The sequence below is a fragment of the Notolabrus celidotus genome, chromosome 9 (genome assembly GCF_009762535.1).
Source record: "Notolabrus celidotus isolate fNotCel1 chromosome 9, fNotCel1.pri, whole genome shotgun sequence".
In the NCBI taxonomy this organism is placed as follows: Eukaryota; Metazoa; Chordata; class Actinopteri; order Labriformes; family Labridae; genus Notolabrus; species Notolabrus celidotus.
In genome coordinates this window covers 30175172-30294744 of record NC_048280.1, presented here as the reverse complement: position 1 = coordinate 30294744, position 119573 = coordinate 30175172, and the positions used below count along the sequence as shown (strand labels likewise).

At 41.4% G+C, this 119573-nt stretch overlaps 1 protein-coding gene across 1 annotated transcript; it reads right to left on the bottom strand.

Annotated features, from left to right (window-relative positions):
• Positions 1-2817: 2817 nt before the first annotated feature.
• Positions 2818-117628, bottom strand: sema4c (sema domain, immunoglobulin domain (Ig), transmembrane domain (TM) and short cytoplasmic domain, (semaphorin) 4C). The gene is made up of 17 exons (XM_034693048.1): positions 117014-117628; positions 78027-78154; positions 56264-56462; positions 37481-37635; positions 30902-30964; positions 26140-26238; positions 25705-25801; positions 25015-25134; positions 22941-23092; positions 18747-18922; positions 16459-16603; positions 15700-15913; positions 11716-11831; positions 9756-9913; positions 9122-9213; positions 6321-8877; positions 2818-4026 (listed from the first exon to the last, which is right to left on the bottom strand). The coding sequence occupies exons 3-16, from the start codon at positions 56364-56366 to the stop codon at positions 7982-7984; spliced, it is 2586 nt and encodes an 861-aa protein (XP_034548939.1). The 5' UTR covers positions 56367-56462; positions 78027-78154; positions 117014-117628; the 3' UTR covers positions 2818-4026; positions 6321-7981.
• Positions 117629-119573: the final 1945 nt, after the last annotated feature.

Here is a 119573-nt window from a genome sequence, read left to right as displayed (position 1 = left end):
GTGGGTTAAGTTTGGTCTAATCTTGAGAAGCTTAGTAAACTCTATACACACACACACACACACACACACACACACACACACACACACACACACACACACACACACACACACACACACACACACACACACACACACACACACACACACACACAACGCAGCACTAAAACACACAGATTTCTTCTTCTTCTTGTGGCAGTTTCAGAGGCTGAGACACAGCTGAGTACACTGAGATCAGATGCAAAAGTGAGCCTCTATTCACAGTCAAGCCCGTCGACCACATGAAGCATGTGGCTTCTTCTGTTGACACCAGGCGAGGCTGTGCAAGGCGACGGGAGCTTCACAGTTGTTGTCAGAGGCTGTGAGAATGAAACAACTCTAGGCATCTCCCTGTGAAATAACCATGAATGTGTATGAGATCTTCTCCAAAATTAGATGTTTACAACCTGGAAACCTGAAAAGTCGTATTCTGAGAAAAGAGATGACCAACTCCAGCACACATGGAGATGTGGAATCTGATGTGTTCACAGGTTTTTTGACTGTGGCTCTTTTTTTGATTATAATGAAGGTACCTCCTTTTGGTACTGAAACCTTTTTCAAATGTTCCCCAAGGATAATTAATTCTGGAGGACAATTAGCTCAAGTAAGTACCCTCTTTCATTTACACAAGTACCTTGTTCTAAATGTGTTGGGACAAATTTAAGCTGCTTTCAGCTTGATTGATTAAAATAATGCTATAAATACTAAAGAGAACAATGCTCCACTATGATATTCCTTATCACCTAAGACATGGAGAATACCTGTTTACTTTTAGGCCTAACCTTCTCTTTTTCTGTTTTGGTATTTCTGAATGTCACAGAGACAGCAAGTCTCAGCCATTCAACAGCACTTCTTATTTCCTCTTCTCTGCTTGCTTTCTGACTTTTTTTTCTGCACCATCAATCTCAACATCTGCTCAGGTTGATGGGATTTAGACATCTGCTGCTGAATCTTTGTAACAATAAATCAGCTTCATGTCTCTGTATGAACACAAATATCTGAATCTACCCCCTAAGATGCAAATTCCCCTGCTGGGACTTGTTTAAATCTCCTATAGAAGATGAGTATTCATGTGGCTACATGTGGCTTACTAATTATATGTTTAAGGACACTCCAGTGATTCAGTTTGATTTTAGAATATAGAATAGAATAGAATAGAATAGAATAGAATACAATGTACTTTATTAATCCCCGAAGGGAAATTCAGGTGAGACACAGCTTTAATACTGCTGGACCACATTTGAGGCAACCAACGCCAAGATAACCAGATTTTTTAGGTTCTACAAAAACAATCACTGGATCGTACAACTTATAGGCACAGTGTGTAGAAACAGGGATATCCAGTGGTATTTAGTGGTCTGATTCAAGTTTGGAACGCTCTCTTGCTCACCCCTCCCGTCGGTTAGTTCCTGTGATTCATGATAAGTATGATCCTCCATTTGTCAACAGCCGAGAAGAAGAAGGAGAAACATTCTGCTTCATCTTCCATCTAGTGCATTTCATGTGGCCACACAGTTGTTACTTGTTTATCTGTTCGCTACAGCATAAACATGGCTGTGCAAGATTGGGACCTCTGAGGAAGGGAAGCCTCTCCTTTGTAGATTTAAAGGCTCATTTTAAGGTTTCATAAACAAAACAACTTTGACATACATATCTATAGATAGTTTATTCTATTTCTAATAAGTCTGTCCTGCTAAATGCCACTAAATACTACTATAGACTGTATAAATAATGGACGTAAGATCCATGGCATCACCCATCTGTTCCTGAGTGCTGTTTTGAAGCCAATTGTCGGAGTGTAGTCTGGATACCTCATTTCTCTATCATAGAGAAATGAGGTATCCAGACTACACTCGTTTTTTGTACCAGGCTGTAAACATGTTTATTTCTGCTGCAAAGACCAGCTTTTTGGAACTGGTGTGTATGTGGTTTCCGGTACTTCAATAGACTGTATAAATAACGGGTGTAGTATCCGTGACATCATCTCTCTGTTCCTGAGCGCTGTTTTAAAGCCAATCGTCGGTGGCTACCATATTGATAATGTTGAACTCAACCATTCAAAGTGTGACGTAAAGAGGCAGAGTTGGAGCCTCCTAGCCAATTGTGTTCCCGCTTGTCAGTCTAGTCAGTCATATCCTTATTTGGGAAAAAAACTCGTAATCTTAATATCTTCTGAACTGTTGTGTTCCAAAAAAAATTCACCCCTTGTACAGTGTGTGCCAATAGAGAAATTAGCGACGTAGACCCAAGCCATTTTTTGAACCAGGCTGTAAACATGTTTATTTCTGCTGTTAAGATCGTCTTTTTTGAATTGGTGTGTATGTGGTTTCCGGTGTTTCAGCAGCCAGCCTCAAGCAGATTCTCGATGAATTGCAGTTTATAACACTTCCGTATGGGCTTCATATTTTGAGACCGGAGGTTGCCCCTTGGGTACTTCTGAGACTAGCCTCTGGTGGACACTCGAGAAACTGCAGTTTTTAACACTTCTGCATTGGCTTCAATTCTCACGACCGAAGGTTGCCGCTTGACTACTACATACTGCACCTTTAATAGCTTTCTATTTTATTTGACCAGCCTTGATAAACATCCATACTATTCCCCAGTTCCTGAAAGCTTTCTTTAATACTTTTGTAATACTCAAACCCAGGCTAATGACATCACAGTGACATCATACGGGATATTATCTCAAAGTGAAAAAGATCTAACACATAAAGAATACATGTGTTTACAGGTGTTGTAGTTGTTGGAGGACGTCAATGGTAATAAATAACTGGCACACCTCAATAATATCTCTATTTTTATTTGTGTATATATACACATATAAAAAATAAGGACATATGTACAATGATAATAAATATCAACATGTTTGTACAAGTGAAATAAGTTACTTATCATATTTTAAAAACCAACATAAAAGATCAATAACAAGACAAGCAAAAATGGGGCAAAGTAGCATCGGATTGATAATAATAATACAAATAAAGCCAGAAAGAAAGCAGGAGTTAAAGCCATTTGTGAAAGGAAATATTACAAGCAAACAAATGTGTAAGAACTGAAGAACAGCACATAAAGAACATTACACATGCATTTTTCTCACCTGTATTCCTTTATCTTTATCTCCAATGTCATTGAAATTGTAAAAGGGAACTTCTCTTAGACAAGTACCAGCGTAGAGAGCTTTATATTCAAGCTCCTTGCTTTAATAATTTAAGTGGACATATTCTATCACTACCCTGCTCTGAATCAACAGACACTTTTTTGGTTTTGGGGGCTGATAAATTAAAAAATAGTTTAAGTTTTGGTACATTACTTTATAGAGTGAGACGACAAGGATTGGAGCAGATCACTGCTGACATATAATCAGAAAGCACACGGGAAGTTGATCAGCCTCAGGCGAATTCTGCGTCGTTCTTGAGGGAGAATTTAGCTGCAGATAAAATATTCAGAAAAGTTGCAGACATCAGCTCAGTGAAGCAAAGTGGACGGACTGCTGAGACTTAAATATCGATCTGAAATCAAATAAAATTAATTTAAGAACTCCAACAAGAAACAAAAGCAACTGCAGTCTACTTTGGCTTGTCCAAAAGGTGAAGAGGCACAGAAAAAGTAAACATGTTGAAACGCAGCCATGAATTCCTGTACAACCCCTGAACCAGAGAATCAGACATATTTAGTGTTTTTTTTTCAGAGAGCATTAGTGTTCCACATATTAGTGTCTGTAAAAGTCCAAAAATGACAGATCAAAATGAAACACTTGTACAAGGATGATCATATCAAAGATGTACAGTCCACTTGCAGAGGATCATGCAACACTAGGATGGAGTGCTGACGGCCGAATACCTCTTCAACCTTGGGATCATTTTGATATTCTACATCTCTCTCGACGCTCTGTACACAGTGGGGGGGAAGACCGGTACTTTTGTCCTCCCTTTCCTTCGTGCTGGGCTCCTCTGGTCCCGACAGACATGGCCCAAAAACAGGAAATGGACCCTGATGAACGAAGCACAGAGAGAGGGCAAAAAACCAGAGGTCATAAAAGAGCAGACGTAAAAAGTGCTCAGTGTTTTCTCAAAGTGTTCTTGAAATCAGAGCAGAAAGTAGGTTACACTTTTGAGGACATCATTACATCATCACATTTTGAGCAGACTGGTCTGTTACTGAAGTAGATCATGGAGTCTGGTACTGTTTTCTTCCACTTAATCATAGCTTACTGAATCATTGTTGTGCAGTAGAATTGAAAACATGTTATGTAAGCGTGTATGAGAATTCACAGCCACTGCAGAACAAACATCTTGTTATAACGTCGCTTTGGAGAGGTAGATTGGTTTGAAAGTTTCCTCATACTGTCTGAATCTTGAGAGCAGAGTGTTGTTTTTAAACAGACACTTCAGTCTGACAAAGGTCTTCCTCAGTTCATTTTTTTATTCTTATCATGCATACTTCTTCTCTTTAATAAAATGATCCAGGCTGCAGGCTGTTCCTTTTCTTATCTCTTTGCAATGAAAGGAGTTTTTCTGATGCACCTGTCTCTTCAGACTTAAATGAAAGCATGAACAAGGTCAGCTTTTGATAAGGAGGAGGCTCGACAAATGGTGCAGAACCCATGATGTAACAAAAGTAAAAGTCTGCAGACATGCCAGTGGCTCTGTGAGACAGAAAAGCAGTGACCTGAGCTAACCCTATTATGGGGAGATTGCATTCAGCTTGATAATTGAGTTCTAATTTAAACAGCTCTGAATAGCAGGCTCTATTACCCGTGCTGGTATCTGTAGAATAATCCTCTGTGCGGTGAGGATGTTCATTTCTTTTAAGAGTTGCTCTCTTGAACAGGGGCAGCAACAAACTGATGATTTGTGTTGTTTGTCAGCAGAGTGACATACATTTTCATTTACTCTGTTTTGTTCTCTGATAAAAGTAATTTCCAATTTTTTTTTCTTGAGATTTCAACTTATTTTTCTCATTATCTGAGGATAACAAAACTGGTCTTAGCACCATAATAGATTTATTTAATCAGTGCAAAATAACAAAACATTTTCTTGTGATAATGGTATCCCATCGTGACAAGAAAACAAGTCAATATCTCAAGAGCATGAAAAAAAGAAACTTGAAACCAGTGTTGCTATCTGGAGATTACCTGACAAACAAGTTGAATTTTCGTTTAACAGCTTGAATAAATACTCATTATTACCAGGAAATTACTCACATCTGCCTTTAACATTTGCAACAAGAGGTACAGTTTTTGCTCAGCACAAATACTTAGCTTAGCAAAAAGACTGATGATGCCTGATAATACCTGTTTCTGTCTGTCCTGTAGTAAGACACTGACAATTTTAAAGCTCCTATGGGAAACTTTCAGATTACTGTATATCATTTTGGCGCCTCCTCAGGGCAAAGTGGTCCTTGTTGATTTTGTCATGCACATGTGTAATCAGTGTTTCTTGACAAAAATAATAATTCTGCTATTTTTAACAGTCAAATATGTCACATATTGAGGATCTTTGCTGTAGAACATAAAGATGGCTGTATCAGCAGCATGTACTTCAACACTTGGTCTGACACCTACCCCCAAAACTACTGGTTTAACAGTTATAAATAACTGCTCAGAAATCGTCATTCCTCTTGGTTATAATCTTGTTATTAATGGTCCTGTTCGACTTTTTAGCTCATAAAGAGACATCAACGTTAATTTCAGTCTGTTTCACAACTTGCTAAAAACTCCTCACATGAGCTTTAAAGCTCACTTATACAGAAATTATAAAAAGTTTGTCATGGTCATTTTGTCTGCCAGTGAATTTATTTAACAGAGCAACTGGTGTTTGCAACATTTGGTTCATTTAATTCTAATTTTATTTATTAATTTTATCTAATTTATTTCATTTATCTAATCTGTTTTAAATGTATTTGTTTATTCATATTTTGTTCTGGCCCAGAAAAAAAGTCTTAGTGTGTTACTTTGCTTCTGTAGAGAGACAGGTTTGCTGTTTTCAGCTGGATACTTGTCAAAGCTGCAGCCTCATATTTAACACACATATTAAAGGGGGAACTGATCTCCTGATCTATTTCCTTAGTTAAAAAAGCAATTATGTTTTTCTCCAAAATCTTAAATTATTCCTAATTATTGAGTGATAAGTTGAGCGCAGGGACAGCAGGATAAGCCAGCAAAATAAACAAAAAAAATGATTGGTAACACGACACTGAGCCGCCAAAAAACTAAATTGAAAATCATTGAAGGTTAGGACTTTGCTTTAATCTGTTTGCATAAATTTAATTAAGGGGAACAATACCTTTGACTGGTTCACTGCCGCTTCATGCCTGGAGCCAGCAGTTACTCAGCACGGCAGAGATCCATCCATCTGTCCGTCTGTTCTTCCGTCAACACTGTGTCGGCCTTCTTTTTTGTGTCGGTGTGTATTACAGTGCTCTTCCTCTGTAAAAGTCCACAGTAGCCCTGCGTCATTCTCTGGGCATCGGTATGAGGGAGAGGTTCAGGGTGTTTACGGGTACGTCACAAACACACAGTAGTCCATGATGGTTGCCATTCAGAGGACTGAGTGTGTGAGTGAAAGTGTGTGTGGGAGGGCAAGTTTCCTTCTTGGCAGTGCAAGTTACCACCCTCACCAAACACGTAAGATATAAAGCACTTATTGAGACATCCACAGCGGTCGTAACAGTGAGGGTTCAACTACATTCTCCATGCCTAATGTCTTCATGTCAGCTTCAATTTGGGTTTAAGTGTGCAGTTTGTGTTCCGCTGCAAAGAGCTGAATGCAAACAGCCGTTTCCTGCTAAAGCCATGAACAAACATCCAAAAGAGCTCAACCAAAACTTATATCTGTGACACACTGCAGCTGAATAAATGTCATTTGGAGTGCACTTGTAGTATATTGGACTTGAAGGTGCGTTTGAGGGTCACCGTGCAGGGCAAAGCAAGGAATGTAAGCGCCTGCCCTCACATTGTCATTCACAGAGGGGAGCCATTAGTCACTTGATAACCGTTCGGACGCTGTTGTAGTCCGTAAGACACAGAAAAAGAACAACAAGAAATGTCTTAATTCAAACCAAACAGTCACAACAAATTAATGTGGAAGGGATCAGGGACTTTCTCCGGGGTAAATACAACATGGGGGAAAAAATACAAATTGAGCAGAGAAAGTCTTGAGAGATTGTCCTTCATTCAAAACCCCCCTTGCGTCTTTCACTCCAATTCACTTCATTTTCCATTTAATTTCCTCTCTCTTTGTCTCTCGCTCTCTCTCCTCTCCTCTCGGTCCCACGCAGAGCTCCTGCTACGGGGACATGATTGTCGTCTTGCTTTGAGATTAATTAGTCTTATTTAATACCGCTCTCACACTCTTGGCTCACAAGTACAAAAAGGGAAGACGCGCTTCCAGTTTTTTAAGTGCAGTAAGCTGAAAAGGTCTCAAGGAAAAGAAGGACCAGAGAATTTGTTCAGTATTTCCAGTCAGATGCTTTTGCCGTTCATCAACCGGCCTCAGCACAAGGGCTGAAAGCCTCACTTGGTCCACTTAACGTAAAAGAAATGTGCCCTTCAGGAAAACACGTCACGCCATTCATTTGATTTCCATGCTTGAGGTGTTTCCCTCTGCGTTCAGCCTTTTTAAATACAAAATTTACACGTGTGGCGATTGCACAGTGGAGGAAGAAAAAGCCACAAACATGACTGCATGTTGCTCAAACACAATAATAATTGGAGTCCGTGTTGACGAACCCCTCGTATGAGTGTGTATATTTAACATGCTGTGTGCTATAAATGTCTACAGTGAGCCAAACAGGCATTGGCAGAGCGAGAGAGAGAGAGAGAGAGGGCATGTGAAGTTGACAGCGTGTCACTGAAGAGAGAGAGAGCAGGCGTCCTCAAAAAGAGGGAGGTAGGTTGGTTGTTTTGTTTTTCCAACTCAAGGAAAGAAGACGTGGGAGGACGGGCCTAGACGGACGACTCCTCAGGGTTGGCATCCGGCAGCACACTTCTCTGTTGCAGAGTGCGTCTCAGCTCCTCCTTAAAGGGGCTGGAGTAGTCGTTCCCGCCCATGCCCAGGCCCCCTAGCCCGCCGCCCCCAGCGCCAGCCCCGCTAGCCCTCTCCTCCCCTGCTGTGCTCAGGTTGAGGCGGATGTAGCCATTGCTACCTGAGCCTCTGATGTTGGTGAGGCTGAGACGGCTCGGGGAGTGGATGGGCTGGCCTGGAATGGCGCTGGGAGACGCCGTGCTGCTGACGCTATTGGGCCCAAGGGCGTGGCCGGGAACGATCTTCAGCGAGCCATCTGAGTAGTAGTAGTTTGCACCAGTCTCCCAGAACCGATCCTCGTCGCTGGGCATCTTGCTGGGCACAAAGGTGGGTGGCTCCTTGGGCAGAGTGATGGGATACACCAGGGTGCTCTCTAGAGGCTTCATGTCAGCTCCTTTACCTAGCGCTAGCTTTAACCTCCTGCGCAGGTACAGAGCTGCTACAAGGAGCAACAGGCATGCTGCCCCGAGGGTGATGACCAGCACCCAGAACAGCCCCATGCTGCTGTCAGGAGCCCGGGCCTCCATGAAGACTGGAGCGCTGGCGACCACAGCCACTTGGTATCGCTCTGTCTGAAACTTGACCCCCTGCTCCTCTGAGTAGCAGATGTAGCGACCAGCTTGCATCTGGCCCGCTTCAGGGACAACGAGGGCCCTCAAGGTGCGGTCAAAGCGTGGTCCCCCTGCCTCGGGGTCCCCCAGCTGGAGCTCACGATCGTTGAGGACCCAGCAGGGCTGAGCCAGGTTGGAGACGAGCTGGCAGGGAAGAACCATGTCCGAACCCACCACCACCGTAACATTCCTGAGACGGGAGTGCTCTGCAGAGAAAGCGGAGAAGAGAAGAAGAAGAAGAAAGAGGTTAGGGAGTAGAGTAGAGAGGGGAGTGGGCGAAGTTTCATCCATATTAATCCAATTCATTCTACTACTGCCAGTGCCCCGCTACTTAATTCAATTTATTCAGCTCAGTCTAAATGTATTCATGTCTCTCTGCTGCCTACTTGCCCCTGCACTGGCATTCATTTCCCACAAGGGGCCACTACTGAGGTGTGGCCTCATACTAACCAGGGCTGGGTATGGAGACGGGCTTATCAAACTTGGCTTTTCCCCGGCTGAACCTTTCCAGCATGAGGTCCTGTGACAGGGAGGAGGTAGAGCTGGAGGGGAAAGGGCAGAAAGCAGAGCGGAAGGTTATTAATGGTCTGTTACTGGAACGGAGGCATATTTCCACACAGAGAAAACAATGGAACCACTATAAGCAATCTGTTGTGTAACATAACACTCAAACGGAGCTGGATCGATAGGAAACACATCAAAACAAATGTAGGCTTTTACAAGAGTTTCATCATTACAGCTAAGATTAACATGTAAATGTGATGATTTGGTCTCCATTTGTTAACATAGATGTTGATTAATTTTGTACATTTGTTCCTAAGAGCTAATCATTATGTAAATCAGGAGGATTGTATTCAATACATTCAGGGTAAAAGTCAGCAAAGCAGCCTGCAGTGAAGGAGCTGCTTATGTTCTGCTGAAAGACTTTATTATAAAGTGGTTGACAGTATAGAGTTTAAGGGGCAACTAACATATAAATACTCTTCTATAGGAGAGTCTCTCAGAGTTTCAGTGCCTTGAAAAACATCCTTAATGATCTGGTATAAAGTAAGAATGCATAGCTGCATTTAGGTGCATGGCTCACCCGCGGTGAAGGTCGATGCGAACGCAGGCACGACCCTCGCTGTCCCAGGCGCAGTAGGGATCCCGAGCGAGCAGACAGTCTGGCTGTGACTGATAGCGGCTGCAGTTGGCCAAGGGCAGCTGGAGAACCTCGGAGCGAGATCCGATGTATAAGTATTTCTGCAGAGCAAAGAAGGAAGAAGAAGGAAGACAAAGAACAGATCCAGCCATCAGGCAGAGACAGAAACCAGAGAGAGATGAAAAAACAAGAGGAAAGATAAACAGAGGGAGAGAGGGAGAGTGTCTCAGTTAGGGGTTAGGGGAGATAATGGGATAATCACTCTCAATTACAATAACATTCACCCTATGACCCTCGTCCAATCCAATCTGGGGTGCGCTCTTTTCGGAAAAGCTGTTATAAAATGTCTGGTCGTGGCTAAGCCAGCATTAATGAGATAAGCAGCGGGCTTTGGGGCTGGGAACGCCCCGTCAAAACGGCATCGATCGGCGGCCGCTGTAGAGCCACGGGGACACGGCCAGTGTCTACACACAAGCTGTGCTGATGGGTCAGGGAGAATGAGAAAACAACAGGGGCAGAGGTTCAATTCCCTGCAGCGTTGAAGGATTGTAATTACTGTTATTGTGAAGAGGGTTTTGGATTCATGAGTTGACACTTGATCTGAAAAAGGGCAGTGCTGGTAAAAACAGCTGCAGACAGGCACTGGGCAAATTACTCTGTGATGTTTGTCAATGGATCTATGACTGTGTCTGTCAGAGAGAGTATTAACAGATCAGCAGAAGACAGAGTCCCACTGTTACCACTGAATACCACTGAAGTACTGATGCAACAGCAAAGCAAGCCACTGGAGCACCTCAACTCTGCTTCTGAGAGACACCACCAGGAGAAGTAGAGAGGATTTCAGGATGAGCATTAATCAACCTTTCATTAAGGGAGACCTTTAAAGCTTAACATCTAAAAAAAGTGACAAGCAGGAGTCCATGATCGGATCAAATGCACACAGCTGTGCTTTAGTGGGAGCAGTTGAAAATTCAAACTCAGACGATCAAAAGAAAGAAAACAAAAGAGCTGCTTCCTTTTTATTATCTGATCTGCTTACATGTTCTCCGTCCAGACTGATATGAAGCAACTGAAATGTCAATACAATACTTTATTCAATCTGAGATGTCTCGGTTTTTTGTCTTGACATTATCAGACTCCATTAGATCAAGGTCTCACAGGGTTACTGTATGGGTTTCAACATTCACAAAATGTCCATAAAACCTTTCAGAAACTGAAAATTCTGGACAATAAAGCTTGAAAATAGGCAAGATTTCAGCTTCTCTGCCAAGCTCCCCTGTTTTTAGTCTTTACATGACTAGTTCTGTCATGTTTCCTGTGCAAAAGCACACACAAGACCATAAATTTCCTCCCAATATTTAAATAATTATCACGTCTGGCACCTCTCTGTGCCAGCTTTTTAATTAATTTTTGTGGGTATTTTACGCTTTTATCAGATAGCGATATGAGGAAGTAATGACATTAAATGAGGGAGGGGGCAGGGCAACAGAGCTCTCCAACTGGGTTTAAACAAGGAATGTTGTAGTTCACTGCTGGCATCCTACGCCAGAAATACTGTGGCACCCTGACAGCCAGTTTTTCAATCTGTCCTGTGCAGCTAAATTTTCTGACATGCTGAGGTGATCAAAATTGATGAAGCAGAGACTGAGACATACAAACGTTTTGGTGAAAAGTTTCTAACTGATAAATAGTTGATGCATCTTTTATCAGAGCATCTATGTGGGGCAAACAAGCACATCTTTCAACTCCATGTGTCCTGTTTCATGTTGTTGTCTATTAATGTGTTCAGTTTGAGCTCCATTCCTGCCATCCCTGTTGGCATTATCAGCGGATACTTTCTTGACAAATCTCCTCGTCCTAGTGCTTGTGTTTAGTGCTTCGCATCCTATCCTCTTTGTCTTACCTTGGAGTGGGAGATGGTCAGGCTGTCCACTGGTTGCGAAGTCTCAAACAGCTGGATCTCCTCGATGACGTGGGCCTCGGAGCCCAGGATCACCACTCTCTGCAGCCATCCCTCGGCTGCAGCACACATGAAAAATAGAGGAAGGAAGCGGATTCAGTTCACTTCACTGCTGCTCTGTAAAGTCAAACTTTCAAGTTCACTTCAGTGCGATATACTTTCTTCATGCCCTTGGGGCAATTTTTCACGGCATGCATAAAAACATAAATCTTCAAACAGATCGCTTCAGCACTCGACCCACTCCAGACACAAAATATCCCACAAACACACACCTGACAGCAGAACAGCTGATTTGAATATCATTGATATATTTAAAATGTTTACACACGCACACGCACACGCACACACACACACACACACACCTGTGACTGCACACTGCTTCATTTGAATAGTAAAGATGTGAAATCTTAAATTAACCCACACACCTGTGACTTCATACCAGGGAGTGTAAATATTAATGAATAGTAAACAAACACCTGTGATAGCACCATATTTCACTTGGTTATTAATGATATACTAATACATTCACAAAGACACACCTGTGACTGCATACACCTTCATTTAAATGTTAATGGTGAAATTAGAATATATAAACACACTCCTTTGATGCCAAAGGAATTTACCTAAATATTAAACACAAGCTGAAAATGATCATGCATGCTTCGTGTCAGTTTGTTCAGTTGCTTTTCAAAAAGTTTACTTAAAGATAGCCAACATTACAGTCTGTTCCTCTGTTGCTGTTTTCTCATGCTGTATTCACGGACTGTACAGAACATGGACGTAGTTGCAGAGACGCCATGCATTGGTTTCTGAAGCAGAGTTTTGAAGCGTATATTGGAAACGCTGACAACCTAATTTCAGTAGACCTACCAAGAGTCAAAGACACAGATTTGATCCTTTAGCCTCCTTGCAAACAGCTGCAGTGTGCCAACCTGTATGTCAAGTTAGCCACACCCCTAATTATGCTAAACTCATACCTTAATATCTCTATTCAGTGTGTGCCAATAAAAAAAAAGAGCTATTCAGACCAAATCATATTTAGTTAACGTGTTTATTTCTACTGTGTTTTAGAATGGGTGTGTATTTGGCTTCCACTGCTTTTGGAGCCAGCCTCAAGTGGACACTCAATGAACTGCAGTTTTTAACATCTCTACATTGGCTTCATTGCTGCTTGGTTGCGCCTTGTGAAGCCATGCTGGACAACAATTAACCTCGGGCAGGAGCTTTTTAAGGTTAGATGCAAAATTTTGACTTGTATCAGCAGGAAAAGCTTGTGTAGAACTAGAGAAGTTGTTAAAGTTAATTAAGTATATTTATGGCCCTGTAGAAATGTCAGGTCAGAGAGCCAGCCTGCAAATAGCCAAGGCCCTGAAACTGGAACACCTAATTCAGCAAACTTAATTAATGTCACTAATTGCATTTGTACTTTTTCTGCTGTACTGTCCAAAGCTCCTCAGAGTTAAAGGTCTATTAAAGACAATAGGTAAGTTCTCTAACTCCAGATCGAATAAATGATAACAAAATGCACAAAGTTACAGCCTTATAAAGTTGTCTGTAACTTCCATCAACGTCAAGTTGTGGATCTTTCTCAGCAGCACTAAAATGTCATGCTACCCTGCAGCTAAGACAGACAGAAAATGAGCAGAAAAACAACTTCTCCCTTACAAACTTACAGCTGCATTACTGAGCTGAAAGAAAGAATCTAAAGGTGACTTTAAAAGAGTCTGAATGCTGTACCTGGCCTTTTTAGACCTCTGCCAGAGGAAATATTATCAGAGACATTTAAAGACGTTTTAAGCGACGTGTGGGGAGCTGCTGCTGGAGGAGGAGAAGACAAGATCCTGTGCTCCTTTCATGTAGGGCATTATGAACAAGTTTAGATCCCCTGTGATGAAGGGTGTTTCAGGCACAGCTGGTGGGGTGACCTTGAGGTGTGTGTGGGAGTGTGTGAGTGCATGGAGGTGTGTGTACCTTTGGAGGGAACAGTGTTGTGTGCAGACAAGTGATCCCTTCTGTGGTTCTCTTGATTAAGAGAGCTGTCCTGGATAATATGAAAATCTAATCTGGCTGCTAACTAGAGGCTTGAGAGAAGGACATACATGTATGTACAGAAACACACATACACACAAACACACACACACATTCAAGCCTAGCAAGCAGCCTGCATATCATCACACCCGTCTGTCGTGGCGTCAGGGGCCGGTGCAGACTAATCCCTCAATCCTGCAGCCTGGTTTTTCTAAAAAACAATCTCAACAGGCACTCCCTCTCTCTCTTTTCACATCAGCTGTTGCTATGCTGCAGCTAATAGCTAATCAAGCCCGCAGCCCAATTGGCACTATAAACGCCCGTCTGCCAAGGGCCCTGTTGAGTTTGTGCTGTGAAGCACGACAAGCGGGGATGACTGCACTTGGCTCAGGGAGTGTGAGCGTGTGCATCTCGCTGCGTGTGCATAAATCAATTTGTGAGCGTGTTTCTCGTGTGTGTGTCCCCATGTGTGCCTTTCTGTGTCCATGTGTGAGTCCGGGGTTAGCCTCGCCGCTTGCCAGCAGAGGAGCCCTGAGTCCACTGTTGTCACACTCAGTCACAGTTGCCACAGTCACTCTGCCGCTGCAGTGATCTGAATGGTAAGCAGTGCAGTCTCTTCCCATTCATGAGCTGAGCTGCATTCAAATTTCACTTTCCCTGAAATCCACTGTCAGATCTCAAGATTAGAGCTCCAGAAGGACCAGCTGACTTGAGATCAATGCCAGAACGGGACACCTGCACGTGGACCCGATGGCTACTGAGTGGAGATATTAATTAAGTTGCACATACGTAGTCCTTCCTTTGATGCATTAAGATGGATCTCAGCATGCAAATCAAGTCCTTAATTGAAACCCAGGTGAAGAGTGGCCAGATGGCAGGTTGTTTTGTGCCACCGTGCCTAATGCCAGTACCTGTCCCTGTCTGCTGCTATGTCGTGTTTTCTCTCATCTCTTCAACAAACCCTGCGTGCAAGTCCCTTCAACACCCTCAGCACACACACTCAAACACACACTCACCCACAAAAGGGGAATATGATGAAAGATGGTGTACCTAGGATATATTTCCAACGCCAAATTGAGAAAACACCAGACTGCAGCAGGAACATAATACAAACACTATATACAGTTTACAGCTAACCTGCGAGCACAAGACAAGCTAGAAGAGGAAGTTGACTAAATTTACTAACACCTGTTTACTAAAACTATAAACTGCTGACATTCTAGAAGCTGAATAGAATCCATTCATTCATCTATCCAATCATCCATCCCTCCATTTATCTGTTTATACTTCTTTCCATCCATCCATCCGTCCATCCACCCGTCCATCCACCCGTCTGTTTATACTTCTTTCCATCCATCCATCCATCCATCCATCCATCCATCCATCCATCCATCCATCCATCCATCCATCCATACATCCATCATGTCATCATGCATATTTAATAATAAAATGTAATCAAAGTGGATTCCCTCTGTTAGTATCAACAAGTTTAAATCTTCTTATTACTTTTAAATATCTTTAACTTCGTCTTACCAACACGATTAATGGGACTTTCAAACTATTGTTAAGCTTCACTGATTAAATCAGGTAATGAAATGGAAGTTAATAACTTTAAATGACACTGTTTGAAGAGTAATCGCTGAAAGCATTATGAAGTTTTAATCCCTGCAAGCAGTGAAAGCCGATTCTGTTCTTTGTACCAAGTTCCTGAGCAGATCGATTATGAAGGTAGAAAAAAAGAACTGAGTAAGGTGAAACTTTTCATGTGAAGTTATGAAGGAGGTAAAGATCAGCAGGACCACTGGACTCGTCAAATAAACTCTACCGAATGATCCTAACCACAGCACTTCAATACCATCATATATGCAGTGATTACAGGAGAAAAGAAGCTGTCTGTACCCGTGCCAATAAAGAGCATGTTGTACGCCCGCTGATCCAAGGCGCTGACTCGATCCACTGCCAGCTTTGTGAAGTTGACACCCTTAGTGAGCAGCAGGGGGCGAGCCAGAGCTTTATCGTCCATCAGTGGGTGCTTCTTGGCAAAGTTGAGTGTGGCGTCAGGCAGCTGCAGGGAGCTGTTGTAGCCGCTCTCCCTGTCGGCGTTTGTTATACACTGCAGAAGACAGGGGATGGAGTGACACGGGGGGGGGAATGAACATGGGGGAAATGGAGGAAGGACATAAATGACAGAGAGTATGAAAGGAAGAGGGAGAAAAAGAAAATTAGAGAGGAGGAAACTTCTGAGCTGCAGCTGGCACAGGTTGGCATGGCTAGTTGGCTATGAGATGACTTCCCTCACTACCTCCCTCCTTTTCTCTCCTTTTCTCCATCTTTCTTTCACTCTCGCTCTCACCTCCGCCTGCTATCACATCCTTTTCTCTGCTTCCCTTCCTTTCGTCCTGGATCATTAAGTTCTTAGCTCTTTGTGACATGCCAGCTTTTGCTCTTTTTCATCGCTACAGTAACCCACGCCTCCCATCTCTACTTCCCTCCCTCCCTCCCTCTTTCATCAAACCTCCTCTGCTCTCTCATCTCTTTTTGTTATTCACAGGAAGAGAAGCACAAAGCCCTTTCTACTTTGTTTTCCTGACATATTGCATTCAGTACACATTACACTGTACATCATATGAATCAGCACAGAGCTCCAAAACTTCTTACCGATCCAGGCCGTGGGACGGGAACAGCTCCAGTGTAGCGTCCCCACCTTTGTGATGCCTCCCTGTACTCTTTGTAGTATCCTTTAAACACCGCCTTCACATCATTGATCTGGTACTGACACACCGCTGACACGTCCACGTCACCCCTGGAACATGGCAGCAAGGTGAGAAATAAGTGATGTCTGGCAGTAACAACCGACAGATGGATTATGGATCATCCGCTTATGGAAACTGTGACATTGCGAAAGTGTCTGAATCTTCTAGATGCTGCAAAAATGAGGCAAGACTGACATACAAAAACAAGATATACTAAACACATGGAAGAGTCAGATATCACAGTATAAACACATCTTTATTTGAAAAGAGCACAGAAAATAAACCACCAAAAATATATTAAGACTTCAATTTGTGACAGCTTGAACTGTCCATTATTGAGTGAAACGAAACAAATTACTTTTTTTGTGGTGAAGCAAAATGATGAACAAATTGATGTACATGTAATTCACTTCCTTGATAGGCCGCTGGAATCAATCAGTTAGTGCTGTTACTGACGAACCGCATTTAATTGAATGGTAAGGTCGGGGTTTTTGCAATATCGTTTTTTTTCCCAGACCAAATTCAAACTCCAAGTGGATATGGAATTGGGTATTGATGCATGACCCTGGCACATTAAATCATTCTCGCTCCCCTCATCTCGCAAGTAGATTTGATATCCGGGCTTATATGAACTAGAATGAAAACGTCTATTTTGAGTCCAGCTCTCAAACTGAGCCACACAAATTAATACAAGGACATAGAGAGACAAATAAGCAGAACTTTTACCCTGAGGTATGACAAAAACGTCAACATGTTTGTTTTCTCAGCAGGAAAGCAGCAAAGTGATAATTTACAGTCTGATTTGAGCCATGTGTTTGAATTTTCATCAAGGTAGCTCCAAATGTAGTGGAACAAAGTAAGTACTAACACTGTAAAATGCTTCTTTAAACTTTAAACTGGAAGCAGAGGTAGCTTTAACACTCTGGATCAGCACTGTTAATGTGCAGCAGTTCCCCTGGTGTTAAGGTGAATATAAAAACCAAAGGACAGCACTGATGTCTTAGCAAGTTTAAAGCTTGCCTATTCAGTCAGATTATGGCTCCAACTCCCAGTCATCATTTACATAATGTCCAATTATCTTAATGTTATCTCTATCAAAGCCAGGGGGCTTTGAGGAATCCCCAGCCAGTCACACACAGAGAAAGGATTAAGCTTTTTTTTTTTCCAGAGACAGTAGGAACGCTGAATGAAGAAACAAAGCTTCAAGTTCAAAGCAGCTTCACTTTGTGATAGGATATCTTATTGAAGAGCACAAAAGACTCACTTCAAAGGGCATTTCACAGAGACGGAGACGATCTCCAACTTTCCTCCCAAAGAAAACCTCCTGCCCTCGCTCACCAGCTTTGTTGATAAGTAACTCATTAACACATTAGAGTGATGTATCAGCGTCTAATGACACAACAATCACTAATCAAAACAAAGTCAGTGCAACCATGACTTTTCTAATTACCCATCTGTAGTTAAAATATCACATCTGCAAAAAGTTTTCTACTTTAGAGAAAGTTTCTGTTTTCCACTTTCATTGTATTGAGCTCCAAACAAAGAGCTGATAACAGCGGATTTCGACAGAGTTCATTTCCCCTGATCAGCCTCACTAAAGTTCAGGAGATGTTATTCTAGCACTATGAAGACATACGCTTGTTGGCTCCCGACTCTTAAACCGGAAGACGAAACAAGTAATGGGATTCTTATAAATAATTAGATTCAGCCAATGACTCCAACACTGAGGATGAAATGTTTTTGAGACTTTTAATGGAAATGTGTCTGCTTCTTATTAATCTCTGTAGCTAAGGGCCTAATTTAATCATCCTGACTCTGTTTAGCGAAAGAGTTCTCTAATATCGGAAACAACATTAAGTCCATGTGACATTAAGCCACTAATAAAACCAATAAAACATATTCAAGTGCTCTTCACTTTTATCCACTTAAAATCACTCCTATTACAGCCACTTACAGGCCCAATTACACTGCCAATGCCTGATCATATCAAGTACATAATTAGAGATATCATACTGGAGTGACTCGCTGACCCAGGATTTGAACAAAATGTGGAGTACATGTTGGCAAAGTGATGTAGAGCCTCACCCTCATTGAACATCACACATGCATTAGTTAACTGACTTTTATCGGAGTCCAGTTTTCAAACTCAAACATTATTTCTACGTGTCTCTGTCGGCGGGTGCTCTCACTCACCACTGGGCGTGGAAGATGCCGAAGAAGGTGGTCCCCCTCCAGTCCTGGCCCGGCAACGTGAACACGGCCCTCAGGTTGTTGAAGGAGACGTGGCGCTCAGGGAGGGAGCATACCAACCGAGCTTTCTGGAAGGTGGTCCACTTCTTCTGCAGGGTCCTGGTACCACCCAGATCCCCCTGAGAGAGAACACATGACAAGTGTTGTCTTGTAAATACTCAGGTTTGATGATCGACTTTTTGTTGTCAAGAGAAATTTAGACTGACAAAACAGAGGATTGATTTCCTCCACTGACTCCGATCAATTTGGGGCGAGTAGACAGATTCTTGTTTTGTTTACTTCAGTGATTCTGGTTGTCAAACAGCACAACATGGTACTACATGTGTCTATCTAACATTTTAAAGTCTTCAAATGAAAACCTGTTCAGAGATTGTGGGTCAGCCACTTCAGCAACTCTATGAATCAGCCCACAATACAAACACATTAAGACTGGCAAACAGAATCCTCTCAGACCTAGACCACACTTAAAACTGAGAATATGAACTATTACCATCAAATCTGAGACACATGTTTTAATAAGGTCAGACTGGAGCACTCTTTTGTAAACCAGTTAATTTCAAAATTGAATATGGCGCATAATCTGGGATCAAAAGTACACTGAAGCCTCTGAACATGCTGTTTGATGTTTGAAATACTGTGTTTAATATGTGTCTTGTCTTCAATCTTAATATTGCTGCTGTGATGCAAGACTCAAACTTTGTGTGATATGAAGGCATATCAAATCCATCAATCAACATTAGGATTTATTAAGGGATAAGAGAGGTCAATTGTGTATTGATTGTTTTAAATTTAGTTCCCCTCCACACAACAGAAAACATGCTTAGCTCATAGATGATTATCACTATCTTAGAGCAAGGGTTCCCAAATGGGGGGTCGTGAGATGTCTTCCAGATTTATTTTTTTTAAGTTATCTAAAATTAGTACATTTGATCCATTATAGTAAAACATGTCGACAAAAATAGTAGCTAAACTTGAAAAAAAAACTTTGAAAATGTGTTTTCTGCCTTTCTTTTTGCCAGATGACTCCAAAGTTTAGGATTAGTGAATAGTTTCTGATCAAAAGCATCAGTAGCAGAAGGTTAATACACACAGGAAACACAGCCACAGGCTCATGTGGGTAGGCTAATTTCTCCAGACAAGCTAAATGAATGTGGGGGACAGTGGGGGTCGCAAGTCTGGGGGTCGTAGGCTGAAAAGTTTGGGAGCCCCTGTCTTAGAGTTTTACATGAGACTGTAAAGATGAACATTTACCATGCTCCTCTTAGAGCCAGGGGGATTTAGTTTGCATGAGTTGGACTTGAAGTTTAGAAGCAAATTATGACCTAATGTGCAACTTAAATTGGACCCCAGTACAAACACTGAGACTTCTTGAATGCAGCAAGAAAACGTCTGAGTAAAATATTTACATATTCACACCAACATGAGCATATACATCTCAAGTGTTTTCAAGAAGTAATCAGACTTATTTGCAGAGTACCCATTTAAGACACAAGTTATTAATCAAAGCTCAGAGTTTTTCATGTCTTGTAACATCCTTTAGTTTCCCCAGGAATTAAATAGAGTGAGCTCCTCCTTGGCGTACTCTGAAATGACTCTCTGCAACACACATCCAATAAGTGCTTGGCATTAATGCCCAGAACTTATTAACATCTTAGCAGCAGCTGAAGAATCTTGCTTTTTGACTTTTTAGCATCCCCTTCTTGCCTCTCTACAGTAACTTGAAAATGTCCTACATGAGTTCAGTCCGTTCTCCATGACAGCACAGATTGGTGTGGGTACAGATGCACCTGGACCTCTGTCCACATTTGGAGATACAGCAGCCAGCAGTGAAATTTTATTTCTCCCCCTGGTTCGAGCGTCCTCTTAAAGCTAACAATACAAAGCTCACTTCCCTCTTCTATTGTGACACTTCTGCTTCATATGCTGCATCTCATTAGCCTGCATTTCACCTCCTGGATGTCAAATAACACCTCTGTACAAACTGTATAAACACAATAGTAACTCGTTCTGTGTGAGTAGTCTGACTGCACTGTTGTCATGTTGAATAAGCCTCTTAGAGCAATGAAACCCTGATATGTTGAAGGGTTCCATTGAAAAGCAGAATAACAATAACAGTAATACTGAGTAAGGCTATAAACATTGCATTATACTTCATATATTGATGAGAAGTGCCTTCATACAGGACTCTGTGGGCTCAAAAGTAGCCTGTCTGCCAGATATGTCTCATTGCTATTATCCTCAGTAATTGTGGAAGCTGTAAAAGGGAATTAAAAAATGCGAATGCACATATTACAGCAGTGAAATATCCACATTTCACTTCTGTTGCAATAGCAATATCAGCAGGACGGGCTGAATTATTCAGCGCTCTGGCACGCATCATGTGTGAGCATCTGTCTCTAATTTCATTCAAAGAGTTTTATTGTTCATCACAGCACTAACATTAAAGGGCACTTCACATAAAACTGAGCATATATTGTGCACTTAATTATACACATGTCCTCAGACTGTGAACAATCTGTCTCTGTTTTGTTCAGTGCAAAGGTTACTGAGTACTGTGGGCTGCAGACGTAACTGTAACTTGACACTTAACCTTTTTTGACGTGAACTGAAATTCACTTCAAATCGAAATGCAAGAAACAGCTGTCATAAATCTCCCTGAATGAGACTCCTCTCAACAGTAAGAAGAACCACTGATGTGAGGCCTTAAACAATGTCATATCAAACTCAATCATTTATCTGACTGTGGCAGTTAATCAAGCAAATGATGCATTAATTACCAAGAACTCCTTTTCAATTTCACATTCTTGACACAGCACACAGTCATTAAACTGGTGTTGTGATGAAATCTAGCTGTTGTTTTGGTGCAAAATTAAATCAAGGGACAGGGTTATATTTGTGAGCTGCAGCCTTTTCCTTGAGCTGCAGTCTGGTGTTAATGAAGCATTTTTGTGACAACTGCTCAAACTTAAAAAGAAGGTATCTTGCTTTGTCATGTGTAGCAAACATTTTGTACTTTATATGTAGTTTATGGACGTACAGAATGATGCAGATTATTTCGAGTTTGTCTGTTTGTTAGAGGGATGATTTTTGGAGGGGCTGCACCGTGGTGCAGTGGGTAGTGCTGTTGCCTCACAGTGAGAAGGTTTCCTGGTTCCCTGGTCGGGCAGGTGCCTTTCTGTGTGGAGTTTACATGTTCTCCTCGTGCATGCGTGGGTTCTCTCCGGGTACTCCGGCTTCCTCCCACAGTCCAAAAACATGCACTCCAGGTTAATTGGTCATGTAGGTGTGAGTGTGTGCCAAAGGTTGTCTGTCTTTCCATATTTGCCCTGTGATAGATTGACAACCTGTCCAGGGTGTACCCAACCTTCCGCCTGAACTCAGCTGTGATTGGCTCAAGCCCCCCATGTCCCCAAACAGGATTAGCGGTCAAGATGATGGATGGATGTTTTTTGGAACTTATGAATTAAAAAATTTGAATGATAAATTACCAACACAAGATTTAAATTGAAAAATCACAGATAAAAGACACATTCATGGTCTTATGAGCCTTGAGAAAAAGTCTCTCTTAATTGAAATGAGCAGCCCTTTCTCGGCTGGCAGCCTCTCTGTGTCCGCTCAGTTTGTATTCCCTGCATGAAAACCCAAGCTTGACTGAATATAGAGCATCATCCTGTTGACATAGTTTTCAAAGTCTGGGCTATTTCTAGCGTGATTTATCAGCTTTACCAGTTTGCTTTACATACATAGCTGTGAACCAACTCTGCTGACTTCCTCCTTGTATGGGCGTCTCCTGTTGATGTCTTTAAGCCCCAAACTGTTACCAACTGCTGCTTCACATAAGCATTAAATGTTTAGAGACAGCTGCCAAAACAGCTGGAGAAGGCAGAAAACAGCTGGCTTCAAGCCAAGCATGCATGGAAGTATGATTTTGTAGTAAAAACAGTTTTTGGATGGAACATCTGAACATTTAGACTTTTAAATAGTCACTTTCAGATTGATTGCTGTTTGGAATAATTTGTGCTTTTCACTGAGAATTGCAATTAATGAACTTCAGCAGACACATAACATCAAGAGTTATAATATCCTTTAAAGTTTTGGAGACTCCTCATTGAATTTGTTTCATAATTTGAGTATTACCTTGCAGACGCGAGCCACTCGGGCCACAGTGAGCTCGGTGTCGCACTCCAGCTCCAGCGCTCGTTCGCTGAAGAAGAAGTAGATCTTGTCGTCGTCCCCTTCTTTGCTGCCGCTGCTCTCCCTCACCAGAGCTGAACCCACAAAGTCTGGCTCTGCACATACACATCACACATACAGGAGTGGTATCAGAGAGTGAACCTACTCATAATAGTAAAGACATACAACCCAAATACAAAGAGACGGTCTTAGCCTGTAGGTGCGTTGGGACTGAATCATACACACATACACACACACACACACACACACATGCACACACACATACACAAGCTTAACACCTCCATCTCATTCCCTGCCACCCATTCTCACCACTCTGTCTATTTTCTATCATCTCTCCTCCAGTCATTTCTCGCTCTGTCTCTTCAGTGCTCCCTATTAGCGACCCATTTTGGGCTCCTCACTTCCTCCCATCTAGCAAATATTTCTCAGACTCTCTCTAAGTCCAGTCCTCATTAAGTTGTGAATGATGTTTTTCTATGAGGTCAAATACAATTTTGTATCCACTAAGGCTTCTTGAGGCTTTTATTTTGACTATTTTTAAGCAACCCTTTTTCTTTTAACAATAGAAAGAATATATTTTCCCCTGATGGACTGTTATTTTCAGCATGAGGCTTCTGAAGCAGCAGTTTAAGCCGTCATAGGACGCTGTAACTCCTCTCCAGTCAGGCCAATTAACATTTGAAGGCTGGTCAGTAGCTGGTAAAATTTATGCGGGGCTACCAGATTCATTCATCTAGTCCTAGTTTTTAATAAAGCTCTATGTCAGCATGAATAATAAGCAGGCAAGTGGGTCCAAACCTCAGCCTCATCTGTATGTTTCCCATGCCTCCACCTCCATTCTCCAGTCCCCTCACCTCCTCCTCCTCCTCCTCCTCCTCTATCTTTCTATCGCTAATCCTAATGTCTGTTCTTTCATCACCCATTTTCTTGCTGTGGCTTCATCCTCCTCTCTTCCATTCTTTTCTGTCCTGTTGGTCCGCTCCATCCCTAACCTCTTCCTCTGAAAGATAATAATTTTTTGCTGTTGTCAAGTCGTGTGCTTCATTTCCCGAAACTCATTTCTCTTTCTGTCATTTTTTTGCATGTTTCTTGGTTAAAAAAGTAGCTGGCATAATTAGCCTCTAATTTAATATTTTCGGTTCAGATAGATATTTGATACGTTGGTGTTACAAGGTCGTGGGACAATAATCTGAACCTAAGCTGATGCTGATTATTTTGAATTCAGGTATGAAAAAAGGCTTCCCTTTAATGTTGATTTCTAGTTTTATTTCCGGACAGACATTTTTGGTTGAAAAAATTAATAAAGCCATCCTGTCAACAAATTTGGTGTACTGTGGATGGAATATGAGTATTAGCAGTACAGGTTGTTATTAAGCTGTAGTTTGTGGATTTATACCTTTATTTATTGACTATCCAAAGCTGGAACACAAACACACTCCAGTCAAGTGTGATCAAAAGTGTAAGGAATTCACTAACCAATGCATGTTCATCTGAGAGAGAGCCAGTAAGCTAGTAGCACAAACACTACTCCTAGAAAATACAAACTATGAAGCTAGTCGCTGGGGACATTTCATTAGCTCATTGTTATCCAAACAATTATAAATGAACTGCTTCTATTGGTCCGTGCATCTTCTCAAATCCTAACCTCATAAATACAAAAGCTATAAACAAAACAAGAGTTTAGCAGAAATGCAGCCTCTGTGTTGCTTCTCCAAATATGCTTTTTCTAAAGTTATAACACAAACAGTGTTATATTAGAACAAAGTAACTTTTCAATTATCATTACTCCTTTCTAATCCAAAACAATTGTTTTATACTGTGGCTAATTGGCTAATCTGCATTTTAAGAAAAATGCTGACGCTAACTTTCCAGAAATACAAGCAAAAGTAATAACCAGACTCTAAAAAAATAGAAACATTTTATGTTAGTTTCTTCCACTTTCCTTTTCTCCCTGTCTTTCTCTTTCGATTGGCAAGTTTGCCATTTCTTACCCCCTTTTGTCTTTTTTTTCACTTACCATTGAGCCAGGCAGGCAAGTATTCACTCTTCATGCTGTAGTGCTGTTGGCCCAGATTCCTCAGTATGACTGGCTCTGTACCCAGGAAGTTGTTGAGCGTTGCTGAGTACAACTCCTTATCTATACAAACAAAATGCAAGCCTTAGCTCAGGTCTGTTTTTCAGCCACTATTATACGGGAGCACAATGAGAGAAGGTCAGTGGTTCAGCTGGGAGACACAAAAGAGTGCAGAAATGGGTTCAGTGAGGCTGGGCACAGTGAAGTGAATGCAGCATGCAAAGTTTAATTGTTCTTCTGGACTCTCAGTGCATTTGTGTGGCTACAAAACAGATGGGAAATGCTGCAGGAGCATTTTGTGGAGATTTGATGGACATTTTTATGCTTCTGGTGGAGCTGTAAAAGCACGCTGCTGTACCCTTCAATATAAAGGCTGCTGAGATGGAACAACAAGAGCTGTGTGTTCAGTGTAGATATGAATGTCAATGGATTTCTAACTTAGGACTAATCAAGCATTTTTGGTATGGAATAATACCAAATTAGAATTACATTTGTTCAGAAGCACTTTTTAAACTTTTAATTTACAAACAAAAACGTATTTCCTGATGCAGAGTGCATAAAAATATGAATGCATTTACATAAAGCTACATACAGTTAGTGCTCATACAAGCACACACACAAACTTCTACTCACCCACGATCAGGCCAGTGTGCCCCTTGGCAGGGTCATATGGGCATTTACCCTTGCCATCTTCCAGGGGAGCAGTGTTGAGGGCAAAATAGTCAGCATTCTGCAGGCACACAAACACAAAGCACAGCAGTTCATGGTCAGTGTCTATCATGACCTACGTGACACAGCTGCAAGCTCACTCTGTCCATTGCGCGAACCATTGCAATGCCCTCGCCTTGTTGTCCTGTCACATCAGTGTCACATATATTCCAACGTGCAGCAGCACTCACATGTTAAGGTTACCCAGCAGGAGATACTTTCTGTTTTTATTCTTATTTTCTCCAACAGAGGTTTTAGCTCGAGGTCAGATAGCAGAGATCTCACGTTAACACCTGTCTGCCCTGTCTCGCAATGACTCATTGTTGAGGTAAACACACTTGTACACATGCAAACACATACCACATAGGTGCATTTAGGCTGGAAGGCATAGGTGCCACAGGTGTAGAGGTGCGTGTGGTTGTAGCTCTGGAGGAAACGGATGTAGTTGAAGCACTCGGTCTGTGAAGGAAAGAAGAGTAATTGTTAGAATGATGTCTTTTGTAAAGGGGTGCTGTTAGGATGACGCCTTTTATGTCAAATGGACTGAATAAGTGGAGTAGACTCTTGGCCTGGAAAGCTAAACAGATACTGAGAGCCTGAATTTTCTTTCATGGCCAGCAGGGGGTGATACCCCTGCTAACAGTAGTCCAATTTTAAAGCAGCAGAAGAGAAACTGACCCATTTCTTAGTAGTTTTATTACTTCAATTAAACATTTTCCAAATAAGTTTATTGCCTTTTTGCTAGTTTAAAGTCTCCTTCAAAACAACACAATGTTTATTTTGTGAATAGTTGTGAAACTGAAATAAAAATAGAGTGTAATAGAGGGGTTACTTTTGGGCTTGGTGAAACATGTTTGAAAGGTGTTACCTGAAAAAGGCTTAATTTAGCTTGTGTTCAAAAACACCCGGAGGAATCAGCTGATCATTTTTCATTTGGTATATTTTTTATTTGCTGGCGAAATAATCATCACAACCAAGAGGCAACCTCCGGTCTCAAACGTTGAAGCCCATGCGGAGGTGTTATCAGGTTCAGGTTCAGGTTACTTTATTTGTACCCGTAGGTAAACTTGTTTTGCAGCCAGTGAGATGTTAGGTCGATACAAAATTACAAGATAGACTTCAGACAGAACAATCTACTTAATGTGCAAAACATCCAAAAAATATCCTAAAAACTAATCTAACACTAAAAATGGTAAAATGAATAGACATGATAAAATGATAAAATGATAAAAGTGCTAAAGGTTCCATTTAAAAAGCATATCAGAAAACAGTCAACCAATAAAAACAATGGAATCACATGAATAAATAAGACAATCTGGGCTCAAGTCATAAGATTGGAGGCTGACTGTGTGGGAAAATAAAAGCTATTGCTTTTCAGCTCAGTAACAGCAGCAGGAACAAAGCTTTTCTTGTGACGCTGTGTCCTGCACCTTGGGACTAAAAACCGTCGTCCAGAGTGAAGAAGCTGGAAATCACTGTGCAGAGGGTGTGAGGCATTATTTAAAATAGAGGTGGCTATCCGCTGTAACTGGTTAGTGTACAGGGAAACTGTGGATGCCTGTGGCTCACCAATCAACTTGCTTGACCATTTAACTATCTGGTTTAAAGAGTTCCTTTCCTTCAGAGTGATTTGGCCAAACCACGAGACTAAACTGCAATACATCGAGAATCCGCTTGAGGCTGGCTGCAGAAACACCGGAAACCACATAGACATGAATGGGAAAAAGACGATCTTTGCAGCATTAATAAACATGTTTACAGCCTGGTTCAAAAAACGGCTTGGCCCTAAGAAGCTAATCTCTCTAATGGCACACACTGTACAAGGGGGTGAATTTTTTTCTAACGTGACGGTTCAGAAGATATTAAGTTTACGAGTTTTTGCCAAAATAAGGACATGACTGACGTGACTCCCGGTCGGGAACACATAGCTATTGGCTTGGAGGCTCACACTACGTCACACTCTGCCTGGTTGAGTTCCGCATTTCCAATATGGCTGCCGCCGTCGATTGGCTTCAAAACAGCTCTCAGGAACAGATGGGTGAAGTCAAGGATACTACGTCCATATTTTATATAGTCTATGGTCACAACTGGTACCAACATTCCATTGAAATACTGATGCACCTTCACCAAGCTGACCTATGCAAACAGCTGAAAACTGTTTGCTTACCTTGAGTCCCCTCCAGCGCCATGTCATTCAAGCAGGTCACTTCAGGCTTAAAAAGAACTACACAAATCAGCATTGACGTCACAGTGGCTTTGTCATCCCATTACATACAATTTATTTTTCATCAAGGAGGCTTTCATTGTGCACAAACATTCTCTGAAACACAGATTTATTGCTCCAATGAGACTGTTTTTTAAATCCTCATTCACCTTAACGTCACAACCTCCCGACTAGATTATGTAAGATGATAAGACCCATTTATTAAATATGTTTCACATCAAATTGGAAAAGATATTTGGCTCAGCTGTGTCCTTGTTTTTGGTGTACAAACTGGTGAAGTCGAAGAACACTGCATACTGCAAAAAACTACAATTTAATCGTATTTGTTTCACTTTGGATATGGGTACGTCACTGTTATATAAGTGTCCTACTTGTAACATCACTTAATTGATAAGTTGTTGATGCAACCACATTATCTCAGTAACCTTTACAATGAATCAGAAAGCAACATATTGTTTCCATTGGTAGGATATGTGTGTAATTAGCAGAGTAAAATATGCAGTGTTTTATGGGAAGTGGCCTTTAATGCCTGCGCAGTGATGAACAATAAAGCTCTTTGAATGGAATTGGAAACAGATGCTCACACATGATGCTAGAAGAATGAATAATTCAGTGCATCCAGTTGATGTTTCAGCTGCAAAACAATATCTGTATCTCACGTCTGAAAAAAAGAGTGATTTTATTTTTAAATGCATTTTTACAGCTCCGGCAATCAGAGAGGATAATCAGGATGAGATATGTCTGGCAGACGGGCTTCTATCAAGCCCACGACTTCAACATTAGAGAAAAAGACTAATCATTAAATCTAACTGCAGGCAGTGTAAACAACATGTGCTTATTCTTCCACATTAAGTCAACTCCTGTCATATATATATAACAGTAAATGTTTGAGCACTCATATATATTTAAGTCACTGACTAGAGGAGCCGTGAAGAATAAGTGTATCTCTCTAAATGCTCTGCTCTGCTTTCCTTAACACAGACCATAACACTCCATATGTCAGGAGAACAACAAAAACTGAGACCATTAACTTTCAGAACATAAACTCTAAACAGATGTAAGATTCTGACAACACTGGAGTAACTTTAAAGCTCCAGTACTGCTCATTTCTTGCTCTCTCTTTAGAGGCGTTGCTACCACTGCGCTCCGGTGAACTGTTTCTCCTTTAGTTTAATACCACATCAAAAGTTACTGCTGCCCAGTAAGACGAATTTTAGCCCCATTTCCAAAAGCGTGTTTCTATAAAATATTAAAGAAAACTTCTTACAAATGCACATTATGCACCCAGTGAGAAGCTCTTACTGTGAGTTACATGTTGAGCTGGGACCAATTTACTGCCTGTGTGTCCAAATGAAGCATCACAAACGGTATGAACTGGAGAATCTAGGAATTTCTAGGACTTATAAAGTAACTCCCCTGTTAAACATCAGCACAGAAAATTAAGAAAAGTGAAACATTGGTATGATAGTTATGACTTCATTTTCATAAATGATTAAAGTCTGCTTCTCTGACTGCAGCACTAAAGCACTTATAATCATATACAGTACAGGGCAAATGCAGGAAAATGCACATTCAAGTTTCTATCTCAGATCAAGGAGAGAAAATTGATACTTCTCTCAAGTCCATTTGTTTTATATGAAACTTCCTCCTGTCACTGGTTAACATAGTTTAGCATTTAGAGGAGAACTGTCACTTCCACATACTTTATTCAAATTTAATCTCATGTATCCATATTTTTTATTAAAAGCGCTGCATCACATGTAATCTCAGTCAGCATCTATCCACATGCAGTCGGTTATTTATTACTTTCCCAGTTATTCTATGCTTATTTCTGTGTTAAATCACAAACAACACATTCACAGACTTGGATGGATACAAATATAAAATCAGTTAAGCCAATTTAATTTGTGCCTAATGTTTCCATTATGTTCATGCGGCTTTGGACAGCTGCATGATCACATGACATCAGAGAACAATACATTTGGGTGGGATTTTCTGGGATGAATTAGTAAAAAATAATGAGGTTTTGTTGATAGCCCTCCTGTGGTCTGTAGTTGTGACACCAAGCAATGATGCAGAGCCACTTTGTGTTAAAACAGGATATTCTGTTAATAAATGTGTCAGTTTTTTTGTTGTACGAGGGCCTGCGTCCACTTGGGGTGCTTTCACAGTCCAGCATCTTTAGTGCAAAAACACCCTCTGTATCCACTTTTTTTTATTAATGCAAATATGATGCATACATAGCGTTCAAAGCAGACTTAACAGTCTATATTAAAGAAATTTGAAGTGCTGCAAGAAAACTTTTGTAGCGTAACGACAGTAGGCGCCCGTAAGGAGCACTCTGAAATTGAGTTAATGGGCACCGCCAGTGCAAAAAAATGCCCTTAGTGGACACAGGCCCTAAAGTTTCTGGCTAGTACAAAGTGTATTCTTGTTTCATTCGTTTATAATATTGTGCGTTTTTTCTTTTTTTATGAGTGATGAAGCCTCGGCATCAGCGTCCATGTCACAAATGTGATTCGTCCTGCAGCAAAGCTTCACCCAATAATCTTTACCCACATTCAGACCTCTTCCAGAATCGAAGCACCTTAAAAGCTGCTGATGCTAACCTTGTCTGGGAGAAGCACTTCACTGTTTGCTAATGTAATGACTGGAATTTTTCCAGTGCAGAACAGCAGACTGACTTGATAAAGTGTTATCGAGCAAAGTGAAGTGAGTTGAGTTGCTTTCATAAGCTGCAGTCTTAAAAACTACTGCTGTGTGTGTGTGTGTGTGTGTGTGTGTGTGTGTGTGTGTGTGTGTGTGTGTGTGTGTGTGTGTGTGTGTGTGTTTGTGCCCTTGAGCCAGGCAGGTATCCCCAAACATGTCAGACACTCTGTCAGCTAGAATCAGTGTTACCTGGTTGTTCTTCCCCTTGGCAACACACTCCCTCTTCTTGTCCTGCGGGGCCGGCCAGTCAATCTGGAGGGAGGAGAGGGACAGATGTAATATGTGCAACAGACCGTCAGTGATGTTTTCTACCTCTGGCTGATGACTATTACATTTAGCAAGAACATTATGTATCAATAAGTCATTTCATATGTTGACATATGAGATACAAAAGCATGCTGTAAATAGATGTGTAGATAACAGAAGTTTCTGTAGTTGGTTGAACACAATGAACACATTTACATTCTTAATTATTTTTCTGAACTTGACCCGCTCTTGATCACAAGATGCTGTAACTATAACAACAACCACAGAAACACAAATGAGTAGGCTCATTTAATTATTGCACTAAATGAACAAATCAACATCTATTTCTAAAGATGTACTACAGCACACAATGGACCCCTGTGTACAGGTGCATGCTGTTTGATCCATCAGAAAATGAAATATATGTTTTCTGAAGTAAAGAGAAAAACATTATTGTAGCTCACCCTGAACTGAGTTACTGTCTCTCTAAAAACGTGTAGTTAAAATACTTCATGAACTGAGCTGTCCAGGTGGTGCAGGGACAAAGCACTACAGACCCTGGTCCTTGGCAGCAGGGATTTCCAGTCGGCCCCATCAAACACTCTTTCAGTGGTAGGCACTAACTGTGAGGTCCTTCCTGCAACTAAATTCCCCAATGATTGTACCATTGTTTAAAGCATCAAAGACACACTGGCAAGCAAGTGTACCATAATGCACTTGTGTGACTAGCTTTTGTCCTCTGCGGGGTTCAATTCTGCTGAAACAAGCAGGTGGGGGAGCCAATAAAAAAGAAATGTGCATGCTCATCTACACTTTATGTCCGTACTGGCTCTAACCGATGCCCTCTGCTATTTTGTATTATTTCAGTAGCCGCTTTTTTAATGACTGTGTGACACATGGCTGAACTCTGCTCCGTGGACTGAGGTCCAAAATATGAACTGTGTTTACCAAGAGGTTTCCGCACCATTAGAAATAATTACACTGGTCATTACAGGCAGATAGCTGCTACAAATTCAGTGTTAAACTCTGGTATACTTCACTGGATTCAAACCAGCAGCAATCAAACAATGGCTTATTGCTGTATATTGTACTGGTATAAACTGTGGTTTCAAAGTGAGACTGATTACACCGACTACTTTTCAACCTGAAAATACACTACCAGTCAAAAGTTTGGAAACACCTTCTCATTCAAGGGTTTGTATTTATTTTAATTATTTGAAACACTGTAGATTAATACTGAAGACATCAAAACTATGAAAGAACAGATATGGAATTATTTAATTAACATAAAAGTGTAAAACAAATCAGAATATGTTTTATATTTTAAATTCTGTAAAGTAGCCCCCTTTTTCCTTCATGACAGCTTTGCACACTCTTGGTATTCTCTCAGTCTGCTTCGTGAAGTGGTCTCCTGGAATGGTTTCTAACTAACATGAGCCTTGTCAAGAGTTCATTTGTAGAATGACTTGCCTTTTTAATGTGTTTGAGACCATCAGTTGTGTTGTTTAGAGGTAGGGTTAGTACACAATGGATAGCCCGATTTGACTTCTGTTGTAATCCAGATTATAACAAAACCAGATTATTTCATAGATTTGATGTCTTCAGTATTAATCTACAATGTTGAAAATAATTAAAATAAATGAAAACCATTGAATGAGAAGGTGTGTCTAAAATTATGACTGGTAGTGTATATAGCACTAAAATGTTTTAAGATACCAAACATGTCTTTCTTGCTGAGTTAGAACATCTGAGATAATTGTGTATTTTACTGTAATACTTCATGATATTCACCTGAACTCTGTCTGCTTTAAGTTCCCTTTTCAACCTCAAAACATGGTCACTATAACTTAGAAATGTTAAGATTTAAAAACTGAATTAATCATCAGCATCAGTGGCTGTGATACATTACATAGAACCTGTGGGTTTAACTGTTACACTCCAGTTTTAAGAGAGAGATAAAATGAGGCAAAGCAGCACCTGCAGTTTATGTGTACCCAAGGAACTCTCAGTCGTCACTGTCTACTTTTATGATCTCATTGGAGACATCTCCTCCTCATTTCCCTCCACAATGATCAGGTATTTTACAAACACAAATCAGGCTGCAGTAAGGGGACAGGTATTAGCTTTTAGAGTTACAGACTAATGGCCCACAAAGGCATATCTACAAAATTAATGTCCTCTGCCTCCCATTAGAGCTATGCACTAACAATAAGAAACAGCTTTTAGACTATACTTAACTCTGTTACCATTAGTGCCTTCAGATACAGCTACCAAACTTTGTGTGAGACACATCGCAGAAAGTCATTTTGGTTAATGAGTGTGTAAATCAGAGATAAGGTTTCCATCATTCAAAATAAAGTGAGAACTTTTATTTTAGGAAGCACCTCCTTAATGCTATTACACGGCCACTTGGTTGCAACATTTTTAAAAGCCAGTGCTTATGTGTTCTCTCATGCATGCAAATAATACATCCAGAGCTTTGGGGCAGTAGCAAATGAGTTTAAAAAGGGCTTTAATTGAACACTGGATTTAAGAGAGTAACACAGAGTTGACTGAGGTCCTAAAACAGTAGATATCTGAGCCAAATGTGAACCATTTGAATGTTTGCTACTTTTAAAAAGCAGGATGAAGGTGAAGGAGTGCATTTCTGTTGCATATATAGCCAAAGTTGTATCTGCAGTTTTGTAGAAGGAACAGATGTAAATAATGTAAAAGGGAGCACTTCAGACAGGAATAGGAGCTGTGTGCTGAAAAAAAACAGTTAGAACCCAGAGAAAAATATCCCCAGAAAAAAATCTGAGCAGAAAGAGAGACATGAAAGTAATGAAGAGAGACAGCAAGTATGACAGCAGCAAAGAAATAAAGAGAGGTGCTGTGAAAGGACGGAAGGGGGAGGAGGGGTGAGGGAGTGATGGGCAGATGGTGACAGAGGGGATGCACTATTCCCTTGTCCTCATGCTGTCATTTTTCTGTGTTGCTTCTTCCCTCCACATTGCACACTGGGGGCCGACAACAGGTGGTCTTATCATTACTGTAAGACTCATAACCCTCACTCAAACAGCTTGGGCCTGTGATGTGTGTGTGTATAGTGTGTGTTCGTGTGTGTGAATCTTATAACTGCTCATTAAGGCGGTAAATCAGATAACAATCCCCCAAACCACTGCAGGCTGCTCACTACACCTCCATTGCACTGCTGTAATTGTATTGATTGCAATATGGACCAATTATTGAAGGAGAGAAGCAAAAGCAGAATGAGCCTCAGAGGCTTCAGCAACAATGTATGTGTAAGTGTGTGTTTCAGGTCAAGTCAAAGGTATTTATAGAGCACTTCTAAGAAACAGGTTCATCCCGAGCGATTGCAGGAAAACAAGTTATACAAATTAAAACGAGGACAATAAAAAAGTGGATTAAATAAGTGCATCATAAACTCAGAGAAACACAGCCAAAGTGTATGAGCAAGTGTGTGTATGTGTGTGTAATTGCCTGTGTACTCCCACACATTCACAGTGGATGTGTTTGTGCTGATAGGAGTGAAATATTGAGCCAATAGGCAGACACTTTACGATCTTAATGTTGGCAGCTTACTAACACTATTACTGTTGGAAGCATTTAGTCACAGATGACATTAAAAATGTCCAAGTGAAGTTATAACTTTGCAATTTGTGAGAAAACATTTGAACCAAGTCCAAAATGCGTAAAAGTTGCTGAACTAAAAGTCTTAATCTTAAAAGGAGTTTAAGGTTATCATGCTGACATTATATAAACAGGTTGGTGCCTCGTTTCTGTTGAGGATTTTCATGCTTCAATGAAGCCTAGAAATGATATAACTTTATTTGATAAGTCTTAAAAACAATACATAAAAATGCATCTATTGATCAAAAGTGTTATTTTAAACAACTGTTTAAGTGTTCAATTGCAACTTTAGAGTTTCCTTTAACAATCACTTAAAAAGCTCTGTCTTGTTTCTAGAGCCATAGCAACTGAAGCTTCTACTGGCTAAACACACTATTCACAGGCCTTCAGAACTAGCTACCTTGGCTAACATAAAGGCTAACTTTCATAACAAACTACAAACATGGGATGCATTAGGCTACAGTATAATCATCCACATGCTGGTCTGTATATTATTTCAGCATTATTATTTATTCCCTTGTAACAGTTGTGAAAGCATATTAAGTGGTAAGCTGGTGCTAACACTGTGAGCTAGCAACTAGAAAGTTAACATTGAAACATAATCTTTAAGTGCAAGGCTTTTGTAATCACAAAGGACTACAACTGAAACAATATTACATGTGATATTAACTGATGATATTCTTTGTTTCCTTTATATTTGTCTTGTTGGATAACTTTGCAGTACAAGTTGAATAGGTAATATTTTTCCATTACATACCCTACATAATGGTTTTACAATGTTAAAACCAAGCAGCAACTATGGGCATTTCAAGACACAATACTGTTTGATAATCATTGGCATCTATTCAACGATTATTCAAATAATCACCCCCCCAGCAGACTGACAGCGTCTGTCTTGATCTGTATGTCTGTGTTTCTGTGACGTTGCGTGGAGTGTATGTTTACATTTTACAGCCATGCTCAGTCTCTGGAAATACAGAGAGATTCAGAAATGGAGAAAATCGCTGCGACTGTCGCTAATGTTTTCTTCTTTTGTTATAGGTACATTTCGACCAAGAGTTCCGGGGTCTTTTAGACCCCATAACTACTTCCCCCGGAACTAAAAGGTTCCTTTGCCCCCATTGTTGTCTGTGCTTCGACCACGGGCTGAAGTCCCTTATAGATTGTGCAAATCAGGCCAGTGACGTATGGAGAAAAAAAATTATAATGAATAATATTTCTAAATCTTAATAACAATCTAAACTAGTATGCATTCCCAGGAACTCCCTCTGTGTTTCAACAACTGTGTAAACTCCACAATCACCGTTACGTTCAAACGAAAGTCCCAGGACCTTTGAAAAGTACTACCCCCCAAGCAGTGGCTTTTCAGGTGGGTGATTATCTACCCCTGAACTAAATTTAGACCCTGGTTCTTCAGGTCGAAATGCACGTAGTTCAGGGGTAAAGTCCCTAATTGAGGGGTAAAGTTCCTGCGGCCGAAAAATGCCTCATTTAATGCAGTTAGCATTCTTCTTCTTCTGTTACTAAATGCGGTTAGCAAACAGGGTTAAGATGCTCTACAGCCACCTTCTGGCGGGAATACCGTATTACAACCAGGCACCGGTAATAACAATGAAAAATTGTACTTTTAAAATGAGAAAATATTTGAAGTAACTCTTCAATTTTTAAGTTAAAGAATATTCGAATACGCTAAAAGCATTGCCCATCCCTAGGGGCAACCCCATCAAAACCCATATTACAGTGCCTGTTTAACAGCAGGCCTGGATATGGGGGTTCTACAGACTCATCCATCAAGCCTCATTTGGGATGTGGCTAATTTGACTGACAGGTAGCCGTGTCGAAGCTGTTTGCTGGTTTCTAGACTTGTGGGAAGTTGGTTACACTGAGCATTTCCAACATGGTAAAGGCCGTCATTGAGCTGCATAATGCCTCTTCAGAAATGTCTGTATTATACACTCTCTGGTCAAACAACTCGTTTTCTCTGTCATTACTACTTCAGTCTTTCAAAAAAAACAAAACAACAAACCGATAAAAAATGAAATGATCCATGCAGGTCAAACAAGAAGCAAAGCTGTTTTCTGCAGTTTTCTTAGCTAACTGCAACAATTAATCCTCTTTATTATATCTTCGACCTCTCAAGAAGGACACTTTAATTCATTTTGAGAAGATATTAAATTGCGGGACAGTTCTTACATTATAGCTTCAACAAGGCCTGAAGATTTAATAAAGGAATTACAGGCCAGACCAATAAAATACCAAAAAGCTAGTATGACTCAGTGGACTTCATTATGGTATTATTTGGTTCTTTGATTATGTGCCAGGGTTTTGTGTGTGTGTGTGTGTGTGGGTTCTTAAACGTCCTAGAGTCCATAAATGAGTTAAAGAAAGAAGAATAAGGTCAGCCTTCAAGTTAATAGGCAGCAAAGAAAGTGGAAGAAGCATAGATTATGCTTTATTTTTCTTTTCTTTCCTGCTAATCCAAGCAGAACCTCTGTCATATTTTATGCTTTTCTGTAATAATTATATCACATTTAATATCATAATTGAATTTGGTGTGTTTAAATGAAGTATTTGAAATGTGTGTTTATCTCCTCGGCGCTCAGTATTCAGGCAGTGTGGATGAGATTAGCTTTTTGTTCCTGAGCTGTCCGTCATGACGCTGTGTGATATTAAATCTTATGTGTTATCATTTCATTTCTTGCATTTCTACAAAAGCATCTCACAGTGTGTGGGTGTTTGCACTGACAGTTAGTCAGGCAGTGATGTGGGCATAATTATTTTTCTTGAAATCCTTCCCTGTCTGTATTTAACTTTTAAAATTTTAATCGCCTTAAGTGTCAGAAAATAAAACCTTTAAAGTGTGTGTATGTGCTTCTGTGCGTGTCTTACCTGTGGTCTGAGCTGTCTGCTGATGTCGTTGGGGTCCAAGGCAAACAGCGCTTCCCGTGCTCCAACGTACAGAACCCTCTCATGATCGGACAGAGTCAGCATGCTGTAGTTGCTAACTCCCTGAACACTGAACCTCGCCATGCTGTCCAAAACATCTGCAGAGAGAGACACAGAGATGCATTATTACATAACAGATAATACATAGCTGCTAAGCACATCATCTTAATTTAAGGGGATCTGTTTCAGTGTGCAAGGTACATCTTATCCACGTCTGTGCTTTTCATTTAATTGTGTGTTTTCTGACTCCACTTTCAGATGCTGCAGTCATCACCTGCAGCGATTTAGCCCATTTTTATCTTTTATCCACTTCTTAAAATTTGCATTCCTGCTTTCCTTCATTCAGTCATTAAATCTGCTCTCATCAGACCATTAAAAATGAAAAAGTCTAGGATCATTTGTCCCCCCATTTACAGAGGCTGTTGTCCAAGTGGAAACCTCTGGTACCAAGACATGAAACCAACGCGAAAGTGCAAAAAACTGCAGTTCCTCGAGTGTCCAATTGAGTCTGGCTGCAAAAGCCAAGGAAACCTCATTAACACCCTAACATTACAGCAAAATTCAACACATCTACTACCTGGTTTATAAACAAATGTGGTCTGAAGAGCTAATTAATTTATTTCTACACACTGTTCCTATTTCATAACTAATCTGTTTTGAAGATATAATGATTGACAGTGAACTGATTTTCTTAATTAGGGGCATGGCTACGTTGATGGACAGCCGGGCCTGTTGTAGCTGTTTGGTAGGAAGCTTAAGGTCAACCTTAACTTCACCTCTCTATCTGATTCTAGTTTGAAGGAAAGCTTGTTTCAGTCAGCACTTCCAATATGGCGAACGCCATCATTTGACTCTAAAACGCCTTCTTAGAAATCTGTGGATGATGTCACTGAGGCTACTTCCATGTATTTATACAGTCTATGCTGTAGTCCTTAAAGTGTGTGTGTGTGTGTGTGTGTGTGTGTGTGTGTGTGTGTGTGTGTGTGTGTGTGTGTGTGTGTGTGTGTGTGTGTGTGTGTCTGTGGAGGGGTGTTCAATTAAAACCCGGCCTCTTTGCTGGATGTCAATCCACTCTCTTCCCAGACTCCTACTCTATCCACTGTCCTGTCTCTCATATAAGGGAATAAAAAAGACAAAAAGTCTGTGTTTAATGGAAAAACTTAACAAGGTTACAGGCCAACATAAAGTTGACATACTTAAGCTTGCACCAGTTCTTTGTTGCATTTCAGCACGTTTCAGCTCATTGTTTTGGATCCAAAAAAACAATTGCAAACTAAAAATGACATTACATTGTTTAATACTTTTTTTGTTTATTTTTTCATTTTATGAAATCTGTTGACAGTACAGACTACTTTTTACTAACTTTCTTTTTGAATCCCTTTGCTACTGTTTGTACCGAAACACAAAGACACATTCCTTGTATGAGTCAACCACTTTGGCAATAAACCGTGCTCTCATTCTGATTTAAACACTTTTGTCAATGTTTTGCAAGTAGTAGATAGTTATCATTTCTTTGTGTCGCCCATTTATTGATCGAATCATGCTTTGGCAAAATTGCTTTTATAATACATTCCTGCTAACAAAGCTCTGAAATTGAAATTGAATCAGACAGTCCTCTTATTCTATTAAAGTGGTTACAAAATTGAATTTGATACCATTTACGCTGTTGTTGATGTCGTCGGCTGACGAGAGTAGAAGTATGGCAGTGCATTTAAAAGAGTCCACACACACTCAGAAATAAGATTCCCCCCATTCAAAGATAGAAACTTCACATTAAGACATCCAATTAAAGCAAGATCATATTCACACAACAAAACTGAAGTTGTGAAATAACAGCATTTTTCCTCAAAGCTCTCAGAAAGCTCATCAGGTCCTAATGAGTTTGTTCAAACCACCCTCAGTATCGTGCTTGAAGATCTGCTTTAAACTCTTCCTGCACTGAAAGCTTCCCAAGCTCTGTATTTACTCTAAGGACCTGGAGCTGAGGTCTCAGGCCAAGTCTGATAAGTTCCAGATCTGCACGTCAGAAGTGAGATAAGGCGGTCGTCTGTTTGGAAAAAGCTGTGTAAATAAACAAGAGGCAATGATGTTCTCGGCCTTCCAGCTCTTGATTTGATGAACAATGCATGGAAGTGTTTGAAGCCAGCAGCAGGGCTAAGGCAGCACTCAGAGCTTTTAAAGTAAGAGTATATTAATGAACACAGATGATGCAAACTTAATTCTTGACTGATAGCAACATTTGCAAATCAGCACAATCTGCACAGTCACAGATTTTTTTTCCCATGTGTGTAAAAAAGTAATCTCATACAGCTTCAATCAGCCTGCACTTTAATGTGAGTTTGTTATTGAGCCAGATGCCAGGACGTTTGTATTCAGACACTTGTTCAATAAAAACTCCATTAAGGCTGGTCATTATCAAATTGAGGAAATCGACTGGGCTTGTTTTGGAAAACAACGTAAATTGTGTTTTGCCTCCGTTCAACACAGCTTTTATTCCAAATATTGTTAAAGGACTCATCCAATCAGCACTGCAGCATTAAGAAAGAGCAGCTTAATCTGTCCAGACGGAGCATCTGCATACAACAAAACAGGGATTTAGAGTTGGACTAAGTTGCATTATAGCAAATTGAAAGTGGGATCTGAGCAACAACGTGGACAGAATGCAGACAGAGCTTAGGGTTGCTTATAAATGCATCCTAATAATGAGAGTAAATCTGCTGAGGTGAGGAGATTGTTCATTATCTTGGGTGCACATTCAGATGCAGATCGCATTTTAATACAAGCTCTAAATGAGGCCTTTACTCTGATTAGGCAATTGCTCAGACTATGAACAGATATATGAGCCTCTTTGGAAGCTCTCTTATTGATTCTTTAGCATCACATAGGTGGATCTCTGTGATTTATCTCAGGACTTATGAATTTATTCTGGGATTGCTCATATTTTGGGGTTGTTTCTCATCTTCCTGCTCATGCACCGACACAAACAATCTCCAAAAGATTATGACAAAATCACAAAATGTTCTCTCTGCGGGCCCATCTGCAGGGTGTGTTGAAAAAAAAAAAAACACAGCTGACTTTTTTTCATCAAAATTTCAAAAAGATGCACCCCCTGTTCTATTGTTCACTCTCAAACACTCCCACATTCACACACACGCCCGAATACACACACTCTGTTCAAATCCCCTGACTAGCATACAGACAAACTAGTGGGGCAGAGCAGATGAGAAAGCAAGACAGCGACGGGAGGAACGAGAGAAAGGATGGTGTTTAGTTTTCATTATCCACACTCGTGTTGCTTGTAGTGTCACCTTGTTCTCCCTCTCCTCCGCCCCTCTCTCCCTTCATCTGCGCTGATAGAATGTGTGCAAAACGCAAAGCGACGACAGCCGTCTGCACGTAATGCGAGCTCATAAATTGAATGTTTCTCTCTCTGTTTTCTACAGCATGAATATTTTCACTTCTCTCCCCATTTTCCAGACTGAAAATAGCAGCTGAAATCCAGGGAGGCAACAGCAGGAAGTGGTGTGATTTATGGTGAGACTAACTGCTCATGTGACGCTGTGGCCTAGTTGGGTCTGAATAGACTTACATACATGGAGGAGGCAGCTCTGATAAAGGAGCCGTGTGTGAGTGAGAGAGAGAGAGATGAAAGAAATTGAAGTGAGTTTTATTCCAAAACCTTGGCGGTGTATGTATTTAAATATTAAGAAGCCCTTGATGTCACTAGAATGAAGGTCAGCTTTAGATCTTCCCAGAGTTTGTTTTGAAGTGAAAGGTGATCCCTCTTTAGAAGTGTTAGCAGAATTAAATGAACAATTAGACAACATTGCTTTCACTTGAGTTACTCATGCCAACCACAAGACCACTTTAACAACAAAGTGGTGCATAAAATGGAGAAAACACACTTAACTTTGAAGATGTATGATAAGTCCTGAAAGAAACCGAGGGAGCCTGTAGAGTGGCTTCACAACAGCACAAAATCCATCATGATGGAGAACATGTGATGTGCTTAAAAAATAGAGAGGCAGCTGATAAGAGGACTGGGAGTCAGAATGATTTTGTGGACTGTTGTTTCCAAGATAAATAAGGAAATGGCAATGAACCCATGAGACATTTTCAAAAGACCAATTCAACACACCAAAAACACTCTTACTGTCACGAGTGATAAAGATGTTCCTTTCTGAACTTTTAATAAAGTCTGCTGAGTTTTTATTTATTTATAATAAAAAGATCTGCCTCTATGCCCCTCTTTGTGCTCTGTGGTCAGCTTAGATGTCCCATGAAGCTGATTTGTGCGGTTCCCTCCTGTCTAGATCATCTCTGCTGCTTTACTCATTCTTAACTGTACGTTGCTTCAGATGAAAGAGTCAGCCGAATGAAACACTGAAACATTCAACCTTTTCATACAGCATGACAAGTTACAGGCGCAATATTTACACCCCTGAAGAGTCAAGCTTCAATATAAATGTCACTGAGGAGCGATGGTGGGGGGTAGTCTTCCCTCCACTGTGCCAGTAGGTAGAACCAGAGGCCTTACAGAGGCGTGACAGGATCGCTGTGAGTTAGCAGAACAGGCAGGGCATGTGTGTGTGTGCTTGTATGTGTGTGAAACTCCTGTTGTGTGTTTAGCTCGTCTGAAATTTCACACTGGGACACAAATTTTACACCATTGCATGATCAATATGTAAGTATAAAGGCTTGATGACAGCAGAGCTTCGTTAAAACACTGGTGTGATATGATCAGGCCTACTGGCATCGTTATTTTGAAGCCTGTGGCCAGATGCACCCCATGATGATTTGAAAAAGCCTCCTATCAAAATTAAAATTTCAAATGTTTTTCCAATTTCACGCAACACATGACATAAAATAATGCCCCCCTGTGGCTCGAGTCTTTATGCAGAACTTTTGCAAGAAGAGTAAAAGCTGACAACATGCTCTGAAATGATTTACTTTGAATCGGAATAGTTGATGTGTACACGTACCAAATATTAAAGTTTGAAGACCTGAATACAGAACAGTTCTGTGAAGTCCAAACAGCTCCATAACAACATCTGAACCATCCTCACACGTTACACCCTCCACTTAAACCCCACAGATCACCGGCTTAAACACGCATCAAACATGACTGACAACAAAGTCTGTCTCATCATGTTATGATGTGGTTGGAAAATTAAAAGAGACATGCTGTGAGAAGTACAGAAGGATGGATGAAGAGCGATAAAGGAAAGGAGGGAATAAGTAAGCAAAGGAAGGAAGGAGGATAAGTACCCAAATCAGCTTATTATCTGAAGAGCAGCCGTGTATAAACATTAGAGGGTATGTACGGATGAGGGAGTCTGATGAGAGTGAGTGAGGAAAGACAGAGAGAGGGCGAGAGAGGGAGAGAGGGACGGAGGGAGGGAGAAAAAGAGAGAGAGACAGACAGACAGAGAGATAGAGGGAGAAAGGGAGAGAGGGATCCTCAGGGGAGAGCTGAGCACATCTGCTCTGTTCCACACAGCCGGGCAAAAAAAACCTCCAGAGCTGACACACTTTTATCCAGTCACACACACACACACACACACACACACACACACACACACACACACACACACACACACACACACACACACACATACACACATACTTGTATCTCGGCACGTGGTGGCTGTACACACAAATCAGTGCACATCTGAACACATGAACATAGACAGAATAAAAGACACGTTGCATTTGTCTTAACAAAGACAGACACACACACACACACACACACACACACACACACACACACACACACACACACACACAGACACACACACACACACACACACTTACATACACACACTTTGTACACATGCTTTCACTCAGAGCAGTTCTCCAAGGTACCTGCTCAGTGATTTGAAAGTCTCTACCAGCAGAGGGGCCGTGTTTTGCACTGGGAGGCGTGTTGGAAGTGATCGGTGGCTCTGTTGTTGAGAGGTGATTGGGGCAGGTACACTTACCATCTGCCACCACACTGAGGCAGCCCTGAGGCCACCTGCTGTGTGAGGGCTCCTCTGTAACACAAACAAGACTGTCCACACCTGAGGTCCATCACTGGGTAATCTCAAACGTGTGTGTTTCAATTCTGTGTGTATAATTTGTGAAGGATATTCATATAAAGAATGAAACACACAAGAGTCATTCCTCTGTTCATAGAAATTCAACTGTTAAGAGCCAACAAATGAGACTACCTTTGAACTGAACATATACCACATGACTCTTTAACTGCAGTTCCAAGCAAATGAATCAGCACAATATTAACTTTACACACTTCATGCCAGACATTTGCGAGCTATTTCAAGGTTTAAATGAGGATTGTTTTGGGACTTTTCCATCATATTAAAAAGCAGGCAATGTGTGTAAGTGTGTGTAAAGACAGTTTGGGTTAAATTACAAGGCCTTTGATGCTAAGAGACAACAGAAGAAAAGAAGAACATAAATAAAAGATTGTGAATTTAAAACGTTGTGACGAGATGAGGGAGGGTTTAATAATTCCAACAGATGACAGGAGAAATGAAAACAAAGGGACAGAAAAAAGAAAGCTGGAGTATAAAAGACAGACGGCTCAGAGGGGCTGACCGGGTCAGCAACATCTGAAACAAAGATGATCAGAGATCACAACTGTACAGGACCTCTTCACCGTGTGTGGGTGTGTTTGTCTTCAGATGGGTGCGAGGCAGTGATAAAGGAGGGTAATAAAAAACAACAAAGAGTGAGAGACAGACGTTTGCGTCTGTAAAGGTGTGGGTGGATTATTTGCATAAAAATGGGTTGAGCACTTGCAAGAAGAAAACTTTTGTTTATCCTATTTTGCAGAAATGAGATGAATCATATAAAGTCTGACTGATGCATATAAATAATACATGTATGGCTGTGCTTTAAAGGAGCCATAGCAGAGCTGAACATGTGCGCTTCTGAGCTCATTAACCACAGCTTTTGAAGGTTATGCTTGACATTTCCTCTGGTCATTTTACAAAGCACAGTTAGGCAGCTGTTCCCAGTGAGCACTCACCAGGATTTGAACCTCAAAATATAGTTGAAAAAGGATGAAATCAGGTCTGGATGACCAACTATTCAACTATTTCCAACCGTCCATACCAAGACTACATTTCATCTTATTCTTCAGTCATGAACACTGCACTGCATGAGCCACGTGATGTATATAAGAGGGTCCAGAGGCAGCGTATAGGGAGCTATTTCATCTCTACAGAAGAAGAAAAAAAAGATGACTGCATATGTTCAGGAACTTGGGCAGTGCAACTCCAACCACGAAGGCAGGAAGACCCCTGGATGCAAGCGTGTATGTAACATTAGTTATATTACATACCATGATAGGTCTGAGGGTTGGGCTTGCGAGTAAGTGCTGCACAAGTTGTGCCAACTATTTTTTGATCTTGACTGTCACACCCTGCTCACTTGTACAATCATTTTACCACTGTATTTAAGAAATGCAGCTTGACAACACTCTAAAATTAGTGGGACTGTGTCATGAATCTTGCAACAAAAAGAATATTTCCTGTTGAGAAATATAGTTTAAACATACATGTTGAATCAACATCTACAATTAGATGTTGAAAAAAATGTTCACTTTTCATCATTTTTGAAGGTCTTTTCAAAGTTGGTGATGGAGACGTTTTTTTAAATGTTATTTCAACTGAAAATGATCACTGGGTTATGTCCCATTCATTTCATTATTTATCTTTATTACTGTGAATTCAAGGTTTTGTGGCAAAAAAGTGCTAAATAATCTCAAAGTTTCTTAACTAGCAATTAAGAAACACACTAAAAAAAGTCAGATTCTTTGCTAACAGACAGTTGGCTTAGCAAAAAGCCTGTAGGCAGGTGGAAACTATTAGCCTGGCTCTGCCTGTAAGTACCAAAAGCTGTCTGTCATTTTCTATAGCTCTCTGTTTAACCTGCTTTTGAACTTCTTTTTATAGACTTCAAAACTGAGGTGTAAACGGTTGTGACATAGCTTAGCTAAGCTAACTATCTCATTGTAGCTTCACGTTTAGCTCACAGACATAAGAGTGGTGTCCATCTTTCTCATTTAAGTGTGTTTTTAAAAAAGACCTCCATTAAAGAGTTTTCTTTTTTAAAAATAAGAGAAGTAAACAGTCAAATCAATTCTTAGAAAAACACAAGGGTCGAGGTGTTAGTTTGTCCTGCTAAATTGCAAACCTCACACACAGGTTATAGTCCTTGAAGCCAGCAGCCCAGGTTTGATTCCAGCTTGCAGTCCTTTACCATATGTCATCCTCCACTCTCTCTCTCTCTCTCTCTCTCCACTGTCCTGTCCTCTCATTGAAGGCATTGTTTGTATTGTAGTAATATCTGATCAGGAGGATCTATATTTTGACTCATGTTAAGAGGTTTTGCACTCTATCCACAGGTGTCCAGTACACAGATCCATTAGCCTACCTTCAAATTGAAGCACAGTAAAGTACTTGGGTGTACGTACTTAGTTACTTTCCCCGACTTAAATACATGGAGATTGTTTTCATTGTGAGATCATTCAGTCAAGGGAAAGACTATCTTAGACGCTTTTCTATTTAATTCAGGACAGGAAGTTTTAACATCTGAGACTTGAGACGGGAAGCTACTGCCTGAAACTACAAATTTCCCATTAGACTCCTCTCATTGATTTGTTAGTTTTCTTCTTGTGTGTCTTGTGAGTTTGCTGTTTACCAGACTAAGTGTTTGAGTGTTGGACGCCGGCGTGTCCTTGAGTGCTCCACGAGGGAGAGCTTTCACTCAGTCCCTAAACGATAATGCAACTTCAGACAAAAACATCAAGAGGATGATACACCATAACAAGCTACAACACACGCAGTGTTTGTGAAAAGGAGAATATGAATGTGCTGGTTTCTTGCAATAAGGGAAACCAGACAAAACTTAGATATTTAAAGTGTTTCACCTCAATGAGGCACCAAGGATGGGAAAAGAAGAGAAACTTAATGCTGTGCGAAAGCTCGAAATCAACACCTGACAGTTTATAGTTCTTTGGAAAGTAATATCAACATCATAAAACGAGCTTTTTGTGCAGAAACAGTCTTTGTTGGTATACAAAGTGCAAAATGTGCTTGTGCCTGTGCAGTCTGAGTTTTGACATTTGTATGCCTTTCACTGTAGGCTATCTCAGGGTCAGCCTCGCCATCCAGCCCTGCCTAAATCAAGCCAGACCAAACACAACTCCCATGTGGTCTGGAGGAGAAGGAGGAGGGAGAGGGAATGAGGGGGGAGTGCCTGTTGCTTCAAGGCCATCTGAGAAGGTCTTGATCGGGGCTTGGCCTCTGTAATCGGCCTCTTCCAGGCTTCCAGCGCAGCTCCAGCCTCTCCCTCTCTCTGCCTGCTAAAAATACGCCCAGCCTCTTCTTATAGCTCCTAACCGCCGCGCCACTCACACACCAAACTATGATTAAAAGCCTATTTTAGGGAGAGCTTTGAAGCTGTAACAAACGCAGAGGCAGAGACAGACAGTCAGACAGACAGACAGACAGACAGACAGACAGAGAGAGGAGGGAGCGACGTTGCCCTGCGACCACACAAGCATGTACATCGGAGCGTGCACAGCGAGCGTCATCAGACCCTCATTTGAGCAGGTACCCTCTTTGAAGGAAACAAAAAAAACACACAACACGGCGCTCACAAAGATGCACACTCCCACGTGGATGCTCCAGCTTTGTCTCCTGAACAGACGACAAGTTCAGAGGAGAGGCAGGTGTACGACAGAATGAGAGCAGGCAGAGCGAGAGAGAGAGAGAGAGAGAGAGAGAGAGAGAGAGAGAGAGAGAGAGAGAGAGAGAGAGAGAGAGAGAGAGAGAGAGAGAGAGAGAAGAAAGGGAAAGATATACATACCACTACTTGATAGATGTGCAAAAATACCTTTTAGGTAATTATAGATTATATGCAATTAAAAATCAATAACAGAGATTTAGAGGATTATCCACACTGCATCACAAGGAATTTGTGTGCCTGAAATGCTTGTGACTGAATTATTGTGAAATGAAAGATGAAAACACAATGTAAGTACATGTTTGTAGGCTGTATAATTACTCATTTCTGCATGGTTTCAATGTGTAAGCCCTTGTTTGTTGCCTCTGGAGCATTTGTATTTCCTATACAGCTTCGTGTTTTTTGATAAACAGTCATGGCAATAGAGTGCAACAGAATAGAGAGAGGGATGAAGGGACGGGGGTAGTGGGAGGAGAGGAAGTGGTTAAAGTGGATTAACAGGAGATGAAAGAGGGAGGGTGGGTGGCTGAGGGTGGTGGTGGTGGTGGGTGGTGGGTAGAGGGGGGTTAAACTGCCAGGCTTGGTGGGGGGCCACCATCGCAATCCACAACAAGCAGAACAAATCAAGAGCTGGTTGATGCCACAAGTGAGCTTTTTTATTTTTCCATCCCAGAGTCATGGTTCAGCTCGTTGGACTGGTGCAGCAGGCAGGCAGCAGCTGGGGAGAGTTAGGTCTCTCTGTATGATGATGTGGTGATGACACACACACATTCTCTCTCACACACACACACACACACACACACACACACACACACACACACACACACACACACACACACACACACACACACAAACACACACACAGGAAGAAAGAGGGGAGTCTATGGAGCTCGGAGGGTGCAGCATGGTCCTACTATAGTTGTGTTATCTGACTCACTGAATGATTTACAAGCTAAAAATGTCAAGTATTTGGTGATTCACAGGAAGGGGGAAATCTTGTTTAAGTGAAAGGCCATCGAGCACATGGCACAGACTGATAGAGATCATGATGAATTCTTCTCATGCTAGACATGAAAATTTGGTCAAAATGCCAGAAAGTGTCATGAACCAGGCTTCAGACGTTGCCCAACACCTTGATATGCGATGTTGACTCCATCATAGTGATTACATTGATTATGAGGGTTTGGAAAAAAGCTATATTTTTTCTCTGCACACATCTGCAATTTTCAGGGCAGCTTCTTTTTTCCTCAAGGGCACCTTAAAGTGAACATTATGAGCCTTGGAAGTTTTCAGATTCTTTTTCAAATATTTGGTCGATCAATGTGGAAAAGTGGAAAAAAAAAAAGGGTCATAACTTAGTGGTCAAAGTGTTAGATGTTTCTCAGACCATTAGTCAGAATCCTGCCATGCCTGTAAGAGAAAAAAGAACCTCAAGAAGCTGAAACATTTCTTTGATTTACTTTAGTTTTCTTTCCCCCCCTCTGGTATGAACTCAGTCGGGCTTTAAGGCAAACTGCTACTGAGTTTCGGCAGAGAAACATTGCCTACACATCCTACAACCCTGGAAGATGAGCAACAAGAGTTTTGATGCTATTGAGTTGCTGTTAAAGCGAGGTGAAAAGTTCAATCTCCTCTTTTCAACTGTGTGAATGTTCATTAGCCTGTTTCCACAAGTAATACGACCATTTACTGCAATAGTTATATTAAAATGCAAAAACTAGCTCCAATTAAAGGTCCAAAACAAAAAATGTTGATGAGGGAGAAAAGCATTATAAAGTGGCACTGCTAGACCAGGTCCACCTAGCTTTGTATCCCAGAATGCTTTGCGCTTGCTAACCTGTCGCTTGCTTCTTTGAGCACCAATAAGTAAAATACTGTAACACAATATAATACCACTCTCTGCATCTTATACATGTATATTGGTTCCACAGGTGGACTGGATGATACACCAAATTCTACTGTAATCGATCCTGTAACCCCTTCTCCCACTCACTCAGTGAGTCACACACACTGAGTCACCCGACTTCCTGCAGAAATTTTACAAGAGGGCTGACAGGAAAAAGTCCAGCTAAAGTCAGAGTGAAAGTTTCCTCAGATTACATTCACAATTCAGCTCACATTCAAAACTCTGGGTCCTATTCTGGATTTCCAGTTATTGACCCTGACAGCCTCCTGATTTGGATTTTTGCACTCTACTCTGCTTCACTAAGCTTGAATGTCAAATCAGAACATACGCTACCATCTCAAATTACTTTAGATGTTCCAAGAGCTCCATGAGCCATTAAACCTCAAACATAATGAGAGTTGGTGGCCAATCAATCAATCAATCTTCATTCATATAGTTCAAAATCATTCTTTTACAAACAGAGCAGGTCTAGACCGTACTCTATGTTCTATTATTAAGAAAGACCCAACATCAAGACAGGACAAGATCTAGTCCCATCTTATAGACAGGACTCAGCCTGATCTCATCTTAATCCACCATGAGCAGAGCACTTTGCAGCATTTAGCAAGTTAGTAGAAACCTCCAGCAGGACCAGATTCATGTTAGACACAAATCTGCTGAGACCATGTTGGTGTTGGTAGTGAGAGAGGAATGGAGATATCTTAGAAAATGTGTTCCATGAAGTGTGATAAAATCACATGTGCTCATACCTTTTCTTTTGATTTCATAATGAGGGGAATGCACAGCCATGGGTTTCAGTACGATGCATGTAGGGTTAACCAGTGCATCAGTTCAAACACAGCTCTGACACTACAAAAAGGTGCTCTGGTTGAGAGCAGCACTTTCATTTGAATGCACATGCCCACTTGCCCACACATGAGCAGGCACAGAGCCTGTATGACAACAGAGAGCGCTCCAGGTCCCGACATCTGGTCCTGGCTGTTAATCTTCGTTGACCAATCAGCGCAGGGTCGGGGGATGAGTGACACTCATAGCAGATAAAAAGCAGTGATGAATCTCTTTCTTCAATCCTTCCCACCACCTCCCCATCTATCCTCCCAGTCACGCACAGCCTCTCTCTGCCTTGCTCTCAACCACTCATTACTGTAATTGGAGGGTTTGGAGAGATACGGCTGGAGAGAGAAAGAAGGGGGGGAAAAAAAGAGAGAAAGGTTGAGAGAAAGGGAGAAAGTGGGAGGATTCTGGAGGTCAGAGGGCCAGCCTTTTTCCTCTCTCATTCTGTTCGTTATTTTCCCTCCAAACATCTCAATCTATCCTTTTTTAAAATCAGGGACATGCATTTGCTTTGGCTTTTCTTTAAAGGGGCACGGCTTGTTTGGAGCATCAAAGCGGGCCACATTTTCAAACCAAATATCAAGTTTCTAAGGGCTCTGTTTGACCTCTTCACCTCCCTCTGTCTTTCCCTTCTCAGTCTTTCTTTCTTTCTTCCTTTCTTTGTTCAACCACAGCTGCTACGTTTTATCATAGCTTTGGTTTAGTGGCCTCTGTCATTGGCCTGAGCTGAGGACTGTACGTGTCCTTGTGTGTTTGAGTGTATGAATCCATGAGAAAAGGGAGCTGAAATGATAGTGTTTGAGAGTAAAAGACAGAAAGTAGCGAGAGGAGACGATGGAGATATTGGCTGGAGTATTTTCTGCTGCCAACAATGCAGAGGTCAAATAAGGTGGTGAAAATAGCTTAAAACAACGTAATGGATGCTCCAATCATCTGTGGCCAATTCAGTTAGAAATAGAGGGATAGAGAGCAGAGCAGGGTGTTTCACAGAGAGAGTGAAAGAGGCAGAGGTGAAAGACTGAAAACAAGCTAGCCTTTCAGAGGAGAACTTGATACAATATTTTTTAAAAGTCTTGCAATTGAATGAGACCTTGACTTCTGAAATGAGGAATAACATTTTACTTCTCATACAGAAGTTGAATTTATGCGTTGTGAAAAGAAGGTGTGCTCTATTTATATACATTTATATAACTGCCTTACATTGTATACGCTGTTAGCTTGTAGGAGATTATGTTAGCAAAGACAGATAATGCTGTGTATCTGGCATTACTGTATGACTGTACCCTTTGGTCAGATGGTATTACACTACACTTTATTACTTTGCGTTACACCTTATCGTCTTCTGTCTTCACACTGGTCCTAGCCAGGCTAAAGTCATATGATATCCTTATTAAGTTAAATACAAACAGGAAACAGCAGAGGGTTAAATTAGACGTTTTAAAATATCTATTTTCCCGACAAATGAAATACACTTTGTTTCAACCAACTGCTGCAAAAATGCATTCAAAGGCATGAAGGAAACCTGGGTTTGCAGGATGTAACAGTTATAAGACCGGATCATAATACTCAGGTATGAAGACAATGCTGTGGTCAACACAAAACAGACAGTGATAGCAAAACATGTTTTCAAAATGAGCTACACTACCAGTCACAAGTTTGGACACACCTTCTAATTCAATGGGCTTCATTTATTCAAATCATTTTCATTTTACTGAAGACATCAAAACTATGAAATAATCTGGTTTTGCCATAATATGGATTACAACAGTAGTCAAATCGGGCTATCCATTGTATACTAACCCTACCTCTGAACAACACAACTGATGGTCTCAAATACATTAAGAAAGCAAGTCATTCTACAAATTAACTCTTGGCAAGGCTCATGTTAATTAGAAACCATTCCAGGAGACCACTTCATGAAGCAGACTGAGAGAATACCAAGAGTGTGCAAAGCTGTCATGAAGGAAAAAGGGGGCTGCTTTACAGAATCTAAAATATAAAACATATTCTGGTTTGTTTTTTAAACACTTTTTTGTTAATTAAATAATTCCATATATGTTCTTTCATAGTTTTGATGTCTTTGGTATTCATCTACAGTGTTTAAAAAAAAAAAAAAATACAAACCCTTGAATGAGAAGGTGTTTCCAAACTTTTGACTGGTTGTGTACTTGTCAATAGTAAGTTAAAAACCATCACCGATGCTAGGCTATCAACTGTGCAGATGAGGTCAATTTTATTGCATATTTGAGCTAATTCTAAGAAATCCTGACCCAAACATCAATGTCCCTTTAAGTGTAAGCTGCATTCAGAAACTTCCCAGAGCTTAACTTTGTGTTGAATGAATTATCTGTGCTAACTGGAGAGCAGGATAGATCACAAACTACACTACCTGGTGCTGATGTATGAACTGTGAGCCCAGTAACTCAGAGAGCTACTGCTGTCATGCCGTACTGAACCCTGCTGTTTGAACAACTTTCTTCAATTTTCAGAAGATGAATTAGAAAAACATAAAAACCAAATGATAGTTTATCTTCAAAGTAAGTTTTCAGCTAACCCAGTGATTTAATTGCATGATAACACAACCCAAGGTTGGCACGATGTGTTTACCTCATACAGATATTCTGTGTTAGCTGTTGAAGAGGAACACCGAGCTGAATTACAAAAATCTACACACAGAATTTGATTTCTCTTTGAAAGATGAAGCTCTAAATAATCCTTAACAAATGCACCCATCGCTCCTGATTTTGAAAAGCACCCAGCTAAGTTATAAAAGGAGGGAAATGAATAAAAACTGTTATGTGTGGTTGAAAGGACCTTTAGCAAAAGATAATGAATGAGGAATTTGTTCAGTCTAAACATAAATTTGATGTGAAATATAACCTAAATAAAAGTTACATTATATCAGGAAACATGCACTGTGTCAGTGACACAGTAAAATTACAGCCATCATTAGCAGATTCACAAAGGCCATACATAATGTGGGTGTGTAAAATGTCCCATTAAAAAGCCAGTGGAGATTTTTTACCTCTGCATAAACGTGACAAGAGGCTGGTGAGGAATATCAACGGCCTACGACGCACACCGATGACATGTGAACAAAAGGACAACAAGAAGAAGACAGAAAGAAGGACAGAAAGAGATAGAAGGAAAGGAAGGAGGATGTTTGTGTTTCTTCTTCTGCAACCTCATGTAAGCCACATGTAATTGCTGGGTGGGGGTGGTGGTGCTGCTGGTTGGAAGGAGGAGGGGGTAAATATTATCTCTTCAGCCATCTCTGCCCTACCGACCAACTCCCTCACACACACACACACACATACACATACACACACCCCTCCCACACTCCCCGAACTTTCAAATCCCTCAGACTGCCAGCCTAAGCAGTACACACACTCACACACACATATATAAACAAAGGGGGATTAGATAGACACACTCACCGCTGCACACACACTCTCTCTGCACAATAAGGTATAAACACACACGCCCTCTGTGCCCCCAAATTTTCTCTCACTGAGTTTTTATCACTCATTTCATTTTGTCTTTGTCTTGCAAACTCTCTCTCTCTCTCTCTCTCTCTCTCTCTCTCTCTCTCTCTCTCTCTCTCTCTAACACACACACACATATTAATAAAGATGTTTGTGTGTGTGTGCAGGCAGAAAACTCCATGCAAAATGCAACTAAGGGTGAGTGGCCTGCAGAGACAGTGTGTGTGTGTGTGTGGCTCCTCTGTCGTTCCTCTGTAGCTATACTTTCAGCCCTTTTAAGGCAGTTAGCAACTGACCTCTCTCTCCCACTCTTTCTCTATGTCGCTCTACCTGTCTTTCTCTCTCTAGCTTTCTTTCCATTATACATCCCCCCTCTTTCTCTGTCTCTCTCTTCTCTCATTTCTTTCCTCTCAAATCCCCCCCTCCTTCCCCCCTTTCTGCAGCTTTGTTTTTCCATTTCGTCTCTCCCCTATCTCCTCCCCAGCACTGCAGCGAGAGCCATCCATATAAGTCATTGAACCCAGTATTGAGCCTGAAATCTCATTTTTCTTAAACCAAGTGGAGGAATCTGTCAATGCGTGCCATAACTCCACTTGTTTCCAATGCAAATCAATTTGTGTTGAGAATCTCTTTGCGCTCGAGTGCCACACTCAAATCAAGTGTGATAGAAGCGTCAAGATCTGCTTTATTCTGCTCACGACAAGGCTTTTATTTTGAAGACATTCATGACAAAGGAGTGAAGCTGCAGTAGAAGTGTGGAGTTATCTTGTCTCTACAGGCAGGTTTACTTGCCAGTATATCTGAAAAATACAGAAAGTTAAAGCAGTTGTGCAATTTTCCGGGCTTTTTCCATATAAGACCATGTGTTTGCAGCTGTCCCAGTTTGCCCTGTCTGGTTTGACTTTACCAAAAGTGTTTTCCAGACAAAGTGCTGCAGAGAGCTGACCCACTCTATGCCAGCATTAGCTTTCTATGTCATACTGGGCTATTGATGCCCTATCGATGTTTCTACCCCCATCCTGTGTCCTCACATCCCATCAACACTGTAGCATGGAGGAATATAAGAAAGGAGGAGGGCTTTCTGGGTAAAAAAAAAAAAAAAAGGAGGGGTGTGGATCCATGATAGCGGCATGAGAAAGCAGCTTTTGAAATATCCCCACACCCCTCCACGGCCACCGAGCACCATTCTCCTGGAGAGAGGCTGAAATCGGAGCTCTTTGTGAAAACGCTATAAGAGCATTTCGGGCTCATACGATGAGCTGCAGCACACAAAGCAAAAAAGAGGGGAGGGGAGGAATAAAAGACAGGGAGAAAGAGGAGGAAGAGAAGGGAGAGAAGAGAGAGTGATAAGGCATGAAAGGTGGGGTAGGTCGTATAGAGAGGTGAGATAGCTTTTTTTTACTATATTTTCTACCTCTCTTTATAGTGTTTCCCTAATCCCCAAGAGAGAGAAAGCAGCACTTCTCCTTTGAGGGATTAGAATAAAACAGACTATTTCTCAGCTCGCAACAATTGGGATTGTTCAGCGAAGAAAGCTGCTGCTGGCTGCAGAGAAGGGCTGAGATAAAGAGTGCAAATACAGTTGAGCGCGAGGATTAGACTCATGTATTGTCTTGCTGACAGCCAAACACAGGCTCTTAACAAAATCAGAAATCATCCATCTATGATATAATGGAAAATCCTCTCCTGATTGTTGTCCTGGAATACATTTGCGCTGTTATTACTACCCAGATAAATCATTCCAGGGCCGACCTGCAGGTTTCTATCAACAGTTGTTGGTCAATAAATTCTGTCTGAACGCCTTGCCTTTGTGAATTGAGCTGCAGACAGAAGAGAAAATAACAGATAGAAAAAGTTTGAAAACTTTGGAGAAGTTAGCTGAACTCTGACATAAATAATTTCCTGTTGTTTCATTGTGATCCTGGTATCTTTGGCACAACAGACAGCAGGCGGCTCAACTTTAACAAGCTATCCACAGCAGTCATGTTTAATCATGCATTTCTATTTACATCCACCTTTAGAGTGAGATGATTGTCTTCTTAGAGACTGAGTAACAAGCCCACGACTGACAGTCAGGAAGCTCAGCTGCAGCAGCAGCAGCAGCAGCACAGGACGGAGGGAACAGAAGCTCAGGTAGCTTCCCGGCATGTCAGCAGCTGACACATAGCTAATGCAGTTCACCAACTACTACAACTACAAGCCGACACAACATTAACAAGCTTCAGGACTCATATTAATGCCACCTTTCACAAGCTCCAGTGTGATAGTGTGCTAATTGGCTATCTCACGTAATGGATGCCAATTATACAACCCTCGTCTTTCTCTTCTTGTGAAATATGAAAGTATGATTACTTTACAGCTAAACAACAATCATAAGTAGACTGGTGTGAGCTTACTCTATTTATCAAATCAACTTGACTCTAAGCTCTAGTACAAAGTACAAGTCTGAGTCATAAGTGCTCGAGTCCAAGTCCAAGACCTGAAAATCAGTGCTTGAGTTGGGCTTGAGTCCAGTTCTTGGACTCTGATAGGCTATTACTATCAACGGTAGAATTTGGTAATGGTTATCCGACTCTTGTAGTGGTATTTTCAAGATTTGATGTGTTTTTAATAATTTTCAAAGCTTTACTTTTTGGGTTTTTAGACGTTAATAAGATATGAAAAATAGCCTGTCCAAATCTGTAAAGTTTAACATCCCTCTGAGATTAAACTCTTCCATCAGCTGGTATTAAATTGCTCACTCACCGTGGTATCGAACAGTCTTGCGTGGTACCGGGTTCCAGTTGAGGCCCAGAGACTTCTCCCATCCAACCAGAAACACCAGGAGCAAGAACTTGGTCCCGCCCATGTCGGCTCCCTTTGACGGAACTCGCCTTGAGTAATTGATCGAGGGATCAATCAGTTGATCGGAGGGACTTCAGAGAGCAGCTCGGCTCCTGGCAGCCTGCCGAGAGGAAAAGAAAAACCAACACATCAGCAGGAAGCAGCTATTCTCCTCTTTTATTAGCTTGGTTGTTTATCAGAAACTGTATTGTCAGAACAGAAGTTCCGACTTGAACATATTTTAAAAACAGACACACAAAACAGTTCACATTCTCAAGCTGCACGGGGAGATAAATTTCTCTCTTTGAAAACATGTACTATAAAATTAAACACCGTCATCAAAATCCTCAACAATGTAAAACAAAAATGAGTTATGCAAATCGTTAAAGCCACCCCGGACCAGCTGTAATCACAATATGTGCCTGTGTGTGTGTGTGTGTGTGTGTGTGTGTGTGTGTGTGTGTGTGTGTGTGTGTGTGTGTGTGTGTGTGTGTGTGTGTGTGTGTGTGTGTGTGTGTGCGTGTGTGTGTATGTGTGTGTGAGTGAGTAAGTGTATTAGCCTGCCAACAAAAACAAACCAAACATTTTAATGACTTTTGGCCGAGGGGGTGAGGGGAGGTGATGGAGGGAAGTTTCCTCTGCCCCTCCCTCACTTGGAGCGATAATCCAGCTATCGCCACTCAAAAAGCTCAGAAAAAGCTTATCGCCGCACTCTTGTCAAGCCCATTCAGCAGCAGTATATTAAACCGGGGCTGAGTTATCAAAGTTAATTGGCGCTGGCGTCGCATCAAACAGCAATGTGTTGGGAAATGAATGTCAAGCAAGGACAATCCCACAGCTCTGTGTTGTAAATGAATTGGTTTATACCTAATGAACATGTCAAGTGTGGGGCTACAGAGTGACATTACAGTCTAATAACAGCACAGGATGATTGACTTGTTGCGCTGATGCAGGTGGGAGTGATGCAGAGGAGGGCTTCACACCCACACAATCACACACGTCTGCATTTGTATTCCTGCGAGGACCTGCTTTTAGTCTTTAATTCATTTTGAATATACTCAGACACATCAGTTTGTGGAATACATTTTTCTTGAGTGCTCTCAAAACCAAGCTGAAAAGTGTCACTTATGAACAAATTACAGCAAAGTCAACCAAGAACAGTGGTGTGGGAATATATTCCTTCTTCAATACAAGCTTACTTTCAACTAATGGAGACTTGCAGTGTGCAAAACCATCAATTAATTTTCAAACAAAGAAAACAAAACAGTCCTTTATCATTTTGGGCTTTTTTCAGTGGATTTCTTGCAGCCACCTGTGCTGACAAATCAATGTGAAGTATGATGCTAAGAGGAAGATAACACTTCAAATAAAGAAGACATGCTTTTACTTTATGGTTCAAAAAGGGATCCACTCAGATCGCATGAAACATATTTTGCTGTGTCAAACGTGATGTAAATAAGGTCCAGAATTAACACGTAACGGTTTTTGAAGATATTTTGCTACTCTGTCTGTTGTCAAGCTGCCGCAGTGTCTTCCTGCTTCCTTTTGCTGCCGTGTTGAAACATGTAGCTCTAGCAAAGTTCAGACAAGAAGACTATAAAAGCAATCACAGCAGTTTTTTTTAACTCTCCTCTCCCTCGTTCAATAGCTCACCCGCTTCCAGCTGCATGCTGCAGGCTGTCATCCAATAGCTCAGTGGCACGCCCTTATCACCAGCCTATAAACTTTCTGCTGTCTTTTTAAATGTGTCTCTCTCTCCTGCTAGTTCCTTCTTACATTGATGGTGCGCACCCCTCCACCTCCCCATCTCCACCTGGTCTTTGCAAAGTCAATTCCTAGGGTTCATCAACCACCACCACCAGTGTCTGGACTCTAGGGGGATTTCTTCTGCTGCCAAATTCACGCATCCTATGCTCACAAAATGATCCCCATAGAGTCCTTACACCAAAGATTTCTGTCATGTTTCATTATTCATTAATTTGTGAAAAATAACATTTCATCTTCAAACTGTGTCTCTCCTGATTGAAGTAAAAACACTACTGCACACTTGAAAAAAGCTTCAGATTTCCAAGTTAACAAGTCAAGAGTAAGCACTAAATTAGGTTGAAATATCACAGAGCACTTCAAGTCTGAGCTAACACCTTTGAGCTAAGCATACAGGTGCAGCTAATGAGGCTGATTAGTCCTCATTTAACATGTATTGCTATACAGTGTTAATATTGACTTAAAATCAGCTTTGAAATGCAAAATATTGGAATATTAAAATGTGATTAATCATGCTTAACTATTGGAATTCAGTGATTAATTGAAAACAAAAAAATAATGGTTTGACAGCCCTCATATCAAGTCTTGCTGATGTCCCTGAGCTTAACGCTGCACTGCTTTGGAAATACATTTTGATTGCATGCCTCTCAGTGGTAGAAACAAACAGCCACCTTCAGAACCTCTCCCAGTTACCAAAGAGTGTGTCTTAGCTTGGTTGTACAAAGTCTTATTTGTGTTTTAAATCCAAAGTGTGGTGAAGAGAAGAGCCCGCAGTCACCTCCTCCTGGTTGCATCACTGATCTTTCTGTGTGCTTTGAATTTCTTTGTAGTCTCAAAGTAATTTAGCACAAATGCAGAGCACGCTCTCTCCTCCAAGGTATTCATGGTATACTACTTGGTTGTACAAGAGAACTTTGCCAATAAATGCATACACTATAACACAGATCTTTATCAGTGAGTCCTTTCTTTAAAGGTCAGGAAATATCCTTGCCTGATTTTGCCTCAGGGTTTTCGACACACTGACTTAATCGGATAAGCGCTTTTTTTGTGCATGCTGAGGTCTGAGGGCTAATCGACAAAAAATATTTTCACAGGTTTAATGTGGACTCTTTCTCTTTGAAAAAAGCAGTTCTAATAAAAGCCTTTTCACAGTATCTGCTTGGATTATCTGGAACAACAGGCTCCTGTCTAGTCGTGACAGTGCTGTTACATTTAAATGCCACTTTTAAATGCTGTGAGTAGAAAAAAGCAATATGTTGTTGTATATTGTATTGAAATGGCAGCCAAAATCTCTGAGATGGATGTGTGAACAGCCCAGCACTTAAAAGCAACCCTTATCTGCATCACTAGACACAACTGGGAGAACTGAAACGTAAAAAGAGATGTGCTTTTTCTGAAGAAACTGACATTTAAACTAAAGGTTAGCAGTGGAATTAACTTCATCTGAAACTCACTCAGTAAAACGTTAATCAAGTCTAATTACTCAAAATCAAACCAATTACTGAACTTTAATGTTTCAACCAAATTTCATACAAGACACATGCGCACAAGCATGCACACACACCATCTGTAGGCTTCCCCGTCTGCACCTGCTGCTCGGTATCAGCAAGTGAAACGGCACTTTTGATAATGCACATTGGAGAAGGGAATCCATTGACTTTTAAACAGGCACCAAATGTCAAACTGCATTTACTTAAACACAGAGTAAAGACAAAGAATACCTCTGTGAATGCAACACTTTTTATGACTCCTATGCCTTCGTCTCATGATCTGTTCGCACACCTCAATATCTAATTCCAGCGCTGGCAAACAAACATTTGGTCTATTTGGTGTATTGGCAGGGGAGGTAATTGAGATTTGGAGATGTGAGTTTGTGCATGTGTGTTTTTGTGTGCCCACGTCCAACCAATGTGATTGTTATTGATGACACTTTTGAGAGAAAAATAAGAAGTGGCTGAAAGAAGAAAAAAAAAAATCAAGGCCCCTCCACAGTCCCCTGCCCCCCCCCCCCCCCCCCCCCTCCAGTCCCTGATCAGATCATGGCGACGTGCTGTTAAATGAGCGTGCTTAAACGCTGGGTTTTTGCTGAGAGCTCTTCAGGCTTCGCAGTGCTGACTATACCAGCTTTATTGGATCGATGCTGGAGGCCATGCCGGCCAACGCTTGAGTGAGCCCAGATTGAGATTGAGATGGAGGGAGGGAGTGAGGGATGAGGGGCTGAGAGAAATAGTAGAAGAGTTATGGAGAAAGAAAAAAAACATGTTTGGAGATGTTGCGGGAGGCTTGCAATTTTTCTTTTTTGTTTCTCCCTCAACATCCACTCTTCTATCGCTGTGCTGTGGGGTAACGAGTGAAGTGGGCATCCTGAAGGCCGGATTAAGTGAGGAGGCAGTGAGCAAACACTACGGGGGGAGATGAGCAGGAAGAGGATGTTGAAGGAGAGATTCAAGGCATCTGCAGAGGGAGAAGCCTGAACACTTTAAGTGTGCACCTCTTTCTCGTTTTCTGTTTGCTGTCTCTTTCTCCATTTTTCATTCCGTCTCTCTCCCCCCCTTTTCTCTTCCTTCAGTTGGTCACGAAGAATTTTTCCAAAGAGACAAAAATATGTTGATTTTTAAATTTAGGCAAGAAGTAAAGGATAGTGAGAGAGGGTAGTTAGAGCTCTGACAGGGTGAGAAGGACCTCGACATTAAGTGGGAGGCCTCATCTCTCTATTCAAATGTCATTTGTAACGTTATTTGAAAGTCTAAAGATTATCTGTAGCCTACATAGATGTAGTAGCAAAAAATAGAAGTAAATCAAAAATGCACGCTTTAAAAATGTTTACCTTTCTTTTACTTTATTGCAATTATTTTTTTATAAGACTAGTAGTTTGTAAAAATGCTAACTAAAATCACCTACACTAGAGTCCACTATAGTAAGTTTGATGTTTGTTGTGGTGTTTAAAAGTTGAGTGAAAGTATTGTCGACTCAAAGCATCCCACAGTTCTGAAATGAAGTATAAAACTGATAAACTAAATACTGTGACAATATTGAAACTTAGCATGGTGTCACATTGATTAAGTGGTGTGTTCTGATTTCATAGTACACAGTGTTGTGTATGTGAGAAATGCCTGAAATGTACACGAGTCATAAACAGGGTTCCCACTCTTTTCCAGAGATCATTTTCCAGGACATTTCCAGGACACTTTCAGTGATGATCAAGCTGGTATGACAGTCTAAATTAAGTTCCTAATTTAGTTCCTAAATAATCTAATATGTTCCTCTCAGTGGAAGTCTACATTGAAAGTCTATGGCTATCCATGAAATCATCTCTTACATGCTTAAAAACGATAGCAAATTGATTATAGAATAATGCAACCACAGATGTACAGCACTTCACTGTATTAGTGCAACCAAGTAACAATGATGGCCAACTCTCATCTCAGCTTTATATTTTCTCAAAAAATATAAAATTAGCTAAGAAAAAAACAAAAGAGCCTGCAAAGGAATCTGGAAGCTGCCTTACTGAAATAAATAAATAATAATCCGAGGATCAGTGCATAAATTTACCTAAATAGACTAAATGACAATAAATGGCCACAAATGTTGAATGGAGATGTGTTTTTTTTTAACTTTGTCAGGTCGCATGCAGTCATGTTGGAATAATTTTCCAGGACAATCTGTGATTTTCCAGGACATTTTACTTTTTCTCCCATTTTCCAGGTGTTTTCCAGTACTGGAAAACTAGTCAACTATTTTCCAGGTTTTCCAGGTTTTCCAGGACGCGTGGGAACCCTGCATAAAGTGTTTCATTCATTTGCAGGAGTGTCGCGCAAATGTGCTAGCAAGGGCATTATGACGCTAACGGTGGTGCTAGCTCAGATAACATATAGCTGTACAAGGACTTTTAAACCCACCATGGGCAGAGTCTTCATTTCAGTTTAGTCTGATGCACTAAGCTGCTTTGATGACATTTGGCAGAGACAATTACAACAGCGCCTTTATGAAAATTGAGTCATTCACCACAGAGCAATAACAATCAGCTTTGAACAGATTTGCTAGCTACACCATTGTTTTATGTGCAGTGTTGCTCGCTTCTTCTCTTCACTCACACCACTGTGCTGCTGAAATTGCACACTGAATTTTGAGCCACATCAGCTGAGAACTTTATGAAAGCCGGGGGAGACAGCTGGAGTCGGTCTATGATGTATTTTTCTCTTCTTTCTATCAAACCCCTCTCTTATGATCCCCTCGCTGTGCCATAAGAAGTGAGATTGAGCCTTGCTCTCCCCTGGTGACCAAATTAACTCTCTGGCTCCGTCTCTCACCACGGCCTCTTTAAGGTCCTGCCGTCTCACATAACTCTGCAGGCGGTATCAAATCATCTTTTTAGCTGCTGCTGTTGTTGTTGAGCCTGGTTTAGCTAATGAGCTGAGACACGGCAGCCTAATAATATCAGTCACCACTCCACAATGGAGGGCTCATTAAAACACTGAGAGAAATAGGCCACATGTTCTGATTAGCTCCTGTGTGTGTTTTGGCTGTGCTTGTCGATTTGTGTGTGCACGTGCGTGTGTGTTTCTCGTCTGAGTGATCTCATGCGTTTATTCCTTGTTAGTGTATTTCTTGATACTGTAAGATGAGTCCCTGTAGGGAGAAGCAAGCGGGGTCGTTTCTTCGAAGTGAGCGGATGTCGGGGAAAAAAGAGAAAAGGAGACGAACGTTTTCAACCCCCCCTTTCCTCTTTTTTTCACCAATGTGACTGTGTTTTCCGTTGTCCTCTTCCTGCCCTACATTTTCCTCACCTCCTTTCCTTGCATCCTCTTCCAACCCTTCCTCTGTTACTACAGCTACACACACACACACTCACACTGACCTCTTGTGCAGCCCCCGGTGATTGCTAGTCCTTCCAGGCATTGCTTGACTTTAAACCTTGACCTCTGACCCTCCCGTGGGTTACACAGAGCTGAGCCCATCACCCACCGCCCTCCACTCTGACTATCACACTAGGACAGACTTAATGTCCATTAACCCGTAACTTCCCCATACATGCACGCACAATCAAGTGCCGACGGATGGGCTAAGGGACAGCTCCCATCCTCCCCTCTCGCCTCCCTGCAAAACAAACACAGCAACTCTCTTCCTTCCTTCCTTCCTTCCCTCCTTCCTGCAACCCCTCCCCTATGCCTCCACCTTTACTGCTCCGGGAGCATTTACAAACACACACAAAAACAGTGCAAACTCTCTCTCACACACACATAAAGAAGCTGTTTCACCTAAACAGAACAAACTGGATCAAACGATTTCACACTTCGTGGATGGAGGGACGTGAGCTGCTCCAGGAGCTTTACGTCATGTTCCGCCCAGTTTGAAATCATTAGGGAAGCTGGAGCAGCATGGGAGCAAAAATGGTTGAACATGTGTGTTCTCAACATGCAATCGTTTCAAAGTAAAAAGGAGGGTGCAGTGAAAGACAGCTACACAGCCCAGCGAACACTGACCGGGATTTAACTTTGAAATTTGACTGAAACATGATTAAATCAAGTCGGAACATCCAAGCAAACTTTATATCAGCCAATTTTCTACTGGCTAAGTTCAGTGTTTTTGATCAATTGTTTATCTTCAAGGAAAAGTATGACAAAAATGTATTGTCAGGGCATTTTGTGCAGCTCTGACTACGAATGTAAAGGAACCTCTGGGTGCTGACGTAGTTGAGCCACACCAGACGACACAATGTTGGAGAAGAATCAAATGGCTAACGATGAAGAGGAACAAGTTATGTGTGAGAGGTAGTGGGACTGAAACCAACTTGTATCTCGTTATCTTTTTTAATTTTAGGTCATGATCCACAGTGTAATTTCATTTCCTTTTAAATTATGCCACTTAAAATCTCTGTTAAGATTTGTGAATGTGTTTTATTCCCTGCTTTGTAATATATTAGTAATACTACACAGACAGAAAACACACAAAGATACTTACAATATATAAATACATAGCTACACACATGTACATACGTTTTAATATATAATTAAAGTAAATTAAATACATCAACAAAAAACGTTTTACTTACTAAAAAACATCTTCAGTAAGTAAACTGCAGGAGAAATACAATATTAATAATACTTTAAAGATAACATCAGGTAATCAGACCTCTGTTTTGATTATTTCAGAATTTCCCACTTATCTCTATTTTAAATGAATTTTCATTTTCTACCTAATAATCCTTAAGAGTGAAAATAAAGTTTCTTAATGATGAGGGTTAAGGTGTGATGAATCTTATGGTAGGAGGTATCGACGAATACCTTAACCTTAACACCTTTTGTTAAACTCTGCATTTACACTTATGTCATCATATGGTGAGTTAATGTTTAGAAACAGGATGATTTATGGTATTTGATATTCTGCGTTTAATCACATCACATATGTTTTATTTGTCAGATACGTCTTTGTATGCTAATCCCTTTAAACCTAAAGACACTATCATTAGCATGAACTGCAATTTGTCTTCATTGTTAATTAGCAAATGTTAACATGATCATTATGCAGATGGTAAACATTAGACCTGTTAATCTCTGCGTACTAGCTTTGTCATTTTTTACATTAGCATTGTCATGCTAATGTCAACATGCTGACATGAGCAATTAGCTCAAAGAACAGCTTCACACAGCTGTTGGCATGGTTTGAGCCAGGTTTTTCATACAAATGGACTCACAAACAATAGAACTTTCTGGAAATGTGTCCTAAACTTAAAAAGACCAGGAAGTGTGTGCTAATACCACGGAGAAAATGACAATTGATTTACGAAAGATCAAGGAAAAACATCCCGTCAACAGGTTCAGGGCGAAATCATACCCTGGATATTCATGAATGTGTGATGGTGTTTTACTACCTGTGACCAGGGGCTTAACTCCAAACAAGCAGTGTGTGTCACAGAGAAAGAGAAATGTGGGCTGTAAAAGAGGAGTGGTATGATTGGTGGTGTGGTTCAGCTCTTGAACTTTCTCTCACACTCAACTCTTAAAGTTTAAAACATGATCTTTTCACACACGTCTTGTCCCAAATGATAATTTGCGACCCGGGTTCACCTACTTTCATTTTTGTGATTCAAATGATTTCAGGGAGTTCAAAATGTTATCTGGGAGTCTTTGAACCCACCAGAGAGCCTTGGGAGGAGATGTATCATATGATAATTTCCTCCAATTTAGATGAATATTTACAGCAGAAACGTTTTGATCAGAGATCAGCCCCTTAAAAAACGGAGGTCTTTTAAAACAGTTTTGGAGATTTAAATCTGAGCTCACACGCTGTAAGTCGCTTTGTAGGACGGCTGAAGCTTAATGCCTGGAATATAAATGCAAAAATATACAATGGATCCAGTAGTCAGGGTACATCAAAGAGGAGATTTTAAGGCTCTGGGTTCAAGTCCAGAGCAAAGTGGCAATGGAATCAGAGTGAAAAATATCATGTTACAGCGCTCGCTGCAAAATTGATAACTTGTGGGATGTGAGGGAAGTCAACATGGACTTGAGCATTTTCTTGCTTTTTCGTCTCACTTATTCATACAGAGCTGCAGAACTGTGTGTGCAACCAGGCTGAAAAGACACAGCTCTACACCCAACCCAGACGTTTTACAGCTATACAGCAACAAGAAAGGTGCAGGCTACAGAGCTGATGCTCTCTTTCTATTCAGTGTGGAGCTAATGGAGCAGACATGGACACCTCATTGATATTGAAACATGCACACACCCTCCCTCATCATTGCAGCCTCTATACAAAGACACAGGTGGACACGTACAGCGGTGTGTATTTGTTTCTGAGTATCTGGCTGGTTTGAAAGGACGCTTTAGAGCAATACCATGCATGAGTGAGTCTGCATTTAAGTGATAGCGTTAACTAGCTTATTTGTAAATATAGGTGTAAAAGCATCACGCTGACCAGCTCACATTAAAGAGCTGTGTGTTTGGTTGTGTGCGCATGGAGGTGCTGGAGCTGGCACAGATGAAAGACCGGTAATCAAAGAACAGTTTGATGGGCAGCATGAAGTGTTTGAATGTGTGTATGAAAGTAGAAGATGAATGCAAAAGATGAATGTGCGATCATGCTCGCTGTAGTGTCCGTCCAAAACATCCAAAAGCGTGTGAACATTTTCCAAACTGCTCCCATCAGTACGAGAGCCACCCATCAATTTTCACACTCTTGAGTACATGATTTCCCATATTTGCACACGATTAATAATTTCCTAACCAGCGGCAAGACATCAAGTTAATGTCATTGACTTTCCTTCACATTGTGATTGGAATTCACTTTCCTTCTTAATTATCTAAAATTAAAGCAGAACCAAGCACCACATTTAACTTTAAACAACCTATTTCCACTCGATGGAAAGGCAGAAAGAAAAAAAAACCTCCCACGAGAGCTCGCAGGGTAACATCTTAGCCTCCCTGCTGCCTCCCCCCAGCACCCTGCTCTTTCATGTCCCTCCCATGGGAGACTTGCCAGGCCCTCAAATCTCCATCTTCTCTCCTTTCATCCCTTGTAACTCTTTCTCGTCCACCCACATTCACCCATCCAGCCCCCCCCTCGCCACCTTGTCTGTGTCATGGTCTGCTGGTCAGGCGTGGTCGGCTTATAATTCTTTGATCGGCGCTCTGATCCCCTCCATCAGTGCCAGAGGCTCCAGCTGATTACAGATGAAATGGATCTGATTTGGACTCTGACTGCGGGCCAAACACCTGCTCAGACCAGGAGTAGTGATAGAAGAGGAGATGCAGGCGAGATGAAACCAGAGAGACTGATGTCCAGCTAATCACAGAATGAGACCATCTGTGCTTCTGGTTTTGAGCATACGCCTGATGGAAGCTGATCTCACTTTGGTATGTTTCTGAGAACAACTGAACGCTCGGTACAAAGCTACAACAGTGGCTGATCTCCAATTTAACTGATCTGAGTATTTTTGGAGGCAGAAATCAGGGGCAGTGTTTTTGACATGAAAGTTGTTTTGGGGATATTCCCCTGATGAATCTGGTAAAGCTTCTGTCCTGATATAAAAACTGCTGACATATTTCAGATTGAAAGGGAACACTCACGGTGCTGAATTTACAGAGAATATCATTTGAATTATCTCCGCAGTTGCCTTCAACATTTTTGTGTCTTTCAGCTCATTGATTTAGTTTTCTCATTAAACTCAGTGCCGACCACAGCAGACAACAGTTTCCACATAAAAACCAACTGAACACCAGGAGCAAATATCAGACAAACCAGAGGCGGTTATCCAGCTTCACTACCTCAGTCGTGTCAAACTGAACCGTATGGAGTTAATGATATATACAAATATAATTCAAAGCCATATAAACATGTAATTTTAATTCTTAAGAGTACAACAACAACAAGGCTCTGCTGCTTTTTCAGTCGATGCCCGAGGATGTTTTCTGTGAAGCACAATTTAAACTTTCATATTAACATAATTTTCATGTGTAAAATCATTCCGGTCTTTCTCCCTCCTTCCCTCTTGGTCGGCTCAGACGGCTACACGATCAAGTGAATCGAGTCAATCAGTGGTTGGTGTTTTTCAGATGATCATTTATCCTGAACATAACCTGTTCTAATGAAGATTATGTGTTAAGAATAGTTTCTGGTCACTTCTGTCTGAGAAGAGAACCATCTTCTTTGTACTGCAAATGCAGGGTTAACCCTGAAGTTACCCCAATAACCAAAAATCCAGCATCATAGCACAGTCTCCTGGTAAGCATGTAGTTGGTAAACATGGAGGGTTTAGTGGCTAAAAAGCCAGATCTCAGGGAAGTGGGAGCCAAAGCAGAGCTTAAAGGAGAAGGAATATTAATATCATTCAGGTGGAGACCCTTGAAGCCTCAAGGGGCTGAAAACCAACCCTGAAGAAATTTGCCAGATTGAGTGAAGATTTTTGACTGTTAATATATTGTTCTAATCATTGGTCTTCATTGACTAATTACATGCCAAAAATATCAATTATTTTAATTTAAGCTTTTCACCTCATTCCTATGTAGCAGCTTCGGGCAAAATGTGCTAATTAGCAAAATCGGCTCATTTGACAATTTGCTACCTTTGCAACTTTTTTTTTTATAGCTCTATCTCTTTTTTCAGCCTCTACATAAACTAATCTCGATTCAATAAGGGGAAGTACTGGTCTTTGTAGTTTTGGCGATTGCAGTCTAATCTGTAATGACGAACCACGTATATCAGCAGGTGTTTGCAGGAGAATCAGTCCATGTGGAGAGCAAAAACAGGCAGAATACACACACTGGCAATGACACTACAACTCCCATTGGCAGTAATCTGATGATGATTTTTTTTATCTCTACAAGTAAAAAACTTCATCCAAGTGCAGCTAAGAAGCCAATCCAGATAAAAAAATTACAACTTCAGCAACAAATGTGCTCGGCGCTGTGCTACAAAAGCTAATCAGTGGCAACATTTCCAGACTTCCTGGAATGTATCACAAGTTGTTTTCTTCTTCTCCTCTCCGGGACACAAAGATAGCTTTTGAACTTTTATACACATCTATTTCATGACGTTAAGACCCATAAATTGTAAGTACATCACAAGATAACCATTTTTCATGATGCTGAAGTAAGACTGAAGAGTCAAGCCTCTGTGAAAATGTCTACAGTTGAACTGAGACCTACTTGGAACAGATGAACGGCACTACTCCAGGGGATGTAATGGACCAAAAAATGATGGCATTTACAGAGCAGATGTAAATGCCACACGGAAAAAAGAAGTCTTGGCTAGAAGTCGGTTAGCACTAACCGCTGGCTAATTGCCAAAAAGATGACTTCTGTTCCCAGGGGCATATAAACGTCATCAGATGAAAACAAAATAACTTCTATACATTTAGTTTGATATGACTGAAAACCTTTTAATTATGTAGTTTAGCATCTTTATAAATGTAATGGGGATTTAATTTTCTGAGACCAAAAAAGGAGGCAGCATGCCAGTTGCCTCAAAAATAGGACGAAGCTTCACAGTCAATTTTATAGAAGACAATTTAAATTGACTCAAATCAAATAACCTAAAATTTCCTTTCAAATTAGCAGAACAAGAGATTAGTTTTGTTTTTCTTGTTTCTTTATCAACGGAATAAGAATTTGACAAGTTGAAAATGCAAGTCATTAGTTTTGTTAGAACAAAATACCCCAAAACATAAAGTTAAATAAGCTCAAAATAACTGATAACATGATATATGAGCAGGATTAATCCTTAATATGGACTTCTACATCATATTCTGCTTCTGTTTTTCAGAACATCCACAGAGATGCAGGTAGTTTTAGCTGAATCTGAAATATCGAAACTGCAACAAATCTATATTTAAGTGAGTATAAGATTCCAAGCAGGAGCAGAGTTTTTGTTTACATTGACTTATGATTTGAAATAACAGCAACATATAACAGAGCACTTGTGTGTGAGCAAATACAAACTGTGTTCTCCCCTCTCTTAGGTTCTCCATGTAGGGCCCCCTCTCCTTTCTTCCCTGGTCGACCTTGTGCTGTCAGCTCAGTGCATGTTATTTCTGAGGATCACACATGAGTGCAGTGAGAAATGGTAAAAAGCCCACGTGCACTCTGCCCTCCCTCGACCTCCCTGCCCCGTGTGCAGGCCGGAGGGGGATGCTGGGATAGCGCTCTGACCTGTCATCAATGAACATGCATGAGTGTGGGTGTGCTAGCCCTAATCACCATGCAGTCACAGGTCGATCAGCCTCGCTTGAAGCGATGGCCTGGCTTATACACTGTTTGTGGTGCATACTGAAATAAATATGCACAGTTCCAACACTTCTATAAATGTATGCATGTACATTCATATGCATACCTGGAGCATAAAAGTTGTATCACGTCATTTGCACACCTGCAGATACACACACACACACACACACACACACACACAACTCAGAACCTGCTCCCCACACACCCGCACTCTAATCAAATCACTCCAGAAAATATGCTCTTTCCCCCCGCCAGCCGCTTCCAGACAAACAAAAAGCAGACAAACTTTCTGTGTTTTATTTCAAAGCTCATTAAAAAGTATTCACTGTTGTACGATTTAGCGCTGTAATCAGCTCTGAATAATAGAAATGGTCGAATTGACGCCTGCGGGCAGCCAACGTACTGTCTCATTTCAGAACAACAACCGCTGGGCGTGTGAATGCAAAACACTATGACACACACACACCCACACACACTCTCTCTCCCTCTTGCTTTAGCTTCTCTCGCTGGCTGCCAGTCTTTTGAGCACTCACAGTGTACTCTGGCTTGGGGAGGCCGCCTACTATGCACCTAGGGGGGCTAATTGTCCAGCACGGCTTGCACCCTCCCACTTGCTATGTCCTCTCTCCTCTCCAAAGCGCTGTTCTTTGTGCCTTTCTTTCGCAGGAGTTCACGAGTTCATGCTGAGCCCATAGCCCTCCATCCCAGTGCGGTGCCACAGGGCAGAAAGGTTACACCTAGCTGGACTCCTATAGAAACAGCCTACACACCTTGATGGGGAGGGAGGGAGAGTTATGCTGATAGAGAGATGAATAGAATGACACTAGATGAAAAGGTAGGACTGAGAAAGAAAAACAACACTGACCGTAGAGAAAATGTTGAAGGATAGAGTTCAGGGTAGTTCCTTATTCATGGACAGTTTTACTTTAACACCTTTCAAAGGAGCCCTGCAGAGCTTTAAAGCTGTTTTATAGTAGGATTTTCCATTTATCATCAGAACATTTATGACCACAATTAACCATAGATGGTCCATACTCATTCTGCATGCATCAACACTATGCACAGCTGTTACACCAATACCTGCCCAAGGCCCATTTTCTCTTTTCTCCAGTATGATCACGGAGTCTGAGTTTAGACTGTTTTCATGTTGGTCAGATGTGGTGTGTCTGTGAGCTCAGGGACAGTCTGTGTCAAGTTTAGTCTCATAGAGACGTGCCACATCCACAAACGGAGACGTGTATTATTGTGGAGGAAAACACTAAGAAGTCACAACAAATAAGTCTGATGAGGCAAGAAACACCAATTAGTCATTCAGACTGGTTTTTAAACAAACCTAAGGATAGCCTGTGAACGAAAACATGTTTTCCTTGTGCGCTGGAATCTATTTTTACCAGGTTTGGATCAGGATATCTGTACGCCTGTGACAGCCAACATGCACAAACCTACTGCAACTGAAGACGAAGTGTGTTGATATAAGACTTTTACATACTTCCACTTCAAGGCGGGACGTTGTGCCCCAGTTATGCCTCATGTGTAACGCACAGAGACATAATGGTGGGGTGTAGTCGTTCTGCAACTGATCTGATGTCAAAGGTAACAGAGGCATAACAGAGGGAAGACTCTGCAATGTGTAACAGCTAAGCCAGCAGGGCGGAACAGCGCTGTGTGTGTGTGGAGCTGCTCCTGCTGTATGTTTACAAGTCGTGCCTCATACGTGTCTGCAAAGCCCTAGTAGAAAGGGGAAATTACACACTCGTAAACCAATATTAGGCCAAAGCAGAGTTCTGTGTGTCAGTACAAAGACGTGATGACAGCAGCCATTTGAAATAAGTTCACTTTTGGTGCGCTCACTAATTAAAAATGAGCTAAGATAAACCTAAAAATGTGAAATTGTACCAAAGTTCAAAATTATATTTTTTAAGTAGTAGATATCCTTCTTTTGTTTTTTCTTTTTTGTTAATAATCTTAATGCAAACCCTTTGTCAGCATAAACAACAGGTTTAGATCTCTGCTCTAAATAATGGCTTACTACAACCTGTTTTATATCCCTTTACATAATGCAGTCCTGTAAGGCAACAGGGCTGTGATGCTGCTCCGCCGTCATCACGCCTTAATGATTTTATATTGATCCTGCAATGGCATTAATGTCCCAGTGGATTATACTCTGCATGCTCCGCTGGCTCACAATGATCCTGGTTTGCCTCTGTAATGCCTCTGTTATACCTGCACAGTGGTTGGACAACTTGGTCCCATTATCACGTGTCTGATGGAAAGTGTTACAGGGGTTTAAATAGCATCCCTTGAACTACCCGGCTTACTGTAACAGTGGCAGCATAAAGAGATCAGTCAACAGACATCACAATGTGAGATATTCATCAACATCTACCTTACACTTAGCCAACATTAGCCCCCTTGGACTACTGGTCATCAAATACTGGCGCAGCAGAACAAGTTTCCATTTTGTAAACATCAGGGGGACGTGGACTCCTGCACCTTGTGGCGATTACATACTTTTACTTCTTCTTTGCTTTCCTTTGCTTTTTCTTACTTTTTATTCATAAGCTATTCAAATCCCCGGAGGGAAAGCAAAAGCTGTGAGGGGAAATGTGAAAAACACTTTGCTCTGATTAAACCCCCACTAACAGTAAAAAGTACCCTTGAGCAAGGCACTTGACCTAGCTACAGTCAATGTGCTCAGTGACTGAGAGAAGTCTGGAGACAATGAAAGACCGGAGCTTCTGGTCCCAGGCAGTTCCTGCTGGCCAAAATTAGCAGAGTGTGGTTGCACTGGGCAGCTCTCAGGAATGAACATGCATTACTGTAAAAAAAAATGCAAAGCAGGACGTTTCTGAAGTATGTACAAGTGTGTGCACACTCAGCAGGAGCAAATCCTCCCCAGGATGAAGAAATAAGAAAAAATCTGCAGACGACAGCTATAGGATCAGTTAGAAAAATCAACGGTCATCAGCTAAAAATGCACCTGGCAGACATACAGTGCAGACAGGTATGAGCTGAGGAGAAGACAGGAGAAGTGAAAAGTGAGAGGAGTGAGAAGAGAGTGGTGGGCCTCGGAGCTCTAACACAGGGTCTATTAGAGTCTGATTGGGCCCATTAGGATGGAAAGACGATATGCTAACTGTGAGCAGCGCTCCTCCAGCTCGGCTATGCATTAAACACTGCCCGCTCTCTATTTTGTTGAACGCACAGGCTGATCGATAGCAATGAGGAGTGAGGAGAGGTGGGGAGGTGAGCAGGAGAGAAAAGAGGTCCAGGTTTACGGGAAGATAAGCCTGGATCGATAGATAGACAAGGACTGCTGCTGCGTGCAGGGAGAGGACGGAGGAATGTGAGATGCAGCAGATTCACACTCGTTCACCTCATCAAAAGTGATGGAGGGGAACCTCTGTGGGTGTGGGGGAGAGTGTGTGAGAGTGTGCCAGGAAACTTGGGCCAGTATTATCCCTCGCCTGTGTGTGTAGATATATATTTATGTGCCTGTTATTGTATTTACGACTGGCAATAGAGACCTCTTGCCTGCTTACTTCAACAAAAGTAATGCAGCTCTTGAAGAAAGGCCATTACTCAAATGATGCTGATGTGATTATCAACCCTAAAATCCTTTCAAAATAATACACATCATCCCAGATATAAGTCCAAGATAAACCCATCCTTATCAGTATACTCTGGTTTTCTAATGCAGAAAGAACAATCGTTTCTATTTGCTAAAATATTTCAGATCCTTTTAGCGTTCCTGTTTTAGGAAGTTGAGGTTAGGGCAACTCATAAATTGCTATTCCATTGTTATCACGATGTACATTCACAAATACACATCACAGTGGTCCGGATTTATTTTATTTATTGCTGTAGAAACAGAAATATTATTTTGTGAGCAAGCAATGCTTTGTCATTCAGCATGCGCACATTTTCTACATATGCACCGGAGGATGCAGGCATGAAAGGGTCACGCTTTCAGACCATTTTGATACAGCCAGATAAAGCTCACACTCAGAATAATTAGTGCTGGTTAAACCGTTATTTATCTTGACTCTAAAGAAAGTTTCCAACACATAAAAAAGCTGATAGACTTAAAAACAACACATCACATTTATCTCATATCATGCAGGTCTACTTAAGACACTGTTTGTGAAACTCAGCTCTACCTGATGGATTAACAGCACCGGATGGTTCTCTGTATGCCACTGAAATCATTTTAATTTGAAAACAGTTTTAAGTGTTGAAAATGACTGGAAGTAACTCAAGAATGAAAAACAAAATTCGTACAAAAATGATATCTTGAGAAACAGATGGAGGATGCCTTTTGAAGCTTTTTATGTCTGACCTCGAGGCTTTGGTTTTGGATTTGTTCTGAATAGTGAATCATGGCTGCAGGATGTGTCTCATTTAGGCATGGGGATTCTTCATTTTCCATTGGTACTGATACTACAGTATTATCAAGACTTCATAGTTCTTATCCACTTTTGTCCACTGTTAATACTTTTCTAGTATCTGGTAGAAAGATGAGATGAAAGGCTAATGTGTCTCTAACATTACCTGTTAGCTTTTGTTGCTTGAATTAAAATGGTCTATGCTTTAATAAGCATGGCTGATACCAGATATGACAGAATAGTAGAAATAATGACGTTTCGCTAAAGAGTTGCATTATGGTCACTTTACGCATTATAATATCAGCCAATGCTACCTTGTTTGGTTAGCTAGCTAGCTTTTATCCTGCCAATTTCAACACATATTTCAATATTTGATTCCAATTTTTAACCAACATGACTTGTTACAAAGTTTTGGTGTGCTAACTATGTCTGCTTTGAAAGGAGGAGGAGCAGCAGCAGCTAATGATAATGCTAATTTGATGCTCAGAGCTGATGTGCGTGATCATGGTTGTTGTGTCCCACCCTTGCAGTTATTTTTTTTGCAATGTAGACTGTTAATTAAAAACGTAACCAGGCAATCGATGTATGTTTGCGCACCAGTGGTTAGATTTCAATGACGTGACTCGACTTATGATTAAGTTGCGTTGAAGGACTCACAAGGCGCCACTGCAGAATTGATAAATTCAAATGTTCGGATTTATTCGTTTTGAAAAATGTGTGTGTGTGTGGGGGGGGTGTTACCAACCTTTTTCTCTCTGCAGTACCAACATTTATACAAACAGGAATATGGCAGAGGAGAAGTGTTTGAGGTGCAGATAGATGATAGAATCAGTTTATTAAAACAGATAAGTAAAGAAACTGTCTTTATGATAAGCCAGTGTCAACACAGACTAGCCACACAGTGCAGCTAATGTATGCAAATGTTTCCCTGCTGTTTGAGAATTTACAGCAGCAGCTTGTGTTGTATTACACCAACCTCTTCATGCCGGGTTGTGTTAGTGCTCAATAAATACAGCAGCTCCTACATTGTGGTTGGCTGTGTATCAGGGTGTGAGCATAAGTGCAGTACATTTATTTGTGCATGCCAGACACCTGTCACAGTGCCTTGATGTACATAACCTCTGCCGCCATCTCTCTTGCACTCTCCTCCACTACCCCCTCCTCCTCCTATCGCTCTCTCCATCTCTCTCCTCACACAGTCATCTCCCCCTTAAATACCCCTTTTCTGCCCTCCTTCCCCCCATTTTTTCCTCCCCAGGATCTGGATGTCTGTGATGGCACCCTGTCACAGAAAAGCTATTTATGATCGGCAACCAATATCCTCCCTGAGATAAACACACACTGTGAGAGACACAGATAGAGAAAAGAGAGAGAGAGATCCAGAATTATTAGAGAGAAGGAAGGATAACTGCATTGTGACAGTGCGTGAAAGAGAACACGCACAAACACACACACCTGCAAAAAATATGGATTGAGGAATAAAGCAATGCTGCCTGAGGCAGTTTTTTCACACCTCTGTGGTTTTGTGTGTGAATGTGCATGTGGCAGGTTGTCGCTGTCCTTCCGGTTCATGTGAGACCTTCTCTTCTACCTTTGGTGCTCTGTAATTTGTAGGTGGAAGTTTTCAATTACTTTAATCATAAAGGAATTGTACTTCATTTTCCCGAAACTACTAGTCGAACGAGTAATTGACTTCAAATGACAGACTTTCAGCAGCAAATTATATCCTGTAACTCTGCAACAATGAGAGTTGGGGCTCTAACTCGAGTTTATGAAAGTTTTTCTTACTGTGACACAGAATAAAAAAAAATAACTTTCAATGAAAGCCAATAGAAGCTAATTCAATTGTTTAGTTAGTTTCTTTGACACAGATACCAAACGTAAAGTAATGTTGTACTTACAGCGTAAGATCAATGTCCTTCAGTGCCTTTTTAATTTTAATCATGTTTAGCTATTGCATGTTTTCATTGATTAAAATAATAAATAATCCACGATTACGAGCCGTCGAAAATGCTCATCAGAGCTAACTTTAGCCTCCTCTTCTTTGTGTCAAACTTAAAGGGATAGTTCTTCATTTTAAAAGAGAGGTTGTACAAGAGTATTACCCTCAGGGGAACCCGGTCAGCTCAGACCCTTCATTGTGAAACCCAAGAACTCATGCTATGCTATCAACCACTACAGACAGGGACAGCTCTACCACATAGTTTAGCTCATTTTAAGAAACTCCAACACCAGGGCTTATGTCGGTGTAAGTGTATGCTCTGTTTACACATTCTTCAGCACTTTAAGGTCAGAAATACCATTCTTTTTTTTTTGCATCATTATGGTCTTGACACGTAAGTAATCCCCTACCTGCAGCACACTGATCAGCTAATCAGGTGTATGATGTATGAGTCAACGTGACTTTTTCCCAGTACACTAACTTATTGTGAATTTTGATATTTTTGTATCTGAGTTTGACAAAGTTTTAAGCAGTAAATGCTGTAAATCAGTCTTCCTGGCTTCCTCTTCAACAGCTAACACAGTTTATTTTGATAAGGTCATCGTATTGTGTGGATCACGGGTTGTGTCATTATGCAGTAAAAGTTGTTCCACGTAATCTAAATTAGTCTAAGACAGTCTGACCCACACACTAATATCAGTCTAAAGGTGTGCTCTGTTTAACAAATATTTTAAAATATTTTAAATGAGCGTTTTGATTGGAGTTTCTCAAAATAAGTTAAATTACGTGGTAGAGTTGAACCCATCTGCAGCAGTTGATGGCCTAGCTTCTGTTCCAGATCTCTAAACGGTTTGTCAACAAAGTGGCTGACAGATCTCTGTGGGTAACACACTTACTACTAACATGCACCTCATACAATCACAGTTAAACCAAAAAGAACTGTCCCTTTAAAGACACCATAGTGGTTTCCAAATATGTCACCATTAAGCTTAATTACAGTTCAGGTCTAAATGTCTTTCCAAAGTGCTCAAACTCATTTGGTGTTTTTCAAAAATGTAATCAATTAAAAAAAAAAATCTATCAAGTCTTTTTGTTAGTATCTTGTTGTCTGGGTGGTTGCACCCTGTTAAGAGAGAGCTTATAAGTCATTTAAATTAAAAGTGCTGACAATTTCAATGTCTAGTATTTTAATGAATGTAGATGAAAACTTAAAAACATTGCAGTGCATCTAACAGACATCACATCCATTGTCAGGTATTAAAAACCTGAATATTAAGGTCTGTATCATCAGCGAGGTCACTTTTCTTCTAACAAAGCCTTCTTCCCCTTTTCACTCGAAGGCTTCAGGAGACACATGGCCGTCCATGACTTTGACTCACACACAAGATAAGGATGAGGTGTGAGCACCCTCATTCACATAATCTCACACCCATAACCTTCAGCAGCTCTCCTAACAAGATGCTCTGAAATCCAATATCCTACCCAAACTCAGCTTTTTTTCCTGTCTCTTTCTCCTTTTGTTTGCTTCTTTCTTATCTTCTGGCTCTTACATCTCCCTGCTCGTTCTCTTTGTCTCACTGCAGCATCATTTCATTCTGAGACTACCTGAAAATACCTGTAATTTACACATCCTGTTTGTGACAACTGCCACCCCTCCCAGCCTGCTCTTTCTTTCTCTTCCTTATATCAACTTTCATTTATTTGAGTCTTCACTCATTTTACATAACCCCCCCCTTCATTCCTCCTCCTATCTTTCCTGTTTCCATCTCATTTACAACAAGTCGTGCAGTTAGCTGAGGAAGGTTTCAGAGCAGGCAGAAATACTGTGTTGTGTTTTTCTTCTCCACCCTTTGTTCTCTTTTTACTCTTACTTGCTTTTCTTCTCCTCCCCTCGCGCGTCTGTGTGATTTCTCCTTAATCTCCTGTTCACTTGTTTTGCCTCGGTCTTCCTCGTGAATGTTGAATAGAGACTCTCGGCTCAGATGAAGGTCACATTGGGCTAAAGGAGAGAAAGAGAAGAAGAGAGGGGTAATGAAGGATGGGGGAGGAACCTTATGTGTGTTTGTGTGTTTGCACATGTGTGTCTGTGAGAGATTAGCAAGGCTGCTTTAATCATTGTAATGTCTTTTTCAGTGAAAAAAACGCACAACAATAACTATGCCACAGATAGAGACACAGGTCCACACACACACACACACACACACACGCACACACACGTAAACTATAACTGAATAGAACTGCATGCTTACAAAAAACACACCAACTCTGAGAAACAATTGAAGCATGATTACATCAGACTGTAGCACAGTGAACAAATCAGCCATCTATACGTCGACTGTATAACAATAAAGGGTGATGAAGCCTTTGTTCTATAAGTGAAGCAAAATAAGGAATGTGTTTGAAACCTGTTTTACTTTAAATGTTCAGGGATGTGGAAAACCCTCTGATGTGAAGAAGTCTAAGAGAAAAAAAATACTACTTTATTCTTAATGTTTCAACTTAACATTTTAGGCCGGGGAAAGCTGGTGACTAAAACTTGTGTCATGGCCTCTCCAAACTGGATGGTGGCGTGATGATGTGTGTCTTTAAGAGGCGCCTGTGGTGCAGTGGTAGAGTCAGGGTTCGATCCCAGGTCCCACTGTCGAAGTGTCCTTGGGCAACACACTAAACCCCAAACTGCCCCACTGGCACACCCACCAGTGTGTGAATGGGATTAATTAATACTGATGGGCGCTTACATAGCAGCCTCTGCCATCATTGTATTAATGTGGTGTACATGGGTGAATTTGACATGATATGTAAAAGCACTTTGAGTGGTCAGAGGACTAGAAAAAGAGATAAATATTTAAAGTCAACTTCATAGCTTCACTCACATGCCCACTTATAGTCAATTCCTGCTCCAAAAACCCTGAACTGTGATGTCCAAAATGTCAAAATCTTGCGATGAAGCCCAAAGATGGAAGCCGCCATATTGAAAACAGATGCGTATTACAAAAATCAATCCCCGTACGGTAATCACAAATAATGAAATGATGTTCAGAAACCATAACACTTACTGCTTTGTGCGAGGCTTTATACATATATTAATCTGCTGTTAAAATATGCATTTCAATACAGGCACTACGGTTTCCTTGGCTTTTACAGCCAGCCTCAAGTGGACATTGGAGGCAGTTTTTGGCACTTCTGCATTGCTTCATTTTTTAACACCAGAGGTTGCTGCTTGGTGTAAAGACTTAAGGGCTGTAGGTGACTGAGATGGAAAACAAACCACGTACGCTAGGTAGCAAGGAAATGGGTTGCACTGGTCACAAGAGCAAAGGAGAATTTGAAAGGAGTTATTTTAATGCAAACAAATGTGTTACTGTGTAGCAGCCTTTGAAGCTTTAGTAGCAAAGCATTATTATTATTTATAGTATTATTTTAATAAGAGGCCAAGTTGTCTCAAAATATCAAAGTAGACTCCACAAACATGCCTCGAAATAGAAAAGCTGAATAAGAATAACCATTAGTCTCCAAAGCCAGTAGAACAAAAGCTAGCCTCTGCCTTGTGATTGATTCTCTGCGGCTTTCAGAGCTTTTTATTTCACCCCAGCAACTTATTTCCCATGACACTGTGTTCACATGATTGAACCTCGTTTCATTTAAGAAGTACATACTGACACAGGGACAAAGCAATAAGTAATCTTGTTAGCTGGTAGAGCAATAACTTTACTGAGTGAATTCAAAACACACATTTGATCCAGTGGCTCATGACGGGTGCAAAATCATTTCTCCTAAGCGAATTAAACAAAAGAAGGTTACGTAAAAGTATCAAAGTAGATTATACAATGTCCCAATGTGAGGACAGCTAGCCTGTCAATGAAATTATTTTGTGCATCATAGTTCATAAAAGCTGAGCCTGATGAGAGCATGTGCATGATTTTTTTATTCTTAATATGAATGACGTTCAAACTTTCTTCAAATGAACACACATCTACACAAATACACACACACACCTGAACCCTTGAGGCAGAGTTCTATCAGATCCCAGGGTTCACACTGCAGATCACATAACTTACTGCCAAGTCCCCGCCAGTGTGTGTCTGTGTGTGTGTATGTGTGTTGAACCTAAGATTCATGTCAACATCAATGGCCCACTAATCACAATGAGAGCGCCAAGGGCCAAGCGGACACAGTCAGTAACGTATGGGCCAGCTAGTGTTACACACAGGGAGCACACAATGGCAACAGCAGAACCTCTGACACCATCATAGTTCATCTGGCGCTGTCAATAAAGCAGACACTGGAAACTCAGACACACTCGGCACACACTGCTTTGCACTTTATCGACTGGGGAAGCTCTGATGTTCATCATGTTCACTTTATTGATCCAACACACATTGTGGACATCCACAAAACTCTCACTAACAGGAAATTGGAAATCGCTTGTTTAGAATTTAAGGCATATGCAAGTGAACGGCCCTTAAATGTTACAAAAGAAACAGTGTCCTGTTAAAGCGTGGATTGCCATGCCTTTTAAAGTACCTCATAGCATTTAAACAGCTCAATTATCCAAATAAGTAGACATGTTTACTCAACCTATAAAAGAGTATTTAATCCTTTATGGTTCTTACTAGCCAGTGACAGCGTGAATCCTGCTATTGACTTGCTTTTCTAAAGAAAGGGAACATCCAAAGAAAGCATAAATCCTCTTCTGATACTTGCGACGAAATAAAAAGCTGCTTATGTAAAAAATGTGAAAACCCTATTTAACAGCAGGTCGTCCAAAATCAGGTTAGTTTAATTAAATGTGCTGGAGAGTGAATTTAGACTTAATGAGGAAGCTTACGGCTATGAGTAACACACCCTATAAGCACGGAGTGTGTGTGTGTGTTTGTGTGTGTGTTAACTTCTTCTGGAGTGTTTAACCCTTCAGTGAGTGTCTCCACCTGGGACTTAAGTGGCAGCTCGTCTACTGAAGCTTTAAAAGCAGAAGAAGAACTGTAAAGGAGCATCTTCCAAAATGAAAAACACTGCTGCTACAGAGACCAGTGGCTGGGTTTACCTATAGAACTGGATTAACTCACACACGCATACACATAAAACACACTTTTACGTGGGACTGTGTGACAGCACAGCAGCACCCGGGCCATCTTTGGTGGATTTTTCCTAAATAAGTAAGTCATCCAGACCTCAGCTTTCCATTTGCTTCATCCAAGAGAACACAGCAGCCAAAACCCTGCAAGGCTCCACACACACACACACACACACACACACACACACACACACACACACACACACACACACACACACACACACACATACACACATTGACACGCACACACATAAAAATGCACAAACCCATGCACACATATACTAAACACAAGCCAAAAAGGAAGAAGAGGGGTGGAGTGGAGGGGGGTTGGTTAAAAAGCAAGGTTTCAAGAACACCTGCACACACACACACACACACACACACACACACACACACACACACACACACACACACACACACACACACACACACACACACACACACACACACACACACACACTAACTCACACATCTACACTCACATACACTTCCAGCTGCTGGCTGCCTGTGTGTTTGACAGGCAGCACAGTCAGGAGCTGAGTGGAATCTAGCCAGCAGCATGTGAATCAGCAATGACTAACAGTTTAAACCTGCACTTCTTGTGCTAATCGCCTGCATGCTTATTGTAAATGTGTGAGTTAGTGTGTGTGTGTGTGTGTGTGTGTGTGTGTGTGTGTGTGTGTGTGTGTGTGTGTGTGTGCATGCATGCATGAGTGTGGGTGGATATCTTGTGCACAGATGTGTGTAAGTGTGTCCTCTCTGTGTATGTGTGTTGACGTGTTAGCCTGCTTGGTGCCATGATATGAGTCTTCTCCATCAGGCCCAATTGTGACAGGCCCGGCCTGTAATTGCTCTGCAGCAGATTTGACATTGTCTCAGCTGACAGCACCCTGATGAGCAGCATAAAAGTGGAGTGACGATGTACCCGTCACTTCCTCCAATCTGCTTCGACAAGAGCAAAACTTTGAGCTCCGTTTGATCGCACAAGACAACGCGATGGGATGCTAATCACATGCAAGAGGCCCGAGCTTTGAGCACGTGCCAAAGTGTGTGGGTCTGTCTTGTAAGGGTGCGCAGATGTGTGTGTGTGCCAGTAATGGCAGCTCTAATCAGTAGCAGGATTGGAAGAGGCATGTGGCAATAAAGCCCAACAAAATGCCTGCCAGTCCCTATTAGAGCCAAGCACTCTCCCAAAAACTGGCTGAGGATGCACACACCACACACACACACACGCAAACACATATCTACACGCACACTCCATCTTAGTGGACATCTGGCCAAAGTCAAAGCCAGATTTGAGGGATGAACGCCAGCTTCCAACCTCCTCGCCGCCCCACCCACATCTTCAACACCACCGCTACTCGCACCACTTTATAAAAACAAAAAAAGATTGAGCTGCAGAGCTCTACTTCGGAGTCTTTGTCGTCCACAGTGATTTAGTTGTAAACTCTGACCCCTTTAAGTGCGTCCCATTACTTGCTGGTTGTGATTTATGGGCTAAATTTAGAGGGGGACACTATTTGCTGTGGCCATTGTCAGCGCAGAGGGACAGCAGAGTCGATTCCCCCTGAGATCCCTCATGAGAGTCGTCAATCCATATTCAACTGCTGGATCGATTATTCAGTGTACCATAGAAATGACTGATATACAGCTGAGGTTGGAGCATTCGTCTTCTCCATGCTTTGCCCTGTTTGTGAAAGACTGTGTTTGCTCTGTGGTAGTATTCCTGTTGAGAAATATATGGCTTTAAAGATTAATATGAATATTTTAACAGAGATATAATTCTTAAGTCAATACTTAAAGTTTATGATTTGGTATCACTTTTATTACACATAAGTAATGGCTGGTAAGTTATTGATAAGGATAAATCGGGGTTGGGAAATCATGAAAAATGCTTTGACAAATTGAGTTGAGAGAAAACTTACATTTTGCATTAGAGCCGCCAAAGATTAGTTTTTACTCGGTTAAGAAACAGAGTGAAATCAATAGAGCTGCCCCTTCATGACCTACCGCAGCACAAAAGACCATCAGTGACATAATTACTATATCAATACTGTCATTTTGATCCTTTAAAGTGCTTCCAGATGAGACAATTAACAGCATGCTAAGGAAACAACCTTTTTTTTAATGGGGGTGTGAAATTCACCATGAATAAAAAGTCCCATACAGGGATGCATGTCCTGTTACCAACATTTACAAAAGGTTTAAAAACATCATGCTGCTTGAAGGATTTTCATCTTCCTCTTTAAAAACTGAGTTCTTAAAGGGTTCAGGTCCAAACTTTCAACTGATTTTTCGGAAAAGTTCCATGTGACCTTTCAAGGTTTGAATCAGGGCTGTGCAATTCCAATTAATGGCTTTAAGTAATGTTATAAAAGTCTTTAGCCTTTTTTATATGGCCTGTTCTCAAGGCACGATATCACCCGCCCCTGTGACGTCTCGCCTTCAGTATGAATGTCACATAGGAGGACCAGGGTGTCCACTGCTGTGTCTGTATCAGAAGTAGTAGTGAGACTGGATCACTGTGAGTTGGCAGGCCAGGGAGGGTAAAACAGCAGTATGGAAAGGGTTCTGTTGGTTTGGACAACTGACACATGTTCAGAAAAAAAGATCTTTAAAAAGTCTGAGAGTGTGGAGTTGGGGAGAAGTAAGCTACTCTGTCATCTGTACCTGCTCCTCATCTCTGCTTGATGCTCACAGTTAGAGGCTACCTAAGCTGCTAGTAGCCTTGAACACACAAATCCCAGACAGATCAGTTGAACATCTCAGAAGTATGGTGCTGAATTGGTGAAATGCTCCATTATTTAAGGCTTATACAGGATTTTTACAACTTCGGTAAAAATAGAAGTAATCCTGAAGAGGTGCCTTAATAACTCTTTTTGAAAATGATGCCTATCAAGAAAGTGGGAGCTATATTGTGAGTAAAAATGTGTATTTCTCCCAGATCCTCATCTCGTAAGTGTGAAAAGTAATCCAAACGAAGGATTCAACGATTCTAAAACACTGAGATCATTATAAAAATAAATAACCAAAATAAAAAGCAGAGTGGTTGCACCCATTGTTAAAAAGGATTGTAAACTTTCTGCTATTTTTGTTTCATTACTGCTACACCAGTACTACTACCAGAGGAAAATACCCGCTCTGCCAGCTGTGAACTTTGTGTGTGCGGCCCACAGCACAGATGCTATCAAAGCCTGTGGCTCTGTAGTCGGTCAGAATGCATCGACCGAGTTTCTTGCAGTGTGAAGGAGCCGGTTTGAAGTCCCATTGTCTCTGCAGCGCCACAAGAAAACCCCCCTCTGTATGTGTTGGTGTGGCCTGATAAAACAATTGTGATTTTGAGTGGGACCCTTCCACTATCATCCACTCATTTCCTGTGTGATGCACAGAGCCTGCGTCGGGTGCTTTTGGCAGCAGATATTGGTTCGAGCTGAGGAGCTGTGATTATTATTCTCGCTGTGCCAGAACACACAGAAACCACGGAGGACACAAAATACCGAGCAGCACCTGGTGTGTGTGAGCTAAACTGAGGGAGAAACACAGTGGCTCACATTTGTCAATAAATCCACAAAACACACAAAAGTGCTTTATATAACAGGCACATAGTCCTCAAGGTTTTATCTGCTTTGAAAGTTAAAAGGAATAAAATCTCCCCATGGGGGTAGAGAGTTCATTCAGCTGAATTAGTGTAAGTCTGTTTTGGGGGGTTTAAGGTGTACGTGTATTAGAAGAAAAAGCTCTGTGAGTGCAAGAGCTGCAAAATCTTCATGTGCACGCATGCATGTGTGCGTGTTGTCAAGAAATCTGTTTACATAACAGGGTGAATGTGATAGTAAAGCTCTGGCAGGGGCCCTGGCCTTACTCAAAGTCCAAGTCCCAATATTTGTCTCATAAAGAAATAAGCCAAACAAATCCCACCTGCGTTTGGACGCTCTGATAAAATCTGCAGCGTTTCATGCAGGGCTTTTCACTCCACCTCTCTGACTCCTGAGGTCTGACTTTCTCACCACTCACTCTTTGTGGGCGTCAACACAAGAGTTAACTTTTCATTTAAGATAACAATGTTAAAGCTGAAGAAGTGCTGCAGGATAAATACCAGCCATTAAGTTTTAGTTTGGTGCCAATAATGTTCCAGACCAGCCTGTGTCAAATATATGTCGCTTCACTTGATTTTACATCTGCAACTTATGTGGAAAGTTTTAAAACTACTACTACAAAAAAACTAAGAAAGTTGCTAAAACAATCATTTAAAGTGTGAAAGGTGTTGCTTAAAGCAAAAAACCTACAAGGTCTTCTTCATCTGACTCTGCAGCTCCCCCAAGCTAAACTGAATGATCTAACTTATTGTTTTGTATCGACTGCCCACAACTTCAATGCTTTAGTAGACTCTTACAGATCTCATTACCTCTTCTTTTATTTGGTAGAGTAGGTTTCAACAAACAAAGTCAAAACTTCTGCTGCTTAAATTCACTTTTCTCACAGAACCAAGAGGGATACAGACAAAGTTTGATACAAGCTGGCAAAACAGTGGAGCAATGAGTTCCTCAAGAGCCAAATACTTCTTCACAGTTTGTTCTAGATGATAGCAAAACAAAGCACACAGAGAGTGAATGTTCAAGGTAACCAGAGGCAAAGCTCCCCTGAATGTTGAAGACATTTTTGCTGCAAATTTGCGGTACTTTTTTGAAAGATGATACTACATCAACACTGCGATTACAGCTTGTTATTTTGCCACTGGTGGATAGCAGATAAATAAACTAACCAATAATAATGATTTGATTACGACTTGTACCTGGAATAAGCCACAATTAGGATCTAACTGTTTGATTCAGCAGCAGAGTTTCCACGAAGTTCTGTCTTTCTCCATGTTCTGCTCAGTGCTGATCTGTTCCCACTCCACTTAATGCTTCTGTTTCCAGAGTAAGCACGGCGGTGATTCTCATACAGGTGCCAGGAGCAGATCTCCACACAAAAATAAACACTGGGTCTATTTTTGATGGAAACCACGTCCAGCACAGGTTGAGTTAAACAGACTAGATGGACCTGAACGGGAAGGGTATGGCGAAGAGCATCCAGTCATTTTCACAATAAAAAAAACATGTCGGTGTCAACCTGTGTCAATCATAACAGGACTGTTATGATTGTCTTTTAACTGTTCACAGCACAACAACATAAGACTGAAAGAAAAGAAACCTGTTGATTGTGCAGTGCACTGGAAGAAACACAGAAATCACAGAAAAAATACCCACATGAGCACCTCAGAAAGGTTGATTCCATGCTGTTGATGTGCTGTTCATTGTATACGTGGTTGTTATCACGTGAACCCAACACTCCTGCGTGATCATGAAGAGTTCTCTCATGATTTTTTGATCTAGCCGGTCCAGCTGCTTCAAGCTGTGCTACACTTCAGAAACAGTCCCAGTGGGGTACGACGTGCGCCATCAGACAGAGCAAAACCACAGCGCAGACAGAACGTGGCACTCCAGCTTGCTGTGTAATAAAGGAGTAAGACACTGTTTCCATTAGCGGAGCCATATTTTTTAGCTTGGTCTAACTATAGGTTGTAGTATTTTTGACTGTAAGATTCTCTCTCTCTCTATCCCTCTCTCTTTCTCGATTGATTGGTAAGACTGAATGTTGTGTTTTGCAAAAACTTCAGATACACCATCAAGAAAGCCAGGCCGCAGAACACGTTTCAGGATGTGGTAGAACAGATACACAGGTGTGGGAATTTGGTGAAATGTTGATCCACTTCTAAAGGTGAAAGAAGACATTGACATCTCCACATTTTACTCTTATTTTCATGTTTCACTGTTGCCACATCTCTGCCATCATTAAATACATACAGTATATAGATAGATAGATAGATAGATAGATAGATAGATAGATAGATAGATAGATAGATAGATAGATAGATAGATAGATAGATAGATAGATAGATAGATAGATAGACAGATAGACAGACAGACAGACAGACAGACAGACAGACAGACAGACAGACAGACAGACAGACAGACAGACAGACAGACAGACAGACAGACAGACAGACAGACAGACAGACAGACAGACAGACAGACAGACAGACAGACAGACAGATAGATAGATAGATAGATAGATAGATAGAATAACTGATGTGACTCCAGCCCTTCTTTTATGTTATAGACTCATTCAAGGTCAGAGCCAGTGTGATTTTTTCCTCTTTCTCTGCTGTGGAATAACCAGAGACGGGATATCCTATTTCATTAGCTTTCCTCTCACTGCTGCTGCCGTCTGTCCGACAAAATGTAACTGGCTGAGGGTCGGAGCTGCAGACGAAATAGCAAATAGCCAGGGAGCCCTACATAGTTGGAGGATTATTGACAGAGAGGAAGGTTAAAGAGTAATATACGTGAGCGTAGATCGATGTATAATTCTATTCCTGGGAGTGTGACTGAGCGCGCGCGTGTTTCAGACTTGCTCCACATACGTATTCCCTCTGGCTGTAATGTGTGTTTGTGAAGTGTAATTCAGGCACGTGTGCATATTTGCGTCAGCCCCTGCATGTGCATGTGTGTGTGCATGTGTGTTTACATGTGTGTCATGGTGTGTGTGTGTGTGTGTGTGTGTGTGTGTGTGTGTGTGTGTGTGTGTGTGTGTGTGTGTGTGTGTGTGTGTGTGTGTGTGTGTGTGTGTGTGTGTGTGTGTGTGTGTGATAGAAACAGGATGCGCTTCATGCATTAACTCATTATGTGGTTCACCAGCCTGCAGGAGAACCCTGTTCCTAATGGCCTCGGTGCTCCTGGTGGAGCGACAGTCAGAGGGCAAATTCAGGATCGCCCTCCCCCTCCATGGTAACTGCTGGACCCCTGGGCCCCACTGTTTGGCTGGCTGTCCCGCTCAGGCTCCGTTTCCAGCCTCAGGGGAGGGATACAGAGGGGAGCTCGACAGCTAAACAAATGAGATCACCTCCCACAGACCAAGTCTTCTTCAAACGCACCTGACTCAACAAACAATTAATCAACCCCACCTTACTCTGCCAATCTGGATGAAATAAAGGGCTAGTTCATAGAAAAATACAAACTTATATTCTTACCTACTCTTTCTGAACATGATGAACACTTTTGTGTGTGTGCTGGAGTTGAATAACTGCACTTGAGCTCAAATATTTGGTTTGAGTCTGTTTCAAACTAATACAAATTATACAGTGAGATGAAAACAATACTGGGAACACAAATAGTTTGGTACACAAAATACTTTGTGAAACAATCAGGCTTTCACTATCTGATATAGTAAATCAAAAGAAAACAAATGGAGCATCATAAACAGAAAAAAACAAAGAAAATCAAATCCAGGCTACCTCATTTGTATGATAAAACTCTGAAACTGAAATAATCTTAGTTCAAGGGATTGTTTCAAATTGGTTTTAACATGCATCCTGGGTGACCCGGTCCCAAAGTGGACAGCTCTGACTGTAAAGCTGCTCACACTTTGCTTATCATGCATCTTCAAATGCATCCAATGACCCCTTGTGATCAGATCTCACCTTCCTGCTTAGTATACAAATAAGCATGGCGCTGTAGCTAAGCTTCCCCTAATCAGTAACAGTGAGAATTCAAAGTCAAATTCAGAATCACTATTAAAATGACATCAATAAATCCTTGTCAAATTACATCCTGTGGATGTTGAGGTCCTTGCGAGATGAATAAACCCTTTTTGGATCAAGAAGCCTGATGCTCCTCTAAGGTTCTGTGGATTATCAATGATATATAATAAAACACTGTATAGCTGGCATCTCTGTTTACATTGAAAACAAACAAACAAAAAGATCTGCATGATTAACACTCAGATCAAATATATGAAATGCCTGCCTCCTCACCATGCTGCATTATTAAACTGATAAGCTGCTTGAAAGTCTCATATCCAGATCGTATCAATCAAAGCATGTAGATGTATATCGTGTGTTAAAACCTATATGGCATGCCTTATTGAGCGGGTGACAGTGCATTACAAACACAGATATAAGTTATCTAATCTCCTATATAAACCATCTAAATCATCTTTCTTCATTCCATATCTATAGTTAATTGCACCATCTCTTACTTCAAATAGACAAGACGTGTCGTATATGTAGCACTAGCCTTTGTTTTAAGTTTTCATGCACTTGTTGCAGGATTTCAAAATGATGCTCTTTTATATCCCTTTGTACGACCACTGTTAACTGTAAACTAAATCATCTGCACAGTAGAGGGGAAATGTGATTTATTGTAGTTTGAGTTAAGGGGTCTTTGTATGTTTAAACAGGTCATACTTGTAGTAAAAGTTAAAGAGACCAAGGCAGATTCTGCCAGAACTTTGAAGAATATTACTCATCTTTCTAATCTTGTTAGGACATCTGTTCTTCCTCACACACACAGCAGGTGACTGACATCTGTACACACATACACAGCGGACTCACCCGGTTTAACCCCACATAATGAAACACATAATCACATCCACGGACGCTGAGACACAAAGGAGTTATATCAAGAAGGATAATCCTTTCCCACCCGCACACATAAACAGATGAGTCTGCAGGCACGCAAAGACACTTTATGAGTGTATGAAAACATAATGCAACCACTTCAGACTGCTGCCACCAAATGACAGCACAGAGAGAAGAAAGGAGAGCACATTGAAATTTATGTTGGAATACATAAAACTGGAATTCCTCTTCTCTAAATAATCATAATTTGACTTGATCAAGGAGGCACAAAAAGAGAAGAAAGAAGCAGAATCACACCCCCACACACACGAACACACACCCACACATGGCCTCTGTGCCACTCAGGCTGAGGTCATCTTTATTAATAAACCTCCCTGACAACGAACACACTCACATCAAGGCCCTCGCCCTCTCTCCATCCTTACCCCACCCTCCCTGCCTTCTTTACCTCCTTGAGAAATGGCATTTGCCAGACAGACACAGTAGGGGGTTGTCTGTGGCCACACAAACACACACACACACGAAATCACACACACACACACACACACACACACACACACACACACACACACACACACACACACACACACACACACACACACACACACACACACACACACACACACACACACACACACACACACACACACATAAACAGTGCAGGATGGCCTAGAGACAGCATGTCAGTGATCTGTCAGAGGGTAACAGTGCAGAACAGGTGTGTGCAAGTGAGTGAGTCTCTCTCTCTCTCTCTCTGTGTGTGTGTGCTTGTGTGTTTTGGGTGGAAGTAAAGGAGGGGAAGGCCAGGCAGACAGGAAGTTAGTCCTGCACACACACACACCCACACACACACATACACAAACGCACACAGACACACAGTAAGAAACATGCCCCGGCTCATTTGTTCCCTCTGACAGGAGAGGAGAGGGATGGATCTCCAAAAGTCGTGCCTAAGGGAGGAGGACAGGTGTGAGTGTGTGGTTGCGTGTGTGAGGGAGTCGGGTGAAGACTAGCAGAGGAAAAGAACTGTTGGCTTCAAAGACAAAAATGCATCTCTGCTAAAATGTCAGTTTGCATATGCATGTGTTTGTCCTGATATATCCACTCATGTATATTTACACTCACAGCATGTTTGCAACCATTTGGCAGGCCTGAGTGCCTCTAAGCACGTGCAGAGCACTCCTGAAAATGCCCTGGCTTTCCCCGGATGCTCTGCATGCAATAGGCTTCTCTCTTCACTCTGACTTTTCACTCTGACTTTATCCAGGCTTTTTCCTGGAGGCTCCCACGAGAATGACTGCAAGCGGCTAAGGTGAACTGATGTGTAAGTGATGACGTCATTCATGTTGGGCAGTTCTGCTTAACACTCTACTGCTCTACTCAGTGGTCTGTGTCTTCATAAATGATGTAGAGATATCCACCAAATGGGGCCCAGCCAGTTCTCCCATCACATGCCAAAGAAGCCAGTTTATACTGAACACATCCCTGTTACCTTAACCGACCATGTAATGTCACTTTTGTCACCTTGTCATGTCTGTGAGGATGCACACAGCCCCAAAATGTGTGACTTGATTTGTGCATACATGCTGACAGCGGTGGAAACAGAAGGACAGGTATTATTCCAGCTTTATATCTGTCGCTCAAGGTGATCCCAAACACAGAAAAGCTGGCAAGCTAATTAAGCTAATAGCAGGAGCTTATAATCAACCATCTTGTGTTTCTGTCTTTGCATAAAGAGAAAGTCTGGAGGAGCGCTCTGCATCAACACCACCTTTGTGCCAATGAGAATTCTCATTTAAGTGAATTAAGTGGCTGTGTTTTTCCATGCAGTGTTAATGCCAGTGTGAACACAGCTTTAGTTGGACTCTGTTTCGGAAAATCCTCCACTAATAAGGTCCTTCTTTGCTTGGATGTCTTGTTGATGAATTTGGGGCTTCTGTAGGTGGCACTATTTTCCTTTTTCAGATCCACTGTGTCTGTCTCCATCTTGCTAAACAATATTCTTCTTGTTATTCTAAACAAACTGCTGCGGCTGCTGCTGCTGCTGCCAAATTCAAGACACGTTACTTCCCATGATGCCACTTGTTCCAGGGCATCCTCGAGGGGATGAATTACATAACACTGAGTGTTTACTACAGCAATGCTCAAGCAAAACAAACAAATAAAAGCTTTATGAACTGAACATATGTTTAATCACTGGGTGTTCCATCATTTTGAAACAGCAAGGGAAGCAAAAGGTGTGGGTGATCTGATTTAAGGGTCCCTCCAGGATACATGCTTTTTCTTGTCTGTTTTTTGCTTTTCACAGAAAGTTACATGATGCACATCCTGTCACAAGTTAAATTGAAAGTCATGCCTGATCTTTGAGGGAGCTTAGGAACAGAGCATGTGACACTTTTTAACCTCAGCGGGACGTCGTGCTCAGTAAATGCAGAACAGCTGGTGAATTTCATCGTTCCCTCTACAGAGAGGCTGCATTCAACTTTCAGTTAAGACGCAATTTCTTTTTCAACAAGACTGTTTTATGGTTTCTGTACTGCCTTTTGATGCAGTGGGCTGGAGGGATGGTTAGAGCACATTCCCTCAAATGATCCCAGTTGTGTTTGAGCAAACTGAGTTGTTGTATTGAACTTTGAACTCTGAAGCCTCAGGATATCTCCAATAAGTTTTCTGTGCAATGCTGGCTCATTTTCTGGTGTTATTTCTGAAGCAAAATAAAAATGACTGCAGTGTCCTCGCGCCTTTAGAGGAGATTATATTTACCCATATACATCATGTTGGCTTACATTGGCTTCTAGCATGTGTTTATAGATGCAAATTCAACATTCCTCTGAAATAGAAGTGAACCGAAGCCAGATATTTACATTCATCTCACACTGTGTGACTCACTAAATGGTAAACAACTGGCAGCCCAGACACCGTGACCAACAAGGATTATATCACCTCGTCATGAGATCACAGCAGGCCCGGAGCCAAAAACACGATGTGCTCTAAACTGTCAGGACTGCTGGAGATGAAACTCTCCACTCAAAGCCTCGGCTCACTTACATTTTATCCATTTTCAATGTGAGCCTAACTGGAATCAATGGCGCGATAATGGATGGTGAGAAACCGTGTTAAAGTGTAATGCTACCTGTTTAATGCAGTTGCTGGCCGCTCGATGTGGGGCAGAATGCTCGCCTTGTAATGCTGTACGGATAAAGTCTCTCTTTCAAGTGGGGAGTGGGAAAATGAGAGGTTAGTGAAATGGGGTTCGATTTGGATTGTGAAAGATTGATGTCTGCAGATGGTCAGATTACCTGCTTGATTTTTAGGATTTAGAAATTGAACAGAAAAAATGGAAAAGCAATCTTGATACAGCTCTCATTATTCTGGAAAACGCTTTGTAACGTCTCTTAACACCATCATGTGAAATCCGGTAAAAACTGTACAAATATGATCTTTAACAAGGCTCAAAATTGTATTTAAATGTATGCTCCTAAAATGTAATCTGTGCACCCTCAAAATTAATTTGGGAGCATTTGCAACACATAATTGTTGTGGTGCAACCCTTTCTATTTTCTATTTCTCCATAAATATTATACAGTGGTGGTTGACCAATACTATTGACTAATGGTGGTTGATTAGTCTGCTAAGAGGTGCAGTGTTATGATTTCAGTCAAGAGCTACATGAGCCTCTTAACAGGCATTACTAATCAACCACCGATCCACTCAATCCAATGCTTACATAACCAATCAAACATCAGCTTTACATTCTGAACTTGCAAAGCTGAGTTTAGATTAGTTAATATAAGCCCCCAATCACTCCCTTCCACTGCACTTCATTGTCACCTGATAGAGAGCTAACTAGCGTGAAATCAGAAGAGCTGAAGTGAGAAGATGAAGAGAATGCTGAAAGATGTCTTTTGTAAGCCGCCTAACGTTATGGAAAATGTGACTCCTGAAGTTAATGCTGTGGTGCTTGGTGATGTGGTGATGTGGTGTACAGATGTCAGAGAAAGTGGCTTAAAGACTTTATATGACACAAAAATGCTAAGATGCACTGCGCTCAACGTAAAGCCTGAGAGATGGAGGTTGCAGGTAGCAGTTGTCGCAAAATCCAAGCATTGCAAACACGAGAGCATCACCAAGAGAGCCAAATAAAAGAAGTATTGGTGCTGCTTAATTTTCTGTGGGTGCTCCAACATTTTATCAGGTGCTGCTAACTCTTTGAGGTTTGGAGCACCAGAGCTACCAAGTAAATAAGTTAATTTGGAGCTCTGTTTATAAGAGCTCCTTAAGACGAGTTTCACTGCCAGGTTTTACAGGCTGATGAAATAACATACAAATAAAGAAGTCCTTAACCTTACATCACAGATGGAGGCTCAGTAAAATCTGCTTCAGATTACTCCAACCAAAACAGAAAGATCGGCTTCTCAAACCTGTGATTTATTCATACAAACTGTCATCACATGCAGCTTTTCGACTGGGACCCTTTTTCAACTTTCCATCATCCATCACTAATTGCAGACCATTTTGAATAATATCAACATAAACAAACCTGCCTCCGAATGGATGCAAAGCCCACTGGTGGCTGACACATGCTGTCAGGTCTCGAATCAAAAGCTCAGCAGTCTCCTTCAGATGGAAAATTTTCTTCAGTCTGCTAAATTGAAGCCACATCTGCGCATAAGCAAAGCCAGTGGTGGGCCGACTATTTCAACAGACTGGCAGCATGCAAATAAAAAATGTTACGCTTGAAATAAATGTGTTCAAATCCGGACACATCTATTATCATTTCCATAGCATTACATAGAAATTAGGACACATACTGAGGTCGCCAAAAGAAAACACACTCAGAGTCCTTAAATTTGGTGAGCATAAGTTGCAAGTGAAATCTTTGAACAAACCGCGGTGCTTTGATTTGCAGCTTTAGAAAGAAACTACGATTTACTAAATGTTGAAATCTTCTCCACCAAAGCAGTAGAAAGCGTGAAAGAGCCCTCCAGTCTGTCCCTCTAAGTCAAGGTTAGAGGAGAGAAACTAGGCCATTTTGTTGCTGCAGTGGAAAAACAGAAGTAGCAGGGTGTCTGGGTGGCAAACAGGGAGGGGGAAAACAATGGCGGTGCAAGGAAATCAAATAAAAAGTGACAATAAATGAAGTGCAGAGGAGGTCTGTGGTCAGAGAGCTGCTGACGACACAGATCACACACTCTGCCTCTGTCTTTCTTATCAGGCCCGCTTGATGCTTTCCTGTTCTTGTCTGCACCACTATCTGACTTTTTTTTTGTTTTCTCATCATCTCAAACACTTCTCCATGCAGCTCCCATTCACTATTTCAGATTTCTTCATTCTTTCATTTATTTCCGACTCCATTTTCTCCTTCTCTCAGCTCAGTTTTTGGCTCTCTCACCTTTATAACACTCTCTCAGAGTCTTTCATCGCCTCCTTGTTTCCCCAGTTTCCAGTTTATTTAGTTTTCCTGATGGATCACTCTCTCTGTCAGGACACTTTTCTTTCAAGGAATAATGGCAGTTTTTGGGAAACTGACTTTTTAGCAGACCTCCTGAATGGAAAGATTGACACTGCTTTATTGTTTGTACTCTGAATATTAAGTTATAGCTGATGACACTTAGAATGGATTAGAATGGATTAGCAAAAAGATTGAATGGTGGGCAAAAACAGTTAGCTGTTTACAGTAATTGTTTAAATTATTATTTGCATTTATTTTTACAAGGTCATGGAACAATTTCTTGGCTATGAGTAGTGAATAATAAATGGACTGGGTTTTCAGCACTTTCTCTAGTCTTCTAACCGGTAGTGCATTCACATTACATGTCACATTCACCACATTCATACACTGATGACAGAGGCTGCTGTGTAAAGCACCCAGCAGTGACTAATTCCATTCAAACACTGACTTTTTTCGGGGTTAAGTGTCTTGCCCAAGGACACTTCAGTGTGTGGACACCGGGACCTGAGACCAAACCCTGTGCTTCTGATTGAGAGATGACCGACTCTACCTCTGAGCCACAGACGCCACCCTTATTGAAATGTCAGACTTTTATTTGCATCCTATTTCTAGGTTAAAAGCTTAAAAATCTTCTCCTTCAAACATTTAAATATACACCTACAATGGTTAAGAAATGAATAAGTCGTGTCTTGTTTGTTGAATACATAGATTTAAAGAAATTAAATAAAACATGCTATTAAAATGTATTTTACTGTCTTTATAACTAAAAGTTCAAACATCAAACAGGAACTTTTTTGCAGCATCTCCAGATAGTGCAGATTGCCAGATTTGGTCTTGAACTTCAGAGTTTGATGTCTGTACAGACATGATGACATCATGGCAACCAACATGTGAAGACAAGACCTCTTGATGCCGTGTAGACTCATTGCATGAGACAGCTGTCCTTTAAGAAACAGTTTTCAGTACGTCTGGATGAACCCAAACTGTCTAATCCTTCACAGCCTTTATGTTAACCTAGGCTAACCATGTCTTCTCTGTGTAAAACATGGACATAGCCACTCATTGGTTTCCCATGAGGTTTTTTAAAGCCTATCGATGACGGGCGATATATTGGAAATGCTAATTCAACTAAACTTTGGTCAACCTAGATCCAAAGTGGAGCTGAGGCGGGCCTTAAGTCTCTGAGGAAGCAGCTACAACATGCTAACCTGTAAGTCAGCTGTGAGCCACACTTCATGTTGTGTATTATTGTAGACTTGATCTTAATGCAACCAAACCAAATATATTATAACAACATTAATCTCTACAGACATGAGCCATTGATGTTTTTTTAAACCAGGCAGCAGACATGTTTATTACTGCTTTTGGCATTTTAACATGGGTGTAGGTTTCTTGGCTTTTGACACTAGCCTCCATCGGACACTGGGGGAACTGCAGTTTTTTGCACTTTCATGTCGGCTTCAGTTTTCAATACTGGAGGCTGCTGCTTGTCCAGACACCAGCTCCCTACTATCAACTTTGTAACATCATTGTAAGAAAGGATAATTATTTTTTCTTACCAAAATGTTTAACAGTTCCTTCAACTTCTCTGAGGTCTGTTCTCTCTCAGCTCTTAATAGTGTCTACCTGTGCCGTCCCTCTATCTAAATAAATGATGAGGAATTGACCGACCCCACGTTGCCCCTGCTGGAAGCAATACGTCAATAGAGCCACTTCAAATGTTGCTGCTGCAGCAGAGTGAACAAAAACATGCACTGTTACAGAAATACACACTGATGTCTTTACTGTCGCTGCTATCAACAACTAAAACTGATCCTGCTGCACTTTCCCAGGTGCTCCAGGTTTAATGTGTACATGCAAGTGTGTAAGGTTTCTCTTACTGAGAGCGACAGCCAAATGGAAAAAAGACACTCAATTAAATCTTAACTACAAACATTTGATGCCTCCGTATTAATTCCAAGCTCTCCTTATCTCTCTATCTCTCTCTCTCTCTGTGTGTGTGTGTGTGTGTGTGTGTGTGTGTGTGTGTAAGTTTGCTGAAGAGTGTGTGTGGGAGGTGTGATGCAGCATGTATGGCAGAACAAGAATATGTGAATGTGTTGAATGCCACAGCGCATGTGTTTGTTGATTTAGCAAAACTCACCCCCCTCACATACACTCAGACACACACACACACACACACTCAGACACACACAGAAACACACACTGTCCCTCTCTTTCCCAAACCTCTTTGTGAGTCAGTCTTGTGATCAGAGTGTCTGTGTTTGTGGTTGTGAGTGTGTACGTGAGTATGTACGTGAGTGTGTGTGTGTGTGTGTGTGTGTGTGTGTGTGTGTGTGTGTGTGTGTGTGTGTGTGTGTGCGTGCACATATCTTCATCTCCCAGCCTTAAACACCCAGCAGACTTTCTAGTAAATGTTGTTAATAAAGTCTAGAGGGAGCTCTGTGTGTCCTACAACTGTGATCATGTACATGAACGCGCACACACGCACACGTGCACACACACACACACACACACACACACACACACACACACACACACACACACACGCAAACGCACATGAGCACATGCAGGGATGCACTGTATGGAGGGATACAAGCACACCCCCTCAAAACGCAGATATATATAATTAATAAGGCTGAAAGAGGTGCAGACACAAAGCACTCAGACAAAGGCACACCCTCACACACACAGAGAAAGAGTCAAGGACAGAAAAACACACACACACTGAAGTAGGTATAAGACTCATTCACTCACATTCAGACACAAAGAGAAAATCTGCTTGAGGTTAACACACATTCAGATGGATACAGACAAAGAAACCGCCACACAGGCTCAGAAAAACAAAGGCAAAGGCACACAGACACAAAGAATCACCGAAAAAGACACACACCCAAACACACTGCGACAGACGGCGTGGGCCTGACAGCATGCAGCAGATCCACCACCAGCAGCGTGACGCACTCAGCAGTAGCCGGCTGATGAGCAACACGATCCTCATACAGTACGAGCGCTGAGGCAGCATGCTGGGATGGCCAACGCAGCTCCAGAGAGGACGGTTTTGTGTTTTACATAATACGAAAGACGTTCAGCAAAACAACAGCTCTGTGAAACAAAGCGTGTGTCCATGCAGGTGCAAAAGAGAGAAATCAAACACAGGAACACAAAGGGCAGCACGGGGCGCTCACACTGGCACACAGACACAGGTTGATAATTATGACAGAGTGTGAACACATGCAAGTCTACACACACAGAGTTACCCGACGTAACCTTCGTATTACAGAGCATATAATTGGCCCTGTAAGAATTCTTACCAGAACAGGCTGAGATCTATCCAGCTGCTCACTGTCTCATGCAACAGTCCCCCCTGCGTGGTCTTAAAGCCTTCTCTGGTCCATGATAATACAAAGGAAACAATGAAAAGTCTCTGAAAAGAAGACTTCACCTTTTTGAAGTTGGATTGTATGAGGTACTTATCAAAGAGAGTATTACTCACAGGAGATGATGATCAGCTCGGCCTCTTTGTTAAAAGCGCCGCTGGCGGTTGAAGCTAAGCTATCCACTGCTGCAGACAGGGACCCCTGCACCACGTTATTTAGTTTATTTCAGGAGACTCTGACTGAGACTCCAACGCTGGCGTAAGTGTACACTGTACAGACAAAATACTCATGCTTTGCTCGCTAACAACTGTATTTTGGACCTTTCTAAATCAGAGTAACCAGAAGCTCACATATGTTTGCAGTCTGCATCACTCATCATCCAGAGCTCCCTGCCTTACTGACTGCTTTTTGGGACTTTCTTCAATTTTTAGAAGTTAAATTGGAAACCCAGAAGAGCAAAGTGGCTAATGCAGAATATGCTTACTGTATCAAAATATACTGTGTTAGCTGTTAATGGCGAAGACTGAGCTGAAAAAAGAAACTCTACAGACATTACTGTGTCAGCCTGGTGGTGTTCAGCATTTGTTACTTAGAATTATGTCAAACTGAGACACAAAATTCACAATACATCACTGTTCTGCGCAAAGATCAAGATGAATTGCACATCACAGACCCAAACACAACTGTGTCACATCCATGACTAGATCTAAAACAAATATAGGGCAAAGTAAAGCTAAAATTACAGATAGAGCACACACTTCAACGAACATTAGTGTTTGGGTTGGAGCTAAACTACGTGGTGGAGTTGACCCCGACTGCAGCGGTTGATAGCCTGGCTTTGGTCTTGGTTCTTCAGACAGTTTCTCAACTAAGAGACCAAGCTGACTCGGATGCAGAACATAACCTCATACAACCTGACTTCTACAGGACAAACTATACCTGAGTTAACATCACTTTTTTCTAAATCTAACAGTTGTTGTAGTTGCTAGACGGTATCAACCAATCATTCGCATCCACTTGAAATACAACTTCCTGTTCCACTCCACTTTTACACCAGTAGATCTCACATATCAAGTTTCAACATGAGCAAACTTAGTCATACATAAACACATCTTAATGTGAAAGCAATGATGAGCCTTGCAGGTCCAATGAGAGTTAGAAATGCATAGGCCGCCGCGGTAGGCCTTTAGCAGTTTAGTTTTTTTCAATAGATGCTTTCTGGGCTTTTTGTTCATCAAAGTCTAGAATAACTTTATCGCGTGTGCAAGTTTCATCAAGTGGGACTTTTTGATGAAGTCTTTAATCTTACATGCTATTAACACCAATCATTTAGCAGCAGCAGTTAAAAACACTTCAGGAGTAGCTCAGCTGTTTGGGTTTGATCTTGGGAGAAAAAAAAGATGGAGGCACACAGGTGAAGTGGTTTGGTGGAGAGATGAAGAAGGATGTAATTACGCTGGGAGAAGGCTTTTCATGTAAGCTCTGATTACCATTTATCATAGCGGCTCAGCACCGTTTGACAAGTCTGTATCTGTTGTCAAGACCACTGATCCTACAGCGCTCACCGCTACCATAGGGAAAAGGAAACGGAAATGGTGGTTGTGTGTGTAATGATGTGTTTGTTACATATAGAGGTAAACATTTCCTAACATGTCTTAGAAATATGTAAGCATGTTGGTGTGTGAAAATGCTGCCACTTATATTCCACTATTATCTCCTCTAGCAGTTATTTTTGCTACATGTGACCTTAATATATAATCCTATTTCATCAGTTACACAGAGACGGGGTCTGATATTTTTCATTTGTGAGCACTGGAATGCATCAATAATGAAAAATATGAACCAATAATAGATCATGTTCTATGTGCTCAGTCTGATCTGAGTGAAGCAGGCAGAAAATGCACAACTAAAGGTCCTCTAGCTTCATAACACTTCATTTTTAAACCTTTTGTAGTCTTAACACGGACTCCAGATAAACCTGCAAATGTCTAAACATAGCTGAGACAAACAGCTGGAGATGAGCTTGTCATGTGACCTCTGTGTTTACCGTCTGACCTTAAGTATCAGGTCATGACCTCATTATTAGGCAAACCTTTGATACTGAGCACTGACCCAACAGGTACTTTCTCTTTGAGCTTGACTGATATGTCTGCTCACCTCGTGGATCCATGTTTAGCAAACACTCGTTAAGTGCATCCACATCTTCTGTTGCCTCTACACAAATCTAATATAACAGCGTGACATTTTGGGAAATATATCAAACATATATAACAACATTAATTCTTCTCTTCTCTGATATTCATTAAATACGAGTAAGAATTTAGACTCGGCAGTAGATTAGATTAGATAATCTTGGTGCAGCAAAAATAGAGGAAATAAGCAAACACATCAATCACACTGATGGCCTACATAGTTAAATATAATCATCAGGCACAAGATAATTTTTTCTTTAGTTGATATTCAGCACTCACCCGGAAGTGGCTGGGTTCAGAACTTTGTCAGTAAAGTTTGACAGTGAAAAGTAAAATAACAAGCAGGAGGAGTCATTTTTCTTTAGATCATTTTCTTTTGACATGATGTTTTGTACTCATGGCTGACACTGAAGCAGGATTAGAAAAAGACCTATGTTTTCAGATGAAGAAGCTCTACATCCAAGGCTTTGCTTGGTAAAAGAGAAAAGTAGCAAAGAACAGATATTAATGTTAACGCCGGCGTCGTGAACGTTCTGACGGCTCTTTGAGGTCTAAAGAGTTGAACCATGTGCATATTTATGCTGATCAGACATTAATTTGGACACAGAAGCAAACATCTCGACACTAGGACTGTGACAGGTAACATCTGGACTCTGGTTTTAAAGTTAACAAAACCTCAAAGACCTAGACAGCCGGCGGCGGCTACTTGTTCTAAATGTTTGATAACTTTTGACCGCTAATCCCATCAACAAGCTTTAAAAACACAGTTGCAGCGGACATTCTCAGCTTCCATTGATACCACATTGTCTCATTCAGTATATTCAAAATTAATTCATGAGAGTCTGGCGCCCCCAAAGATGGTCTAGGTCTTTAAGAGCTAATAGCAGTAGATCAGAGTTTACTGTTTTTTGTCATTGTTATGCTGTTGTTAATAATTTGACGTAGCTACAAATCAATACATGACCTGGTCACTCTGCATCCTGCAAGAAGGCATATTGAACAAAGAACAGTTCAATTAAATAAAAGTATTACGTCAGTTTCTTCGACAACACATGCACATGCTTGTAAGAGCCTTATGTTTATCATAGCGGGTGACAGTGCTCATGGGAAATGCAGTCTTCATCCTGGAAAACATGTCTGATTTTGTCCCAACTCCTTAAATGTTCTTTAAAGAAACAAAATCTGCCAATGAGCACTTTTAAAGCTGAGAAGAATTAGCATGTTGAATTAGTTGATTCCATGCAAAAGCTTGAGTGTAAAGAAATTCAACATGCTGACAAATAACTCACCATAAAAGCAAATCTTAAACATCATTCAGACTTTGTTTTGATTTAGCATCAGTGTCACTGTTTTCAGCTCCTCTGACTCTACCATCACAAGTGGATTCAAATACAGACACACACTCTACAAAACACACAACCACACCCCTTCTGTTAGTCAGCTGAGCACTGGGGAAAGAGAGAGAGAGAGATAGACACTCACAACCACACACACACACTCACTGAACCACACAGACACACAACATCTCATACACACACCCACACACTCACACGCACACACTCAGCAGCTAACTTAATTTCAAAATCAATTAATTAAAAAGCACGGTCCTCTCCCACAGGGAGTAAAAGACAAATTTGAGGAATTTAATCCTGGTACACAAATCAGAGCTGTTCAGCTGCAGAGATATGAGAGGACAGGCTGGATGGAGGGATGGAGGGATGGAGGGGTAGAGGATGGACGGTCAATGAATTTTAAAAAGGGTGAAATTTAAAAAGGCAGTTTATCTCAGTTGCTTCAATTCACAACTCCACTCATTTTCCTTCTCTCTCTCTATCTCTCTATCTCTCTATCTCTCTATCTATCTATCTATCTATCTATCTATCTATCTTCTGAGGGGCAGACAGGAAAAAAAAAGCTTAATCAGCAGAGAAAACGAGTGATCAAGATGGAAAGAGATTAAGTGTGTGTGTGTGTGTGTGTGTGTGTGTGTGTGTGTGTGCGTGTGTGTGTGCGTGTGCGTGTGCGTGTGCGTGTGCGTGTGCGTGTGCGTGTGTGTGTGTGTGTGTGTGTGTGTGTGTGTGTGTGTGTGTGTGTGTGTTATTGGGTTCATCAGCATCCCCCTCTCACTCCTTCACTGTCTCTTTCTATTAGTTTTCAGGCTTTTTTTTTAAAGAGACGTGTTATTGATTTTTTGAAGCGTAGAGGGGGCTCGGATGGTTTTCTCAGTGTGTGTGCCTCTGTGTGTGTGTGTGTGAGTGTGTGTGCATGTGCCTCTGTATGTGTGTGTTTTTTCTCCACGGCTGGTCTAACCTCAGGCGAAAAAATCATAATAAAGACTTTGCCTCTCTCTCCTCCCTGGTGTTCCTTAAAAAGACTTTGCCTAATAGGTACGAGTGAAAAAAAAACACTGCCAGATAAACTGTTCCATATGCCACGGGCCTGGATGAGTGTGTGTGTGAGAGAGGAGCTAGATACAATGTGTCAGTGATTGTGTGAGAGTATGAAACTGTGTGTAATTGCACACATGTGACTGTGTTAGTGCAGGTTGTAGTATGAGAAATGCACATCCCCTTGTTTTGTCTGTTGTGTTTGTGTGTTTGAGCGACTCAGTCATGGGTTTTAAATCCTTTGATCACTAAAAAAACTTCTCATTGGGGATCTTGAACGTTCAAAGAAATGAAATTGAAGATGCATCTTTATTCTGTGTAATGTTATCATGTTTTATTTACCTTAACCGAATTTGTTACTATCATCACTCCTTTCAGATCGGAAAAATATGCTCCAATGTTCAGCCAATGCTGTGATACTATGATACACACTATACGTACATGTTCAGCAGACGATTAGCCAAACCTGTGGGCGTATTTGTTCCAGTTATATTTGGGCACATTGCTGTTGTTTTGTTAGCCAGAAAACATCACGTGATCACCCATACCTATCCATCTGCCTTTGCTTGGTATAAGTGCCACATCATGGGAAACTAAGTGAAATGTATGCACCATGAGGGAGGTGGATTTGGTGGCCCTGCTTGAGTTTGTTTAGTCAACCTATCAAAGCCTCATATAAGCAACGACTGAGACATCTTTTTACCCTAGTCTTAAGGGTTGGCTGATTCTTTGACTTCAGAAGCCATCAAAGAACACACATTTAAAGATGAAATGATATTCACTTTCACAGCTTTTAAAGTGACTTATCTTCACATGACATTGGGGTACTGTAAAGTCCATCATGACTCCACTTAAAGGAGCAGTGTGTCTTAATTAGCAGCATTTGGCAGAACAGACTGGTAGAAATGGAACATAATATTTATATGTATGTTTACATTATGGTATAATCATCTGATTATATGAATATTTTCCTTGAAGTTAACTTAGAATAAGCCTTTTATATCTACATAGGAACAGGTCCTCTTCCACGGAGGCCGCCATCTTGCCCCACCATGTTTCTACAGTAGCCCAGAATGGAATAACTAGAAACATGAGCATTTTTCTATTCAGTGAGTAGCCGCATGAAATGCAGCAGTTTGATGACGAAGAAGAAGAGGTTGAAGTAATCAACATTTTGATGTTTACATTTTGACAAATGGAGGATCATACTTATCATGCATCACAGGAGCTTTTTGCCCTTGAAGGCCACCATGGCTTCACCAACAGGAGGGTGAGCAAGGGAGCATTTCATACTGCAATCTAACCACTAGATACTCCATTTTCTACAGTTTATACCTTTAAATAGATCAATTGAATATACACAAGAATCAAATACAGAACTACTCATGTACAAAAATTATTTTCAGATGTTCTTTAACTGTAATGTGTCACTTTTTCTCATGTTAACTAATGTTCGGTAGGTAAAGTCTTAACCTGCAATTTGTATTCTAATGGACTAACATTAAGGTAATAGTCCCCCTCATAATTGCAGAGGAGTAGCATTAAATTATAGCTGTCAATAGAGACAAGGCACCACATAACGTTACCTGAGTACCATCCATGAGTAGGTCCAAGGAAAGCATGAATATGAGCATGCAAGTCAGAGGATAACACTGTGTATATGTGTGTGTTCTGTGTATCTATGTAAGGCTGCTTGTGGAGAGCTCTATTACCACACTACACAGGGAGTGCAGCAGCAGGGAGTAGAGGGAAGAAAAGAGAATACCAAGAAGCAAAAGATGAGAAAGATTAAAAGAGAGAGTGAGAGAAGGTGAAAGCCAAGTTGGAAATTGATGGTGTAATTGTTGACTGCTGGTTGCCTGTTATCTTCGTTTCTCAGGGCTGTTGTCTGGGCATGCACGCTTTCCAATCTCTGTTTCTCTCTAGGAGTGGGCCAAACCTGGCAACCCGTATGCTTTTTTCTATTTTCCCCTTCTTGCCAGCTCATGTTTGTCTAACCCTTCTTTATCTCTTTTCTCTCACACCACTGTGCCCTCATCCCATTGACCATTTTTCTCTCGGTTCTTCTCTTCCATCCCTCTCTTCAGACAGACGTCATGCAGAGAGCAGTGGTCTGGAAAGAGCAGCAGGGGAAGGGGAGAGTGCAGCCAGCCGGGGGTCAAAGGTGAGTCTGCAGCAGGATAGGGTTGGGTGAGGGGGCAAACATGCTCGGTCTCTCTTTTCCACCCCCTCCCCGGCCCACGAGTCCAACCAACACCTCAACAACAGGATTATTATGTCTGCAGGTGCTGATACAGCTGGGCTTAAAGCAGACTCTAGTGCTGAACTAGAGGTGAGGCCAATAAGGTGCTGACCAGCATGGGCACCAATAAACAAGCCTTGTGCTAAGCTAGCAGTGTGTAGCGGCGGAGCAAAGAAAAAGAATCAATAAAGCTGGATTTATACTAGATGCAAGGGGTTAACGGGGGTCCTGCTGTAGGTAGCACAGATATTTATAGTTTAGTGTTGGATTTCACCCGCTGACATCACCAAGCCAAGACCAGAAAATGTACCACACATTATCAGGCTGAATCATGCTTCAGTTCATAAACAACACAAGCTGGCCTTCGCATGAACTTAATATAACTCTGGGGTTGCCTCATCTCAGTTTAAAATACAGAGACAAGTCGGAGATAAGTGTCAACCGTCAGCTTGCCTTACAATGTCGTCACTATCAGGCATCTCCATCGGCAATTTAAACTTGTCAGAGAAACTGCTGCTGCGTAGCTAATGTGGCTCGCTGTGGCTCAGTAAACACCTATAAATCCACTTTCATCCTAAAATAAGGGGCTATACAGATAGCAGACAGACTCACGCCACATTAAACTCTTGATATGTTTTACCTGTTATTCACATTTTAATGCCTTCTTCATCATCAGATTTCCAAACAGAGTTACACAGAGTAAGTAAAAGTGTGTGTACTGCTCATATGTGGTTGTAAAATCCCAACATACCAAGCAGGATGCATTCTAACTTTCACACTTAACAGATTGCTGGTTCAAGGAGGGATATTTACATCCTTGTTGAACCTCACCTGAAATGTGTAATATATGGAGGCAGACTGGTGGGAAGGAGTTGTTCCACCTCTGATCTGCAGATGGAGGTAGTAACAGAGACGTAATGGGGGTGAAGTCGGTGGCAATGTGTAGAGTCTGAGCTGGCAGGGTGGAACAGCGCTGTGTGCATATCTGAGTGTGTGTGTGGAGCTCCCACTGTGTGTTTATACGCTGTGCCCCTCACGCTTCAACAACGGTGTACTGCAATGTGAACTCACACACTGGGACACCAATGGTACGCCATTGAGGAGTTCATGTGTGGAGTGATGGTGGACCTTTGATACACTGTTAAGGGATTGCAAAGTGTAAGCAGCTGCTGTTTAGAACAAAAATGATTTCGCCCACTAACCGGATATCTCATATTAAAAATTCCTGGGCAGTGTAGTATATATTTAAACATTTGTCTCATACTCAAAATCACACACTGTGCATTCAGACTGCATAGCGTGCAGGCGACAGACCAACCAGCATTTCTGTCATACTGCAATGCTTCCATAACTTCCAAAAGTTGCAACATTGTATTGCTCTGTCTGCAGTGACAGCTTGGTGCTTCTTCAGTAGACTTTACCCAATCCTGACTACAATTTAAATTTAAAGTTTGGAGTTTACATTTTCCATTTGTTTTGATGAAAGGAAATTAATGCTGTATAATTTGGTGTAAATACTGTTAACCCCCAACTGCTTCAGCTCATCCTCTCAGTTTCCAGCAAATTCTTCCCACTGTGAGGGTCGCACTGTGGTGCAGAGGTCAGCTCCGTTTGCCTTATAAAATATGTTTTTGGTTCAGATCCTGATTGGACAGGGTCCCCCTCTGTGTGGAGTTTGCATCTTGTGCATGTGTGGGTTTCATTCTGGTACGCCGGCTTCCCTCCTCAGTCCAAAGACATGCTCGCTGGGTTGATTGGTGGCTCTAAATTTCCCGCATGTTTGATTGTGTTCGGTTATTTGTCTCCATATGTCAGCCCTGTTATTGACTGCTGACATGTCCAGGGTGTAATCTGGCCTCACAATCCATGACAGTTGCGATTTTTCTCCAACCCCTCATGACCCCCAGAGAGGAAAGTGGTAGAGATAATGGATGGATGGACAGTTCCTGTTGTGCAGTTGACATTTTTCTTTACCATGAAGCCATCATGACAGTGACATTTAGCATTGTTTTAACCTTACTTAACATGCAATCACCATCAAATATCCTATATGTCAACCTCATCCCTCTATTTGCATTGAGTAATTACTGTGTGTGGTATTCTCAGGATCTAATAACATTTATCACAAGCAATATGCAAAGTAGACAAGCACGAAAGGAGCTAACACTGTCAACAAAAACAAACAGCAGGTTCAGTATATCTTGGCATGGTGCTGTACAGTCTGTATTGGCTTTGCATTCAGGGCAGATAAGAAGTCTTATGTTTAGCAAATCTTTCATACGAGGCGACAGTTACAGTGACAGGTTACTTTGCTGCAGTAGAGTTAGCAGCTGCTCTGAACACTGCATCAGTTCCTGCTTCACTATAAATGAAGCGAGAGAGCAGTGACTCATGGGCTCAGATCACGCTGGAGTCATCGCACCAGGATCTATGAGGCAAAATCTGATTAGTCAGTCACTTCATCTCACTTTCAGTCATATTCTGCACATCCTGCTGGCTTTTAACTGAGAGATCTGGATGAAAGAAAAGAAATACACCTCAGCTGTAGTGATATTTAAATGCTATTTCACATATTGACCGCAAAGCTCTTCACACCTGCCAAAAAGGCCCCTTGGTACTTGAAAGAAATGCTCTCGGAGAACAAAAGCCACATGGGTCTATCATTGATTTCTCAACAATAAAGAGTGGCATTGACTTCCCAGTAAGCCTTGACAGGCTGGGTTTCCATTAAGACGTGCTAAGTTAACTTTTAATTTCCAATTAGAGGTGCTACACTGGGCAAACTTCTGTTTTCCTTTAGGAGGGAGTAACTTGATTTTCCTATACCACCAAGATTACGCCGAAAACTACAACAGGAAATAAGTACAGGTAGCTCTCAATCTCCCAACAGCTACGGACACTAAGCTACTCCCACACAGTTCAGCTAAGCTCAAATAGAGTAGCCATGTAGGGGCCCTCCTGCTGCTGATAAGCCTGCATGGGCCCCTCTGTAGTGCCTACCCCGGAGAGAGGCCATTAGCCCGGCTGCAGCTCCTTCCTGGATAAGCTGGAGCTTACCAGCCTGTGAGCCGCAGGGTAACTTTTTATTGTCCTTTCAAAACTTTATGTAGGAGTGTGGGGCGATAGCTTGGGAGGGGCTGTGTGTGCAGGACGCTGCGATACAGTATGTGTGTGTGTACGCTCATGCTGAGCGCTCCCGGCACTTCCTGCCCACTAACGGCCAGTCCCACGGTAGGGAGGGCGAGCTCTACCGGACCAGAACAATGCCAAAAAAAGGCTGTCATAAAAACAAACTAACATGCTCTGGTTAGCACGGGGAAAGAGGGGGTGAGGGGCCTATTTTCCACTGCACACTCACTACTGCACGCCACATCTGCATCATTATTCTCAAACACATTTACACAACATAATCTTAGATATTCAGTCCACAAGCATGCATTTTGTTGTCTCCTGGTATCCGCTTTACACGGCATACACTTTCCAGGAAACAATGGATAAAAAGAGCAACAAGCAAAAGCTGAATATGCATATATTCTATGCAAAGTACATTCACCCACACAGATTTGCACAAAGAAATGCTGCCACTGACAGTAAACAATGGGAACCTCCACATTCACACTGGCTCCAAATAGCTTTGACGTGTCACCAAAACCAGAGTAACAAAAAAGAGAACAATTCCACGGTCCTCTGTACACAAAACACAGTGCGGACAACTCAGCCAGAAAACATCTGCTGAGTCGGAACAAACAAAACAACAAGCAGCCGGCAAACAGGCGCATCAGGGGCCTCCGAAAACATGCTAAATACCTCGCACGATGCCCCTGAAACACAGTTGGCTTGCTGACAAGGGCTTTGGCCGAGCATATAACTATCTCTCCCCAATCCTGCTTTATAATTTCAACCACAGCCAAGAGCAGGCAGACCCAGGAAACAGGATGAAACAGGAAGGATGAGTCCAGCTGTTATCTGAAGAGGAAATTACTGGACAAGTATCAAATATGATAAAGATTTCACTCCCTAAGCTTTTCTTTGACTGAGAAAACAGATTGGATAGCCACAGACACAGCATAGATGGATGCTGCTGTACACAGGCAGATGCTATTACATGATGCTTTAATGATTTACCAGGAAATGAAGCTAGCTACTTCCCTGTCTCCTGTTTTCTCAAAACAAATTGCTTAGCATCTGCTTCATGTTGCCTCATTCTATGTAAGACATTCTCAAAATAACTTTTCCTTGAACTTGAAAAGTTATATGTTGCAGGCCTGCATTCATGAGGTTGTCAGTCAAGACGGAACTGGAAGCTAGCTCTTCTTCCTGCTTGTATTTTGTATGCTAAACTAGCTCTTTTCTCATGCTAGTATCTTTTTAACAGTTTCTTTAAAGCTAGGGTTGGTAGCCACAGAAAACTAGCATGAATTTGAAAGTAGCATTTCCTCAGGACTCCGTCTCCATTTACTCCGGCTGTGGATAGCAACATTTTTTCACTCTTTTTTAAGAACACATTATGTATTGATTACCATCGGGATATAAAGATCATTTTAACCTGTATATAAAAAATGTATCTAAATCTGACTACCAACCCAAGCTTCAAGGAAGCATATTTTTTCTTCCTAAAGTATGCTCAAAAGAAGGAGAGAGATGTATTTAGATTAAAGTGAACCTTATCGTTAGGTAATAATAAGCTAGCTGCATCCTTGCTTGCATTTTCTCCACTACACTAAGCAAAGCAGCTGCTGGCGTATATTGTATCTTACTACATGAGAGCTGTATTGACAAGAAAGCCCAAAGACATATTTCCAAATATGTCTACCGTTTTTAACATTATTTTCCCTCTTTGCCAGGAAGTAGTATGCTTAGTCATCCTCTGAACAAACTGCAGAGTTGCTGCTAGCTTTAGTATTTTATTTAGCTAACTATGAGAGGTTGACCTTCCAGTCTGACTCACGATAAAAAATATTGAACTATTCTTCCAATTTTTTTTTTAAAAACTCAGAGTGGTGATATGAGGAAGATTTACAATTCTGCAAGGTTGTCTCTTACCTAGCTAAAGCTCCAGCTAGCAGCTAGCTAAACCTCCCTACTTTTAAAGTCTCCAAGCTATGTTACGTGAACAAAGTGTTTACCTTATTGTAGCTTCATACTTAGTTATGGAAACAGAAAGACCTGAACACTAAATGCCAAGCCTTCTGTTAGGTAATACTTAATTTTTTACTGTGTTGTCATCCTCTGACATCATTTATGACGTTTTTACTGAACCCTCAGTCACAGCTAGCAAAAAATCAATTTAACCTTTCTAACTCTGCGTCCTGCTATACATAAAACTTGGAGAGAAATCCTGTTATTGATGGATAAACAGATGCATAGACTGCACAACATCATAGAGATAGATATTGAGGGGGGGGGGGGGGGGGGGGGGGGTAATGACATCCAGACAGAGAGAGACAGAGAGGCAGAGAGACAGCAGATGGCCAACAGTGGTCAGCTGGTAACAAACAAGCAGGTCAGGCCTCTCCTCCTCTTCCATTCTAACACACATAAATAATGTAGAGGACTTGAGCCTCCCAGAGCAGCTCCACCAGGCGTCTCCTAAAAGCCTCCAGTATCTCTCTGAGGCCAGTCACATAAAGACAAATACAGGGTTTGTTGTTTTTAAATGAAAAGCACAAATCTGTACGTCATGGCAGGGGAGCTATGGATTACTCTCCATCTGTTGCTTCATTTGTTTCAGACGGCAGTGATTAGATTAGGGCGATGTCTCTCAGCACCACATTCTGACATTTTTAGAATTACATTGATCAGCCAGACAGGGGGGGGGGAAATTACAGGTCAGAATGAAAAGCTCTGACAAACTAAACTTCCACAATACAAAAGGGAAAAAATTTGGTGCATTCAGCTATACTTGCTCTACAGATTTGCCTCTAGGAGAGTGAGTTTGCACCATATTGAATTTTCCACCAGTCTGACTTTCCTGGAAACACTTCTCCTCCCTCAGGGCTTATTTATTTATTGATTGCCCCAAAGGGGAGCTGCATCATTCATAGAGAGTGACAAATATTCATTACTGCCTTGTATTCTATACTCTGAGAATATTACGATTTTGGGCAGTGACGTTAATTTTGACAACAATGCCAATAAGGCTTTATTAAATGTAACTCAAGTGTTGTAAGAGAATAAGAGAGAGATCCATGACGGCTGCTCCTGAGGTATGCAGGGAGCTGTGGTACTATGAGACCCACCAATAGGATTACACGATCCTCCTCTTTAAAAGCAGTTTTCATTCACAATGGGCTGAATATGCACTTGTCTGTTCAATTAAAGTTGAGCTATATAAGTGGTGAGTGCTTACACTTTTGCAATGCAAAATGACCTCATTATGCTACTCGAATTGAGCCGAAAACAAGTGAGAGGGAAGAAGAGAAAAAAATGTGTGCATGAGTGGGTGACAAACACAGAGGATGAAAGAGAGAGAGATGGCGAGGGAGAGCTAGAGCTCAAAGGGAAGGGCTACGTTGCAGAGAGAGCTTCTCGTCTCGGAACAACTGCAATCACAGCCGCTGCCAAAACCCTCTGGATCCATCTTCACTGCCTGATGGAAACTTCTCAACAGGCCTTAAAGCCACTGTGAGGGGGCTGGAGGCTGTGCAGTGAGAGGCACGCGTGTGTGTGTTCTTCAGATCGTGCACAGTATGCATTCAATATTCATTGTGCTTTCTGTAGTATCAAAACAGCAAAGACTTATAGCAGCACCACGAATGAGACATTGAAACACTTCTATGAACGAGTAGAAAGAAGCAGCAAAACCTAAAGCTGCATACAAAGGAACCTCTAGAGATATTGAAACATTTGTAAATAATGAAAGAGGAGCCTAATAAAGACGACTGCTAATCCTGAGCATCATTTTTTGGTTTGTGTTTAAATGAAAAGATTGCAAATCAGGTATTTTAAGAAGGCCTTGATTTTTCAGTATGCATCTACGTACACTTGCAGTGCACTGAACAAATACACCTTTGATTTATTGAACAACAATTCAGCTTCAAAAATAGCTAAACACTCGTAGATGAAACCAACAAATGCTTCTTTATTTTGGATTTCTTCGTCTGAGGTTTCAGTTCGTAGACTTTTATGTCAGCCTTGTAGTCAGCCTCATCCAATCAGACATGTTAATTCGTTTTTAGCTCCTTTTAGACACTTCTTCTGTGATGCAACTTGCATTCTTTGTTTTGTGTTCGACTCTCAGCCTTTCTTGGATCACCAGTTCACAGGCCATTTCGTTAATTCCCTCATGTGCTTTCAAATTGGTGAAAGTGGTGTGTTTTGTGCTGCAATTTGCTGAGCTATCTGGGCCGCCGCTATCTGGTTCCCCTTAGATTGATTTATAGCATAAATAGAGATTGCTGTAGGGTGGAGAAGAAGTAGAGGTTGCTTTTCCTAGAGTGAAACTTTTTCAACAGTGCAGATGGTGGAAGGAGACAAGGCCCATGTACCAACCTAAAATGGGCCTTCCGACATGTGTGTCCTCCTCAGGAAAGGAAAAGAGAAATAAAGACTGATCACAGGATTTGAAGGAAGGAAGCATTAGAAGCAACATCCTGTTTAGACAAAGTGACAAGATTTATGGTTTTTGGTCTAACTAAGAGACAACAATGATGCCATGAGTTCACTTGACTGTGGTTATTATGCACAGTAATGGTGAAAATCCTCAAGGTGAGTGTGAATGATTATGATTGAGTGAGCAAGACCAGTGTCACTGTGTTGTTTTGAGTCCACAGCTGCGCATGCATCACACCTTCCCTTGACACAAGCACACATACACATTACTTAGTCTCCATAAGATAAAAGCTTCCTTGAAAACGAACTGAAAGGAAAAATTAATGCATGATCTTGCACAAGAAGCATTAAAAAGGGATTTATATCACTCTGACCCTGCCCCGTGCCAAAGCCCATTTACCATGATGGTCCTGTAAACAAGCCCTTTTCCTTCCTTCTTCTAAACATCAGCATGTTCGGCCCAGCCCCGCCTCCAGCTGTTCTCCCTCCAACACACACACACACACACACACACACACACACACACACACACACACACACACACACACACACACACACACACACACACACACACACACACACCACACACACACACACACACACACACACACACACACACACACACACACACACACACACACACAATCCATCTGTCTTTTCTCCCCAGACCCTGCATCTGGCCTGCCATGAACCATATCTCTGTTCAACACAAACACACATTTAAACACACATCCTGTGAAGCATCAAAAAAATCTATGTCAGGGTGAATCTGTTCATGCGGCATCAGAGCACGAAGGGCATGGCCGGAGCTCAGCGGGACACATGGACCAGTTTGAAAACAAAAACAAATCTGCTTCTGAAATAAAGTTTTGAAAGGAAAGAAAGGCCAATAGAGGAGGGATGAGACGTTTTTTTCAATGAAGAGGATGTTTAAAAAAAACGCCTCCTGGGAAGCTGGCACATCATCTGTTGCTCAGAAGCTGATGTGAAAGAACAATTTTGACCATCACAAATACATTATCGCCATGAATTCAAGACCACAGGATCTCACAACACAGCAGCATGAACACACACTGAATGATCCGTGTGTGTGAGAGCGCTCCTGTTTGGAAAGCTTTAGTTCTATTATCAGAAATCATCACGTTATCACGCAGGGTTAGCCGTGTATTCAGCTGCTCACCATGTGGGCTGCCATACTGACGTGATGCACATGACACAGGGATGACAATTTAACACACACACACAAACGCACACTCACAGGGCAGGCAGGAGACATCTGGTGCAGTAATGGTGTAGTGGCTATGATGTAATGTTGGCCCTTTGGTGTCAAAACACAGGTTATGTCACGTATGTGCACACATGCGCAAAGAAACATATGGAGACCAGTAAAGAGCAGCGCAAGGGCTTAATGAATTGACTTATTAAACACCAATTAAGTGAATAAAGCAACTATTTTAAAAATATCTATTCAGACTTTCAGTGTTTTTATACTTTCACTACATTTTCATTAGCATTTGCAGCTTTCTGATGTTTTAATTAAATATAATTGTATTGAAGACTTCTCACAAAAGATTACATCTAAAGACAGCATGGAAATTTTGACAGGCTTTCATTTGTGACATTTCAAAGAGTAAAAATTAACTAAGTGTTGAGGAAAATAACAATGTTGGCCTGGCATTTAAGAACAAAACATCTTAAAATATAAGCTCTGCACAACCCAACATCCAGAGGAGAGATAAGAACATGCACAAATACTCATCTACCAGAAAAAAACACATCAACATTTTGAGAAATGTCACATGTCCAACTTGTACTCAAACACCACAACAGAATATAAATAAAACATGATAAACTGGTCGCATTTACGCACATGTGCATGCCTGAATCGGTCTGTAAAAGCATGCAATCTATGTCTGATGCATGTGGCTCTTTGTCTGCATGACTGCCTCCTGCGTGTGTGTGTGTGTGTGTGTGTGTGTGTGTGTGTGTGTGTGTGTGTGTGTGTGTGTGTGTGAGGAGGATGAAGAGTGTGTGAGGGAGGACGGGAAGGAGGCCGGCCATCAGGATGTGGAGTCCATTGTCTGTCCGACAATGAAGAGATCAAGTCGACAGGAGTCCTGTGGCCCTCTCAATGGAGGCATTAACATCTGGGGCCAGAGGGCTGCAGTGTGTGTGTGTGTGTGTGTGTGTGTGTGTGTGTGTGTGTGTGTGTGTGTGTGTGTGTGTGTGTGTGTGTGTGTGTGTGTGTGTGTGTGTGTGTGTGTGTGTGTGTGTGTGTATATGTATATGTATATGTGTGTCTTTGTTGCAACTGCTCTGGATGAAACTGGATTTTCAGGGCTTTTTCTCAGACTGAGTATAATGCAAATGTCATAAGAGATACTTCAAGAATCAAGCTGGTCTTCAAACATATCTCCATGTAACCTGCTCCAGGCTTGTTTGATCTGCTTTGTGTTTTTTATATTAAGGGTTATGTTTATTCTTAAAGGTCACTCAGCTTGATTTGACAAATTAAAAAGTGAATAAAGTGAATTTTTCTAGCTACATCCTCCTGCACTGTAAATGTCAGAGCTCGGGTTGAAATCTATGGCTCTGTTACTTTCATTACTTTTTGCAAATTATAGAGCTACACGCACATACACACATGCACTCACACACACACACACACACACACACACACACACACACACACACACACACACACACACACACACACACACACACACACACACACACACACACACACACACACACACACAGACCTACCGACTAAACCACCTACATACATATGAAAGATAAATCCTATGACAAACTTTGCGAAGATATTACACACATGTTCAAGTAGAAAATAGTTCCTCCTGCACAGTAATGCTCACACACTCCCACATCACATAAGCACGACTCCACTAACTTCTCCCACAACACTCACAGACCCCCCTCTCCAAACTGTCTGTTGGTTAACTGGCAGTGGCACCATCCAGCTTGTAAACCAAGTAGACCCCCGACCCTCCTCCTCTTCCCCTTCTTCTTCTTCTTCTTCTTCTTCTAAAACCAACCACCTTTTTATTTACACAAATCCTTCCTCATACTGTCCAGCCTGGATGCTCGGCTGCCCCCCCTCAGTAATTACAATAATCACTCAACTGAGGCTAATACTTACTTCATTAAGGGGTAAAAAAAAAAATCAGAAGGGGAAGGAGGGAAAAAGCACTCTAGAGTAATATCTCAAGGCAGTGGATTATTGTCACCATAAGGGCTTCATTTCTGAGTGTCAGCTGAGCAAAGCGGGAAACAGAAGCAGCAACAGAAGGGACTCATTGCTTTGATGGTAATGGAAGTGGATGAGGGCTGTCATACATGACACCTCCAACTACTATGTTACATTAAGCTGTTAAATCTCTTTCTATGTCTGCTGTAGGCTCCTGCAGAACTTTGTGCAACCACTTTCTGGTTGTTTTCTGTCTCTTTACACCAAGAAGCTTTGTTAAGACAGAAACACAAGTCACAAAGTTAGGAACAACACATTGTATCTTATAATGATGCCATTTAAGTTTGAAAATATTATCAAAGAAAGGTGGGTTTACAAAAGTTCATTATAGAACAAAACAAGCACTCTATATTCAGAATTTTTTACAGAAAAGTCTTAAAATATGAGTAAGTGATTTTGCTTAGAGGTGACACAGAGCCTGTGAATAATTCCGCCACGTTACAACACACACTGTTGTGATATAGTGCAGATTATGGGGCATAGTTTTATCTCTGTGCTGTGATTTTGGAGCTGATACAGCACATACACAGACTACAGTAAACCCCGTGAGCTGATTCCCTTCCAGCTGCTCATGACCGCACTGCGTTGTGTTTACTCTGCGCGAAATGGAGATAAAGTTGCACCGCGTAAAAATCCCAATACAAAACCCACAGCACCGAAATGATCAGTTGTAACAAGACATTATATCCGAAGGACTCCTATTCTGAAGAAAAGGGGGCTTCGTGGCAACAGTTGGAGATCATGAGACTCCCGATGAAGATGTTTTCCCCCACTGCTCCCCTTCGTCTACTTTTAATCCAGCCGCCACACATCTGCACGCATCATTAAGACAAAAACGGCTCCAAACTTACCTTATTTTTCCGGTGATGGTGGTGGTGACCGCAGTCAAACAACGCGTCCTGCGCTTTCCTCTCAGCGTCTCTCTCTCTGACGAAAGATCCAGTATCCTGTCCACCCTCTCCCCTCTCTCCGTTATCTCGGGTTTGTTTTTGAATTGGAGTTATACATTATTCCACATCCTCAGCAGCTTCTGACGAATCCTCACGCGGCTTCCCCCTCTTCTTTCCTTGTATCCTCTCTTATTTTTTTCCTATAATGTGTGGACTTCACGTCAAATCGAGCAATATGATCCTGTCATTCAGTTTCTAACAGAGGAACTGGCTCTCCACGCAACTCCCTCCCAAGGCTTTGTAACACGAAACCAGAGGAGGAGGAGGAGGAGGAGGAGAAAAGCGAGGAAAAAAAGGAAAGAAAGAGAAGAGAGCGTGGATTTAATCCGCTATCTGGGACGAGCTGGATGAATCTATCCGCCTCTCTGCGCAGAAGTTTCAGCAGTCCGTACCGAGCAGACACAGCGGAGTGGTCGTGGCGCTGCGTCTCTGTGTGCCAATCTCCACTGGAAATGATGTGTGTGTGTGGTGCTGCAGCGTGTGTGCGCCCCCAGTCTGCTCCTGCAGTACGCATCACAGCAGGGACCTGGGAGGATTTCAAAAAAGGCACACAAACAGGTCTCCGCCCATTAGCCTCTCTGAACACTGGCCCCTGACGCAGGCGAGGGGCCCCCAACAGCCATTACACCGCTTGATTAAGACCGTTTCATTGTGAGAAGACTGAGGGCCTGTTTTTGGCAAAGTGCCTCCCAACCTGGGGTCTGACCCAAGACACCCAGAGGTCCTTTTTTACGGGCTCACCCAGACAAATGAGCGCGTGGTTGCAGAGCAGGGTGGCCTGGCTCTTAAAGAGACCATTGTTAGACTGAGGGGTCTGGTTCTTCACCACTTCCGCACCCAGAAAAGTCACTGAGCAAGGCACCTGCTCCATGTTTTCTTTGTAAGACAGATAAAATGTTCCATATGGGATCAATGCTGAATTAATAAGGCAATTTTATTACTGTGGTTGCACAGAGCTGAGGAAAATTTGATGTTATTTTTGAGTCTGTGATATATTTTAGACTGAGCTTTTAACCATATATGAAAATTTCATACTTCCTGGTGTTATACTCTTTCCTTTTTTTCTTTGTCTCACAAGAGATCAATAATGAGATTTTGCAAATGGATGTTTTGTGGGCTAAAGCATCCTCGCAGCAGCCATTACGATCTCTGTGTTATGTTTTTAATGAGTATGTTTATCGATTGTTCTTGAATTTCTACTAAACTGCTGCTATTAATAAAAAAGCTTAGCCCCCTGAAAGAAGATGTCAAACCTATGAATAATATTTTTCTTAAAGCTCCCCTCCGCTCAAGAATGTGTTTTTATTTTGTACTTCTCTTTGATGTTTGAGCCCCACTGTGCAGAATAGCATGTGTAGAGTATAACAGTAAAAGGCTGTTTGAACATGTATGCTACCTGCAAGCACCAGTTTGCAAAACAGACATGCTCAAGTCCAAGTGTGGACGTGATCAGACTGGGGACAGTGATTGTGAAGTCAAGGTGCAGTGATAAACACAAAAAAAGAGATGTGGAAACTTAACCTCTCAGTCATGGAACAATTCTGTACTCATTCCAAAGTCATTTAAGGTAGCTTGGACTGTGGATGACAACGTGACACATTAGGTATAACTCTAGATTTATATCTGTTGCTTCTTCTATACGTTATTGTTTTGATGCAGTAGCAAAGTCAGGTGACACGATGAGTCTGAAGACAGTGGAAGTCATGGGCAATCAATTATGGATAAGTGATCAAATAAAAAACTGTTCTGTTTTGACTTCTTCTGAAGGTAGCATATATATGTGTGTGTGTGTGTGTGTGTGTGTGTGCGTGTGCGTGTGCGTGTGGGTGGTTGATACTGATGGTTCCATACTGGTGGTCAGACAGACTAGAAAAGCATATAGTATAAGTACATTTCCCATTAACCATGGAAAGTCTTTTTATTAGTTACATTAGGTGAACACACACAAATAGGTACTTAAACACAACCTTTTCACAAACATTTCAAAGTAGTTTTTTTTATGCCAAACATAACCAAATAAATTAAAAATTGTTTCCACATTTCTCTAGTTTACTAATGAATATCCACAACATTCAGCTGTCTTGGATAATTTTTGCTTAATGAAGCCAAACCAAATGCTGCTTTTTAAGGCTGGCTTCCCTACTTTATTTATAACCTCACATTTCACATTAATTATTACTTACTTGCCAAAGTAAATCAAGAGCTGGACCTAGTTGGTCATATTTTGAAGCTAACAGCTGTTTTGAATGAAAACTACATCTGTCACAAATGATTCATTAATCCAACTAATAATCTAAATGTCTTTTTTAATGACCTAAAGCAAATATTAAATACATTATGTGTTTTACAGGTGAAACTGTGAATTCACATGAGTATATCTTAAAAGTATATGTCCTTTATAATCAAAGAGTCCATGTCCTGACTGATGACAACAGGAACAGTCAGAATTATTTTTCTTTAA

Coding starts and splice junctions, on each gene's coding strand:
- sema4c (XM_034693048.1), bottom strand. CDS start 56,366: ATGGGCGGGACCAAGTTCTTGCTCCTGGTGTTTCTGGTTGGATGGGAG. Junction 26,239..30,901: donor CCAAGGGGAAGAACAACCAG/GTAACACTGATT, acceptor TTTCCTTCACAG/ACCGAGTGCTTCAACTACAT. Junction 9,214..9,755: donor CGCATCGACCTTCACCGCGG/GTGAGCCATGCA, acceptor TTTCCCCTCCAG/CTCTACCTCCTCCCTGTCAC.